This window comes from Dipodomys merriami, unplaced genomic scaffold (assembly GCF_024711535.1).
Source record: "Dipodomys merriami isolate MVZ:Mamm:240054 unplaced genomic scaffold, mDipMer1.0.p SCAF_33, whole genome shotgun sequence".
NCBI classification, from domain to species: Eukaryota; Metazoa; Chordata; class Mammalia; order Rodentia; family Heteromyidae; genus Dipodomys; species Dipodomys merriami.
Window position 1 is genome coordinate 5037828 of NW_027204826.1, and position 123096 is coordinate 5160923.

Consider the following 123096-nt stretch of genomic DNA (forward strand, 5'->3'; position numbering starts at 1 on the left):
GGGCAGAGCCTCAGCAGGACGCTCAACCATCAGAGCCACAAAGGCACGCCAGAAGCTGCAGAGCTGCAGGGTAGAGCAGGGCCCAGAGGCCCCCACCCCACCCCGCCATCCCCGATGCCTGCACTGGGCGCTTTGATGACACCTCCAGAAGCATTTTGTTCTTGGCTGAGAAAGCTGAACTGTGCAGAGCCTTTCAAGGCAAAATCCTTTGCAGGTCAATAATGCACCTGGCCATTTTTATGGACCAGAGGAAGCCTCTGAAGCAGTTGAAGCGAGGACTACCATGATCAGATTTGTGTTTTCACAGGCAGACAGAGAGACAGACAGACAGACAGACAGACACACAGACACACAGACTGACAGACACACGGATAGAGCTTTGCCCGCCACTCAGCCTTCAGGAAAGTCCATGAGATTCTTATCTCCAATAAACCTAGAAAAGGCTGGAAGTGGCACTGTGGCTCAAATGGTAGAGCACTAACCTTGAGCACAAAGAGCTCAGGAACAGAGCCCAGGCCATGACTTCAAGCCCCAGGACTAGAAAAAAAAAAAAGCCAGTTCATGTACCCCAGTGTCCCAAGCTGAACTCCACAGTTTCGGAATAAAGTGGATTTCAAATAAAACTGAGAAGTCAATTTTCCATCCACCCACTATCGGCTATTGGCTGAACTAAGATCAGATAACTTAAAGGTATATGTAGAGAAATGGGCATTTTCTCCCTCCAATTGGGTCAGCAATCTAAACTCACTTGAAATGCAATGATGCATCTATACAGGAAAAACAAATGCACAGAAAGAGAAAAAGATAAACCGCGTGAACACGAATGGACCTGCCATCTGCCTCATGAGGCCGCTTCAGGACCATGAAGGTAGGAGGCCTTGCAGGGGGAAAAATATTGGTTCACAGAGCACCCAGCACCCCTGAAGGAACACGTGCCCAGCAACACAACCCAAGAGTTCATAACCCCAAATCTCAGTAGAGGCATGGCTCAAGAGATATAGCACCAGCCTTGAGCAAAAAAGCCAAGCAGAAGCACAAGAGTGCTGAGTTCAAGCCCCAGTTACAGGAAACACACAACACACACACACACACACACACACACACACACACACACACACACACACACACACACACACTTCAGAAACCTTAATAAAAAAAAAAAAAAGAATCAATTAATGCCCAAGAGTTCATAAGGTAGTATAAATCAACAGAAAATCACCTAAATAATTATAGACCATTGTCCATCAACTGAATCCAGATGATGTGTACAGATCACACCCCCACAGCAGGATCTCCATACCTATCAAGTGGACAATGGGGGGCTTCTGGCACAAAGCAACCCCTCCCCCCACCCCCAGCAGCAAGGGATAGAGGGATAGAGACAAGCAGGTGGGCGGGCAGAGCTGCTGACAGGCCTCAGATTTCTTTACCTTCACCTTGCCAGACTCCTGAAGGTCACAGTGTGTGGCCAGGGACAGAACAAACTTGATCCACACAGAGTTGTTTAAACAAGTTTGATCTGATTAGATCTGAACTGTAGGCTGATAGTTCTGGTTTTCAAACACAAAGTCCAATATTTTTCTTTCTGCCCAAAGAATATAGGTGTGTCAAATATATGTAGCCAGATGCCAGTGGCTCCACCTGTCATCCTAGCTACTCAGAAGGCTGAGATCTGAGGACTGAGGTTCAAAGCCAACCCAGGCAGAAAAGGCTGAGAGACTCTTATCTCTAATTAATCACACAGAAAAGCTGGAAGTGAAGCTGTGGCTCAAGTGGTAGAGCACTAGCCTTGAGTAAAAGATCAGGAATAGCATCCAAGCCCTGAGCTCATGCCCTAGGACCAGAAAAATACATAAAATATATGGATATGTATGTTTCATATAATATATAATTCTGTACACAAAGTATCTATGATGTAAAATACATTGTATATTTTATGTCATATTGATTGTATATTTATATGTGTTACACATACGTTACATAATAGGTATTCATATGTTATTTTGTAATACGTATTAGATACATGTTTATATATTATAGGTTTATGTCAGATATTGTATATTTTATATATGTTACATATGTTGTATCTGTCTGTCTGTCTCACTCTGCCTCTCTCTGTGTCTGACCTTCTGTCTGTCTCAGTCTCTCTCTCCCTTTCATCTTAATCCCTGTACCAGTCCCCTGCTCCCTACCTGTGCTGGTCCATTAGGGGTGTAGGTCTGAAGTCTAGAGCCCCACCCTATGGGCTTTCCTGGGCTGCAGTTTCTCTCCAGGTCTTGAGTCCTGATTGGCTGTCTGGGGGACGTCACCAAGGCCACAGAACAGAACCCCGACTCTGCACTATGAACTTGTGAGAGGGAGGATATAACAAGAAAACATGGGTTGGAAAACAGGACAGCCGGTAGGGGTGTGGCCAACAGGACAGGCAAAGGGGCGTGGTCAGTCAGAGAGAGACAGACAGGGTGTGTCCATCCAGGGAAAACCAGAAAGGGGTATGGCCTGCAGGACAGCAAGAAAGGGATATGGCCAGCCAGGAATAGCCAGGAGGGGGAGTGGCCATTCAAGGACAGTCATGAGGGGGCGTGGCCACCCAAGAAAAGCCAGAAAGAGGCAGGACCAGTCCAGCAGGTGCTCAAACTACAGAACTGTGGACTCAGCCTCCACTGAGTCCAGCTGAGATTCTGCAGTCAGTTTTCTGCACTCTCCCTGGGGTTGGTGCCCTGCCTGGACACCCACCTTTGTCAGGTCGGTGGTGCCAGACTTGACTACAGGGCAGGTGTGTGTGTGTGGGACTCCTGGCCTCCAGCCTCTGGCTATATTTTCATTCCAGCTTTGGATGAAAGATCCTTATTGGTCCCTGTGAGCCCACCTAGACCCTAGTGAGCACTGGATGCTTAGACGTATTGCAAGAGCTGGGCTGCTGAGTGCGTGCAGCAGAATTCCCTTATTCACTGGGGGCCTTACCTTCCAACACAACTGGGAAATGATTGGGGGTTCTCTGGAACCTGTGTTAAGTTTTAGGGGAGTCTTTTTTTTTAACTTTTGCTGTTCACTAAAGCTTTAGTCTGCAGGACAGCAGATTTGCCCACAGCATCTGCTCCAACTGCCTTGTTTTACGTGAAAGGAAACGGCCAGGGTGACTTTCATCGCGGGCATGATGGATTGCAAATAACCACTGGGCACAGCTCTTTGGAGGGCCGCGAGGTGAGGCGGGCTGTGACTCCCGAGCCACACTCACTGGAGAAATGGCACGGAACAGCAAATCTCTACAGAGTGCAGAGGAGTGGGGCCTTGCTGGGGCTCTCTGTGAGCAGACCATGGCCTTCCCAGTCTCTTCCCTCCCTGGAGACCTCTGAAGCCATGATCTATCTCTAGTGTTTTTCTCTGGGGCTCTGGCCACTGGGATTTGTGTGTGTGTGTGTGTGTGTGTGTGTGTGTGTGTGTGTGTGTGTGTGTGTGTGTGTGTGTGTGTGTGTGTGTGTGCTGGTCCTGGGCTTGAACTCTGAGCCTGGGTGCTGTCCCTGAGCTTTTTCACTCAAGGCTAACACTCTACCACTTTGAGCCACAGTACCACTTCCTGGTGGTTCACTGGACATCAGAATTTCATGGACTTTCCTGCCTGGGCTGGCTTTGAACCATGATCCTCAGATCTCAGCCTCCTGAGTAGCTAGGATGACAGGTGTAAGCCATGGTGTCCAGGTGGGATTTCTTTTTTTGTTTGTTTGTTTTTTTTGGTCGGTCATGGGGCTTGAACTCTGGGCCTGGGTGCTGTCCCTCAGCTCTTCAGCTCAAGGCGAGCGCTCTACCACTTGAGCCACAACACCACTTCCGGTTTTCTGGTGGTTTATTGGAGATAGGAGTCTCACGGTCTCTCCTGCCCGGGCTGGCTTTCAACCGAGATCCTCAGATCTCAGCCTCCAAGTAGCTAGGATTACAGGCGTGAGCCACCAGCGCCCGGCCAGGTGGGATTTCATTAAATGAATCACCTGTCGCACAGGTGTTGTCTCCCCTCTGTATGGAGTGGGGACTGGACATGGCCCATGAAAGTACTCTACCCTGCAGTAGAGAACGTGGGGTTGCAGCTTGCAATTATTCTGGAAAAGGCACAACATCAATAGGTAGGGAAGCAAAGTCAAACCCTGCATGCAGGCCCAGTGGGTAAAGGACAGAAAATTGGCTTCACACAGTTTGGCGGGCAGTGCACACCTCGATTGGGCTAGAACTGACCCCGGGAGGGACTTCCGCATGGATCAGCAAGGTCTGTGTTGGGCCTGGCTGGGAAAGGGAAGCAAATGTCTCTTGACTTTTCTTTTCCCTTTGGATTTCATCTTCATTTTTCCCCAAGAATGATATGCATGCAATTTAGAAAGCCCACGAGTGCTTCCAGAAGCTCCTTTTTAATGCACACCAGCAGGCTAGCTTCATGTTCACGATAACTTGGGTTCAAGAGTGCTATAGAAATATTCAAGGCTGGAGATGATCCTGTGTGAAAAGCTACAGGGGACCGAGGGGCGAGGGGCGGGGGGGGGGCGGGGAGGAAGGCAGGGAGCTGTTGGTGCTAACAAAGATATTCTGCAAATAAAATAGAAACGTGCTTTTGTAACCCGCCCAGGGTGGCATGGGGTCAAAGGGCATGGCGTGATAAGCCCCATTCACCAGCCAGGCATGGGTTTACTGGTGGCATTGGTGGGGACGTGGGAAATGGCTGGAGGGCTGGTCACCAGAAATCATGTCTTACCTTCATTAATGGAGCCAGTGGCTAAAATGAGGGAGCAGGAAGCCTGCAAGGCCGCCACTAGGAGCCCCTCAGGGTGGATCTCACACCCTGAGGTTGGCCAGGAGAGGATCCTGTTCATTGTCATAACCGCCCCCCCGCCCAGCAAGTGAACCCCAGGAGTTCGAACCTGAGCCCAGCAGAGAAGAACAAAGTGTTTGCTTTCTCATTGTTTTTCAAGTGTCACTCGCTTTAGTTTTCTTCCTTCCTTAATGGTGGAACTGGAGTGGTTTCTCTGGAATCTTTTTTTATATATTTCCTCTCAGTATTATATTATCCGAAGACTTCAACGTTGCAAATATTGTTTTCATATTCATTTGGCTCAACTATTATTTTTACCTGCATTTGTTTGCACTATACACACACACATAATTTGTTTGTTTATTGAATTCCATTGTAGTTAGCGAAGGTACTTTGGAGTTGATCTGAGTTGAATGTTTTCAATTTAGGGAGGCTTGTTTAATATCTCAGAATTTCATATTCCCTGTGCACTGAGAAGGAATGCGTATTTCGATGTTGGGTGGGACAGACTATAAATATACATATACAAATGCTTTGATTTACAGTGTTTATTGTGTATTTCAAACCTCGCGTTGCTCTTACTACATGTCTGCTCGTGCTATCGATTATCAAGAGATGTCAAAACCGCGGACTGTTCTTGAAACTTTGCCTATTTCCCCTTCTGTGGGTCTGTCGGTGTTTGTTTCAAGTATTTCCATCCCCTGTTATTTGGGGCCAAAGCATTGAGAATTATGATGCCCTGAGATGATGGGTTTGTGATGAAATGTCTCTCCTTGCCCTTGATGATCTGATTCCCATGACATCTGTCCTGCCCGATGTTAGAATAGCTCTGTCTGCCTTCTATCAATCCAGATCTTCTGGATAAATCTTTTCCATTTTTTTCATTTTTAAGCCATGGCATCTTTAAATTCAAAGTGGATTGGTGAAGGCAGTATAAAGTCTACACACTCTGCCTTTGAACTTGGTGTCTGTAAGGTTTCCTTTGCAGGCAGTGAGGGCATTTGTATGGCTATGCCTGAAGTTTGTCTCCTTCTTCTTACTATATCTGGACCCTTTTTATCTACTTTTCCAGGAGTAATTGTTAACTCTTACAAATCTACTTTTGCTTTTCCTTTGAGGGCTTATTCTCTTTAGTAAAAATGAATACTTAGTAGTTATTTTAGGGATTATAGTAAACAGCTCTGAATAATAAATCAGCATCTGAAAATGTGGGTACACTGGCAAGTACCTTTCGTTCCAGAAATGACAGGAAGTGTAAACAGGGGGACTGCAATCCAGGATGTCCAGGGTAAAAAGTGAAACCCTATCTCAAAAATAACCAGAGCAAAGCCAGAAGTGGCGCTGTGGCTCAAGTAGTAGAGTGCTGGCCTTGAGCTGAAGAACTCAGGGACAGCGCCCAGACCCAGAGTTCAAGCCCCACAACCGACAAAAAAACAAAAACAACCAGAGCAAAGAGGACTGGGGGCCTGGCTGAAACAGGCAAAGCACACACACACACACACACACACACACACACACACACACACACACACACACACACACACACACACACATACACACACACACAATGTACATTAGAAAGTGCTGGAGCCATGTGCCGGTGGCTCACGCCTGTAATTCTAGCTAATCAAGAAGCTGAGATCTGAGGATCACAGTTCAAAGCCAGCCCAAGCAGGAAAGCTGGTGAGACTTTTATCTCCAATAAACCACCAGAAAACCGGAGGTGGCGCTGTGGTTCAAGTGGTAGAGCTCTAGCCTTGAGCTGAAGAGCTGAGGGACAGCGCCCAGGCCCAGAATTCAAGCCCCACGACTGACAAAAAAAAAAAAGAAAGTGCTGAAAAGTTTTTGCTCTTTCTCTACTTTCTTAAATCAGATTGGGGAGTGTTTCTCAACACCTTCTTCATCATTATATTCTTCCCCTCTCTCTGGAAACCTTTTTATATATGTACTTTTTCTAATCTCTCTACCAGAAAACTTCAATACTGCTGGGTGCCGGTGGCTCATGCCTATATTCTTTGCCACTCAGGAGGCTGAGATCTGAGGAATGAATGTTCAAAGCCAGCCTGGGAGGACTGGCTCTGAGACTCTTATCTCCAAGTAACTATATTAAAAAAAAGCACCATATGTGGAACTGTGTCTCAAGTGGTAAAGCAGCATTAGCCTTGAGCACAAAAGTTCAGGGGCAGTGCCCAGGCTTGAGTGCAAGCCCCAGGACTGGCATACACACAACACAACCCCCCCCCAACTTTAATTCTATAGATAAACTGTAGATCTCAGAGGGACTTAGAATATATTAGTATCTAAGATCATTTTTTCCCCTCCATCTTCCAGAGCCAACTGAATTCTACCACACTGGGGCTGTAAGATTCCACCTGGAAATGTGTCTGCACTGTGGTCATTTGGCAAAGGAAAGCTTGGCTTAGCATTTCAGTTCTCCACAGCTTGCTAGATGGAGCCTGGCATTGTGACTCTGGCAATGGAGACACAGTCAGGGCTGGGGCTGAAGACAGCCACAGTACAGCAGGCTAGCAAGTTGCTTGACAGAGAATCAGGTGTTGATTTATCTTAGTCAATGGTGAACAATGCAAATGCAGCCTTCTAGATTAAAACCCAATCACTCCCAAACTTCCAGTGCATTACATTCAAATACAGTCATGCAGAATAGTCTTTTATTATTTTAAAATTTCTTATGCCTCTGCTGCTATTTCTCTTTTGCGATGTTGCATTTTGTTGATATCATCTCTTTTATCTCAGCCAGGCAGAAGATTCCAGAATAGGTTTTTTTCTCCCTAATGTAAAGATGATCTAATTGTATGCTATTGCATATCCACACTCACAGAATTTTAAAAGTTATTGTCAAAGACTGCAAAGAAGCAAGGGGTCAGTGGCTCTCACCTGTAATCCCAGCTAGGATCCCAGAAGGATCAAGGTTCAAGATCAGCCTGGACAGAAAAGTTCAATTTTGAATTTGAATTTAGGACAACTTTAAAGTCTCTTTCGTCCTTTAAATTCATTGTGGCTGACTTGTGCTCAGATACTGTAGGACTTTTCCCAGCACTGTGGCTGGAAATCTTTGCTTTTCTCTGGATTCCAAACAATGGGGCCTTCTTCACTGCTTTGATAATTTATGAGCTTGTTATAATACTCTCTTATGGGGATATTAGAACACTTATTTTAATATCTTCCTAGGCTTTCTGTAACATATTTTTATGTCTACCCCCTTGGGAGGAATAATAGTATGAGGTCTTCAAAGAAAACGTCCTGTTCTTGGATGCAGGATTAGGAGTGGACCCATTTCCGGTCTTGCTATGTTACTTCCTGTTAACTTCTGGGTGATGCTATTTAAAAAAAAATTTTTTTTTATTGTAAAAATACTGTCCAGAAGGGTTACAGTTACATGAGCAAGGTAATGAGTATATTTCCTATCAAGCCTTGTTACCTTCTCCTTTGTTTTTCCCCTACCATCCCTTCCCTCCCACCTCTACAACTATACTCTTCCCTCTTCTTCCCTTTTCCCCCTCCCCACCTAAATTGTAAAGTTCCTTTTTCAACATAGTGTCTTGTACATCTCATTGTTACAATGGGTCAACCTGCATCCCTATTTAAGCATTTTGTTTTTTCCTTTCCCCTCCCCAAGCTAGAGAAGTGTTATAAACAAGATACAGGGTACCAACATCAAATACAGTGAAAACAGGGGTTATACTGTGGGGGAGGAACATACAAACAAACAAAAATCACATGGTACATTATAAATACATTAGGAACAATAGCAAGAAAGAAAAATCCACTTGTGTCCCTATCTCAGGGTTCTGTGGAATGATTTTCCTGGCTACTCACTGTGTTTCAGGAAATGATGTCTTTTGTTTTGCTTTGGGGTACCAGGAATGGACCCCAGGACCTTGTGTTCTACCACTGAGCTTTTTGTGAAGTCTCACTTTGCCACAATGTTATACCAAAGTAGTCTGGTACCTTTCATTTGTGTATTTTTTGGCTGAAGGATCCTGAGTTCTGAATTAGTGTGTTGTTAAAATAAGGTCCTCCACGGTTGGTGTCCTGTGTGGTGAAACCCGGGTGTGGGTACGATCCTCTTTTCCCTCTCTAGCACATCTGGCTAACCCCTCTTTTTTGGAAGAATGTTGGCCTCTGCCCCTGAGAACTCATATGGTGAAACCCTGACCTCCAAAGTCAAGGCCTACACGATCGGCGTTGAGCAGGATGTTCACGTTTGGGAGTTGGTGTCCATGGGAGAGAGCCCCTAGAAAAGCCAGGTGCCAGTGACTCACACCTGTTAATTCCAGCTCTTCAGAAGGCTGAGATCTGAGGATCATGGCAGGCTTATGAGACTCTTATTTCCAATTAACCACCAACAAGCCGGAAATGGAGCTGTGGCTCAAGTGGTAGAGCACGAGCTTTGAGCAAGAAAAGTTCATCGACAGTGCCCAGGCCCTGAGTTCAAGCCCCAGGACCAGAGAGACAGAGAGACAGAGAGACAGAGAGAAAGAGACCCAGAGAAGTGTTTGGCCCATAAGAGCAGCACAGGAAGAAGCTATCAGCTCTGAGAGCTTTGGGTCATCAGGTTTTTGGCATTTAAAACAATGCCGGTTGTTAAAAATCTATTCACAAGAAAAATCTTCTTTTTTTTTATTACAACCATATTTTTGGACTAATTTTGTTGTTAATTTTTTCTTTCTGCCCCTTCATAGTCTTGACTTGCTCCCAGCATCTATCATAAAACAAAAATATTCTTTGCTCACCCGATTACAGCTCAGTGACTGGCCTCCTTTTGAAATTAGCCCTAACCTTTCAAAAACACAAGATTCTTACTTTCTGGCAACAACAGGCTCCCTCTGATTGGATTTTTCTTCCCCATCACAGGAATCCTCTGTCCTCTGCAGAACCAAAGTCCTGGCGTCTTTTCTTACTACGATAGAGTTCGACAGTGGGTCTGGGAGGAGACGCGACTCTTGCCAAGACTGTGAGCCCTTTGCAGTGGAAAATATGACTTTAAAAGATAAATCAAGCCAGGTGTTGGTGAGCATGCCTGTAATCCTAGCTACTCAGGAGACTGAGATCTGAAAATCAAAGTTCAAAGCCAGACCTGGAAGACTCTTACCTCCAATTAACCAGCCAACAGTGGAGGGGTGACTCAAGTGACAGAACATGAAGCCTTGAGGGGAAAAAAGCTCAGGGACATCAATCTCTCAGGCCCAGAGTTCAAGCCCCAGGACCACTGTGTGGCTTCAGAACTGGAGGAGATGAGCTGAGTGGAATCATTTTATTCTCTTTGTCCTGCAGCCTCTGCTGCTGTACCTCAGTATCTAACCTCCAACCCTAGGCCCCGAAGGCCAAACTGGGGAGCAATTTTAAAGACAAACAGGGCAATTTTAAAGACAAAATGTTCATGACAGGAAAATGAGAAACTGAATACTCAGACACAAAGGGGCAAAAAGGATGGGAGAGGGAGGTCTAAGGCTAGCCCAGAGTTTTCCATAGAGAAAAGCACCAACACAGGGCCCGGCTAGAGGGTGGAGAAGTCAGAGGTCATACGGATGAATTCCATGGGGTTCATTATTTCCTTTGCTTCTTAGAAGAACTTTGAGACGTTTCTGCCCGTCTAGTTCTTTGATAGTCTGCCTCTTGAAGGTTCTCTTGAATATTGAACACAGGGGAGAAGAAACTGGGGTGTGATTCCTGGAGGGAGGGGCAGGAAAGACAGCAGGATCCAGCAAAGCTGCAGTAGCGCCAGTGGCTCACGCCTGTCATCCTAGCTGCTCAGGAGGCTGAGATCTGAGGATGGAGGTTCAAAGCCAGCCCGGGCAAGAAAGTCCGTGATGCTCTTATCTCCAATGAGTCACTCAGAGAACCAGAAGTGGCGCTGTGGCTCAAGTGGTAGAGCTCTCGCCTTGAGCTGAAGAGCTGAGGGACAGCGCCCAGGCCCAGAGTTCAAGCCCCATGACTGGAGCCGGGGCAGGGAAAGCAGCAGGTTTGAGGCCTTGAAGGATGTGGAGAAAGGGATTTGCAGTAAGACAGGAGAGGCAGGGAGGGAGGGGAGGAAGAGGAGCAGAGGGGAGGGGGAGGAAAAGGGGCAGGAAGCAAGGGAAGGAGGGGAGAGAAAAGGGGGGGAAGGAGGAAGGGGCAGGAGGGGGGCAGGAAGGGAAAGGAGGGGAGAGGGGACAGGAGGGGGAGGGACAGGGAGGAGGGAAGAGGGAGGACCAGAGAGGAAGGGAGGGGGAGGGGCAGGGAGGAGCAAGGAGGAGAAGGAAGAGAAGAGGAGGAGGAGGAGATGCTACTGAATGCTGGACGCCAGGAGGCAGGGATCACATGGGTAGGTACAGTCATTGGTAGTTTCCAAAATGGCTGCACCGATAATTCCCATCTCCCACCCCCCCTCCCCCGGCCCTACCCCAATGTGGCTTTTGTCCTTCCTTTGTGGAGAGTCGGGCTGATGTGTGATTCCTGAGGCTAGGTCAGGAAAGAGAATAGAGCTGGGGGAACCTGCTCTTGGTTTCTAGCCACTGTGCATCCACTTGCAGAGCCACAGCAGTTGTTCTAGGGGACAGAGCCCCTTGAGATTCTAGCCAGAGCCCACAGTGACCGCCAGACACGTTGCCAAGTAAACCTTGAATTATTCTAGATCCTACCTTCACATCTCCCTTGCTCAGGCCCCAGCCCCCATGCTGCAGAGACCTGTGCACCAGCTCAAGCAGGCTACCTGAGCTGGCAGCCAGCGGTCTGGGCTCCCTAATCACAATTAGGCCCCGGGCACTGGCTTCCTAGGGCCTGGGAGTCACGTGATGTCCAAGGACCATTTCAGAGAAGAAAGACACACTAGAACTAACATCCACGAAAGAGCAACATGGAGGACAAGAGGGCTCTCCAAAGTCAGGAAACACAAACATCACACACCAGAAGACGTCTCTGTAATATAAACACAGCTCTGAAAAAAATACTGACCCAAGATGCAAGCAGACAACAGGATTTAAGAAGTATGCACAGAAAACAAACCCAGCTCTTAGAAGAGCAGGAACTGAAATCTCAAAGTGAGAACTTTGAAGTTATTTGTAAGAACGATCTCCCTGGGTTACCTGGGTTGAGAAAGTAATCTTAAACAGCTTCATCCAAAACAGTACACCAAGCTGGGTACTGGTGGCTCATGCCTCTAATCCTAGCTACTCAGGAGGCTGAGGATGAGGGTTTGAGGCCAGCCTGTGCCTGAACTTAGTTTGGGTGGTCCTGGACTTGCGGTGACCCCATGACTCAGTTTTGCTGTATGAATGTCATATTTCAACGAAACTTTAATGAAGAGAATTCTGTTCTCAGGTTTTGCAAACCTGAACAACAAAAGACCAACATTCTTAAGGTGACGCAATACTTACAAGGGTAGAAAAGAGTGATCCCAGACACCAGTCCTGGAATAGTGCTAAGGCTTAAGTGGTAGAGCACTAGCCTTAAGGGAAGACAAAGCTCAGGGACAGCGCTGAGGCCTTGAGTTCAAGTCCTAGTACCAAAAAATAAAAAGGCATGGACACAGCAGACCTGAGTTAGGACATTATGGAAGAGTTGAACCAACACACATGCTTGCACACACATGCACACATGCACTCACTCCAAGGTACATGTACATACACACAGGCACATGGGTGTTTTTAAAGTCTGAGGCAGCTATGGAAAGGAGAATGTGGATTCAGGGCGTTTACTGAGATGCTGCTCATTTCTGCATGTTGACATATTTTAAAATAATGAAGAGAAGTGGAGCCTCTGAGCACCGAGGCTTGGTGGGCTGTGGTTAGGAGCAGATTTCTTCTTAGGCATCATTTGTTCTCTGGAGCTGTAGACACATTAGCTCTTCCTCATAAGGACTTGAGGTACTGGCAGGAAGAGACGCATACTAGGAGCCAAGAAAGCATCAAGGAAAGTGGAAAAACAGGGGCAAAGATGACAAGTATTCCATCACGAATGGCTGACCACAGTGACTGATCAAGTTTCTACCCTGGCTCGAATCTCTTGGCAACAGTAACCACGCCATTTCCAGCTGACCCAATAAAGCAGGTTAGAAAAACTGACCTTCGTCTTTTCAAGCTTAAAATTAAGATCTTCCTGAACACTCTCTCTCTATTCTGTTCTATTCTTTTTACCTCTCTCCCTCCCTCCTTCCTTCCCTTCCTTACCTATTCCTTGTCTTCCTTCTTCCTTTCTCCTTTCCCTCTCTCCTTCCTTTCCTGTCCTCCAGGAATTGCTATCAAATAACCTGGAAGCTGGGAGAACAAAATTTAGGCTTTCCCAAAGATAAGATAACTAACGTGTTTTGATTCACCTACAAACAATTCCTAATAAGCATGGAATCAACCCCTGCAAAGCTGTGGGTGAACTGTCATTGTAATCTATCTTTCTGAATAAGCTGAATTACAACCAAAGAAATGATAAGGCAAAAACCAAACAAGTACTTCATAGCCAACAGGTACCACTGAGACTCACTGGAGGGTAGAGTGGCCTCAGAGCCAGCAGCCCACTCCTAACCTTGCAGCTGTAGAACCAGAACCAGGCTGTGTACCTAGCATTTCCCTCCCTGCCTTTGCGGGAGTCGCCATGTTCCGTCCCCGTCCGGGCTCCTACCAGAATCAAAGTGATCCTGAGCACACACTAACCTGGACTGTGGGTGTGCAGGCTTGGTCCCCTGCCCTGAAGACCCTGGAAATCCCAAGTAGGAATGAACATTGGTTCTGTGCAACTCCTGGTCCCACCCTTAAGCCAAGCCAGGTTGACTTTACTCTCCTCTGGAAGTCCAGCTAACAAGATGGAAGGGAGGATGGAGCTGGGCAGAGAGATCTGGCCTCTGAGCACATGGTCCAGACAGAGTGAGGATGAAGACCCTGTCTCCAGGCCTCAAGCCAGGGCTGGGCAGGTCTGCGACTCCTATTGCAGTGCTGGGACCTCAGCTTCCTCAGCTTTCCAGAAAGGCTGGGGAGGGCGAGAAGGCTAATATCAGCCGGGACAGGAAGGACACACAGGAGGCTGGGCAGATGGTTCACTGACCTGTAAGGCCCAGAGGGACAAAAGCCCTGCACGTGGGAGGCAGAGGCTGGGTAATGCCACTCTGAAGCCAGGCTCAGACATAGCAGAACCTAAGCAGACTGGCTTCGCTTCCCACAGCCCAGCAGAAACCAACCCGTGCCAACCCAGCCAGGCTCAGGATCACCAGGGATGCCAGGGCTCGTCCTGTCCTAGGGTGCCAACCCTACAGCCCAAAGGAACAGGGGAGAGAGAAACAAGGGAGGAGAGGAACGAGGGAAAGGCACCACGGGGTGGCATCTGTGTGCCAGCCAAGCCAGGTCTCAGCTACTAAGACTTACCATGGTGTGTGAAGCCATGCTTAGAGATGGCACCGCATAGCTCCTGGCCATGTGGGGGCCACATGCAAATGTGGGCAGTGACTGCCGGATGTGAACACTGCTCGTGGTCTGACAGAGTGAGCCCAAGGTTGTGGGCCTCCGGATTGCAGCCTGGCCCGGCCAGCTTCTGTCCCCGCATGCTGGCATTCTCTTTCCCACCTTGTACCAAAGAGGCTGAGCAAGAGAGGAGCACTGGAGCTGGTGTGGGCCTGAGATTGCTCAGCTCTGGCCACAGGATGTGGCCACCTGTCTCCCCAGCACGGGACAGGCTCCCTTACGGCTCCCCTTGTTTCTGCTTGCTCTCCATACGGACCTGTTTGGAGCCCCTCACCCACGCATGCCTGATTCTGATTCTCTGCCCCACGACTCCTCTGTGGTCGAAGGATGGAGCCTCACGCTACGCGGGACAGCCTCCCATGAAAAACATCCCACTGCAAACTGGATTTTTTTTTAAACTAACGTATTCAGTTTATTCTTCGCTCATAAAAAAAGAACATATGCTTAGCTTTAAAATCATAAAATAAAAAGGCCAATAAATGAGCCATCAGCTAGACGAGGTGGAGGTAGCTCATGCGGGTCCCTAGCAAGCACTGCTGCCCAGTCCTGCATCCGGGCTCCACGGGAGCAGGCATGGAGGACCGGCCCTGCAAGCCGAGGCCACCTCCAGCGTGGCTCATTTCCATGGTGTAGAGACCGGCCTCGGGGCCTGTTCTCGGTCTTTCCCCAAGGGCAGCAGACAACCCCAGCTGGTGTCCCCACTTCCTAGTTGAACACGTGCGGCCGCCTCGTTCCAGCCTTTACACACAGACGCGCCCCACAAGTGGCTGCAGCCAGCTACTTCTGGTCGGCGATCTGCTGCAGGCAGAGCTGCATGTACGAGTTCTTGTTGCGGATCTCCAGCACGGCGTCCCGCACCAGCTCGATGAACATCTGCGGCCACAGCCTCTGCAGAGCCTCGTTCTTTGTGTTGATGTCCGCGGCTTCCTTCACAAGGTCTCCCACGTACATCTGGCAGAATCTCTTTTTATCCTTGATCTCCTGTACAAAAGGAAAGCGTGTGCTATGTTCGCTCCACAATCCCAAAGGCAACATGGTAATCAGCCAGACAGGGAAGCCTGGAACAAGGTGTTCTGACCCAGCCCCTCTCCCACCCACCCCTCCACTTGGAACCCATAGCGTACTCATTTCCCCATCCACCGTACCTCTGCTGACCACCCATCAGCTTCTAGAATCCCAGCAGCATGGCCACCCTGTCCCCTCTGACAGGGCTTAGGTGGCGGCTCCGTGTCCCTCGGCTCCCAGCTGTCCCTGAGTTAGGGTGTGGTGCCACCCATTTGCACAGGTGTGGGTTAGCACTGTGAATGCTCACAGCCCAAATCCACCCTCTGGTGTCCGAGAGCAAACTGTGGAGCAGCACACCAACACAGGGCTAGACCACAAGCGCAGGGTGCCCAGGTTAGACCAAGAACACCCAGCTGGGGCAGAGAGGACCATGTTAAAAATCATAAGCTGGACTGGGAAGGTGGCTCAGTGGTAGAGCGCTTGCCTTGCATGCCTGAGGCCCTGGGTTCCATTCCTCAGCACCACATAAGCAGAAAAAAACCAGAAGTGGTGCTGTGGCTCAAGTGGTAGAGCGGTAGCATTGAGCTGAAGAGCTGAGGGACAGCGCCCAGGCCCAGAGTTCAGGCCCCATGACCATCAACAACAACAACAACAACAAAACCATATAAGCTACCCAACCAAGCTCATAAGGACGTTCTCCCAGCCTCCGAGGGAGCTCCAGGGCAGCACTGCTTGGCCCGATGCCCCTCAGGGTCAGCCTAGGTGTCCCCCCCCTGGGCAGCGCAGGTGACCCTGGGGGCACACACAGCTGGTGACTGGGGGCTGTGGTGGGGTCCACATGCCACTACCAGTCTGGCACCCACACAAGCTGGTCCATTTCCTCAGTTTAAATACGGGTGCCTCGGTCCTATTTTAGTCTAGATCCAGGTACAATTCCTTTTGGAAATGTCTTGTCCATAGTGAAGAAGGTACTGGAAACCCTCCCCCCCCCCCTCCCTGCCTAAGGTCCAGCTTCCAGCGTGTGTGGAAGGTCATGGGCCAGGCTGTACCCCCAGCTTTCCCATACCCCAAGCTTCTTGATACCCCTAGGCTTCCCCATACTGCCAACTTCTCTATACCCCCAGCTTCTCTATACCCCTCAGCTTCTCCACACCCCCAGCTTCTCTGAACCCAGCTTCTCCCGTACCTCCAGCTTCTCCGTGTAGAATTCCCTGGTGGTGTAGTTGAGTGTGGCGCGGTTTGTGTTCTCCCCCATGAGTCTCTTGCTGTCATTGTTCTCTTCTGGGAGCATGCACGGCTTCTTCCCCTTGGTGTCCAGCAGGTAGCGGAAGTGCTTTCTCCTGGATAGAGTGGGGCTCTGGTTATGGCACCCTTGGGGTACATCCTCAGGCCAGCACCTGGTCAAGGCTGGAAGCCCCCTCCCCCCCCTCCCCGAATGCAAAGGAATCACAGCGGCCTTGCGTCTCTGTCCGGAGGATAAACCCAGGCGCATTTCTGGAGTCTGAGGGGCCCTGGAAACAGGCGGCAGTGAACACCACTGATGCCATTCAGGAGCTACAGCCAACAGCCTCCAAGCACTAGAGGGCGCTATGGGGGATCCGCAGTGCAGCCCCTGAGGCTGAGTGACCACAGAAGGGTCAGTGAGGCCATGGTACCCTCCCCACTGCCAGAAGTGGCAAAACCCAAATGGAGGATTTCCTGCCACAGGTCCTCCACAGCCTCTGCGTTATGATGTGGTACACACACGCTGCTCTTCCTCTCCTCTCCAGGCCCCTCCACCTCCAGGTCCTGTGGCCTCTGCCCATGCCTCAGCCACCCTGGGAGGAAGAGGGGGTGGGGGGGGCAAAGGGGGTGCCCACCCAGGATCTGCTTCCTCCCATTTCTGGTTCATCTACAATCTTTGTGCTGTAACTGGTTCATCTACTCTTTTCTCCATTTCTTTTCCACTTTCTTTCCTTTTGCCTTACCGTGTCCCACACTTCTGAAAGTGGAAGCCTCCTCTGTCACGTTCTAATCTTTCCTGTTCTCTACCGAGTACAATCAAGACACTGAGTTTCCCCAGTGCAGTCCTGGCCACATCCCAGAGGTTTCTGATCTATAATGTTTAAGTTGTCAAATACAATTATTTATGGTTTTTTAATGTCTGCTTTAATTTCCTCTTTAACTCAGAAGAGTTAAAATACTTTAAAAAAATGATAAAACCTGAACTAAAAGGACTCTCAAGAAGCATCCGTGATGCCCGCGGCTGCTCTTTGGTACTTACAAAATGCTCCCACACTGCACACAAGGACCTGGGGTGCAGACACCCCATGCCCCACAGTGCGGCCCACCACAGGGCTGATGTGCCCCGAGCTCTGGGAGCAATGGCTTCCCGTGGTCCTGCAGTGTCATGGTCAGACCTGCCGCTCATTCCGTGTCTGTGTCTGATGAACACTGGCTGCACAGAAAGCCATATTCATTGACTTGGGTCCTCGGCCTCCTTCCTGCATCACTGGCCCTCGGTGACTGCGGTCGCCATGACCCTCTAGACTCAGGCCCAGGTCTGCTCCTGGGTCTGCTCCACTGGCTGAGCATGGCTGCTGACCCAAAGGGCACAGCATGCATTGCTTGCCTTCCTTCCTTCCTTCCTTCCTTCCTTCCTTCCTTCCTTCCTTCCTTCCTTCCTTCCTTCCTTCCTTCCTTCCCTTCCTTCCTTCCTTCCTCCCTCCCTCCCTCCCTTCCTTCCTTAAAGTCCAGCAGGTTTCCTAGCTTCCTCTCCTTCCACTCATTCATGGCCACCCCACACTCCGGTGGCACTAAATGCTCACAATTCCCTGTGTCTTGGCCCTGAGGCCCAGGCCCTTCCTCTCTGAGGCCCTGGTCTCCCTGGTTCCCATGGCCTTCCCCAGAATGGAGACCGGATCTTTAGAGTCTACTGTGTCCTCCAGGCGGGCAGGCCGAGCTCGGGGTGGGAATGTGAGATGCCCACCATCTGGAGAAACACAGCACCCACTGACCTGGCGTCGCCCAGGATGGAGATGAGGCGGTACTGCGGCAGCTCTGAGGAAGCCACATGTGCCAGGATCCCGAAGAGCCGCTCGGCCATCACCATGTCATTCTGCGTCACCTGAGGAGACACGTGGTCCAGGAGGGCATGGGGGGGGGAGTGCAGTGAGCACTGTCCCCTGCGGCGTGGGAACAGCACTGTCCTCCCCGAGGCCCAGCATGCGGGCCATGCATCCCAGAGCTGTGCGTGAACTTCTGCCCAGGCCTAGCACTCACTACACCCCGCGTGCCCTGTGAATTTTGAATGTGCTGCCTGCTGGCTGTCTTTGGTGAAGTCTGATTCCCACCTGGGTCATTCTGCCTCAAGAACTCGTGCACTGTGATTTTTTAAAAAAAAAATTTGTCTTATGATTATTATTAATTAATTAATTTGCCAGTCATGGGACTTCAATTCAGGGCCTGGGCACTGTCCCTGAGCCTCTTTGTGCTCAAGGTTAGCACTCTACCATGTGGACCACAATGCCACTTCTGGCTTTTGAGTAGTTTATTGGAGATAAGAGTCTCACAGAGTTTCTTGCCCAGGCTGGCTTTGAACTGTGATGCTCAGATCCAGCTTCTTGAGTAGCTAGGATTACAGGTGTGAGACACCGGCCCCCAGCCCCCTTTTCAACTTTCTGTACCTGCACTATTTCTCTTGTGCAAAGTTCTCTTCAGCCAGCTAAACCAGGATTTGGACTAATCAGACTCAAAGTTTAGAGTTAAAGACAGAAAAAGAGAGAGAGAGAGAGAGAGAGAGAGAGAGAGAGAGAGAGAGAGAGAGACAGACAGACAGACAGACAGACAGACAGACAGACAGACAGACAGACAGACAGAGAGAGAGGCACATACCTGGCTCTTATTTGAGTTTTAATTACGATCTCTTAAAATGAAGTTTCTCAGAAGTTTCATCATGTTTACTCAGATTCCTAACGATTTACCATCACAATTTCCCTAATGAGGAATTTTATTCTGGAATTTAGCTTTTGCCTACCTCCGTCCCATTGATCTTCTGCATACCAAAATGGCTCAGGCGGAACAGCACATAGTATTTCCAGAGTGTAAAATTGACCACAGGATTTCCTTGCGGGTCAATGGTTAGCTGGTCAATGCGCCGAAGCTGGGCCAGAGCGTTAAACTGCTGCAACATCACCAGATTGGTTTCCTTGAACTTCAGGTGCTAGGGAGAGGGAATATAGACCAGAGATCATTCAGTGTCTCTAATTGCAAGCATTAAATCCCTTCCCCTGGTTGCCCCTCTCTCCCCCATAGCTCTGTGAGCCTCAGGCCTGCAGTGCACTCTCCCCAGGACCAAGTGAACAGAGCAGCCCTGTGGGCTCAGTTCAATGCAGCACACCAGCTGGCCAGGCCCTGCCATGTTCTGCAGACTCCTGAATTCTGGCTCTTCTGCACATTACAGTGACACTACAAGGGAAAGCCTGGAAACGAGAACTGCCGAGCTTTGTGACATAGTGTTCAGTGCTCCAGGGAAGACCTAGTATGAGTCCTCACTTCTAGAATAATCTTGTCATCTTGACACACTATGTAGGCTAGCTGGATTTGTTACAGCAAAGTCAAACCACAGAACAAACCGGGCCTGCTTCTACCTGGTTTCTCCAGGGAGACTAAAGTAGAAAAAAAATGCTGTATGAAGATATGTGAGGGAAAATACTTCACTAACAAAGAAAAGTGATCATAACAACTCGAGAAGGAACTCATAAAATCCCAAGTTCTGGGCTGGGAAGGTGGCTCAGTGGTAGAGCGCTTGCCTTGCATGCAGAGGCCCTGGGTTCGATTCCTCAGTACCACATAAGCAGAAAAAAAAGCCTGAAGTGGCGCTGTGGCTCAAGTGGTAGAGCACTAGCCTTGAGCTGAAGAACTGAGGGACAGTGCCCAGGCCTAGAGTTCAGGCCCACGACCAGACTAAAAAAAAAACACACACACAACAACAACAACAAAAAAAACAAACCCAAGTTCTGAGCTCACTGCTTGTAGCGCTCGCCTGTAATTCCAGCCACTCAGAAGGCTAAGATCTGAGGATCAGGGTTTGATGCCAGTCCAGGCAGAAAAGTCTGTAACACCTTAACCAGGTAACAAGCTCAACTGGAGATGAGGTTCAAGTGGCAGAGTGCCAGCTTTGAGAAAAATGGAAGCAAGAGGCCCTGAGTTCAAGCCCAAGGACTAACACACACACGTGAGTGTGCACACATACACATCAGTTTCTGCAAATGCATATTAATAAGTAAAACAGTACCATGACTGGTGAAGGCAAACTACCCAAAGTAACTTTAATGAAGAGCACTGAAATTCTCATCGTGATTAGGGTCTGCGATAAAATCCTACCATCGATGACCATGCCTGCCAAACCCCCTGCCAGCCCTAAGTGCTCAGCACAGGCTGAGATCCTCCTGGGGGCCTCCAAGAGAAAACCTCCACAAAGCCTCTGAGCCTCACCCCAGACTGCAGCATCCGAGGACCGTAACTTCCCACCTTAACACAAAACAGCAAGGCCATTTGTGACTACTAGTTGAAATCCCACCCCCAGAGCACCCACAGAAAAGCTTGGTCTCCCCACTAGACAGACATCAGAGGTGGCCCCCGGTGAGGCTTACCAGGGGGTTGGGGAACTTCATCTTCAGCTTGGGCAGCACCTGCACAATCTCATCGAACTCGATGAAGGTGAAGGAGATGGTGGTGACCGCCCCCACAGTCTGCATGCTCCAGTTCCGGTCCAGCGACTCCAGGGCGCCTGAGCCATAGAGTGACAGTGTGTCCCCATCGATCTCGACCAGGTGCGTGTCTGCCACTGACAGGCCCTGCAGGGCACTGCTGAGTCCCGAGTCCACGGACCTGGAGAGCCAGGGTGGTTTCAGCGAGGCTTCTCATGGAGAGAAGTAACGATATACAGAGGCAGGCTGTTCATTTCCATAATGAAACCCAGAGCACCTTAGACTGATTTTCAATAGAGTGTCTTGAAGTTGTGCATTACTCAACCTATATCGACTCTGATGACAAGCAGGGACATTATAAGCAAAAACACAGCTCTAAATTTAAATTACTTGTGTTAATAAAAGATAGCCACTTAATATATCTTACATACATCACAGATTTTTTTTTTTTTTTGGTCAGTCATGGGGCTTGAACTCTGTGCCTGGGCGCTGTCCCCAGCTCTTCAGATAAATGCAAGTGCTCTACCACTTGAGCCACAGCGCCACTTCCAGTTTTCTGAATGGTTTATTGGAGATGAGTCTCATGGACTTTCCTGCCTCGGCTGGTTTTGAACCATGAGCCTCAGATCTCAGCCTCCTGAGTAGTTAGGATGACAGGGGTAAGCTGGTTTTATTAATGTACGTGCAGAATTATGCAGCTAGATAAGTGCATTTTATAAAATAATACTATGGAAAGAATAAAAGCCACACAATATAAAAATATGTTCACAAAATATGCAAACTATTAGAAGTTTCTTTTAGATATTAGATAAGGTGGCAATATGGACAACTTTTTGATATTCCAATGGCTTTTGAGGTTTGTACTTCAGTCATAATGTGTAAAATTAAAGAAGACTTCTCCAATCTGAAATTAAACATGACAAACCCTAGTACTGCCAGACGAATCCCCATGTATCGTATTAATTAATTATCAGGGATCTTCATGATTCTAATCTCCTGCTGATGAGAAAAGAACAAGCTTTGCTCCACTTACTTCAAAAGGGCCGGTCAGCCCTGTCCACTCCGATCCACCCAGCAGCAGGCTGGGCCATGGCGCCAGTCTGGGCTAAGTGAATCTGAGACCCCCCCCAGAAAATCAACAACACTGTGTGCCTGCTCGATATGGGGCTGTGATCCCTCATGAGGCAGGAGCACAGGTCTCTGATGGAATCCTGGAGGGGTCAAAGCTGACATATGGGACCAGAAGAGCACAGACTCCCTGTTGGAAAGGACAGCAGGGAGCAGGTGGCAGGGAGGGCCGGTGACACGAACTCTCTTGTCCTGTGTGGCCATCTGCACTGGTCACCACAGGCTGTCTGCCTGCTTAGCAAACACGGTGATGCTTTTAGGGCAGCCACATGTACAACAGAAGAGACAGCATCTCCCACGGCCCCCAGCTATGCTCGGCTTGAAAAACGTTCCTCAATCAGTGCAGAAGCTGGCACATTTTTTGAGTGTCTGTTGAATTTTTCAAGTGTCTTAGCTAGCTGTGGTTTCAGAAGGGTAGGACAGTAACAGGGGTGGAGTAGAGGTTAGCAAGGCCAGGACAGATGCTGAGGCTAGAAGAGAAACAAAAGCTACCTAGGCAAGTCTAATAGCCACGGGGCCCCCATGAGGAGTGAATACAAGGGCAATGTTATTAATATGTTATTAATATGAGAATATAGATTTACCAGATATTCAAGAGAAAATAAACGCGGTACTTAGACCCTGATGGACTATAGGAAGTGTGTGTGTGTGGGGGGGGGGATTAAATGTGGTCAAATCCCCACAGATTGGCTGGCTGGCTATATTCTCCCTTTCACTGTAAGATAGGTGCTCTGCTCTTTTTTTTTTTTTTTTTTTTTTTTTTTTTTTTTTGTCGGTCGTGGGGCTTGAACTCTGGGCCTGGGTGCTGTCCCTCAGCTCTTCAGCTCAAGGCGAGTGCTCTACCGCTTGAGCCACAGTGCTACTTCAGGTTTTCTAGTGGTTTATTGGAGATAAGAGTCTCATGGACTTTCCTTGCCCGGGCTGGCTTTGAACCGTGATCTGCAGATCTCAGCCTCCTGAGTAGCTAGGATTACAGGCATGAGCCACCGGCGCCCAGCAGGTGCTCTGCTCTTGAGGAGCTCAATTTTAAATTTGTGTTCCCATTTATCTCCAGCACAAACACTGATCACCCAATAGTAGGCAACTGGACAGAAGCTGGAATTAGCCTCAAGCTCTTTAGTGGTGAATTTCAAGTCCGAAAACTCAACTGTGCAACTTGATGTTTATAGGAATGAATCAAATCAAATGTGTTCAAATTAATTTTTAAAAGAATGAATGAAAATATTCTGTGCCTTCTCAATTCATGCAGCGCCCAAGGAGAGCCAGGGAGAATCGCCAGAGTTCTCTCAGGCAGGCTGAGTGCAACGCCCAGTCATGAAGATCGAGATGGAAACAAAGCTGGATCTGGAGATTCATGTGCTCTGTATAACAGGTTAGAACAGAATTGGAAGATTCTTTTCCTGGCGACAAAGTGGTGCCAATTCCCATGAGAACCTATTTTATAGATTTCCATGCCAACGTCTGTGGGTGTGGAAATTCACTCTGTGCTTTTATTGTATTCCAGCAGTACTGGCTAACATACGGGTGTTCACTGGCAGGAAATGATCAAAAGTAAACCAAAAATGTGCAGAGAAAACATTGCACTGAGCATCCCCCACTTCTGCCAGGCACTGGGAGCTCGCAGTGTGGCACTGTGCTGCACAGCAGCAGGTTACTAGCAGAGCACGTGTGTTAAAACATGTTCCTTCCACATCTACTATGTGCCTGTGGACTCATGGGCTGGTGCTGCTGGGGGGGGGAAGGGCATCACTGTGACTGCTGGGATGAAGATGGGAGGGAGGGCAAGGATGGCAGGGACAGGGCTGCAGAGAGATGGGAGGCTGAGACATCACAAATGAAGAGCTCCAGGGAAACCCTGGCTGGGGACGGGCTGAGTGGCAGAGCTGGCCAAGCATGGCAAAGAAGTTACAAAGGTGACTCCACCTGCTTCTCTCCTGACAGCCACCAGGTAGGGAGATGTAGTGGGAAAAGAAACTTAATATTCAACAGACAGAACAAAGTAACTAGGTGAAAAAAAATAAAAATCAACTGCAGACATAACAATTGAGTTGTGATGAAGACTGAGCCAAGGCTACAACCTCCCCCTCCCCAGACTTTATGAAGAACGTAAATCCAACCATTAAGAAACTCAGTAAATCCCAAATATGATAAACAGTCACACCAAGAAATGCTGGACTCAAACTTGGGAAACCTGAAGGTAACAAACATGTGCACATACGAAGCCATGAACAAGGAGCCCTCAGTAGGACGAACAGCTGACCTCTCACCAGGAAACTGGAAGGCCAGGAGCGATAGAAGGAGGCATTTCAAGTGCTGGAAAAATAATAAACAACTACACTTCTGTGGCAAATCTGAATGCTAAAAATAAACACTGAAGACATTTTCTGATGCACAGGATCTGGGTATCCATTGCTAATGCACCACCAGGCAAGACTGCGGCAGGGGCCTCTAGGAGGGTATTAGTGCTCACCAGCCAGGAAGTTCACACCACACAGGGAATCAAAGCACCAAGAAAGGCATCCATGCAGGCAAATCAAAGAGGCAGCACAGCACCAGTGCACCTTTGGCTGGTAATTCCTCCTTGTACCTACATAATCTAAAATCTATGTGTATTAAATAGTTATAAATCTACATTCCTGTACACATTATTTTTTTGGCCCATTGTGGGGCTTGAACTCTGGGCTTGGGTGCTGTCCCTGCGCTCTTCAGCTCCAGGCAAGCACTCTATTGCTTGAGCCACAGCGCCACTTCTGGTTTTCTAGTGGTTTATTGGAGATAAGAGTCTCATGAACTTTCCTGCCTGGGCTGGCTTTGAACTGTGATCCTCAGATCTTAGCCTCCTGAGTAGCTAGGATGACAGGCACGAGCCACCACCTGGCTCCTGCACACATTTTTAAAAGACATAGCTGGGCTAGAGAGAATCTAAGGCGGGGGTGGGGGGGTGGGGAGGCAATGACATAAGCAACAAAACCACAGCAGGAAGAATAGAAACAAACAATATATATATATATATTTTTCTGTCATGGGCCCTGAACTCTGGGCCTGGGCGCTGTCCCTCAGCTCTTCAGCTCAAGGCTAGCATTCTATCACTTGAGCCATAGCACCACTTCTGGCTTTTTTTTCTGCTTATGTGGTGCTGAGGAATCGAACCCAGGGCCTCAGGCATGCAAGGCAAGCGCTCTACCACTGAGCCATCTTCCCAGCCTCCAAACAATAATCTTTGGAAATACATTAACCTGGGTACTGGTGGCTCATGCCTGAGATCTGCAGATCGCAAAGCCAGCCCAGGTAGAAAAGTCTGTGAAACTCTTACCTTCAACTAACCACCAGAAAACTAGAAGTGGCGATATGGCTCAAAGTGCTAGAAGTGCTAGCCTGAGTGAAAGCTCAGGGACAGCACCCAGGCTGAGTTCAAGTCTCACAACTCACACACACACACACACACACACACACACACACACACACACACACACACACACACACACACACACACACACACACACACACACACACACACACCAATAGAAAAATACCAAGAATAAGTTACAAAAGCAGAAAGTTATGGAGGACCAAAAAAAAAAAAAGAGGCTGCAATGCTTGGTAAGAAATGTACGCATTATCCTGCCCATGTAATTGTAACCCCTCTGTACAGTATGTTCACAAATAAAATTAAATTAAATTAAAAAAAAAAGATATATGAGAGAGAAGAAATGGCAGATAGCAGAAGTACATCCTTCATTCAGGACTTTGACCTTTCTAGTGAAAAGGCTGAGACTAAAATGGGGACCAGTGGTAAGCGTGACATTGATCAAGATGCACTGCACTTACAACCTGACTTACGGAATTGAAGCCTCTTTGTACAACTACTTAATGTAAAATAAAAATAAAATAAATTTTAAAAAGAACTTTAAAACAGGTGGAGACCGGCAGGGTAGGCTTGTTTAGTTTTGTTTCGTTACTACCCTCAGTTGAGGTTTTGTGCTGGCTGCTGGGGATAGAACAGAGGTCAGGAAAACCAAGGCTCCTGTTCTCGTGACATGGTACATTATTATTATGCGTGACCATGATGACATAGCAGTTCGGGGCAGGAGAGGTGGTCCAGTGCGGTCCCTGGAGCTTTAGTGGTGAGGGAATGCTAGCTAGGCAGGGCTGGGCAGTAGGGCCCGGAGCGCTGTTTGGGGAGCAGAGAAGCAGGGAAAGGGAGAAAGCCAGTCAGTGGGGCTGTGGCTCAGGACAGAGGTGGTGTGGGCGGAGCAGGTATAGAGGGCAGAGCAGGTGTGGAGGGCCCTGGGCAGGGAGCCACCAGCTGTATTAAGTCATCTAGACTTTTTCCCATGAGAATGTTAAGTTCAGCCTTTTATTGTCAGTTTTTCCAACTGCTTAAACTTCTGTCTTAGAATAATTAGATATATAATTAGATGAAATGGTCCCCCCCAATCCCTCCCCTCCCATCCTCCCTCCTCCCCCCCCCCCCCCCGCATGGCGAAGGGACGGGTGCCAGCCTACCCGGTTTCCTCTGGAAGGACAGAGATGAGGCTGCTGTCCAGCGGGACCTGGCAGGGGTCCTGGGGCGGCGAGTCTGAACCCCTCGTCTCCTGGCTGGCGATGCGCTGCTGCTGCAGGCCCCACTTCCTGGCTACATTGTGAATCGTCAACCTTTTCTTCTCCTGGAAGAGGCAGTTGTGACAGGGATAACAGAACGCAAATGTTGAAAATTCTAGGCGCATATTGTTTATACCATCTTATAATGTGTTAAGCAAGATTGCTTCTTACAAGCAGCTACCTGTGCATTCAAATATCTTAGTAATGGCCTATCATCCCAAAAGAAAAATTATATATGAATAGTTACTTCTTGGGAACTGAATTTTATTAAAAATGATTTACAATCCTCTCAGGAGTGAAAATTTACTACCTGAAATTTAATTGCACAGAAATTTATATGCTTCTGGCTGGGAAGGAGGCTTAGTGGTAGAGTGCTTGCCTAGCATGCATGAAGCCCTGGGTTCGATTGGTCAGTATCACATAATCAGAAAAAGCCAGAAGTGGTGCTGTGGCTCAAGTGGTAAAGTGCTAGCCTTGAGCAAAAAGCAGCCCTGAGATCAAGCCCTAGGACTGGCAAAAAAAGGAAAGAAAGAAAGGAAGGAAGGAAGGAAGAAAGAAAGAAAGAAAGAAAGGAAGAAAGAAAGAAAGAAAGGAAGAAAGAAAGAAAGAAAGAAATTTATATGCTTCTGTCTTTAAATAGAAGAGTGATCTTATTTTAATTGTCCTGACCCATAATGACAACAACTATGGTGGGAAAATCTTGGGGTGGGGGAGAGAGAGGGGCCCCCGGGCTTCAGGTCTCACATCATGAACGTCAATGCCTTCAAATGAAGCACAGACAGCAGCCAGACTACCGAAAGGAGTTGTGCGAGGATGAAGGGTTTCTTGATCCTTAGCACCGTTCTACAAGAATAGAAATGAATTCTGACCTCCAGCCATGTGTCAGGGTAGTGCACCCCAAGCTTTAAGAGGCTTCATCTGACCTAGACAACTTTCAAGCCTCACCTCATCCCCAGGCCTGTGTCCTTGGAGTGGGGTCAAGGGCTGGCAGGCCTGACTGTATTGGTGTTAGGAATAAAAAGATAGAATGTGAGGTTTAAAAACCAATATCCAAAGGGCTCTGGTGGCTCACGCCTATAATCCCAGCTAATCAGGAGGCTGAGATCTGAGGATCAGAGTTTGAAGCTAGCTGGGGCAGGAAAGTCCGTGAGACTCCATCTCAAATTAATCAGCAAAATAATGGACTGGAGGTGTGGCTTTGTTTTCCCATGGAGAATCAGCTGGGTAGGATACCAGCTCTGGTGTATATTTTACAATATACATTTTATTCCTAAGTGCAGGTGTATTCCTACACAGCAACTGTCTGTAAGTACATACTTGTGTGGTAGAAATGAAAAAGCTGGACAGAGGTCCCGGGTCATCCTAGCTACTCTGAGGCTGAGACCTGCAGGAATTGTAGTTCAAAGCCACCCTATGCAGGAAAGCCCATGAGACTCCACCTCTAAGCAAGCAGCAAAATGACAGATTGGAGGCATGACTCAAGTGGTAAGAGTGCCAGCCATGAGTTAAGATCGCCAGGTTGAGAGCTTAAGGCTCTGAGTTCAATCCCCAGGACTGGCAGAAAACCAAGAGTCAGAGAGAGAAAAAAAACTGGTACACACATACACACGCGCGCAATACACACACGCACACGCACACGCACACACGCACACACGCATACACACACACAGTTTGCACGCGCGCAAACCCTCAGAGCAGGGGAATGGGGGAGGCATGCACACATAGGCCCCGCAGGCCCCGCCCCAGCGACCTTCAGCAAGGACTGTTTATGGCTCTCACGCTTCTTCTCCTCTTCTTTCTTGGCCACAACAGATGCCATGCGCCTTTCTTCTTCCTAGAAAACAGGTTTACGGGGATTACAAAGCGTCACCATCTGGGACCCTGGTGACTCTGGGCCTGGCTGTCACCATCTATCTGACAGGCAGCGCAGCGAGGTCTCAGCCTTTCTTCTCCTAACGCTCACTAGCGTCTCCTCTCAACGCTGAGCAGCTGAGCACAGCAGACAGTGAGCAGTGGGAAAGGCCAGCCATGTTGGGTAATTTTTCTTGGCATACATTTCCCTTGTAATTTTGTCAATCATACTCCAATAAAGCTGGCGGGGTCGGGGTGGGGGGACTGGGATATATTACTGTTAGGTTTACAAAATTTTAAGAACCAGTCATAACCCTAGTGTGTTCATTCAACAATTACCATGCATCACTCTATCAGGATATGTTCCAAATCATCTTTCCTCCCTGAAGAATGTCATTTTCTTAAAGTTTGTTGTTCTGGGGTTTGAACTCACAGCCTCACACTTGGCTAGGTATGTGCTCTACTACTTGAGATGCTCCCCACCTATGTTTGCTTTATTTTTGAGGAATAGGGCCTCAAATATATGCAATCATCCTATTTGCACGTCCAGCAAAGCCAGAGTGACAGGCATGTGCCATGCTGCCTGGCTTTTTATAGATTGAGATGGGGGTCTCATAAACATTTTGCCTGCGCTGGCCTCAAATTGTGATCCTTCTGCTTTGTGCCTCCAGAGTGGCTAGGATTACAGCTGTGAGTCATCATGCCCACTAAGAATGTAAAACTGTAACAGAGTAAATTACAGCCATCTAACTTTAAATTTCTCAGTAAAAAATTGCAGGTGCTGAAAATGACGCCATAACTTGAGAAAACAAGTTCTTCCTAATACATAAGCTTGAAAATATCTTTATAGAACATGGGGCCTGGGGGGAGGAAACCCATTAGAAATAATGAAGTAGAACTCTTAAAAATGAAAATGGCTGGGTGCCGGTGATTCACACCTTTAATCCTAGTTACTCAGGAGGCTGAGATCTAAGGATCGTATTCAAAGCCAGCCCAGGCAGAAAAGTCGGTGAGACTCATCTCCAATAAAACACCAGACAACCAGAAGTGGGGCTGTGGCTTAAGTGGTTGAGTGCTTCACCTTGAGCTGAAATGCTGAGCCCAGAGTTCAAGTCCCATGACTGACATTAAAAAAAAAAAAAGAACGAAAAAGAAAATGGACAGGCAATGCAATGAAATTCACTAGATGGTGCTCAGTCCAAGATCACAGGGTGGAAGTACACATCAGCGAACGTGGAGACAGTCAAGCGCCGTCACAGACCTCAGCCATTCTAGCCACCTGCCTCCAACGCAGCCAGTCCCCGCACACAGCAGGCACGCGGCAGGCATTCTGCTAAGGAGCAAACCACTAAATATACAAGGAAGCTGTTCAATGCTCCCCAAACTGGAACTGTGGGGCCACAGTGGGCAGATTCCAGGGGCCACTGCTGGGTTTGCCTGTGGTCCTCCATCAATCCTGCACCAATGGGCACACCCACCACAGGTGCATGTTTGACCAGACCCTCATGGATGGGCCTCATCCTGCACACACATATACACACACAAACACACACACACATACACACAATGTATATGATGTATTATATACACACATGCATATGTACTAGAATCGTAAGGAAAACATGCTCCAGAAGCTGGTCTACCGAACATGTATCTGGAGACCTAGTTTAAAGTATTTCACTAAAAATCATACAAACACAAACTATCTCAGAGTGAAAAAAGAAGGTGACAATCTACTAGAAGGTTCTTGTAAGTCTTCAACATGCTGTGTCACAACTAGAGAGAAGACCAAGACCAGAACCACAACTGTATCCTGTTAGAAATGGAAGCTTTTGCTTTTTTATTTTATTTTACTTTTTTGTTTTTTGGGTCTGGTCGTGGGGGCTGAACTCTGGGCCTGGGCACTGTCCCTCAGCTCTTCAGCTCAAAGCTAGCGCTCTACCACTTGAGCCACAACGCCACTTCCGGCTTTTTGCTTTTTGCTTATGTGGTGCTGAGGAATCGAACCCAGGGCCTCAGGCATGCAAGGCAAGCACTCTACCACTGAGCCACCTTCCCAGCCCCTGCTTTTTTATTTTAATAATAAGGAAATTTATTTCTATAATTTTAAAGAGATGAGAAAGGAGGAATTCGAGTTGAGTAATTATCTGCCATATAATTCAGTTGTTATAAAGGGAATTGAATTGGATGTGATTTTTGTGGTGCACTTAAATTGTCTTTTACAATAAGGAAAGTAAATATTCTTAAAAACTAAGTAGCCAGGTGCTGGAGGCTCACGCCTGTCATCATAGCTACTCAAGAAGCTGAGATCTGAGAATCATGGTTCAAAGCCAGCCCAGGCAGGAAAGTCTGTGAGACACTCACCTCCAACAAACCACTAGAAAACCAGAAGTGGCACTGTGGCTCAAGGGGTAGAGCGCTTGCCTTGAGCTGAAGAGCTGAGGGACAGCATCCAGGCCCAGAGTTCAAGCCCCATGACTAGGATAAAAAAAAATAACACCACCACCACCACCACAACAACAACAACAAAACCCTGTAAGTGATGAGGGTGTGTATTAAGTTAGAAATTTAGCATTATTTTATGGCATCGCAAAGCTGGCCTGGACACTCTGCGAATTGTTTTGTTCAGCAAACCATGAAGTATAACCTATTTGGATAAAAATGTATAGAAGAGCAGAACCACCTTCCCGTCAGTGCGGGGCCCCTCCTCGTGGCCCCTCCGTGCGTGGATGAGCTGTGGGCTGCTTGTTCCAATGGCACCGGTGTGCACGCCGTCCACATGCTTCCCAGATGATTTCATGAGATTGTCTAAAAGAACTCCAGCTTCTACTGGAGGCAGTGGGGCTCTAAAAGGAAACCTAAACCTTGGAAAAGTGGATTTTCACCAAGCCAACTTAAATACTGAGTGTCTTAAGCCATTTTTAGACCTGATACCTATACTATTTCAGTTATTATGGAATAACTAAATTCAGAAATAAAACCCTTAATTGTGAAGATAAGCTATAAATCTGTTGGTAAGGAGGGGGAAAAAAAGACTAGAATTCTGGCACTTTCATGATACGAGTCTAACTCTGGGCCCAAAGCCATGTTCCTTACAAAGCTTGGGAGGGGAGGGGAAGGGTCAATCTAGTATCAGAAATACTGCCTTTCTCCTTACTTTACACCCGATTCAGAAAGAATTTCAGGTTAATTAAGCAGTGCAATGATTTAATATATTTCTTAATAACCTAGATTATGCTTTGTAGCAGATTATAGCTCTACCACAGTGCACATATTATAAGGAAGAATTCTGTTCCAAAATAAATAAGAGCCTAATATGGGCAGCAATTTATTATGCAGAAGTTTAAAAGTTAACTGGCAATGTGTGTTTAACACTGGCCTTCAGGAACTTCAGAATAGATGTGTATAAGCAGCCCTTGTTTTCCTTGGGTCTACAGACTATTAAAGCACACTTAAACACCAAAGGTCTTTTTGTTCTAGAAGAGACAGCCAGTACTTTGGGGAAAACAATCTCTTTTGATGGTAGGGAATCCATGTTGCCTCACTTTGCTGGGTCAGGAATGTCTGTGGTCACACACGGGGCAGAGTGGGACATGGAGGTCACACTGAGGTAACACCTTCATCACCAGCGTGGGCTCCTGATTCCTTCAGCAAGCGAGGAGCAGCATTCCAACCCTCTGTGTATGGCTAAGTCTTCCTGTGATGGAATGTGTCACCGACAAAACAGGTTCTGTGACCCACGGGGAGACAAGGGAGAGAAGCATCCTTGGACGGCACTAACTAGTTGTGCTGCTACAGCAGAGACTAACCAGCACTAACTAGTCAGCACTAACTAACCAGCAGGAATGGTGTGGTGAGCTGTCGCCTGTCTTGGAAAGCTGAAGACAAAACAAGTTCATGCAAAGACTGGCTGGCTTCTGTGGCCTGGTTCTAGCGCGGGGCTCAGGGTCACTGCCACCATTCTTTGCATCTTTTCTTTTTGCTTATGTGGTGCTGAGGAATCGAACCCAGGGCCTCATGCATGCAAGGCAAGCGCTCTACCACTGAGCCACCTCCCCAGCCCTCTTTGCATCTTCTCTAGCAATGCCCCAGGCTGCAAATCTGACCACAGGGGTTGCGAGACGCCCATCTCCACGCTCCCCGCTCCCCCTGGTTCACAGAGGAACCGTGTTGAAGCCATTAACCACCTCAGCCCGTTGTTCCAGTGGTGCGTGTCACTTCCAGCAGGCCTGGTTCCACACCTAGCCACTAGGGTGTTGGCCCTCACTGTGAAGTCTGACCTTCGCAATGTTTGGTTTTTTTGGTCAGTCATGAGGCTTGAACTCGGGACCTGGGTGCTGTTCCTGAATTCTTTTACTTAAGGCTAGCACTCTACCACTTTGAGCCACAGCACCACTTCTGGGTTTTCTGGTGGTTAATTGGAGATAAGTCTTATGGACTTTCCTGTCCAGGCTGGCTTCAAACTGTGATCCTCCGATTTCAGCCTCCTGAGTAGCTAGGATTACAGGTGTGAGCCACTAGCAACTGGGTACCATCTAGCTTTTATCTTATTAGATTCTTGTTATTTTTCTAGACAAGCAGTCAGTGCACTCTTCCTGTGAAGAGTCATACAGCCAATGCTTAGGCTTTTGTGGGCTATACGATCTCTATGACCTATCTTTTTTCTTTTTTTTTTCATAATGCTGTTTAAAAGCCCCATTGATAGCCTGACCGCTACATAAACCGATGTCGTGGACGTGGCCTGCGGTGGAGCGACCATGCCCTGTCCTGCACTACTGGTGGCAGGAAACCCATGTTGCACTGGGCTTGCTCCAACTGACATCATACTGAGACTTCTCTGGGTCTCTAAGTTATGGAACTGTTAGGCATCTTGTGTGTGTTCTGTGTTATGCCCCACAGTAGGCACAAGTGTGCCCAATTCAAAACGCCAACAAACATTTCTAGTGAGCACATGCTGCTCCCTAGTGGCCAATCCATGAAGTGCACACATGCCATCTCTAACCAGTGGAGGCCAGAGCTGGGCAAGTGCTGAGTTTATTCTGTTCGTCCCTGTGTGGGGAGGTTACTTCACAGTTCAGGCTTCCTGCTAGCCTACACCACGTCTAGATCCAACTTCCAACAGTCTCACGATTACTCCAAGCTCTGGCCAAACACAAACCAGTCCACTGCCGGTCACATCTGCGAGTAATCTTTTATCAGAAGAAAGCATGGTTGTTTATCTACAAACTGTTCACATTCACTATAGCCCTTAAGTGCTCAGGTCCCCTGCATGTAAACCTTGCCAATCCCTGCCCTTGATGGGCCTGATTCAAACCTGTCTACCCATCAGTGCCATCACACTCATCTTCACTCTGCACAGTTAAACCCCCTCATGCCTAAGATACAGACATTGGTCCATGACAGTCAGCATAGCCTTTTCCAGACCCCACGCCCGGCACAGCTGCCCCTGCACGCACCTGCTCATCACCCCGGGTTCCTACCCATGCCAACCGTGTTACCTACTTTAAATACTTACAGGGCTCTACCATATGCCCAAGACTTAAAAAAAGAGTCTAACCTCCTTCTGATACAAAGTACCCGAGGCCTCACCTGTCAGACCTCCTTCCTCCATATTCTTCCCGGCGCTCCACCCTCTCCACACATCTGTCCTCTGTCTGCATTGCTACTCCAAGTATTTGAATTTCAGGATGTGTTCTGCTTCTCTGTAACTCAGGGCTTGCCTTGCTCTGAGTTACTTTTGCTTTGTGTGTATGCATGAGCATGTGTGTGCACGTGTGTGAGTGCACGTATGTGAGTGTGTGCACGGGTACACCTAAACACACAGGATTTTGTGCTGTCCTGAACGCCGGACACCTTGTTCTCCAGTGGCAGTGTGCGCATGCCCATGGGAGCAGCGGAGGCTGCCAGTGGCCTCAAGGTGCCTGGGAGGGAGAGGAGCTTCCACAATGCCTCTGGGCAGAGGAAACCTCACGGTCCGCTCACTAAGTAGCTAGGCTTAGACACATCCCTGCCATCTAGTGGCCATTTGAAAACATCATGTAAGCTCTAAGCAAAGTATTTGACTTCACCAGTTGTGTGGGACCTGTTAGGCATTTCCCAGCCTTCCCAGCTGATCCCCAGACCAGACCTAACCCCCTATTTCCTGTTTCACACCAATCTGGGCATGGTACTTGTTTGTTTTTTTTGGGGGGTCCGGTTGTGGGGCCTGAACTCTGGGCCTGGGCACTGTCCCTCAGCTCTTCAGCTCAAGGCTCACGCTCTACCACTTGAGCCACAGCGCCACTTCCAGCTTTTTTCTTTTTGCTTATGTGGTGCTGGGGAATCGAACCCAGGGCCTCACGCATTGCAAGGCAAGCACTCTACCACTGAGCCACCTTCCCAGCCCCGGTACTTGTTTTTATCACCAGTGATCCAGTAAAACTCAATGAAAGCTCAGCTTTGCAAAGACGGACAGGGACAGGCAAGAGCACGCGTGTTGCTAGCTGTAGCGGGTGGCTAGGGACTTGGGACATCTACATGGTCCTGAGAATGAAGAATGAGTTCTAACACTGAAGGGGAAGCTGCCTTCCTCGTGTCAGAAATGCCAACCTCCGGAAGTGCTGCTGTGACTCGAGCAGTAGAGCGCTCGCCTTGAGCTGAGGAGCGCAGGGACAGCGCCCAAGCCCAGAGTTCAAGCCCCATGACTGACAAAAAAAAAATCAAAAGAAATGCCAACCTCCTGTTTTCTTGGCAAGTTTCTATCCCCAAACACCACACCTTGCGTGGAGAAGTGGCAGCTAACATACTGAAGGAGAGGAGAGGCAAGGAGAGACAGAGGGGAAGAGCCATCCACAGTCCATATGGCGCACCTCAGCAGCCATTTAAGGATTTACACTCACCCTCATTCCCAACCACCCATGATGTCACTCATCCAAGTCCATACTCCTCATTCCCACGGTCTTGGTTAGAAATGAAGCCAGAATAACAGGCAGACACAGTGATAAACTCTGCTACTAGGCACCTGAAGTAGTGTGCAATACTGAGGATGGCCCTCCCGCCCGCGAGTCACCCCGGCCATGGGTCTCGTGGGCACCCAGCTGGCCGTGCTCACCGTGACCCTCTTCATGTCGAGCTGGCGCAGCTGCATCATGTTCTGAAGGACCGTGTGCTTGTACCATGACTCCTGAGCTATGGGGTTGCCATCAAAAGTGATGTCGGATAGCGAAGTGGAATCGGCAAGGCAGGCAACATTTTCAAAGCTGCAGGGGAGGCAGACACCAATTAGAGTACAGCCTTCACACCGCCCATCCTTACCTCCACAACTGTCTATAAACTTTCTGCACAACAGTTTGAGAAGATGAGTCAGTGTTCCCAAACCCCCGATGCCAATGCCTAGCCCAGTGACTCGCTACCACCGGCTAACCATGTGGGGGGATACGCTTGCTGGCAATTGCATGTCTTCCCAGAGGTGGGGCGTATTACGATGGTCTGTCCATCCTAGGACCCCCTCCACCTGCTGTCCTGACACTCAAGGCCCCTCACTCCTGAAGCTTCTCAAACCTGCACAACATTTGACAACCTTAAGTCAGCCTCTCGTCAAGAAATCCTGAGAGTTTTGACTGGAGGGTGGGATTACAGAAATGACCAGGAGCCCAGTGTGCATTTTAATTTTAGGCCTTTGGCTGAGAAGCCCAGGAAATGTGTATATGTGTGTGTGTGTGTGCGTGACTGCCCACACACATCAGTGATCATGCATACACACTGGTGACTGACCACACGTCAGTGACTGTCCATACATGTCAGTGCCCATCCATACCCCCTTGCCCAGAAAGCAGGAAGTCACTGGAGATTTTAAGCCAGGGGATTTGATGTGATCAGAAAGGCATTTCAGGAAAATCACAATCAGGTCGATATGGAGGGTGAAAGGGAAAAACAGTAGGTCATTGTCAAAATGGCGCTACAGACTGGACTGCAGTATTGGAGGTGAACAAGCCCCATGATACTGGTGGAGTTTGGCCTGGGATGGACAGACTTTGGTGATGAAGGAGCAGTGCAGGGCATCCAGGTCCCTCCAGCAAATGCAGCTGTGGTCATACGCTATATACTTTTTGAAAGTACCGGACTCTATTTACGATGACTGCACGTTATTACATATAGAAATGACTTCCGAAAAGCCAACTGAGAGAAAATCAAGATGTTATGGAAACACATTTGACAACTCCCCTTCTCATCTCCTTTGCCTGGAACACTGCCCCCAGTGGCCGCTGGCTACTAGGATCCTTTCCTCCTCCAGTTCTCACAGGGTGGCCTCACTCATTTCAATCTTAAAATGAACCTAAGGGAGACGGTAATGCTGCACAGCCAGACTGTAACTGAGGGAATCACCAAGTCTTTGGACACACCCTATCAGCTGACCCACCTGACTCCGCCTACCATGCAGTAAGTAGGAAATAGGTTGTGTACTTGTGTGCGCTGAATGAATGGATAGACTAGGATGAACAAAATGATTCCAACGAGAATCACTGCCAAAAAGCCCCTAACGGGTTTTTCTTACATTGGTTTTGAAATGATCAGTTAAAAGATCATGATATTCATAAATCATTGTAATATACAAATACAGATGTCACTAATCAAATGGATGCATTAAAAATACAAAGGATATATTCAAATGCATAGAAAAATTGGATAGCTTCATTAAATTCTAATTTATTTTATTCTATGTATTTACAGTGTGCAGAACAGAGAATATGATTTGTATCTCATTGCTAATCATAATTTTAAAATAAAGTCATAGTACCTACAACTTCGCAGCTCTATGTCTCAAGTATTCTTTTGGGGAATAAAATAGGCCCAACAATCATCAACCAGATTCATCTACTAGTGACTGAGTGATGCTAGGCAAGGAATGAAACAATCCCCTCACAGGTTTACACTGCATGTCCAGGAAATAGAGTCATCTGGAAGCTCATTAGAGCTTCAAGTACAAGAAGAAGGCCCGGGGAAGGGGCAGCACAGCCAGCCTTAGCTGGCTTCAGCTGGTTCCGGCCTCACTGTAGCTCCCGGACCAGGTGCCAGGGCAGACACCAGACAGAAGTCTTTGTGCTCTGAATGATTTTAGTAGAGTAATAATAAATCTGTTTGCTTAGTCCAGGAGGTTTCTCACAAAATTCCATTTCCATCTGCAAGGCATCTGACCAGTAAACAGCCCAGACAGTACTCTTAAGTACAAATGCAGGCTCATGGAGGATTATGGCCTATCTAGCCAAAGAAAATCAAAGTCAGACTTCCTAAGAAAAAAAACAAGAACCTGAAAATAGAAGAGTACAGTGGAGTACTGGCTCTTAAAAAGTTTATTTTTCTTTGTTTCTCTTCTCTATTCCTCCTTCTGTTTTTTGTGTGTATGTATGAATGTACATGTATATGTATATAATATGTAATATGTAATACATATACAGGTGTTAAGAACATTCATTAGAGTAACAAAACAAAAACTTTGTTCTGAACACTGATTCTGAACACTGACATTTAACTCACATCTGACTGCTATCTTTTCCCAGTTCCCCCGTGGCTCTGCCCAGTACCACTCCCTCCTCCTGTCTGTGGAGAATCCTGAGAGGCACAGTCTGTCCCTAACTGCCTGAAGGCCAATTGTAGAGGGAAGAGAACATGCCAGCCCCTTTTATGCTTACTTAACAAAATACAGAGGAAAAAAAAGTCAAATGCTCATGCTTGTACATGGGTATGCCATACAGATACTAACCTAACAATTCCAAATATTAGTTACTGTTCTCCAAGTAGAAAGCTCCCACCATGAATTAGGCACTTTGGCAAAAGGATTTTGACTTTTGATGTTCCATATGCTATCAGGAGCTCTGGAATAATGGAAAGCTCACCTGCTTGTGGCATCAATATCAGTATGCTCTCAGGGACCCCGAAACAATGGAAAGCTCAGCTCTTTCGTAGGCATCGGTGAGAACTTTCCTATTAGTCACTCTGGGCCCCCCAAGTAAGATGAAACGGACAGTGGAACGCGCTGACAAGCAGCCACTGGAGGTAATCTGGAGCACTTCTAAGCCAACATGACCACCACCGGTGAGGGAGGCACACACAGCGCAGGACAGCACTATGGACAAGACGGCAGACTTTATATGCTAGACAATCTTCTCTTTTTAAAAAAATGAGGAAGGGGACGGTAATGAGAACGCACTGAGGGCCTTGGCTGAACCATTCTCCACTCACAGGAACTACAGTTCCTTCTGTGAATGGCCAGGGATACAGCCAAAAGTGAAAAGCACAAGAAGAACTTAGAGGAAGATGAGGGCATCGTGGAAGATGACAGGAGCCAGCCTGACAAATTAGACACATTTTGAGTTACAAAACAAATAACATCAAAGGACTGTAACCCTTTGTTCCTGAATATAAAAACCTTCTGCAGAAAAAGGTACAAATCTTGAGGGATGAACATAGGCCTAGCCGCAGGAAACACTGATGTATTGTAACAGCTAGTGCAAAGCTTGCAAAGCAGAACTCTAAACATTAACACTTTGGTAGTGGAACGAAAGGCAGTGGGTAAGGCAGATCTGCTCTGTCTACCAAGAAGGAAACAGATGTGAGCTAGACTCAGGGGGAGCTGTGGGCTGGTCCTCAACATACTAACAAGGATCTGAGAAATGTGAGTCTCAGAGGAAGGCAGAGTCATGGAAGAGAAGGATGGAGAGGCACAGAGGGAAGATGAAGAGTCATGGGGTGGGGTGATGGACAGTCATGGAGGAAGATGGACAGTCATGGAGGGGAAGATGGTAAGTCATGGTGGTGGAGTGGAGAGTCATAGAGGAGGATAAACAGTCATGGAGGGGAAGATGGGGAGTCATGGCGGCAGGATGATGAATGTCATGAAGGAGGATGTGGATCCATAGGAGAGGAAGATGGACAGACATGGTGGCAGGATGATGGAGAGTCATGGAGGAGGAAGGACAGTCATGGAGGGGAAGATGGGGAGTCATGGTGGTAGAGTGGAGAGTCATGGAGGAGGAAGGACAGTCATGGAGGGGAAGATGGGGAGTCATGGCGGCAGGGTGATGAATGTCATGAAGGAGGATGTGGAGTCATGGGAGGGAAAGATGGACAGTCATGGCGGTGGGATTATGGAGAGTCATGGAGGAGGATGTGGAGTCATGGGAGAGGAAGATAGACAGTCATGGTGGTGGGATGATGGGGAGTCATGGAGGTGGGGTGATGGAGCGCCTCTCCTATCTTGATCAGGTAGACAGATGGCTGTCTACCTTGAGGCCTTGGACTTCCACAGGCCCTGGATGCACAACTGCTGGCTCACAGCCATGAACACACTTAGCTCAGCCACCACCTGCCCCAGCAGGCTTTCTCCACTTCCCTTCCCCGAGCCGGTGTGCAGCCCGCTGTGCCCTAAGAGGCCTCCACGTCCACAGCTAGCTCTCCCACACTGCCTTGTAACTTGTGATCTGTGCCCATCTCCCTCCCCAGACATTGTCCCTACCTAGATAATCATGCAGAGGCACCGGTGGACTGAACACACAGATACAGAAGTGCCTTTTATCTCTGCGACATCCTGCGTGCAGCTGTGCACTGTGCTCCTGTCTAGAGGCCAGCACCTGAAAGGGGATGAAAGGAACCTGCCTGCCACGCTCACCATGACGGGACTGTCCTCCACAGCTGCTACGAGTAGACTGCCCACTACACCTGCCGCGAGTGGACTGCCCCGCCCCCGCCACCCACAGACTGCCTGCCACACTTGCCACTCGTGAACTGTCCACCACATCCGCCACTAGCCCCTGCCCCCTACGAGTGCCCACACTGGAGTTACACAGGTGACATCAGATTTGCAAACTTTCTGAGCTTCTACACCAGACACCTGATTGGATGCAAATGGCCCACTCAGAACCCAGTAAGTTAGCAAGGGCCCAGGAGGTCCTGCGGCCGTTTGGGATGTGTTCATTTGCCAGATGCTATTTGAGGTTCCCCCAGGGGAGCCCTAACAGGGGCCATGCGTTGCTGTTCCTGTCCTCCTCGGCCTGTGCTGCCTCTGGGTCACTGGGATGAATCCTGGCAACTCTGCCATGCCAGCACACAGTAGGGCGACAGCGGCTTGCTGAGATACCAGTGTCTTAAGGTGTTCAGAAACATTTTCAAGGCTTGCTCCTGCCCTGTCCTCACCATGCCACTTCCTGACCATGTGTGCCAACAAAGCAGAGTGGAAAATCTACTTTGCCGGAAACACCAGGGGAAGGCGTTGGCTGAGCCTGGCCGGAAACCCCCGGGGAAGGGACTAGGAAGCAGTGGTCAGTTGAGAACAAGTGCCCAGAAACTGCTGACTCACCCAGGCCTCCACGGCCTGGGCAATCAAGTTATAAATACTAAGTCCATCAATCTCAGCAGCAAGCTTACCGAAGTCAGTGTAACGGTGAAGAACAGGAACAGTCTAATGGAAAATAAATCTTTCTACAGAGCGGAGAAGGAAGAGCAAATGAACTCTGCCTCCTGCTGGCTCTGCCTTCTAGAGACAGCCCGGGCATCACACCAGGCACCACGAGGGGAAAAGCAGTGACCAGGAGACACACAGAGATGGTGCTGGCTTTATGGTCAGAAGCACAGGTCCATCGCTGGAAGAGAGGCTCTGAACTCTTCCAGACTTAACTTCTTCTCTCCCATAAAACCAAGAAAGAACAGAGGGGCAGTGGAAGAGCCTAGTTCAAACTAAGAAACCAGAGCAAAGGGAAAGGTGAAAAAGAGGGGGAGGGAAAGGGGGAGGGAAAGGGAAAGAGGGAGGAGGAGGGGAAAGGAAGAAGGGGAGGGGACAGGGGAAGGGAGGGAAGAGAAAGGAGAAGGGGAGGGGAAAGGGGGAAGAGGAAGGGTCTTTTGCACTGAGAAGTGAATTTGCACTGAGATCTCCCACACTGGTACTGAATGAGCTATTATTACAATAGAAAGGATGCTGTGCTTTTAAACATCTGGAAAACAACATTTATATGTTCCTATAGACCACCTCCAAGAGCACTGATTCTAAGCAGACACCAAGCAAAAGGCAGCCATGGCCTAATTAGCAGGCAGCTCAGTGACAAATACAGCCTCTCTGCTAAGTCTGCTTCACAGCCGGACAAACTGTGGGGGATAACTGATGAGAGAAATTCAAATGCAACTGACCAGGGCACAGAGTGTCAAACGAAGGACAGCAGAATGCATGCTGCAACTGCCCGGCCCCAGCATGTTACCAAAAAGCCACTGTCAAGTACAAGATAAAAAAAGGTCGTTGTGCACCGATGCCCTCGCTCTGGCATTAGAGGTAATAACGCACACAGAGCTCTGTTTTTCCACAAAGAACTTTGGCATAAGGCTCTCTCACCATTTTCAAATGTAAAAATCTTACATGTCAGTGAAATTCTCTGGGCTGTTCATGCTCAGATCACAAGCGAGTTAGTTCCACATGACCAGGGGGAGGGGGGTGTCCCCCACTTACCTACAAATGTTGTTGAAGCTGAGAAACAGGCGCTGGAGGCAGGGCAGGTTATCCACATCTCTCTGGAAGGGAACAAAGCAAAGATGTGTCAGCTAAAGGGCTGAGAATCCTTTCTCGCTCGCCACTTCCATGTCCTGCAGCCTGGGCGCACGCTGCTTTTCTACGGGCCCCAGAGCTCCATCTCCACTGCAGAGGGAGTGGGAGGGCTCGGCACCTCTGCAGAGCGCGCTGCAGTGCTCCGGAGGCAGAGCCCGAAGACTGCAGGGCGGGCAGGAGGCGGCGGCCGCTGGCCTCCTAGGCATGCTTTTGGGCAAGACGCCAAAATGCTACGTCAGCATTTACTGTAGTGCACGCGCAAGCACGCACACACACACACACAGTACCATCAAACACTTGGGGAAAGTCACTATTAAAGGAAGCCAATGGGAACGCCTTCTGTTTTCAATGTGCACAATTAGAATTCCAGGGCTGCACTCCCCATAGGAGTCTCAAACCACCTGGAATATACCACTCAGATAATAAATGAACCAATTCTGACAACTTCCCTAGCAATACCAAAGCAGGTCACAGCAGGCAACCTCTAATCTCAGCCCCAGCAGAGGTCCTTGCTGGAGACGTGGCTGTTAAAAAAAGAAAAGAAAAAAGAAAAAGAAAACAAAGCAAAGCAAAGAAACCCCACCAAACATTGACCCTTTGTAAATACTGCAATGTTTACCTCCAAGGGACTTTAAAGGTAATTACCAGCAGAAGTCCCCGGTTCTGACAAGCAGAAAGCATCTCATCAAGCAGCAAGCTCCACAAAGGAGGTCCAGAGGTGCCCTGTCTGAGCTGAGATACCTAGAATCCCTACCCCCACCCCCATCCAAAGTACCACACCTCTTATAAGAGATCTTTTTAATTTATAGTCATTCCCAGTTACGTGAGCTTGAATAATAAAATTGTAAGCATAAATATTTTACCTATTATTGTGACCAATATTTAAAAGATATTATGAGGGCTGGGAAGGTGGTTCAGTGGTAGAATGCTTGCCTTGCATGCATGAGGCCCTGGGTTTGATCCCTTCGCACCACATAAGCAGAAAAAAAAAGCCAGAAGTGGCACTGGGGCTCAAGTGGTAGAATGCTAGCCTTTTTTTGGGGGTGGGGGTCCAGTCGTGGGGCCTGAACTCTAGGCCTGGGCGCTGTCCCTTGGCTCTTCAGCTCAAGGCTAGTGCCTACCACTTGAGCCACAGCACCACTTCAGGCTTTTTTCTTTTTGCTTATGTGGGTGCTGAGGAATCGAACCCAGGGCCTCGAGCATGCAAGGCAAGCGCTCTACCACTGAGCCACCTTCCCAGCCTCTAGAATGCTAGCCTTGAGCTGAAGAGCTGAGGGACAGCACCCAGGCCCAGAGTTCAGGCCCCACAACTGACAAAAAATATATATATATAAAATAAGTATATATATATATATAAAATAAGTATATATATATATATATATATATATATATATAAAATGAAACTTTTCCCTACTTCTCTCCCCCCCGCCCCCCTTTATCCATTATTTCCAAGACCCCAGTAAGAGACTGGACAAGTGCATTAAAAATATAGAGAAGCCTTGCTTTTCTCAGTTCGTTGCATTTTGTTTTAATGTCTGAAAGTGTATTGTATTTTTATAGACTGGACTAGAACAAATGCCTATGCCCATCAACCTATTAATTGACATTTTACATTTATAAAAAGAATTGCTTTGTAAAGAAAAAATAGCTTATCATAGAAAATGTGACAGTGACAAGACAAAAGTGGTGGCATCTCAATGGCTGTAGAGAGCGGGAGGGAGACGGGGGCTTCAGACACTGCGCCCTCCTTGACGCCATTCGCCCCCTGACCTCCACCTCTTGGAACACACCGACACCAGGTAATGATCGGCTGTGACTTCCATCCACGTGACAGCATCACTGTCAGGCCATCCTGAAAAGCCGAGCTCACAGCTGTGGGGAATTTTACATCTTTTCATGGCCAGGCCGTAGGCCTGGGAAGATGGCAGCTAGCTGTGTCTGGTGGGTAAGGGCTTTGTATGCTGGTAAAGGTTGTTATTTCCTCCAGCTACTCTCTGACTACCCCCCAAGTGGCGAAGGATCTATACCACAAAGGATTCACATGGAGGACATATATCACTTCACTTTGCAGGGAATAGCAGGGTCTTCCCTGTGTCTAGAAATACGAAGACTCAGCCAACTTAGATAGCTCCCTGGTCGCCTCCAATCAAGGAACTGAAAGCAGAGCCTGATCACCTCCAACCAACATCTGAAAGCAGAGCCTGATCACCTCCAACCAACATCTGAAAGCAGAGCCTGATCACCTCCAACCAACATCTGAAAGCAGAGCCTGATCACCTCTAAACAGGGGACTGAGTTCAAAGCCGGATCACCTCCACTCAGGGAATTGAAAACAGAGCCCAGTCACCTCCAATCAGGCCTCTTCTCAAAAAAGTCTTTCACCTTCTTTAGTCCTCCTTCAGACCTTGTGGGCAGACATAATTTTTTGCCACAGAACTAGAGACTCAAATGATGTTGAGCTGTGTGATATGTGAAAAGATACTATATTTATTTGATAACATTGTAATGTTGTGCATTCCTTCATTTATGAAATAAAATTTTACCAGAAATTTGTATCAAACTTTCAAAATTATCCACTGTCATTCCACAGGAGGTATAAAATATTAACAAAAAGAAAACTAAGAGTCAGAACATACAACCACCCCACAACCATGTGGATGGGCGCACAATTATTTTTGTTCCGAATTTAACAACCATTCTTTAGTTTTTGTAGCAATTCTGAGGTATAATTTTATAATGAAAATCTAGTACCACAGGTAAAGGGAAAATATTGTATTCTTTCTATTAATTTTCTGCACATAAATGATAGGAAAATGACTTGCTAAGACCTTCTGGGAGACAGCTCCTCCAATATGAGATGGAACCATCTGAGGGCGCTGGCCCCAGGCCACTCAGTGGATGGTGGAAGGCTCTTGGAAGAGTTTCTTCCGAGTAAATGAAACAGACCGATGCCCACAGAGAGAGTGATTTTATGGTACCACTGGAGAGTCTGCTCATTAGTTCATGACAGACAGACACTTCAATTAACAGGGAAAGGGAGCGAAGTATCCATCTCAGGGAGGACAAAAGGACTAGCATGGCCCAGAACTCATTCTGAAACCAACCTTGTATGCCCACAATGCTAATGCATTATGACATAAATTTATCAACTGGATGAGCCAGTGGGACAGACTTGCCTGAAAGAAACCTAAGAACTAAGCATGCGCCTTTGTCCTGGCGAGCATGAGCTGGGCTGTGATGAGGCTGGGTGCTCAGTCAGGATACTCAGGCGCTGGTCCCAGGGAGCTGAGGGGATTCTGTTAGAATGGCGGTGAGAGTAGAGGTGGAGCTTAGGGCTGATTAAGACAGCCAATCCTCTTCTCCCTGAGCAGCATCAGCACATGCACTCCCCATACTTCATTCCTGAAAGTAATTATCTCACAGGTGGAGAAACCACCACAAAGTGGCCAGAATGTTAGCATGAGATGATGAAAGAAGAAAGATGTCAGGCTGCAGGGGAAGATCTGTGGACCCTTATCAATCTGTTCTTTGTCCTCAGCTTAGTGCACTTAACAATAAACCCATACTCAAAATGGTTTTGAAGATTTTAAGCCATCTTATATATTTAAAAAATATAACCCTTTTGAAATTGACAAAATGATTTACCACAGGCTGTGGAGAAGATCACAGTTCTTCATTTTGCACAGGAAATGGGCTGTGGTCTGAAGAGCTTGCTTGTACTGCTCAGACCCTGTTTCAAGGCTCCTAAACTTTATACAAGAAGTAAATGACTCAGCACCCTCCTGTGTGCTCCACATCCACGGCTGAGCTATTTCTGGCGCAGTGTCCTCCAGACAACAGGGAGGAAGGCGGGGACAGCGGGCTCCAGGCATGCCAATGGGGCAAAGGGGGCCCCAAGAAAGCAGCACTACCCTCATCCTTGTTACTTAAAAAAAAATGCAGAATCGCTGGGCACCGGTGGCTCATGCCTGTAATCCTAGCTACTCTGGAGGCTTGAGATCGGAGGATCACCATTTGAAGCCAGCCCAGGCAGAAAAGTCTGTGAGACTCTTATCTCCAATAAACTACTCAGAAAAAGCCCAAAGTGGTACTGTGGCTCAAAGTGGTAGAATACTAGCCTTGAACACAAAGAGGCTCAGGGACAGTGTCCGGGTGCTGAGTTCAAGCCTCAGGACCAGAAAACATACACATACACACACACACACACACACACACACACACACACACACACACACACACACACATATACACACACACACACATACAGAATAAGACTAGAGAAGACGCCGGGCGCTGGTGGCTCACGCCTGTAATCCTAGCTACTCAGGAGGCTGAGATCTGAGGATTGCGGTTCAAAGCCAGCTTGGGCAGAAGAGACCGTGAGACTCCTATCTCCAATAAACCACCAGAAAACCGGAAGTGGCGCTGTGGCTCAAGTGGTAGAGCTCTCGCCTTGAGCTGAAGAGCTGAGGGACAGCGCCCAGGCCCAGAGTTCAAGCCCCACGACCGACAAAAAAAAAAGACTAGAGAAGACTTTAATCTTGACAACTTAAGTAGATTTACTGGCAAATCACTGAAGAAGTTTGAAAGAACGGAGAAAAATGGTACTCCTCTTTATACAGTTTTACTACATTAATCCCCAAACAACTACTTGCTAGTTGAAGGTGAGAGGCGGAAGGCGTCTTCACAGGGAGAGTTAGGAACCCGAGTTCCCGGTGAGCCTCTGTGCCCCAGGAACAGTGGTGCTGCCTGCGGCCCTCAGGTGCCCTCACTGCCCCTGGGAGCCTCAGGGCCTCTGCATACACTCCTGACGGTTTGCTCAGTCCTCCCGCCTCCACTTGTGTGGTTGGCTTGCAAGGCTGCCTGGATCCATCTCCCTCACAGCTGTGGGGCAGCTCCGCCATACCTGGCTGTTTGCCTCCCAGGGTATTTAATTGTGTCCAGAAGCATACCTACCTGGGAGGCCGGGGAGAAAGTGAGATGCTGTCTCTAAAGATAACCAGGAAAATTGGAGTGGGAGGTATGGCTCAGTGGTAAGAGAGCCTGCTGAGCCAGCGTGAGGACTCTAGTTCAAATACCAGGGTCACCAAAAAAGGATTCTTAGTAAAGCTACTATTAACTCAGCCATTCTTCTAATGAATAGCATTTCTTTTATATTAATTTGTTTTTGCCATTCTATTTCCATGCTCCTTTTTTTTTTAAAATATAGAACATTTCATTTGAACAGCAAACCACGGCACAAATTCTGTTCAGATACATTTTGACACGTGCCTAAACTCAAAATACTGTAGTACCAATAAGTGAAACACCAGTCTACAGCACTGGAAATCGGCGCCTATCTGGGCAGGGAAGCCAAGACCACAGAGGCGCGGGCAGCTGTGCCGCTCACACTGCTGGAATGTCACATTCCACACTTCCACACACAGTGGCTCCAAGGACTTTATGAAACCAACTAGAAGAGTAAAAGCAGCCATGGCCTCTGGTGAGCGAGCTGGAGCCATTTAGGATCAGGAATCATCAGGGCCTCCCTTCTCCAGTCCTGGAGGCCCGTCAGACACCTGAGCTCTGACCCTACTCACCAGCCCACCTTCTACAGGGCCACCTCATCCTACACTGGAGATTGGGCTGCCACACTAGAACTGGTAATGGGGGAGGGGTGACAAAAAGACACGGTTAGGGGACCCTGTCATTACTTACAAAAGCCAAATACAGCTATCTGCAGAGAAAAACCAAGACAATCTATAGGCAAATTAAGACCATTTAAGTTCATAGCCAGGTTATGAGATAAAAGATCTAAGAGCCCAAAGAACTGTGGTTCCCCACACTCACAATGGCAAAAAGTAATTACTTACAAAAAAAATTGTAACAAAAATGGCAGAGGCTGCAAAGTGCAGTGAATCGGTGGCAGTCACAGAGGCAGAGGCCCCAGGCCCTGTAAGGCCCGTTCCCTGGGTGGTGGTGAACAGGCAGGGAGGGCAGGAGGGGAGGGCAGGCAGGGAGGACTAGCGCAGGCCGATGGCCTGTGTGGATGGACATCCCTTGCAGCCAGGACATCAGTCTCCAGGGTCTGGGGTGAACATGCACAGAGTCAGAGCAGGGGTCTGTCCCCTCGGCAGCTATTCCTGGGACTCCACGGCCGCCCTCCCTAACCCAGTGAGCATGCTCAGTGCTGCAGCTGCAGAAACCTTGGCTGCACTAAGCATGACATCTGTAAAGGGCACAGGCAGGCAGAGCTCCACACAACCAGAGGGATGAGGGATGGTGGCTCTGATGTGCAAGCTGGCTGCCTCCTTCCCCTCCACCTGTGAGCCACTGCCTTCCCCTCCCCCTGTAAGCTAGCCGCCTTCCCTTCTACTCATCCCAGGGGAGACTGATAGTGACTGGACAAGTCACCCCATCTCCTCGCCTGGGAGCAGGCTTGTGGTGAGAAATCCGCTGTGCAGCCAGGGCCCTGCCGCCCAGTTGTCGACCCATGACAAAACCACAATCTAACCAAGTAGGTCACAATGCAGTTTCACCCCCACAATCTATCTCTTTTCCTCCTGCTTACCTGCTGCTAGTTCTCTGCTACCTCAAGTCTGTTTGCAGCGTCCACAGCCAAAACAGACCCTAAGGGAAGGACACCTAATGCCTTCATTCTAGGATTTATTCTAGGATGATTTATTTACCAGGATCACACCGATTAGCAGAGTGAAGGCTGAGAGCAGAACCAGCCGAGTCCCTGGGCAACTCCTTCATGGGAGGGTAAAGGATGGGTGGTGTGGCCCTTCAGACCCCAGCACCCCTTGCAGGGCCTTTAGTTCCCCAACTTGCATCCTCAATAACCTTCTCTCTAATCCTGCCCCATGGCAAAAACGGAAACGAGTCAGCAGGCATTCACCCTAGCTGACTCACCTGGTGAGGACACTTCTATTTATAAATTCATATTTATTCTCTAAAATGGAAAACACCTTACTACTTCCCAATTCAACATATTACAAAGCTTAGTAACTGTACGTCCAACTTAAATTTAGGAAAAACCTGAACAACCTTGGGTCTGACTTTGCCTGAAGCAACACGGTAACATGGACCCATTCCCTTAGCAGCAAAGCTAGAACAAGCACCCACCCCCACTCCCACCCCCAGTGTACTCACTCACCACATAAACAAGCACCCCACCCCCACTCTCACCACCCAGTGTACTCACTCACCACATAAGTGATTTGGTTGTGCCGAAGGTTTAGTTCAGTTAGGGAATCCAGACCATTAAGATTATCAACATGACTTAAATGGTTCCGGGCAAGGTTTAAAACTCTTAAATCACACAGGTGATTGACATTTTCAATTTTGGTAATCTGTTTAAGAAAAAAAAAAAGTAGAGGAGGGGGATTAGCATACATGAATGTCATTGAAACCTTAAAAATAAAATATTCCATGATTAGATTAGTGACAAGTTGGTATACAAAGACCTTTAGAATCTATTTCTGACTTCCTAGATTATAGAAATATGAGGTCATCTAGCCAGGGAGATGACCAAAGGGCCCTGTTTTACAGCTGGACCATGGTTACTATTTGGAGTAGATTTCATAAAAGAATCAATGAGAGTATTTTTCTCAGCAGCTCCAGGCGCCCAATGTGGCTGGGTGCCCTGAGGGCCACACTCTACCTGCCAAATGAAACTTCTAGATTCCTTGTAAGGTCAAGAATGGAAACATGAGCATACTTGTTGCAAATTCACTTTTTTGCAGATCAGTTCATAGTGCTTTTATTGATGAATTAAGTGATGCACAGGAAAGGGGTTTCACCGTGACATTCCCATGCCTACATATAATGTGCCTTGGAACACGAGCATGGAATGGACAGCAGCAGGCACCTCTGATGAGGAAGCAAAGGATGGAGGGAGAAACTCCTAAGTTCTCAAGTCAGGGCTGAATAACGTGAATGTAAAAATAAGTTTTTAAAAAACGAAATGAAAATAAAATTGTCATGAATATTCCAAAGTTTTTACTGGATCTTATATAAGCAAGTTTAATACCTTACAAATGTCAATGAATCAGTAAAATATAATTCTTTAAAAGTTTAATGTAAATATGATTCTTAAAACATAAGACTAAGCACAGTAGCTCATGCCTATAATCCTGGCTGCTAGGGAGGCTAAGAATGGGAAGATTATGGCCTCAGGACAAACTGAACACAAAGTTAGCAAAACCTAGTCTCATCTAATAAGCTAGGCATGATGGTACATGTCTGTTGTCCCAACTACATAGGAGACACAGATAGACTGGCCAGGAAAGAAAAAGTAACATCTAAAAACCATCTAAGGCAAAAGACTTGAGGCGTGGGCTGGGAATGCGGCTCAGTGGTAGAGTGCTTGCCTTGCATGCATGAAGCCCTGGGTTCGATTCCTCAGCACCACATACACAGAAAAACCTGGAAGTGGCGCTGTGGCTCAAGTGGGAGAGCGCTAGCCTTGAGCTGAATAGCTGAGGGACAGCACCCAGGCCCAGAGTTCAGGCCCAATGACCCCCCCCCTCAAAAAAAAAGACTTGAGGCGTGGCTCAAATTGTAGAGCACCTACCTAGCAGGCATGAGGCCCTGAGTTCAAATCCAGTACCACAAAAATCATACCAATTCTCTTAAGTATTTTTTTCAAAAGGGAGAGAAAGAAGTCTGAATATTTCTCCTCTCTGAGAAAACTCTTTGTATTTTTACTCTCTTAATAAACATTGCTTTTACAAGAAGGAGAGACAGAAAGAGAGAGAGAGACCTGAAGGAAAGGAAGGAAAGGAAGGGAGGAAAGGAAGGAAAGGAAGGGAGAGGAAGTAGCAAGCGAGCTTTCTAATACCTGATTTCCATGAAGGTCCAAGACATCTAAGAGTTTCAGATTCTCCAGATTTGAGATTCTTTTGATTCTGAAAGGAAGCATAAGAACAACAAAGGTGAGTGAAAACACGATGCACCCATCTGTCATCAACTCTAAGCTGCTCTTCACTGAGTTCCTCTGTTCTTCTCTCTGTACATAACAGAGCTATGTCAGGACATGTATTAAAGATTAATGCACTCCCCTTGAGGTAATCTTACATTGAAGGTGTCACTAGTGTCACTAGGAGAAAGAGAGTTTCAATGGCTCACATTAGGAGGAAAATAATTCTATTTCTTCTTTTTTTTCTTTTTCTTTTCCTTCCTTCCTTCCTTCCTTCCTTCCTTCCTTCCTTCCTTCCTTCCTTCCTTCCTTCCTTCCTTCCTTCCTTCCTTCTCCTTTCTTTCCTTTTTCGGTGCCAATCCTGGGCTTGAACTCAGGGCCTGGGTACTGTCCCTGAGTTTTTTCACTCAAAGCTAACACTCTACCACTTGGGCCACAGCTGGACTTTGGGCTTGTTGGTGATTCACTGGAGATAAATGGCTCACAGAATTTCTTCCTTAGGCTGACTTTGAACTGCAAACCTCCAATCTCAGCCTCCTGAGTAGCTAGGATTACAGGTGTGAACACTGACACCCTGCTAGCAATTCTACTTTTCAGAAAGAGAAGTACAAGGTCAAAGCATTTCTCCTAAGAATAGAAACAGCCCCAGACTCTACCCTCAGGGTCCTAAGCTACCACTGCCCTCCATTCCCAGCCCCAGGGACAAGCTCACATCTGGCCTGGGGCTTCTCCCTGGCTCGAGTCCTCTTGGACATCCTGGCCAAGGAGGAAGCGCTATATCCTGTGCTCCTCTACTGCACCACAGTGAGAGGAAGGAACTAGAGGAGACGTGAAGCCATAGGGGCCTCAGCCTCCTTTGCTCCTGCTCTTCTCTCTCCAGAAAAGCCCAGGTCACAGAAAGCAGGGACTCAGCCAGTTGCTTATCCTCAGCCCTGACACAACACACAGGATGGAAGGTGCCAATTGTGAGGCGCATCGGAACCCCACATCGGGGCACAAGAAGCTGTTCCAGAAGAACAGAATGCTGAGGAGAACCCTGGTATAGCTCAGCGTGCACTGGGAAGGAGCAGGAAGGAAAGAGGAGAGCTCCAGGGAGGAACAGAATCCCGGACGGATGAGAGTGGATACAGCTCATGCTGACTGAGAAGGGTGAGAACTAGGCTTGAACTTGAGAACCACTAATCAGAGTCCACTGACTAATCACCATCGAGCTCAGGAAGTCCCAGGAGATGTTTTGACATTGTGCAGAGTGGGAAGAGACATGGAGCAGCCCTTGGGCTCCCTGGGGCCACTGTGGAGGGCAACAGGCCTCAGCCTGCTCCAGGAAGTCCCTCCTACTGCACACCCAGAGTCCTAAGCTGCGGCATGTGGCACAATGGAGCAAATGCTAACGGGAAACTTGTGGAATCTACAATGGGAACCATCATATGACTCCACACGAGTGGAGATCAGCTTGGAGGGAAAACTGAGGGAAAATGAAAGGAATGACACTGTCCAAAAAGAAATGTACTTATCAACTGACTTATAAAATGGTAACTCCTCTGTACAATTCTTTAATAATAACAATAAAATTATATATTTTAAGAAAAGAAAAGGGAAATGGAGCTGCAGCTCAAATAGCTGAGCCCTCACCTTGAGCATAAAAGCTCAGTGTCCAGGACCTGAGCTCAAGCCACAGGCCAGTTAGGGGTTTCTGCCTCTCTCTCCTCTATTGAATATTGAATATTTGTGCTTCTTTGCCTTTCAACTGTAATCCTAGCTACTCAGGAGGCTGAGATCTGAGGATTGCGGTTCAAAGCCAGCCCAGGCAGGAAAGTCTGTGAGCCACTCAGAAAACTGGAAGTGGTGCAGTGGCTCAAGTGGTAGAGTGCTAGCCTTGAGCTAAGGGACAGCATTAAGGCACATTGTTCAAGCCCCATGATCAACCAAAAAAAAAGAAAGTTGAAGTGGCTGTGGCTCAAGTGGTGGAGCACTAGTCTTGAGCAAAAGAAGCTCAGGGACAGTGCCCAGGCCCTAAGTTCAAGCCCCAGGAATGGCAAAAAGAAAATGAAGAAAAAGAGAAAGAAAGGTCTCCTTGCGGAAGCACACGCAGAGGTGGAGGTTTCCCGTGTCATTCTACAATGTGAAAGGGCTGCCCTGCCACTGTACCTGTTCTTCCCCAAGAGGAGGACGCGGAGGGACCGAAGCGTGGAGAGCCCACTGATCTCCTCAATCTGGTTGTCATATAGGTCCAGGAATATCAGCCTATGCAGATTAGAAATATTCTGGATCTGAGTTATAAAATTGTGCTGGAAGTTGAGCAAGCGAAGGTGCTCTTCTCCATCGATGATAGGACACACAGTCAGCTTCTGCCTGGAAAACAACGTGAATGTCAGCAGGACTGATCCAGCAGGCTGCCTTCTCCTCCAAATGCCATATCGGTGCCCAGTGCCTGCAAGCTGGTGATAGACACTTCCAGGCCCCAGGTGCCATGAGACCTGTATTTAATTGTAAGTCATGCACAAAGAGGCCAAGATTACCAAAGGGTAACCATTAAGCCCAAGTTTTCACTGTATTAACCAGTCTCCAACATCAGTTATTCACACCAAGTTGACCTGGCACCAGAAACGTCAAATACCTGAGGTGGAGGCCAAGATGGCAGAGAGGTCAGCCCTCTGGCACATTGCTCATGGAAAGACTGGCCAGGCAGTGAAATCACTGGAGCAGATACCACATGAGAGACCTGTGAGCTCTGTGAAATGTTCACTAGGGCAAGAAATTGAGCTATGGACAGTTCTTACCAGGCTCTGAACTCGGGGCCTTACTTGGCTTTGCTTGCTCTGCTGGTGCTATTCCACTTGAGCCATGCCTCCAGCACTGATTTTGTTATTTTGGGTTTCTTTTTTTTCCTTTGGTTGGCTATGGGACTTAAACTCAGGCTTGGTCATTGTCTCTTGAGTTCTTTTTGCTCAAGGCTAGTGCTCTACCACTTGGAGCCACAGTGCCACTTGCAGTTTTCTGGTGGTTAATTGGAGATAAGTCTCAGGGATTTTTCCTGCCTGTACTGGCTTTGACCTATGATCCTCAGATGTCAGCCTCCTGAGTAGCTAGGATTATAGGAGTGAGCCACCAGCACCTGGCTTGCTATTTTGGAGATGAGAGTCTCATGGACTTCTCGGCTAGGCTCCCAGCCTCATTCCTCACATCTCAGCCTCCTGAGTACTGGGCTTACAGGCATGAACCATCAATGCCTGACTTGGACAGTTCATTTTCATGAAAACGACTTAATGGTATCCCTCAGTGGTTGTCACTATTACACATTTCCTCAGAGGCTAAAATGGTAAGGATACATGTTCAACATGAAATCTTATCTTGTACATATTCAGCAGCAAGTAAGACGGTAAGCGTCTCATGTTCAAAGGCTGTAACATATCCTCTGACCAGCAAGGAAGTGCACAGCCCTGTGGAGTACATGAACAGACAGCAGGGAACGGGGAGTGTGGCTCTATCTTCCTGCATGCAATTCTAATGGGAGGTTTAATAGAAATGTTTGATGTTGGTAATAATTGACCCTGGTAAGCTTAAAAGAAAGCAAGTGACAGTGTATCCAGCATGAGGACAGGTGCATAAGTGAGTTCAGGTGTGGAAGTGAGGCCAGGTGTGTGAGGACAGGTGAGGAAGTCAGGATAGGTTCATGAGGACAGGTGCGGAAGTGAAGAACAGGTACATGAGGACAGGTGCAAAATTGAGGACAGGTGCAGAAGCGAGCACAGGTGCAGAAGTGATGAACAAGCATGGAAGTGAGGACAGGTGCATGAGAACAGGAGCGAAAGTGAGGACAGGTGTGCGAGAGCAGGTGTGAAAGTGAGGACGTGTTAGAGTAGTAATGAGGACAAGCGCAGAAATGAGTCGGTATGGCAGTGAGGACAGGTGCAGAAGTGATAAACAGATGCATGAGGACAGGTGTATGAGGACAAGTGTGTAAGTGATGAACAGGTGCATGAGGATAGGTATGTGAGGACAGGTGCAGAAATGAACAGGTGTGGAAGTGATAGAATTCCTTCTCATCACCAACAGTGAGTAGCAGAAGAGGTGCGTGTGTGTTAGTGGCTGACAAATATCTGATGTTTAAAAACAGACCTGAGAGAAACTGGTTTTTTTAAGTGTAAAAAAAAAATTCTGAGCTGGGTGTGGGTGGCTCACACCTGTATTCCTTTTTACTCAGGAGGCCAAGATCTAAGGATCACAATTCAAAGCCAGCTGAGGCAGGCAAAGTCTATGAGACCCTTAGTTCCAATTAACCACCAGAAAACTGGAAGTGTCACTGTGGTTCAACGTGGTAGAGCACTAGCCTTGAGCAAAAACTGTTCAAGGACAACACCCAGTCCCTGAGTTCAAGCCCCACAACCAACAAAAACAACACAAAACAACAACAATTTTTTAAAAAACACCATTCTAGGTAGCAGGTTAACCTTTCTCACCCTTGGTACTTCTGGTATGTAAATTATAAATTAATTGAAAGTATGATTGTAAGCTAAATTGCTACCGTGTATACTAGCTCAGCAAAAACTTCATTTTTCCTACTTCAGTCTCCCCATTTCCCATAATTAAACTTACAGACACCTTAACTTCCACTTCATCCAACTATTTACTATCAGTAACTATCTACCGTGATAGTTACTGATCTGCCCTTTGGCTCACAATCTCTGCCACTCCTCAAAGCCACTGGGCGGAGCGTGGGCACAGGCATGGCGGGGCAGGGCAGGGAGCTCACTGTGTGGGCACAGCCTTGGGCCCCCACAGCTCCCACTCCATCCCAGGCCATGCAGACTGGGTGGTGCTGCAACTTCCTTCTGCCCGTGATCACAAGGCCAGCCACACCCCAGCCAGCCAGGGCCTGGGTCTTCTTACCGCCAGCCTCTGCCCTGCCCCTCAGTGTCCTGTCTACACTGCCAGAGACTCTAACTGGCTGGCCCCCATTCTGCCTGCTTGCACTAGGGCCATGCTACACCACAGCCAGCCTGCATGCCCAGGCCACCTCCATGTCCTGATGTCCCTACGCAGCGTTCCTTGCCCCTGATCGAAGCCCAGTCTCCACCTGAGTCTCCACCATGCGGCCAAGGACCCAAACGCACGACAGAGACCAGTGTCTGGTTCATGTCTCTGTCACCCAAGTGCTGGGTGCCATGAACACCCGGTAATAGACACCAGGGTACTGCCCCTGGATGGACTTTAAGATCTAAAGAGGAAAAATGAAATTGTGAAAGCTATAAATACAAAATACTACAGCAATCTCAAAACCCACTCGTGTATGAAGGAGTTGAGACTCTGCTTTCAGTGACACTGTCCACAAAATAGCCATGCCACACCAGAGCATCCCACTGCCCACGGGGCCAAGACATTATACACCAGAGCCTCCACTGACCAATGGGTCAGGACAACACCAGAGCAACCCACTGCCCACAGGGTCTAGACATCACACCAGAGCTGCTCACGGTCCATGAGGTCAGCATGAGAACTTCCCACTGCCTATAGGGTCAGGGAACAGCACTATGCCAAGGCACACAGAGCAGGAACATTCATGTGCTGCCCACACTGCCTTCCACTGCCCCTCTACAATGGACACCTTCCTAGATACAAGCTAGGGGTTGAGTCCGCAACGTACTCAATCATCACCAAGCACCTACCCTGTGCCAGGGCTGCAGAACTGACCCTAGGCCCCTGGGCCTGGAGCCTGTGTTTCAGCAGGAGATGGCCAGCAAGCATTAGCCCATGCTTGACATGCCAGGATGGGATGGGGTGAAGGACAGGGCAGGAAGGATGAAGGCCGCCTGGGCAGGCAGCTCTTCTGGAGGAGGGGGCTATGCAGCCTGAAGAGGAGGGGGTGAGCCTGCAGCTGGGTGGGCAGCATTGAGGGGGAGGGGGTGAAGGGGAGGGTGTAAGAGCCCTCACGGGCAGCTTGGAAGGGCTGTGGCAGGAGGACATGAAAGCCAGGGAGGGGACAGGATCCACACTGGATGGGTCTGGAAGCTGAGGGAGGACTATTTGAAAGTCCATTCTCATCTGTGTCAGCACAAGGTTTGGCTATCAGGAAGTACACATTAGTGGCTCCACCCCAGCCTGTGCACTGCTGGGCAGAGGTGGTATCTCAAGGTGGTCTTAGGTCATCAGTGTGAACTGGATGCTGGCACCCTGGCCCTTCCTGTGCGCTCTGCAGTGTGCAACCTGCCCCACACGCAGCACTCAGTCCCGGTGCTGATCCACATGCAACACTCAACCTCTGTGCTGTTCCACAGCAATAATCAGCAGTGCAGCCAAGTGGTCCTTTCCAAGGACTGAAAGCTAGGAACCAAATTAAAACTTTCATCTTTTTAAGATGAGCATTTCAGATACCTTTTTTTTTCCAGTAATGCTAAGTTGAATAACTCCATTGTATGGTAGAATTGTTATGGTACGAGCTGGGCATCAGTGCCTCAGGCCCATAGTCCTAGCTACTCAGGAAGCTGAGATCTAAGGATCTCAGTTTGAGCAAGCCCAGGCAGGAAAGTCTGTAAGACTCTGATTTCCAATTAACCACCAGAAAACCGGAAGTGGCTCTGTGGCTCAAAGTGGTAGAGCATTAGTCTTGAGCAAAAGAGCTCCAGGACAGTGCCCAAGCCCTGAGTTCAAGCCCCATGACTGACCCAAAGGGAGGAAAAAAAGAAGGATTGCTATGGTATTCTTTTGAATACAGTGAAGTCCTGTACCATAGAGATTTTTAAAAATTCACGCTGAAAATGATTAAAAATGAGGGTAGAGGCATAGTGCAGGGGAGAGGGGAGGGTGGGTCTTGTACAATATCTGGGCATTCACCTAGAAAAAGAAAGAAAAGAAAGGATCCTCACCTTTCTAGGGTCAGCCTGTCTGAGTAAAGAATTTTCTCTTCGGTAGAACGCTGGAGAATAGGAAAGGATGGCATTGATGAGCTCACCAAATTAATATGATCACCTATTGAAAATGATACACAAATGAGGCGGTTAAGACAAATCTCAGACTTTGGAACTCAAGTCACCTGTCTGGAAAGCTTTGGCATCTACAACTATCTTTTCTAGAAAGTTCCCCGAGCTTTCCGCATTTGGAGCTACCAGCTTCCTCCTCAGGCCTAAGCTACGTGTGGTGTGTGTGCCGCTCCTCCCTTGCTGTGGGCTCCAGTCCAGCCCTCTCACGCCGGAGGCCTCATTACCAGATACATCGGGGCCTGCGCTATGGCAGCCCTGCCGGACTCGGTACTTTGAAGGTGTCTGAAAGGAAGAATCTCCAAAGGCGGACAAGGAGCTGGCACCGCTTTTCATGTCCAAACCACACATCTCTGTCAGGTTTGTTGTGGGCGAGAGGCAGGATGATTTATTACGAGGCGAAGGACTTACGACTCTTCCGTCTCCTTCAAAACACCAAAGAGTTTATCACAGCAAGCTACACAGCATGACTCTGCTACAGGACATGGAGGGTGATGTGAGGCCCCCCAGGTTCCCTGTGGCCCCTGCCCGTCCACCACCTCGCAAGATGCCACAGTGCGTGCAGGAAAGCTGCCGGGGGCTCCCGTCACACGCTGTCCCCACACAAGCGTGCCCAGAATTCAGAATAACCTGTCTGCACAATGTGTCTGACTATTTATTACTTCATGAAAATGACTAAGGATGGGATGGAGGCATAGAATGATGGGGGGTTCTAGAAAAGGAGGTAATATTTGAGTGGTAAGTCAAAGAAGAGAGAATTGAGAGGACGCTGAATTTCCCTGCAGGGAGGGAAGTGCATCCATGCAGAACACAGCTATGGACCTGGTTGACAGAGGCCTAGGCTGGAAACAGAGCCTAAGGCTCCCACAGAGCTGAGCTACTCAAACCAAGCCCTATGGGACAGAGGAGTGCAGGCTCTTTGGAGGCCCTGCAAATGTGTGCTAATAGTTCAAGTCGAGCCACACACAGATCCCATTAAAAAGCTCCAGGGCAATGGGTTTGTGGGTCATCAGGAATTTCATACCTTGCTGCTGCTCACTTTTCAGTACTGGAGATTGAACCCAGGGCCTTGCACATGCTAAGCAGGCATTCCACCAATTGAACTATACCCTCAGACCTTTTTCTTGTGTTCTGTATCTTGAGACAGTATCTCACTACCCTTACCCAGGTTGACCTCAAATATATGATCCTCTTGCCTCTGCCTCCCAAGTAGCTGGAAATACAGGCATGCACTGCCACACCTGGCTACAAGTAACTTCTTGAACAAAATAATGTATTCATATCCCACTTTTTAAAGTAATACAATGTTACGGAGTAATGACATGACATCATATTCACCCATAAACTAATTGTTCCATGACCATCTGCTTTCAGGATCCTCAACCAACCATGATTTAGTAAATGGATTTGGAATAAAAAAATCAGATGGTTAAAAACAAACAAAAAGCAATCTAAACTGGATGTTGTTGCTTACACCTGTAATCTTAGCTATCAGGAGATTGAGATCTGAGGACTGCAATTTGAAGCTAGCACAAGCAGAAAGTCCAAAAGATTCATCTCCCATTTATCACCTAATGATCAAACTAGAGGAGTAGCTCAAACAGTAGAATGCCAGCTTTGACAAAGACAAACAAGTCTACTGATTAATTGTAATTTAAAGACCAACTGATTAAAGATAGCCATCAGAGAAAGACAATAAAGCAAAGGACAATAATCTCCATTTCTCTTGTTAATTAGGTATATTTCTTTTGTTAATCCTTAATTTAGCAGGTAATTTTACACTTTGTAAGACTTGGAATAGAGAAGCAAAATCAATAAATTTCATTTATGCTCAGTGAATAAAGGAACTTGTCCTCCAACAATTCAGACTCTCAAGAGAGTGTCCACTTGCATATGTCATCTGGGTCTATATGTGGGTGTTTATGTACCACACCTGTAAATGGATGGATGCTTAAAATGCCCATTAAATGGATTGTGTCCTCTGTGGCTGCCCATTTCTCACATACTGTGCCCTCTTCTTTCTACATCCCTAAGCTCTTAAGAGACAAACTCACTTTGCACTCCTTAGTCTTGGTAGGATATCAGTTCAATCAACAGGCAATCAGAAGATAAATTACCTTTTCAGTTTACTAAAGTTTAACTGAAAATTCTATTTTTGTGTGTTTTTTTCTATTAAGATAACTAGAAATTCTTATTTTTTAGTATAAAATGCTGAATGAAATCAGCCATAGGTGTCATGGTAGTCTACAATTGTCAGGAATGCCCACTGTACTATGTGTGAGGGACGTGGTAGATGGAGGCATGAGTGGATAGATGGCCAGAAGGGTGGATAGAACAGTAGGAGAGGATGGACAGAGGGTAGATGGACAGGTATGGGGGTGGATGGACAGAATGATAGATGGGAAGAAGGGCAGATGAACAGGTGGGAGGGGATGGACAGTGGTATATTGCAGAGGGGTGGATGGGCAGAGGGGCGGATGGGCAGAGGGGCATCTGCAGGTCCGTGGAGCACCTGACTATACTTGCTCAGCTGACTCGAGGTTTCCCAGTGACTCACAAAGACTTGAGGAGTTGTGAACAGCCCCTCACCTCCACATGTTGCCCAATTCCGAATTAGGTACTAGGCCAATGAGGCAGATTAAATGAGATTTCATCACATAGTGGAGTCCCTGGAACATTTGGCTCTTGAGAAAACTCAAAGATGCAGAGGCCAACGCTGAACAATGTTTCAAAATGCCCAAAAGAAATCACATACCAAAGTTTACACTAACTCAGCTTATACAAAGATCGAGTTTCTTTATTTTTGACTTAGCATATCATTTGTTAATTTGTGCTGACAGATGATATGTTTGATTAGTTTTGAAAATAAGAAATGAGCTGAAATTAATAATAATGGGTTAAGTATTAGAGCACAGTTGATTAGAAAAGTCCCAAGCTTTTCCTGATAAAGAACCATTTATAATAGGCCCCCAGGCAATGGTGGTTTCATAGAAGGGTCATTCAAGAGTTACAGGCTGTGTGACCTGGTTTGCAGGACTTGGCCTAGACCTCTGGAGGAGGCCCAGGGGACATGACGCAGTGCATTTACAACTGCTGATTTGATGCCAAATCAACATTCTGCCACAGGCAAGGACTCCAAATCTTCTAAGAAAAGCCACTTAGGCTCATTTTTCCCTAATTTATTTCAAATTTCTACTATGTGGGTTATTATTTAGAAGACTTTATCTTTCAGATCCACAAAATCAACCCCTCCATAATAGTCCTCCAGGGGGCTGGGAAGTTGGCTCAGTGGTAGAGCATGAGGCCCTGGGTTCGATTCCTCGGCACCACATTAGCAGAAAAACCAGGAAGTGGTGCTGTGGCTCAAGAGGTAGAGTGCTAGCCTTGACTGAAGTGCTGAGGGACAGCACCTAGGCCCAGAGTTCCAGCCTCACAACCAAAAAACAGTAACAACCCATAATAGTCCCCTATTAGCAAATATCTAGTAATACTCTCTGCCTTAATCAGATCGACCTGGCCAGCCAACCACACCACTGTATCCCAACTACTTGAAGCTCAAGAAAAGCTTGGGAAGAGCAGTTAAACTTTAAGTTTGTTAACAAATGCAAAGAACGCCAAGGGCCCTGTGGCTCAAAAGCCTGTAATTCTAGCTACTTAGGATGCTGAGACTGCAGACCAAGGTTTGAAAACCAGCCTGGGCGCAAAAGTCTATGAGACTCTTATCTCCAATTAACCAGTAAAAAGCCAGAAGTAAAGGGGTGACTCAAATGCTAGAGTACTAGCCTTGAACAAAAAAGCTCAGGAACAGTGGCCAGGCCCTGAGTTCAAGCCCCATAGCTGGCACAATGAGAGATTCACCATGCAATCATAAAAACTCTTGAGGCTTACATGTACAGTGTGGCATAAGCAAGGGCCTGAGGCATCCACTCTGCGAACATGCATGGGATCAATCACAGACACCTCCTGCACTGTGGAACTAAAGCTACACCATGGTAGAGATCAGCCACTGGACTAGACAAGAGCAGAGGACACAGGAAAGAGAAAACACAGGCCAGATAAGGAAGGCCTAGAAATACTGCAAAACAGGTTGTGGGACAATAAAATGGCCTTGTGTCCATGTAGCGATGCAATCAGTCATGGAGGGACCGCTGCTGCTCAGTCTTCTCCCAAAGATACAGCAAACGTGTGAGGGAGAAAGCACGCTGTGGGGGATGTAGAGACACAGTCCCTGAGTTAAACAACTGCCTAGCCAATGTGGTCAGCAATAAACCGTTTCACTCTGACATTCAGTCTATCGAGCTATAATAGCAAAACATTATTAAAACCGCATCCCTTTGGAAATGAGGGGATGAACCCACTGCCCTGGCCACTGACAATACCTTGCCTGCTTGAGTAGTTTCTTTCCAGGTCATGTTGTAAGAGCCTACCCGGAAATGGTGGCGTTTCTCTGTTAATCTTGAAATCAACCTGAAAAACATTATTTAGAAACCACAGGTTTTTAAATCAACAGGTAAGTAATGAAAGTAATTAAAAAGCAACACACAGCTGAACACTGGTGGCTCCTGTCATCCTAGCTACTCAGGAGTCTGAGATCTGAGGATCACGGTTCAAAGCCAGCCTGTGCAGCAAAGTCCATGAGACTCTTAGCTCTTAGCTCAGGGCTAGCGTCAAGGCCCTGAATTCAAGCCCCAGGACTGGCACAAATAAAAAAATCACAATAATTGACACCAAGTAAAAGATGCCACACAAGGGCCAGCTACTGAGTGGCCCACCCTTGGGACATGCCCCAGCAGAAAGATCCACAGGGACACAGGCAACTTTGTGGCATTCCAGGGTTGGGATATGGGCGAGGAGGATCGGAAATCAGTTTATGAATGTAGGGTACTTTCTGGAGAGAGACAAAAAGATGGGCAAGTGGACAGAGGCAGAGGCCATACCATGTCTGGCAGTACCTCCTGAGGGGACACCTCAAAACAGTCTCAAGGGGACAGTTGAGGTGTATTTTACCCTTCATGACCTCAGGGGATCCTGAGATGGGAAGGAAGCATGCTCCATGCTGAGGACCTCTGTCTCAGCACACCATGTTCTACAGGAGGGAGGAAGGGGAGGGTCTCTGCTCAATTAAAAAGATGAAGCACGAAATAAAAACTAAGGGTGCTAGGGGAAAAAATCACTGTTGTATTCAATACGATTCCTTTTAAAGCACATTTAGTGAAAAATAATTTCAAATAATTTTCTGGAAGTACTGAGAAAAACAAAACATATCCTCCTCTGACAGCAAATGCTTACAGCTGACAGATATCCTTACAGGCTGGCAGTGCTACCTGCTACCCTCCCAGAGTCGCTACAGTAGCTTCTGCACTCTGCCTCGGACATACACGAGCTAATGTTTGTCCAGGTGTGGTCACTGCTGAAGTGACTGGTTTGGAAAGGATCTGACCAGACACCAGAGCTCCAGGAACATCCTAACAGTGGAACAGGATTCTTCCAGCAAAACCAACTAGGAAAACTGTAGATGGAGCCCACTGCCCTATTAGAGTAAGAACATTTCCAATGACTAGGGCTGGACCTGAGATGGCCAGAGGGCCAGTTTTCCAAGTCACCCACTCACATAGTGTAATCAGCTGCTACCTGCTGACGTAATAGAACATCCTTCCATCTCCCTCATGTCCATCCATCCATCCTCATGTCCATCCATCCACACTCTCCCATGCTATCGGTAAACTTGGAGCTTTACTTCAGTTTCTTCAATAACATCTACTGAACAATTTTTTTGTATGTGTGCCAGTCTTAGGGCTTGAACTCAGGGCCTGAAAGTTGTCCAAGCTTCTTTTGCTCAAGGTTAGTACTCTACCACTTGAGCCACAGTGCCACTTCCTGTTTTGGGGGGTGTTTCTTTGCGGGAGGGTAGTTTAGTAGAGAAAAGAGTCTCATAGACTTTCCTGCCTGGGGTGGCTTCATAACCACAATCTTCGGATTTTCAGCTTCCTGAGATGGATCTCATATTCCAACATTATTAAAACATTCTACACAACCTTAAATTTAACAGTCCTTTGTCTCCCCTGATTGTAAATAAAATCTGTGGTTTGGCCCTCCCAAACTGCCACCTTTCACTCCTTCTAAGATGACACCAGTAGTGAGATATACATACCCACTTCTAACAAAGAGAATACTTCCAATTAAACTATGACATGCCATCAATTTAAAGAAAGACCTTTCCTTCAGAAATGCTTAAATATTGAAAAAAAATTACCTCTTACAATTAATGAAATGACATCGAGATTTCAAAAGAGGGCTAATGCAGGCTTTATGCTGGCAGAAAAGTAAGAATCAGCTTAAGTTTCTAGGTTAGACTACTCTTTAAATCGCGCTACTATTTGTGAATAACAATTTATCTTCACTTTAAACACCAGATTGCTGAAATCTTACTTTGTTCTTTTCAGGAAGGGAAGATGTCTGAATAACCAGATGAAGCCCACAGTTCACCTGAAACATAAAACAAAAAAAAAAAATCAAATTGCGAAATGCGTTCTTAGATACAACCATCACCTCCTCCCCCGACAAAGAAGATAAGAGTTAGAAAATCAGAACGCAACAGAATGTCCTATTTTTGTTTCTGGTTAAATTATCATGGATTGCAGAGTGGCTGACATCAATAAAATCACATCTAAGAATCAAATCCCCAACATGTCCGGGATCAATAGAATCCTCCTAGTGCTTCGGCCTTTGGGCCCTTGCCATTTCAGGTCTAAGTTGAATGTAAATCGGGTGAAGGAGGCGCGAAGCCCTAATAATAGATTCCTTTCCCAATTAAATTTAAGTACGGGACTGGAGGCATTTACATGACCCTGGGCTGCGACACGACCTCCTCCCGCGATGTCGGGGCGGCCCCCACCCCTGGACACCGGGGCCGGTCACGGTCCCACCCCCGCCCCAACGAACCCGGACCCCCGGCCTCCCGCAGACAGTGGCTCGGAAAGAGCCGAACCCGGGCGCCGGCGCCGGCCGAGCCCCACCTACGTTGTTCGCGGCCCGGCCCGAGGCGGAGCGGTACCTCCCGGGAATCATGGCGGGCCAGCAAGGGATGCTCGACCCTCGGAGGAGGCGACGCCGCCACGGAGACGCAGACGCACCGGAGGGGCCGTCTCCTGGGCAACCGGCTCACTGGTTACCATGGAAACCACCATTTCCGGTTGGTCCTCCTCTTTCCCCGCCCCCCCCCACCCCGGTCCCCAGTTCGAATGGTCGACCCGGCCATGACGTCTTTGGGCTGTGCGTGTGAAGGGGGAGGCGAGGGAACCGGTGAGACCGCTATGCCTCGGTCTACCACCCCGACTTCGGGAAAACGGAGCAAACCAAGCGGGAAAAGGCCGGGCACGGCGGTCGCTATGACAACCGCCACTTCCGGTCCACCGCTCTTTCTGCCCCCCACCCTCCCCACACGGCCCGTGCGACGTTGGATCCGGTGCGGGTCCTGGCGTTCGGGCCCTCCCCGGAGAGCTTCCGGTGGCCGGAGACGGCGGCGGCGGGGGGGACGGCGGCGATGGCAGGGTCGCAGCACCGCCGGGCAGTCACCGTGAGCACCGGAGGACGGCGGCCGGCAGCTGACGGCCTCGACCCGCCGAGGGTCGCGGAAGGCGCCCCAGATCGGCCTGGCACCCCGTCTCCAAGGCTTGTCTTCCCGTCTGTCAATCTAGGGGCGTCTTGGCCGAGACCCCAAAGCCCACCTAGGGGTTCTCTGCAGTGAAGGGATCCCGAGGGTTCCTTCCTCTCCTTCCTCAGAATGCACCTTGGGGTGCCGAGGTACCTCCAGTTGCCTTAGGTTTGATTTGAGCAAATCTGTGTTTGCCTAACGTGGTACTGTCAGGTCTACAAAGGGACACCTCCCTACCTCTTGGCTGTTTCCGCCCAATATGTTACCTAGGTAACTGGCACACCTGGAAGCAGCCCCCTTCCCCTCCTGCTAGGTCACATCCTGGGCTACCTCTGGTCACATGCCTCCCATCTGACCTTAGGAGGGTCCCAGACCCTGAGGTCACATCAGGATCCAGTGTAGCCACATCTTTCCCCCACCTGGCACACCTCTTCCTGTCCCTGGCCTAGGTAAGTCCTGGCCTCCGGGTGGGTCGCCCCTTCCTTTTTCAAGCATGCCTCTCCACCATGCACGGCAGGGGCAGCCGTTTGGTAAATAAACTTCTTTTCCTGCTTGAATAGAGCATGGCGGTCTCTTCATCAGCTACCTAACGAAACCTATCTATTTAATATACCTTACAAGTACATAAACACCTGGGAGGGTCAGGGGCCAAAGTCATAGGGGAGGAGCTCACCTGTGACCCAATGCCTGCAATCCTGGCTACCGGGGTGGCTGACAACTGGAAGGTTGCAGTTGGAGGCCAGCCCAGACAACATTAACTTGGAAGTAGAAAACAACCAGTGAAGAACAGGGCTGGAGGCCTGGCACAAAGATGTCTTGATAGGCTGGCAAGTGTGAGGATCTGAATTTTAAGTCAAGTACTGCCCCCCCCCCCAAGTAAATGATAGGGCTGGTGGCCAGTGGCTCATACCTATAATCCTAGCTACTCAGCAGACTGAGATATGAGAATCGCAGTTCAAAGCCAGCCTGGGCAGGAAAGTCTGTGAGACTTATCTCCAATAAACTATACAGAAAAAGGCGGTAGTGTGCTGTGGCTCAAGTGGTAGAGCGCTAGCCTTCAGCACAAAGAGGCTCAGGGACAGTGCCCAGGCCCTGAAGCCCCAGGATCTGCAAAATATAAAAATAAATAAAATGATAGGGGAGGAGAGCTGTGGAGCTGCTGACTAAAGATGAGGCTCCTAATATATAGCATTTTACCACTTCTAAATTCAACCATTTGGGACCGTGCCTCCAGTCCTATTCTTTAGTTGCTTTTTAGAAAGGGTCCTGGGTTTGGCCTGGAGCTGGCCTCAAATCTCTATCCTCCTACCAGAGCCTCCTGCATGCCACCACACCTGCCTTTTTGTTGAGATTTAGTGTCCCCTCTTCCTCATTCTTTTGCAACCTCTTTTCCCTGTTTCATTATGGGGCAGATTTTGGTTTGTCAGCTTATCCTGGCATCTGGGAAGTGTAGAAGCTGAAATTCCCTGACTGCTTGCTTTTCTACTAACCTCTATCTTTCCTCCTCTCTTCTTACCCTGGTAAAATATTGAAGCATGGGTAATCAATCACCACTACCTATGCTCACAACTACTTCCTCTCCTGGGCCTAAGACTATTCATCTGCAAAACTGATTTACTACTTACTGCATACACACACACACACACATACACACACACACACACACACACACACACACACACACACACACACACACACACTATTTTGTTGGTACTTGAGTGTTTAAACTCAGGGCTTTATGCATGCTACCTCTGAGCTATGCCTCCAACCCTTTTCAGCACCTGCTAGGGTCTTGATTTTTTTTTTTGTCCTGGGAGCCTGGATTATAATCCTATTTACATTTCCTATCATAGATGTGGTGATGGGCCTGTGCTACCATGCCCAGCCTTTTCTGTTGAGATGGGATTTCGAAACCCTCTTCTGGTTGATTCTGAAGCCTGTAGTTAGCCACCTTCAGTCTTCAATGGTCTCATTTTAGGCCTAAATGCCCTCAGACACAAGGTGGAGTTACTGAGCTGCAGTGCCTATAAACAGCTCAGCAGCCAAATGACAGTTTGGGAACTGAAGGGAACTTGGGGGATGATCTAGTCCCTGTTTATTTTGCAACTGAGAGCAAGAACTAATCTGGAGTAAACCCTGGTTGTCTCTACAACCAACCCAGCCTTTCCAGGCCCCTGCTTAGCAGTGATTGGATACTGAAGCTGGGTGCACTTCCAAGTCCCACTGAACAGATTTTTCCAGAATCATTTCATCAAGCTCATGAGATCTTGTAAGCAAGCTTTTCACCAAGGGAGTCTGCCTTCCACGTCCTGAGTTCAGTGGACACTCAGTTAATATTTGTGAAATAAATGATAAGGGTGGAGCATGTTTTGACAACATCTAGTTGCTGCAAATCTTCCCAGTGTCCTCTGAAGGCGGTTGCTCCTAACACAGACTCGCTCCCTTTGTGGGTGGGTGGGTCTCTCTCTAGCTTCCCCCAAAGATGTCATGAGTGGAAGGAACATGGGAAAATCATCCACTCGAAATGTTTCCATGAAATGAGGCACCAAAAGCTGGAAGTGGAGTTATGGTTCAAGTAGTAGAGCACCAGCCTTGAGTGAAAAAGTTAAAGGATAATGCCCAGGCTGAGTTCAAGCCTCAGTACCAACGTATAGTCCACAATTTCTTCCCCTCCCACCAAGAGATAATGTGTCTCACCTCATGACTTTGGGTTGGCCAATGGGACACCAGTGGCAAAGGTACCACACACTGACCTCAAAGGGGCCCGAGCCCTAGACCCAGCATAGAAATGAGCCTACACCAGCTTGCTGAAGACAAGAAGCCATGGTCGCTCTAACTTCTTGGGAGGCAGATGTGGGGGGAATTGAAGTTCGAGAACCAGGTCAACTTCCCTACCAACCCATGCAATTCTAAATGGCAGGGTCATTTGTTACACAGCAAACACTGCCTAATACACATTCCCCTGGCATTACCCTTCCCATGGAGAAGCCATCTTGTTTCCCTGTTCACTCCTCGCCAAAGCCTTCACCTTCCCACCTGCTACCTCTAATGCTCCAGCTAGTCTTTCTGATTGTGTGTGACCCTTTACTCAGCTGAAGGAATTGCTGATATAAGAGCAGGCCGACTGGAGGTGTGGACTGAGAGAATCTCAGCTTGGCGATCTGTCTTTAAAAGTTAGGGCCTTCCTCTCCCAGGCCCTGGGATTGTCTTGGAGGGCATGTCCTCCATCTCTAGGCACTCCACAGTTCAGATCTGAAGTTTCCGACTACCCCAGGCACTCAGAGCTTCCTTAGATTCTGCCTATGGAACTTTGTTCTCTGTCTAAATTTCCTCTTATTTTATTTCATTTAAAAATTTTTATTTTGTGCTGGTCCAGGGCTTGACCTCAGTGTCTAGGCATCATTCATGAGCTTTAGTGAGTGAACAAGGCTAGCTCTCCACCACTTGAGGTAAGAGTCTCACTGGTTTTACTTAGCCCAGGTTGGCTTCGAACCACAAGCCTCAGATCTCAGCCTCCTGAGCAGCTATGCTAACCCGCATGAGCCACTGGCATCTGGCCTGAATTTCCTGTTTTATTAAAGAGTGGCAGTTATTTGCCTCCTTTTTGACAATATCTCTTTAGCACACCTTGGGAAACCTCAAATCACTCCATGACTTGATCTCAGCCTCAACCACAAGCCTGAGCCCCCAGGGCTGGATCTCTCAAGAAGCCATTTCCAAGTTCTCATCCTCCAAACTCATCTCTCCACTCTGATGATCAGTATTCATTCTCACTCATCCCATCAACTGGGACTAAAACTGAACACAACAGATCCAGTCTGTCAGGCACCAATGGTTCATGCCTGTCATCCCAGCTACTCAAAAGGCTGAGATCTGAGGATCATGGTTCAAAGCCAGCCCAGGCAGGAAAGTCTTTGAGACTCTTACCTCCAGTAAACCACCTGAAAGCTGGAAGTGGCACCGTGGCTCATAGACCACTAGCCTTGAGCAAAAGAGCTCAGGGACAGCGTCCAGGTCCTGAATTCAAGCCCCATGTCATAAAAATAAAAATACTTGGACTAATTCCAGCCTTTTTTTCCAATTATAATTTGACTCACAGTGGAGAAGAGATTTCCATGATGCATTTAAGAGATGAAAATGCTCTTCTAGCTTATAACCCTCTACTCCATGGGGCTGAGACCACTTCCCTTGAACCTGGACGGCCACAGAAACATGGAAAGCAGCCCGGGAGCATTTAGTTCTTTTCCTAAACATGGCAAAGCACAGCTTGGCTCGTGGCAATGCAGCAATATTTTGATGACAGCGTGTGGGCAGTTCTGCAGCCGCCCTGCCCATGACTCATCCATCCCAATCTATAAATGTCTATAAACCACCGGGGAAAACCACACTTCTCGGCTCGTGTCCTCCATCGCCAGAGTTGTTGCGGGAAAAGAATGTTACGCGGACGCTTTCCAAACTTAAACTGCTCCTTGGATTTTGTACCAACCTGAAATAGACAAAGCTCCAGTTTCTGAAGCTCTAGTGTCAGAAATGCGAAGGGCTAGAGTGTCAGAATCAAGTAGACTTTCCACTAAAGAATTACCTTTTCTTGAATAATATTCTCCTGCCAATAAAAGCCATAGAACCCCCAGTGGTTGGGCCAACAAGGGAAATCCCACATAGATAGATTCATAAGTCATCTGTAAATTTAGGGCATCATTGCAAAAAAGAGAATCCCACTCTGACTTGGAACTAACCGGTAGGAAGACCTCCAGATTCTGTATTTCTAGCTCTCCTCTGTCTTGCTTTGTAGGCTGTGTTGAATGTCTGTGGGCACCAGCTGCCTTCCCTGTGTCCAGGGCAGGGGCTAATGAATTCCCAGCAGTGGGAAGCCTCCTCTTACACATACACACGCATGCGTGCATGCGCTCATACACACACACACACACACACACACACACACACACACACACACACACACAGAACCTGCCATGGACGCAGCCCTAAATCTGCATGTGCGTATCCACAGCCCCTAGCCATGCTGAGGTGGGCATTACTGCCTGTTGCTCATGAATTTGCACAGAGTAATAGAAAGGGGGCTCTTCAAATGGGTCCAGACTTGCACGTTAGGCACTGATCATAATTCCTCCTCTGCCCTCCTCCCCCCTCCCACTCCCTAAGAGGCCCCCTTTCGCTTGCTCTTTAAATTTGCTTTGAGATTTGAGTTAACATACGTTTGTAATAGGAGGTTTGGGTGTGATATTTCCATGCCTGTAGACCCACACCTTAAACATCTTTCCTCGTTGTCTCTAATGATCCCTCCTCCTGCCTCTTTCTCAGACAGCAACTGATGGCTGTTATCACACTATCTATCTATCTATCTATCTATCTATCTATCTATCTATCTATCTATCTATCTATCTATCTGCCTACCTATCATCTGTATCTATCTATAATCTATCATCTAATCTATATCAACCATCATCTATATCATCTATCTATATCCATCATCTATATCTTATCTATTTATATTTATCATCTACTCATATATGACATATGTAACATATATAAATATATCCATACAGGGGACATATATTCATATATTATCACATATATTAATATATTCACACGTGATACACATGCCCCGTATGTTGTATGTATTATATATATATATGTGTGTATGTATATGTACATCCCACATCTCGCTTTGTCCTCTTCACCCTTGCTGACCCCTCCTCACCCCTCATCCCCTCCTCATTTCCTTTCACAACATGGTTGTCTTTTTGTTTGTTTGTCCCCACCCCCCTTTCCGGCTCCTACAGTGAGAGACAACATGCAACACGTCTTGCTTGGGGGATAGTCAGTCTAAATCTCACTTAACGTGGTCTCTGGTTCATCCATTTTCAGTTTACCTCACTTAACGTGAAGATCTCCAGTTCCATCTATTTTCTTCACCTACCCCCTATCTCCCAGCATATGACATAATCTCATTCTTCCTAATGGCTGATCAAAGCCCCATAGTGTCTGTACAATACATTTTCATCATCCATTCCCCCACTGGGGGGCACCTGGGTTGACTCATAATTTGTTTGTTGTGAATAGTGCTGTTGTCGCTGTGGGCCTGTGCTGACTCGGCTCTTCCATAGACACAGAATTGCTATGCTGGATTGGATGGTAATCTCATCCACTTCAAATCATTGGAGGAATTCCTTACTGACTTCTGTTGTGGCCTGACCTATACCCCAGCAGAAGGGAATCAGAGACACCCCCCCACCCACCCTGATCCTTGTCAACACCTGTTCTGGCTGGGGTGAGGTGGACGTCTACGTGTGGGTTTTGGTCTGCCTTTCCCTGTTGGTTGAGGATGATGAACTTTTCTCTGTGGGTTGATTGGCCGTTTATACTTCTTCCTTTGAAAAGCAGCTATTCAGTTCCTTTGCCCCTTTATCAATTGGGCTGTTATTTTGATGTTTAAATTGGGGGGGGTTAGTTATTCTAGATATTAATCCTCTTTAAGATGAACCAGAAACTGGGGATCAGAGCCAGTGATGAGTTTTAAAGCCTCCTGATAACTCTGGCGCACACTTAAAGAGTGGAGGGCCACCGATCAGAAGCACTGGTGAATGCTTTCCACTCCATCACCAGTGTCTTCCCACTTCTACATGACTTAATACTTCCGGCCTTGATCACTGAAGGGGAGGGGAGGGAGGGGAGAGGGGGCGCATTGTGATATAGCACCGAGGTATGAGTGGTAAGTTCTGCCTGACTCCCTGCCAAACTCAAGGCCAGGTCGCCTTGTTGGACTGTCAGAATCTTACATTTCTAGGTGAAAATCATGCCCCATCACTTAGCCCAGATGTGACCCTGAAAGGAAGTTTTGAGCTAAGTTACCCCAGATGTTTCATGGTTATGCAAGAAGGCAGAACAGAACATGCTTTCCTCACCAAATGAAAACACAGTGACGGGTTTTTCTGCAGCAGCTGTGGTTGGGAGATTGCAACACAGGGCAGCCTGGCTGTGTGCACCCCTCCCCTTTCCCCCTAGGGCAAAGGACAATGGAAGCAAAGAGAAAGGAAAAACAATGTTCTCAAGTTCACAGCTAATACTGAGCTGTGAAGGGCTGGGACATCTGGGGTGTGTCACCGTACAGGTGACAGAGCAACACAGAGTGTCACTTGGGACCAATTTACTCCCAAGGGCTCCTGGGGACCTGGCAGTGTTCACCAAGGCTTCAGACTGTGTGAGGTGAAGACTGAGAAACTAGGAAGCAAAAATTCTTTCCATCTGGGTGCTGCTGGCGCACACCAGTCATCCTTGCTCCTCAGGAGGCTGAGATCTGAGGAGCATGGTTCAAAGCCATCCCAGGCAGGAAAGTCTGTGAGACTTTTATCTCCAATGAACCCCCAGAAAACTGGAAGTGGAGCTGTGGTTCACAGTAGTGCTGATAAGCCATTATGGCCAACTTGACTGGACAGAGAAGCTCTGGGAAGTGATCAGGGCACACTTCTGGGTGGGTCTGGCATCAGTCAAGGGGGAAGGCAGGTTTGTTCTCACCTTCTTCCAGTTTGGCATCTTCTGGAAAGTAGGCAAAGCCAATGTAATGACATGAGAACTTGTGAAAGGAAACCACAGGATTCAAACAATGGAAACAAGCCCCCCTCCCCCAACTCTAGCACCCTAGGCTTTCCTCTCAGGCCTCTGTTTTTCTCCCTCTCTGTGGTGCTGGGGGGTGAGCCAGGGTCATATGGTGCCAGGCAAGCAAGTAAAGCACTCTATCACTGGGCTACCCCCAGCCCTCCTTCCCTCCCCACCAGATATCCCATCCATTACAGGGCACGCCTCAGGGCCCTCTGTGTCTCTGGCGTAGCCTGGCCTGTGGGTTAGAAGCCACGCTAATTAGGCACCAAGTGTTTGCCACAAAGGGGATGACAAATGAGGAAGAACTCAGAGTCATGGTTTACAAACTCTTTCCACCTACGAATGCCAGCATTTCTCCATCCTAGCCACCCAAACTCTGCCCAGGTATCTGTGGGCATTACCCTTCTCATGCATGTTCACATGGGCTCACACATGATCACCCGTGTTCATGTTGAACACATGCCCCTATCTCTGGGCACTGCTGACACTTCCCTAGGTATAGCTGTGATTGCCAGGCTCCACAGGCTCCTGTAGCAGCTGATGAGGGGGGCCAGGACAAAAGCTGGGTGATCTGGTCTTACTCCATGACAAAGATCACTCAATCATGTGTCCCCTTTATGTGTCCGCTCACTCCGTGGACTCCCAAGGCCCTATTCTCCTCACTCACACAGCTTTCAGTTTTACTTCGCTGTCCCCAGTGTTCCACGGAGCTCTGATGAGTAGCCACAGGGTGGAAACAAAGGGTGGGCCTGGACTCCGGCAAACACTCACAGCAGATGCTGACCTGGCGTCCAGATCACTAGTCCTTTCTGACACTGGAGGCTTTGTGAGTGTCAGTCTTGCAGTGCTTGTCTCCTGCTGCTTGCCCCTGGGTGACTTCTCTCCTGAGAGGAGCATTGGTCCTTCCTTTATAGATCGTGCGTGCATGTGCACATGCATGTGTTTGGTCATGCCATTATAGATTATGTGTGGGTATGTTTGTGTGCTCAAAGCCTCACAATCTCTCTTGGCTTTTCTGTCAAGGCTGGTGCTCTATTACTGGAGCCATAGCTTCACATCCAACGTTTTACTGGTTAATTGGAGATAAGAATCTCATGGATTTTTCTGCGCAGGCTGGTTTTGGACTGTAGTCCTCAGATCTCAACCTCCCCTGTAGCAGGATTACAGGTGTGACCGTTGGTCCCTGGCTCCTTAACAGATTTCTGGTGTGATCACTGGTTCCTGGAAGAGGCCAGACTCATCCCTGACCTGTAAAGGCCAGTCTGGGTCTTCCTGGGACCCACACACAGCTTTTGTCTGTGTGTCACTAGATCAGAATGAGCGAGAGGGAAATGCGAAGTCTATACACACTTTTACATCATAAAACTTGGTGCACCTGAGGAATCCATCTTTGACTTCATCTTTTAGGAGAGTTCTGGGCTTCAATGTTGAGGGGGAGAGGAACAGAAAGAGGAAGGGAGAAAGGAAGAGGAAGGAAGGAAGGAAGGATGGATGGAAAGAAGGAAGGGGGGGGAAGAACGGAAGGAGAGGAAAAAGAAGGGAATGGGAGGGGAGGGGAGAGTGGGGAAAGGGAGAGCTGTCCTTGTTGGGCTCCTGGGTGGCTCCCGGGCCCGGCCCAGGCTCCAGGACCGCGTGCTGCCCTCCCTGCGGTGGCCCTGCTTCCTGAGCCCACAAACGACGCCTGGGCAGCGCGGGCCGGGTTGGGAGCGCCAGCGGTGACACCGCAGCTCGAGCTCCGGACGAGCAGCCCGGGGAAGCCCTCGGGTCGCGTCCCGGGCGTGCCTGGTGCCTCCTAGCCGGGCGGACGCCGGCCTGGGGCTCCAGGGGTTTGAGTCCCCCATCCCCACCCCCGCGATCGTACTGCCTGGAGCCGACCTGCGGGGACTGAAGGCGTCCGGACCGGCATTACAGGCGGAGCCGCCTCTCCCCCACAGAGACCCGGCCGAGGCTCTCTGCCTGTGGCTGCCAGCGATCACACGAAGCTGAGGAACGGGAGGCGCTGCGCCTGCGGGCAGCCTGGAGGGAGGACACCCGGCCCGACTGCCGGGACCCCGCACACGCATCATCCCAGGATGGCCCCGCAGGCGGCCCGCAGAGACCACAGCCCGGGGCGGGGCCACCAAGAAGGGGCGGGGCCACGAGCACCATCGGAGGCGTGGCTACACGGAGGGGCGTGGCCATTCCAGGGTGGGGCCAATCAGGGAGGAGCCGACGGCGCTCGCTGGGACCGGGCCGCAGGAGGCGTGGCCATGCGGAGGGGCGGAGCCAGAGCGCGACCCGGTCCGTCCGTCCTCCCCGCGCCGGGCCCCGCCGCCCTGCGCTCGCGCCGCCCCCGCGCTCCCTGCAGTCGCCGCCGCCGCCGCCGCCGCCGCCGCCGCCGCCGCCCCGCTGGCCGGGCCTGGCGGCGTGGGTCCCGGGCGGTGCCGCAGTCCCCGCGTGCCCGCGAACCATGGCCCAACCCGGCGCGGAGGCGCTGCCGGGCCCCGAGACACCCGTGCAGATCCGCGTCGCCATCCAGGAGGCTGAGGACGAGGACGAGGATCTGGGGGCGGAGCTGCGCGACGCGGGCGGCCGGGCCCGGTACCTGAGCCCCGGCTGGGGCAGCGCGGGAGAGGAGGAGCCCAGCCGCGGGCACAGGTGCGGGCGGGGTGCGATCACCGCGGGGCGAGGCCGGGCCCGCTAGTCCATCCCCGGGCCCCAGCCCCAGCCCTGTCCCGACCCCATCCCTGGACATCCCTAACCTGTCCCCAGCCCCATCCCCGGGCCCTTCCCCAACCCCATCCCCAGCCCCGTCCCTGACTCCATCCCCGACACCATCCCTGGACCCCTCCCTAACCCCATCCCCAACCCTGCCCCTGGCTCCATCCCGACACCATCCCCAACCCCATCCCCGGCTCCATCCCGGACCCCATCCCTGACCCCTTCCCCGACCCCATCCCTAACCCCATCCGGGACCCCATCCTCCGAATCCATCCTCAACTCCATCCCTGACTCCATCCCCGGACCCCATCCCTAATCCCATCCCCAGCTCCATCCCCGATTCTATCTTCGGACCCCATCCCCAGACCCCTTCCCCGACTCCATTCCTGACCCTATCCCCGACCCCATCCCTAACCCCATCCCGTACCCCAAACCCGACTCCATCCCTGATCCCATCCCTGATCTCATCCCTGGACCCCATCTCCGACTCCATCCCTGACTCTATCTTGGACCCCATTCCTGACTCCATCCCAACCCCGTTCCCAGACCTATCCTGGACCCCATCTCCAACCCTGCCCCAGCCCCAGCCCCATCCGTGGAGTCCATCCCCGACCCCATCCCCGGACCCTGTCCCCAGACCCCTCCCTGGACCCCGTCTCCGACTCCATTCCTGGACCCCATCCCCAACTCCATCCCTGGATCCCATCCCTGAATCCACCCCCAACATCATCCCCGACCCCATCCCTGGACCCCTCCCTAACCCCATCCCCAACCCCGTCCCTGACTCCATCCTGACACCATCCCCAACCCCATCCCCGACTCCATCCCCAGACCCCATCCCTAATCCCATCCCCAACTCCATCCCCGATTCTATCCTCGGACCCCATCCCCAGACCCCATCCCCGACTCCATTCCTGACCCTATCCCCGACCCCGTCCCTGGACCCCATCCCGGACCCCAAACCCGACTCCATCCCTGATCTCATCCCCGGACCCCATCTCCGACTCCATCCCTGACCCTATCTTGGACCCCATTCCTGACTCCATCCCAACCCCGTTCCCAGACCTATCCTGGACCCCATCTCCAGCCCCATCCCCAGCCCCATCCGTGGAGTCCATCCCCGACCCCATCCCCGGACCCTGTCCCCAGACCCCCCCCTGAACCCCTTCTCCCACTCCATTCCTGGACCCCATCCCCAACTCCATCCCTGGATCCCATCCCTGACTCCATCCCCAACACCATCCCCAACCCCTTCCCTGACCCCATCCCTGGGCCCCATCCCTAACTCCATCCCCAGGCCACATCCCTAGGCCCTATCCCTGACCTAATCCCTAGAGCCCCAACCCCATCCCCCACCCTGACCCCATCCTCTAAGCCCCAAGCCTATCCACAGTCCTCATGGGGTCCCCTGGATCATACTAGCATGACAGACCTCCTATCTGCTCCCTGCACAGGCCTGTAGCCCTTGGAGGTGGGGCTTTTGGGATAACTGGTGAGGGACAGGGCTCTGATCCCTGTAGGATGGATTGATGATGGATGGGGCTCTGGTCTCCATGGGGGCGTGGACTGGTGATGGACAGGGCTGGTCCCCATGGAGATGTAAACTAGTGATAGATGGGGCTCTGGACCCCATGGAGATGTAAACTGGTGATGGATAGGGCTCTGGACCTCATGGGGGTGTGAACTAGTGATGGACAGGGCTCTAGTCCCTACGGGGATGTGTGCTGGTGATGGACGGGGCTCTGGTCCCCATGGGGGAGTGCACCGGTGATGGACAGGGCTCTGATCCCCACGGAGATGTGTGCTGGTGATGGACAGGGCTCTGGTCCCTGTAGAGATGTCCTGGCTGCTTTCCCACCCCACCCCATCCCCGGAATCACCAGTTCCCCACTGAATCTGTGCCTTCATTGTTTCCCTGCTCCACACTGGGCACTTGGAAGTCGGTAGGGCCCTTGGCCCTGAGCCTTGTCCTAGCCAGATGCCTTAGGCTGTCCCCACTGGGCATAGGCCTTTCAGGTTGGTGTTTTGTCCCCCTGGTTCTTCAGGAGCACTTTATTTCCAAGGCTGGATCCTCAACCCGGGCTCGGGCCATTCCACAGTCAAGAAGGTCGAGACTATGGAAGCCAGAGATTTAGGGCAGACCAGCGGAGACACCTCCTGCAGGGGCTAAGGCCAGCACCACAGTGCTGCGGGAGACCTCGCAGGGTAGATCTGTTATCAACTGACTATGTGGTTCTGTTCCATACTGCATTTGGAGGTGACAGATGGCTCATTGGTTACTGAATGAGGAGGTCATGGATGGCTCCCTGGGTACAAAGTATGGAAGTGATGGACAGCTCCCTAGGTACTGAGTGTGGAGGTGATGGACAGCTTCCTGGGTACTTAGTGTGGAGGTGATGGTCAGTTTCTGGGTACTGAATGTGGAGGTGATGGTCAGTTTCTGGGTACTGAATGTGGAGGTGATGGTCAGTCCCTGGGGTACTGAATGTGGAGGTGATGGTCAACTCCTGGGGTACTGAGTGTGGAGGTGATGGGCAGCTCCACTCTAAATTCAGAGCCTTCATTCCAATGCCAGAGTAGTGCTTTATCTATGCAGTGGCCTGGGCTTGGTGAGGGCCGGGTGTCAAGTGCTTCCTGGTACGGCAAGGCTTGATTCCTGAATATCCCTGGGGCTTTCAAGGCCAAGGAGCTCACAGAGCAGGAGCCAGAGCCAGGAACAGGAGAAGCTCTGTCCCCGGTTCGAGCCCAGCCTAGCCAGGCAGCAGCTTCGCCCTCCACCAATTCCTGAATTTGTAGTAGCAGTGCTCTGCCAATGCTGAGCTCCCTGTGTGTTGTAGTTCATGCCCCCAGGGTCCTGTCTGCCCAATCCCCTGAGCACACAGTACTGTCCATCCAGTTCCCTGAGCACCAGGGCATCCTCTTCTTCATCAGTGCCTACTCCTCAGGCATGGGTGTCCTGCTCTGCAGTATGGGCGTTGAGTCCTAGCACTCACCTCAGCTTGATTCTAAAGTGACTCCTTCCAGGCAGCTGTGGGCGCTCTGTGAAGCCACTTCACCATGTGCAAAAGGCCCTTCTTGTCCATCTCCTGCTCTTCTGCACATGGCACCTGGCTTACAGCAGGAGCATGAGCAATGGGTGAGCAATATGGGAAGCTTTTGTACCTTCTGAGTGCTCACTACCAAGTGCTCACTGCTGAGTGCTCACTGCTGAATGCTCACTAGACTTCTCTCCACTTCTCCCTCACTGAAAGCCTTTCCTTTCACTCATGCCTTTTCTCATGGAAATTTCTACACATAAAATTGGACAGAATGGTGAACAAGCATTCTTATACAGCCATCTACATTTACTGGAGGTCATTATTTTGCTGTATTTGTTGGATGAGTAGATAGGTCAGCTTTGCTCTTCCTGCAAGTGGGGCTAAGTTTTAGGGTAAGAAAGTAGTATGTAAGTTGGATTTAAATCCTAAGAACAGTGCTCGTGCATGCACGTTTGTGTGTGTGTGTGTGTGTGTGTGTGTGTGTGTGTGTGTGTGTTTGTGTGCGTGCATGTGCATGCGAGCACACAGATACTGAGGCTTGAACTCGGAGCCTGGACTCTGTCCCTGAGCTCTTTATGCTCAAGACTAGTACTCTACCACTTGAGCCACAGCGCCATTTCTGGTTTTCTGGTGGTTCATTAGAGATAGGAGTCCCCTGAACTTGCTTACCTGGGCTGGCTTTGACCACGATCCTCAGATCTCAGCCTCCTGAGTAATTGGGATTAAAGTCATAAACCACCGGTGCCTGGCAGGTACAATTCTTATGAGCGTCCTTCCATGTAAGATATGTCTGTTGCCGCCTTCTGGAGGAGGAGTTTAATGCCCCAGTTACCTCTGACATCCTCTAGTGCCAGTCCCCTCCCTCACCTCCTCCATGCGTCAACTGATTCTTGTAAACTCCCTCCCTGTCCCCCAAAGCAGAACCCATCAATCCAGGCTGAAGGCTTGCTGGTTACGTCTCTGTGCAGGCTTTTCATCTGGAATATTCCTACCTACTTCTCTGGTTTTCTTCTAATGCTTTGCTGTTTCTGATACATGAGGTCAGCCATCTTGAGTGTCTTGCATTTTGGGTTGGCAAGGTGATGTCTCTATGGTGTCCTGGAACAACTCCTGTTCACTTCGTACTTCCTGGAAGTGATGGCTATGCGTTTGATTCAATCAGGATTAAGTATTTGGGCAAGGACACCTTGCATCCATGCTCTGGCATTTATATGGCATTACCTCATTAGTGACACTAAGTTTGCCTGCTAGATTATGGAGATTTCTCCTCCCCACAGGTATGGCTTTCCTTTTGTAATTACTGAATAGGCTGTGGGCTCTCCATGCTGTTAATTTGATGTGTTGGTTTGAATATTGATTTGCATGCGTTGAATCATCTCGAGTTCCAAAAACAAATCCCACTTGATCATGGTGAATGAGCATCTTGGTTTTGTTTGTTTGTTTATTCTGTCATTATAAATGATGGGATCTCGTGGTTGGCCAGGCTGGTCCTGAACCGAGCTCAAGTGATCCTCCTGCCTCAGTTTCCCAAGTAGCTGGGACTATAGGTGTGAAGCGCCACACTTGGCTAGTAATCCTTCTAAGGTGCTGTCCAGTTCGGATTGCTGGCATTTTGCCTTGCTTTTCTATTGCTTTCCTCATGAGCTTTTCAGAAGCTTGAAAAGGCATGGCATTGTTGTCCTTCAAATGTCTGGTAGAGCCGGGCACCGGTGACTCATGCCTATAATCCTAGCTACTCAGGAAGCTGAGATCTGGCGATCACAGTTCAAAGCCAGCCTGAGCAGGAAAGTCCGTGAGACTCTTCTCTCCAATAAACCACCAGAAAACTGGAAGAGGTACTGTGGCTCAAGCTGAGTTGAAGAGCTGAGGGATAGCACCCAAGCCCAGAGTTCAAGCCCCACAACCAGGGGGAAAAATGTCTGGTAGAACTCAGCAGGTTCTGGGCTTTCCTTTCTATGACAAGCAATTTTTGATTGCCAGTTTAATCCCTCTGGTTGTTATTGGTACATTTAGATTTCCTATTTCTTCCAAATTGGGTTCCAGTAGGTGGTGTGTTACCTATCTTTGTGAGATTGTTTTCCCATCAATAATCCTTTTGTCTCAGGGCTCTAGCATCCTTTGGAGTCTTACCTGATTCAGTGACTTAACTGAGGCTTACAAATTGAAGATTTTTCTCCTTTTCTCAGTCTTTGGACATTGATTGGCTAGCATTCTTCTGCAAAAAAAAAAAAAAGATAAAAAGAAAAGAAAGATAGAAAGCTTTGCCAGGCATGTGTAGTGGCTTCCTTTTATAATCCCAGATTCTTGGGGGAGGCAGAGATTAGGAGGATTGTGGTTCTAGGCCAATCCAGGCAAAAAGTTCTTGAGACGTCATCTCAACTAATAAAAAGGCTGGTATTGGTGGTGTGTACTTGCCTTTCCACTTATGCAGAAGTGTCAATAAGAGGATCACAGTCCAGGATGCACAAGGCATCAACTCAAGATTATTTGCTAAAAGTAACTAAAGGAGGAAGGGAGGGAGGGAGGTGGGGGCGGAGAGGAGAGGTTGGAGAGTGGTCATGTTGGATACTTTCAGCAATGGGCTGCTCTGGGCTTGAATGCCCATTCCCCTTCGTGGATTTGCATTTATTCTCCTTTTTCAGAATTAGTCACACATGTTATTTTAGCCCACAGTGGAGTTTGGGAGTCCCTTCAGGGTGACTTTGGTCCACCCTTGGGGGATGTGTTCATCTCTTGTTTCCGGGTGCTCACACCCTGGGCTTAATTTGTACTTTTCCTACTGCAGCCACAGAGTCTGGTCTTTGCCACAGGACTTGTGATTTTTTGAGTGATCACAAGAAAGTATTCAGACACCAGACTCCAGAATAAAAGAGCCCATTGCTACAGGGCTGTGATTGTTTTGAAAATTATATATATATATATATGGTCACTTCCAATTTCCAGCTTCCCATTACAACTTGTGCTTTTGTGGGGTAGTCCTTTTATTTATTTTTACAGTGAAAAAAAATCTTGATTCCTAATGACATTCACCGGTTTATTTATCTGTGCATATGGAGCTGAGGGGTGTAGATGTCTCTTCTCTCCCAGCCATTGTTGAGAACTGCAGAACCAGCCACCAGGTGTAGCCTTTCTGCAGGGCATGTGGAATATGCCAGAACTGCAGGGTCAGAAAGCAAGGTCGTGGCCTGATAGATAGGTCAGACCCAGTGGGCCATTGCGGCTGGTGACACCAGAATAGTGTCCAAGATCTTTCTCCATGACCAAGGATGCACCTGCTGCCACAGCAGAGAGACGTCTGGTTTTGTTTGGTTTCTCAGTGCCAGGCATGGAGCCTGGAGCCTTGTGGATGCCCCCTAAGTGCTACCAGTGGCTCCCCCTCACGTGAGGGCTCAGGTGCTTAATGATCTGTGTGCACCGTAGCTTGACACACACAGAAACGCGTTAGAGGGCTGGAGGGCAGTGGAGATGGGTGTGTGGATTGGGACTTGAAGCTGGGCACCAGCGATGGCTTCCTGCCTGCGTGCCCTAAAACCAGGCCCAGCCCCCTGCGTGCCTGTGGGGAGCAAAGCAATAGGAATAGCCGGGATTACAGGCATCCAGCTCGCCATTGTCTCCCCACTGTCACTGTGGGTGACCTGTTCTCCCCTCACACACCTTCACTGCCCCTTGGTCTCCCTCTCCCCCCATTTGTAAGTGTGGGTGTTCTACAGGAGTCTCCCCTTACTCCGTGTAAACTATAGACCCCCATGGACAGTAACTCCGAGGGCAGGCCCTGTCCCCACCAGCTTGGTGTTGGGGCTCAGTGTGGAAATATCCACAGGCATCAGCGGCCGGGGTGTGGGAAGGAGGGATGGTGCCACGCGTGGCTGTGGAGGGTGGTGGTGTTCTCAAAGCCCTCCACCCCTGCATGGAGGGGTGGGGACAGCCGGGGGTGTGACATGGTGTCTGGGGGCCACCAGGAACAAGCGAAGAACGTGGTATCCAGTCCACGCTGAGCCACACGTGGCCAGCGCCACATTCCCTCCAGGGCTTGGGAAGGCACCGGCTCCTCCCCCTGGCCTCCAGCCTTCATCTGGCATCATCTCTCCATAGATCAGATTAGGGGTGCACCCTCCTCCACAATCTCACCCCCCCTCGCCCTCCACATCCGTAGGGAGCCTAGCCCTACTCGGGGTGGCTCTCCCAGCTCCAGGGGGCTGGAACTTCAGCATGGGAATTTGGGGGGGGGACCTGGTCCGGACACCCCCACTATAACCCTCTGTCTCCTCGGCCTCAGTGGTACCACAACGAGTGGGGGCGAGAATGAGGGTGAGGATCTGGAGGAGGCGTGGAAGCCCCCAGACCAGGAGCTGGTGCGGAAACTGGTGGAGCAGATCGAGTTCTACTTCTCGGACGAGAACTTGGAGAAGGACGCCTTCCTGCTGAAGCACGTGCGGAGGAACAAGCTGGGCTTCGTGAGCGTCAAGCTGCTCACCTCCTTCAAGAAGGTGAGGCCAGCCTTGCAGAGCCCTGTCCGGGTCTCTGGGGAGCTCGGGCTTGTGGCCTTAGACATCTGTCAAATTCCTTTGAAGCCTTGGTGACTAGCAATTATTTTTTTTTTATTAATCTGAGGACTGATGAAAAAAAAAAAAACAAGTTTAAGGGTCATTATTCAACACATGCAGCAGGGCATGGTAGTTTATGCCTGTAATCCCGGTTATTTGGGAGGGAGAGATAGGAGGATCACAGTTCAAAGTCAACCCAGGCAAAAAGTTAGGGAAACCCCCATCTCAATGAGAAGTCCAGGGTGCTGCCTTCTAACTTGGTCCCAGGTATTTGGGAGGCCCAGGTACAAGGATTGTGGTGCAAGCCTGGACAAAAAGTGAGAATTGTACCAGGAAATAAACAAAAATAAAAAGCTAAAGCAAAAAAGGCTGGAGGGGGGGCATGGTTCGAGTGGTAGAGCTGCTGCCTAACAAGCACAAGACCAAAATAACAAAAACAAACAACACACTCCAAAGAATGTGATCCAGCAAGCTACGAGAAGGAAGCCGGGCTCCTGTGTGTTTGGCCAGGAGAGGGGGGTGAGGGAGGGAGAGATGGGTGGAACACAAGTCTGTCTCCTTGGGGATGTGTGCTTACTGACAGCCTGTTGCATAACGGGCTGCGTAGCCGTGGGTCCTGGCCAAGGGCCCTGAACCTGGTCAGTGAGCAGGGAAGGGAAGCACCCCAAGTTCAGCTCTGCCTGGCCCCATCCGCTCTGTCTTCCTTCTATTCATTCCTCGAGCACACTGCAGGCCTGTGTGGCCTTGCTCTCAGTGTGACCAGACACAGTCTGACACTTAGACACAGCCAGTTCTTCTGAGAGCCGCCAAATGGGAGAACTAAGGCCTTCCCAGAGGTGGTGATGTTGGGAAAGGCTCCTGGAGAATGAATAGGAGTTGTCAAGGTCCAGGAGAAGGAAGCAGATATTTCATTCCTGGAAATGGGAAGCCAAGTGCTTACAGGGAAAAGCCCCGCTCCCTCCCCCAGTCTCTGCCAGTGGAGTCAGCACATCCTGGGTTCGCTCCTTGGAACTGGGCAGTTTCTAAACTCTTACAAAGTTTTAGCTCCCTGCTGCTTTGCCCTGGTGGTACCTGGACACCCAGCCTCTGCAGCCCATCATGGTTGCTTCTGGGGGACCCCAGGCCATCCTTGCCCCTGCTCCTGGGGGGGACTGTGCACTTGCTCAGACTTCTGCAGCCCTCCTTAGGTAGCCTGACCTTCCCTCCCAAGTTGAGCAGGGGCAGTGCCGACTTTGGGCTCGACAGACCCACCTGGAGAGTCCTTGCCTGCTCCCAGGCTCTCAGCCGCCATCTTCACCCTCTCCTTGCCCCTAAGTGACTGCCTTCTCCCCTTCAGTCCTGCCCATGGCCAATTCCTGCTGCCAGGGTCCCTGTGTGGGCAACTCCCCCATGGGTACCACACTGCTGGCCTTGCTGCCGCCCCTGGTTGAGGGTCAGGGCCGGCTCCTGGGGTTCCAGCCCAGCCCGAGGAGGACTCTGGGACTTCACCATCCTGGCTTCTGCCCCGCCCCTCCACCATCTCTCCAGGCTGAGTCATTGAACAGGTTCTAGAAATCACCTCCATTTCTGTGCCGCATGCTCGCTCCACGCGTAGTTTCCATCTCCACCCTGGGGCAAGGATGAGGCCAGGTTGGGTTGAAAATCATGATTCACAGACGATGGTACAGAGACGTCAGATGACCTTCTGGAAGCTTCTGTGTCAGATGCTGAGATGCAGAATAGTGAAATCTCCCAGGAAGGAAGGATACACATCGTTTTATGGGCTATTTGCTGAGAGCCAGGCACCATTTCAGTTTTGTTCCTCCCCCACCCCCCCCCCCCGGTCCTGGGGCTTGAACTCTGGGCTTGGGCATTGTCCCAAGCTTTTGCTCAAGGTTGGTACTCTACCACTTGCGCCACAACCTCCACTTCCAGCTTTTTTGCTGGTTCATTGGAGATTAGGGTCCCATGGACTTTCCTGTCCGGGCTGGCTTCGAACCACAATCCTCAGATCTCAGCCTCCTGAGTAGCTGGGATGGCAGTGCCTGGCTACTGTTCCAAATTTGATAGAGCAAATTGGATGTGGATTTGGGTGTGGATGGCAGCTGGATGCGGTGGGCACTGTTAACAGATCTGTGTCATGGATGAATCTGGTGAGGCAGGAAGAGGGTGGGGGGGATAATCTTCAGGACTTACGTTGGGTGCCCTGGTGTGCTATCCCTGCCTTCAGGAACCTGGTATGGCTGGATTCTGGTGTCACAGGGCTGAGGGAGGCAGGCCATGGGTGCATCAGCCTTACTTTGCCTTCCACAGGTGAAGCACCTCACTCGGGACTGGAGGACCACGGCGCATGCTCTACAGTTCTCAGGGACCCTGGAGTTGAATGAGGACCACCGCAAGGTGCGAAGGACCACCCCAGTCCCACTCTTTCCCAACGAGAGCCTCCCCAGCAAGATGCTGCTGGTGTACGACCTGCACCTGTCCCCCACACCCTGGGCCTCAGCCGCTCCCCAGAAGAATGGACGGCTGCAGGAGAGGGTCATGGAGCACCTCCTCAGGGTCTTCGGGACTTTCGGGGTCCTCTCGTCTGTGCGGATCCTCAAGCCCGGAAGAGACCTGCCCCCGGACATCCGGAGGATTGGCAGCCGCTACAGCCAGGTGGGCACCCAGGAGTGCGCCATCGTGGAGTTCGAGGAGGTGGAGGCGGCCATCAAGGCCCACGAGTTCATGAGCACAGAGGGCCAGGACGGCATGAAGGCCATCCTGATTGGCACGAAGCCGCCCAAAAAGAAGGTCCTCAGAGACAGGAACCCCGGTGATGAGGCCCCTTCCAACACCTTCCTCCACAAGTCCCCCAACAAGAGGGTGGAAGAGCTTCAGTACGCAGGCGATGAGTCCTCTGCCAACAGCTCCTCAGACCCCGAGAGCAGCCCCCCGTCCCCCATGGCTGGCCGGAGGCCTGTGGTGGCCAAGCTCAGCCCCTCGAGCCACCAGAGCCTCTTCCTGAGCCCCAACGCCTCCCCGTGCTCCAGCCCCTGGAGCAGCCCCTCCGCCCAGCGCAAGGGTGTTTCCAGAAAGTCACCCCTGGCTGAGGAGGGCAGACTGCAGGCCAGCATGAGCCCCGAGGGCGGCCGCAAGGGCGCCGATTACTCCTCTGACAGCAGCATCACCCCCTCGGGCAGCCCCTGGGTGCGCAGGCGCCGCCAGGCCGAGATGGCAGCACCCACACCAGAGAAGAGCCCAGGAGCCAGTCCCCTACTCTCCAGGAGGATCCAGACGGCCGACGGCTTGCCTGTGGGGGTGCTGAGGCTGCCCCGAGGCCCTGACAACACACGCGGCTTCCATGGTGGCCAGGAGCGGAGCCGGGCCAGCGTCTAGATATCAAACCAGCCTTGCTTTCCAGGGTTCTGACATGGGGGAGGGAGGGGCTCGGCAGGAGACCTCGGAATTTATACATCTGTCACTCAGGCCGTCTGGCATGGCGACTCTTCCGAGTGAGTGTGAGGTACAGACACTCCTTGAGGTATGAGTCTGTCCGTGGCTGGCCTGAGTCTGTCTGTGGTAGGCCCTGCTCTGGTTTCCCAAGATTCTTAGGTTCAGTGGCCAATACTTAGCCCAAAGCATGGCACCTACCCCTCCCCACCCCCCAGGACCAATGCCTGCTTCCTGTCAAGTGAATAAACCATAAAACACCCAGGGGTGTGGTCTGGTGTCCAGAGGCCCTGATGAGCCTGGTGGGACACAGGCCTCAGTGTACCCCATTTGGGCCAGGGCTGTCCTAAGCTGCTGGCAGCTGGGCGGTGTCCCGTCACGATGGATCCTGAGGAGGCAGTGTGGAGTGAAGGAGCCGCTCCAGGTGCAGTCAGCCTGCAGCCCTGAGCTCACCTGGGGACCTGTTGGAAATGCAGAGCCCTAGGCTCGGCCCCGGGCCTGCTGAAGCAGAAGCCCTGGGAGAAGGGCCTGAAGCCTAGTTCGTTTTTTAATTTTTATTTTTTGGTGGTACCGGGAATTGAATTCAGGGTGCTTGCTAGGCATGAACTGGGCCACCAGCCTCTGTTGTTGCTAATGGTTGGCACAGCCCACTGCGCCTGGCCCTGTGCTTCCCCGTGGCCCAGATGACAGTAGGTGCCACCACACCCAGACACAGATTGAGATGAGTCTTGTGAACTTCCCTCCCTCCCTCCCTCCTTCTTTCCCTCCCTCCCTCCCTCCCTCCGTCCCTCCTTCCCTCCCTCCTCTCCCTCTTTCCCTCCCTCTCTCTCTCTCTCTCTCTTTCTTTCTTTCTTTCTTTCTTTCTTTCTTTCTTTCTTTCTTTCTTTCTTTCTTTCTTTCTTTCTTGCCTCACTTGGCCTTCAACTGCTATCCTCCGATTTCTACCTCCCAAGTATCTAGAATTGTAGGTGTGAGCCACTGTGCCTAGAGCTGGGTTTTGGAAGTGACTTGTGCCACTTGGGGAGACCCACAGGTGTGAGCCTGGACTGAGATTTGAGCTCTTGGGTCTGATTTCACATCTGTCCCTTCTACTGTGTGACCAGAAGAATATGTCGGACTTCCCCCCTCCCCAATCTCCTCGTGTCCCCTAAAGCACTTGTCGAAATGTCTGCTTTTCATCTCATTTGGCTCAGGGGCTGTGGGCTCTGGAAGCCTTCATGGTGCAGAACAAAGAGCAGAGGTCTGGATTCTGGTACCACTTACCCTTCTTGCTCAGCATGTGCAAAACCAGTGATGGGTTTTCAGGCACGGTGCTGAGCTCTCCGAGTACCATCTCATTGAGCCATCCCAGCAGCAACAACAAAGTACCATCCATTCTTTACACTAGAAATAAACAGTCTCCATGTAGGCGATCGGCTTGTCCTGGGTTTAACAGCTATGCTGGTGGTTCTGGGATCTGGAGCTCACACTTTTTTTGTTGTTGTCTTTTTTGCATTTTGAGACAGGGTCTGGCTGTGTAACCTCAGCTGGCCTTGAAGTCTCCATCCTCCTGTCTCAGCCTCCCAAGAGGCTCAGATTACAGACCTGTACCACCTCACCCAGCTGGACCCATATAGTACCATGGTACAGTACCAGGGTACTGGTGTTTGCTCAGTACCTGTGTCCTGGGAACTCTGTTGCCCATGAACTTGCCCTCACCCTCTCTGTGACTGCGTGAAGTAGGATTCTACCAGCCTGATGCATGAAGCTGAGGCAGAAAAATAACACTTCCAGCAACCATGCAAATGGATGGAGACAGCTACACATGGGTGAGCAGGTGCTTAGTACCTGCTCCAAGGATGGCATACCTCGACTGTAGATGCCTCCAGCAATCTCCTGGCTGCCATCCACCCTGCCCACTGTAGCTTGCCCAAAGGCTTTGTCCAAGCCCCAGGCATCAAGCCCTCTGGATTCTGGGCAGTACTGTGGCTTCCTCCACCCCCACCCTGTGCCCAGTCCCTGACTTCGCTCCCATTCTCCCTGCAGCGATCCTGAATTCTCCTTCTCCAGAGCCCTGGAACCCTAGCACTCCATCTCTTCTTGCTGGAGCCTCATTCACCCTATTCACATGTTCCGCAACTCTTTAGAGAAGCAAGTATGGTGACCATGACTTTAAAGCTCATCTGTACAGGTGGCTGCAGCCAAGCCCTGCCCTCTCTGCCCTGCTGCCCAGGGTGGCCTCTGATGTAGGGGTCAGTGGACCTGATCTCCAGTCATGGATTTCCCAGTCAGGAGTTGTTGGAGCCCGAGTGCACCATTTCCATTGGGCTCCCCATTCAATGGCAGACAAAACTAGGGGTAGTTTGGTAAGTAATGCGGTGCTGCGGGACTCTGGGCGTTTCCTGCGTGGCCTGCCTTCTACACTTCTTGCCCTGGCTGTGGGTTTTATCCTGTGTGTTTCTGCCACCCTGAGAGCCCATCCTGAGGTCAAGTAGTTTGAGTGGCCCTGAGGGGGTGGAGTGTAATGAGAAGCTGCCATCCACAGGCATGGGAAGCAGGGAGGGGGGAGAGGACCTGGGGGACCTCGTCCTCCCCCAGGACCTAGCCTGAGTCTGCTTTGTGGGGCTCCTACAGCGCTCTGGAGGCCTGGGCACCGTGCCAATGAAGCTGCCCTTTCTAAACTTCTGGCTGAACCTACTTTCTCCTTGTCTGGGAACCTAGACTTTCTCCAATAGCTCTCACTGGGAAACGGAGGCAGTATTTCTTATTGTTTTACACATTTTATTATTGTTTTGTGCTGGGACTGGGACTCAAACTCAGGGCCTGGGCTCACTCCCTTAGTTCCTTCCTTCAGGGCTGGCCACTCTACCACTTGAGTCACAGCTCTCCTTCTGGCTTTTGGGTGGTTCATTGGAGATAAAGAATCTCCCAGACTTTCCTGACTGGGCTGGCTTTGAACTGTGATCCTCATATCTCAGCCTCCCAAGTAGCTAGGATTTATAGACACGAGCCACTGGCGATCAGCTAAGTTTTATTCTTTTTTAATGAGAATCAGCTCCTTCTCCAGGCTGGCCCTGGATCTCAGGCAACATCCTCTGGAGGTGCTGGTAGAACACCACCATTTCCTCAGGCCAAACAAAACACCACCTCTACCTGCAAGCCGGGGATGGGTGGGTGGCAAACCTGAGCGCTGGAGATCCAGTTGCCTGGGCTCAGATCCTAGTGACTGTTGGCAGGTGCCTTTGCCTTCTGGTGCCTCAGTTTCCCCTCCAAAAGGTGGACATAGATGCTCCTATCTCCTATGACTTGTTAGATGTAGAAGCCTTAGCATCTGAACATCTTGTATAAGATAAGGACTTGGATAGGAGCAGATGGAAGCATCCTTCCTCAGAGAATTCAGAGAATTATGTGCTCTAGGGTGTACGTTTTAGGTCTGCCCCATTGCACCGCCAAACTCACTTGGATAAGATAGACTTCTGTTGGCTTCACTTCCCTACTTAAAAAATATTGCTGGCCATCTCTTCCTGTTGGTGAAAAAAAAAAAGGAAGGCCATGTTGTTTGTTTGTATCCCCTGCAGTGCTGGGTTTCATCAACATGACAGAGGCCACGCCCTGTGGGAGGGCAGGCTGATGGCCCCGCCCACAGCAGTCCACATCTGTGTCTCATTTACTGCTGGCGTCGCAATTTGGTTTCTGCCAGACAAAGCTGAAATACGTGAGCAAGTGCTGTGTGTGCATGTGTATGTGTGCGCATGTGCATATGCACATGTGTGTATGTGTGTGTGGAGGGGGTGTGGCTGCAATTCAGGGCCTCCCACTTGCTTGACTTGCTTTAGCTAGTGCTCCACCATGTGTGCCATGCCTCCAGCGAGGCTTTTTGCTGCTTATTTTGGAAGATGGACTCCCTGGCTGCCCAGGCTGGCCTTGAACTGTGATCCTCCAGACCTCAGCCTCTTGAGTGGCTAGCGTTACAGTCATGAGCCACTGGTGCCTGCCACACCTTCTTTCAGAAGACATGCTACCTGCAAGGTTATTTCTTGTATATGTCCCTGAAGTTGCTTTTCCTTGTCACCTTTGTCTACACATCTCACTCTGGAAGGTAACAGCAGAAGACCCGAATGTGGAGAGCCTGCCAGTGAGGATGGTGTTTGTCCCTGCCTGGGAGAATTCCTCTCACTGGTGCCCCTCGAGTCTACGTTGGAGTAGAGTTTCATCTAAATGGACACGGGTTCTGGACACAGGCAGAGGCTCCTCCTGCCTCCTGCCCTGCCCATGTTTAGAGTGTTTTATTTATTTTATTTTATTTTTTGTCAGTTGTGGGGCTTGAACTCTGGGCCTGGGCGCTGTCCCTTAGCTCTTCAGTTCAAGGCAAGCGCTCTACCACTTGAGCTACAGCACCACTTCTGGTTTTCTGGTAGTTAATTAGAAATAAGAGTCTTACGAACTTTCCTTCCCAGGCTGGCTTTGAACTACGATCCTCAGATCTCAGCCTCCTGAGTAGCTAGGATTACAGATGTGAGCCACCAGTGCCTGACTACATGTTTAGAGTTTTATGCATTGGAGCAAAGTTTCACGGTATGAAAAATTCCACAGTGGCGTCATGTCAGAGCCCGGGGATCTCAGATGGTTAGGAGTCTCTTCTTCATCCTTATGTTCCTTCCTTCTCCCATCCTTTCCCCTCTCTCTTGCTCTCCCCCTTCTTCTCCTCCCCTCCTTTTCTCATCTCCTTTAGGTTGAACCCAAGGCCAGCCCTTTTGCAGGTAGATAGATAGATCTCTATCTCTCTCTATATTTGTGTGTGTGTGTGTGTGTGTGTGTGTGTGTGTGTGTGTGTCCTGGGGCTTGAACCTTTTTTCACTCAAGGCTACTGCTCTGCCACTTGAGCCACACCTCCACTTCTTTTTTTTCTGATTAAATTGGAGAGAAGAGTCTCCTGGATTCTCTTGCTCTGGCTGGCTTTGAACTGCGATCCTCAGATCTCAGCCTCCTGGGTAGCTAGGATGACAGGCGTGAGCCACTGGTGCCCTCTGATAGTTTATGAGAAAGGTTTGGGTGTTTTTTTTGTTTTGTTTTTTGCCAAAGCTGGATTCAAACTTCACAATCCTTCTGCCTCCTCTTCCTAAGTAGCTGGGATTACAGGCACATACCACTATATCTGGTTTTAAAAAGACCTGAAATTCCAGGCTTGCCGCTAGCTGTCTTACCACCACCGCCGCCGTATGCTCCAGCTCCTTCACCTGTAAAGCCAGGACTACAGGGGACAGTGCATGACAGGTACACACCATCCTGGCACAAAGGCACTGTCTCCAAATAGGCCCCCAGTTTGAGGTCAGAAGATGGGGGAAGACTTAGCTACCGCCCCTGTCCCTTTGTGTTAGAATCAACTCCTTATGCTCCAATTCCTTGCTGGCATTGGAGCTGGGAACAGGGGATGGTGATCTCAGCATAGCTTATGGCGGCTGGCTGTCATGGCAGGGGTTCAGGAAGCCGCTGAGTGGCTGTTAAATCAGAAGCTATTTTCAGGTAGGCTCTGGTGGCTCATGCCTGTGATCCTGACAACTCGGGAGGCTGAGATCCAGAGAATCAAGGTTCAAAACCAGCCCTGGGATAATCTGGGAGACTACCAGCAAATACAAAGCAGGGCTGGGGGTGTGGCTCAAACAGTGGAGCACCAGCTGAGCAAGCTTGAAGCCCCTTGAGTTCAGTCCCTGGAGGTGGGAGGGGCAGTTACACTCCTAATTTTAAAAGCTATATTAGTTCTAAAAAATATGACAATGTGTAACTTAAATTATAATTGAACAAGTGATGTCGTTTTGGAAATGCATATTATGGAACTTCGTAAGTGACATTACTCCTCTCTGGGCCTCAGTTTCCCCAGGGAGCTGTCTGTGGCCCTCACTCCTCTCTAGGACTCAGTTTCCCCACGTGTGGCTAAGGGATGTTACGACTTTCGTATCTCACTGCCATCCCCCACTGAGTGATCCCAAGTCACCTGCAGCCGCGCTGGCCCCTCCCCCACCCCATTTCTTTCCCCCTTGGGTATCCAAGGCATTGAGGACATGGCTTCAGCCTCCGCATGCTTCTGTCCATCCTCCCCCTGCGATATGGCTGACTTCTGCTCTCTCTGGCAGCTCTCAGCCCTGACTCAATGGTCACTGGTTGGCCTACCTCTGGTCCTGAGGGTTTGTGGGCAAAGGAGGCATCCCGGCATCCTCCGCGCTCCACAGGGGCCTTTTCAAGACCACCAATAGCATCTTTCTTGTCCTCATAAGGAAGGCCTGTGAATGGAAGTGCCAGCTCTTGGCAGTCCACAGTCAGATCTTTTCCACCTTGGTCTTCTGTCTTTTGCTTAGAGATACAGACCCGGGATGCTGCCATGCTTTAGCTTCCCCTGCCCCCAAAGCAGGTGTTGGCAACTTAACCCCCAAAGTAGCTATGTGGACAGAAGGGGCCTTTAGAGGTGATGGGCTGGGGAGGCTCTGTGTCCATGAATTCACAGGGATCCTTCGAGAAAGGAGTGGCGCAGCAGCAGGATGGTGTCTGCCCCATAGCTTTCAACTTGAACTTTGAAATTCCAGTCTCCAGAAAGGTGGGCCAATACGCTAGTATTCATGCCAAGTTACCCTGTCTCTGGAATGCTGTCCAGCAGCACGAGATGGATGAGGAGGTGTCCATTTTCCCTCCTTTGACCAGTGGACTGGGTCCACCATATGGGATCCAACCCCACTTGCCCCCCACCCAGGACTTTGCTGAGCTGAGTCTCCTGGTGGTTCCATCTGGGAGGATGGCCAGGGGAACCCAGTCCCTCCGAGCCAGAAAAGCTCTGGAGGGCAAAAGCATCCCTAGAACCTCCCAATCCAGACTGATCATCACAGCCACAGCCTGAGAAATACCAGCGCTGTGTCTAAGCACAGCAGGCGATTCTGATGGATGGCCTAGGCTGAGACCAGTAGGGGATGGGGGGGGGGGGGAGAAAAGGATGGGATGACCTCAGTGGGAAAGGTCATCAAGATGAACTCTCAGCCACCCCGGGCAGCACTGCTTTACCAAGCCTTCAGCACCCACTGGACCCTGCAGCGAAAATACTGTGTTCCTACAGTGCAGGGCCTGAACCATCCCCAGGCCCTGGTATAACAAGCAGATCCGCACTGCAGGAAGGACTCAGGGTTGCAAGTCTTGTCGGAAACGTGAGCAGGCAGTTCCCTGCTTTCATCACAAGATGGCGACATACCAAAGGACGCTCCAGAGCTGAGCAGCCCTCTGTGGCAGCAGCATCGAAATCCCCTCAATTCAGCCTCTGACCCTGTGGTGAGGGCAAGATGATGTCCACTCATGGGGGGGGCGGGGTGACAAGTTTTCTGAGCCATTGCTTTCTGGGGGAGGCATGATGAAGGTCTAGGCTTGGTAAGTATTTATACCCCCGGAGTTGTGCATGGTATGTCCCGCAGGGAGGTCCTTTAGTCCCAGCGAGGACTCATTGAATCCTGCCCTCTGCCCTCTTGGCCCCCTGGATCTGGACCCCTGGATGCTATTGGGATCAACTCAACATCCAGAATTCTGTGCAGCTGGGCAGTTCTCTGGCCTGCCCCTAGGGGGTGCCCTCCCACCCATGAAGCCAAACCCAGTCTTTCACCATGACTGTACTTTTAGTTCCAGGCTTCTTGCAGCTCTCCCCACCGCCCTGCTTCTGGTTTCCAGAGACACGGAGGCCACGGGGCAGGTGAGCCCACGACTTCCAGCCTCCCCCTCACACTTGTTTCTGTGATCCATCTCCACAGGGTGTGTCGGAGACCAGAATCCTCACCTGGCCCAGGACTCCTGCGCCCTCCTCTCTGCCCACATTTCCTCTAGGTCTATGTGCTCCTTCCCCAGGGAACAATGTGCCACTATCAACAATAAACAGACAAAAAGAAACAAACAACTTCCCACCCCCCCCCCCAAGAAGTACAAAAGAAACAGAGCCAGGTTCTGGTGGCTCACACCTGTAATCCTAGCTACTCAGAAGGCTAAGATATGGAGGACCACGGTTCTAAGCCAGCCCGGGCAGAAAATTCCATGAGACTGACTCCAAAATAACCAGCAAAAAGCTGAGCTGGAGGCATGGCTCAAGTGCTAGAGTGCCAGTTGAGCAAGTGCAGGGATAGAACAAAACCCTCCCTTCAGCCTGTCTAGGGCCTAGAATAGCAGGTGTTCTAGCCTGGCTCTAGACCACAGCCTGAATCTCAGCCTTGGCCATAGAGCAGGATAAAGACATCACCCTTTCCCAAGGATGGTTCCCACAGAGAGAGGGGTGGGAGCAGTAAATACAGATTGGGACTGTGGCATTGGGGTGGGGGGGAAGGGGACAGGGAAGGGGTCAGGGACAGCTGCTGTTCCCACAATGCAATTAGTGTGTCAGGCCTGCAGTTTTCCTGATCATTGCAACTAAACCTAACACTGCCTGACCCCATCCAGTAATCTTCCTATACCATCTCATTTCATGCAACCATCCTCTCCTCTAGAAAGTCTGATGGTTCTCAGGTCAGAGGAGGAAGCTGCCACTTAGAGAACCGGAGGCATGCACCTGAGTTGAGTCTGAACCTTTGGTCTCAGATTCCACGCTCTCTCGCTTTTGCCATTGGCATGTTTTCATCACACCCGTGAATTCATTCTAACACACTCACGGGCAAAAGAAACCCTCTTTTGCCAGGGCCAGCAAGATGACCAGGATCTGTGATCCTGAGAGCAGACTAGTAGAACTCATTGTTTCTAAACAAACCAAAGCCCAAGAACAACCCCCCCCCAAAAAAAACAACAACTACTAAACAAGACAGACTTGGTGAAGGGAGGCTGACCCGCAGGCGGGCAGAGGAAGAGACCCCAGAGGCCCCGTCGGTTCCTGGTCTGGCCTGACAAGGAAGGATCACGGACCCATCTGGTCTCCAGGAAGCCACTTGAAAGCAGAATGCCACCTGCGGTCTCAGCCCTGTCCAGGGTCCAAGCATGCCTTTGGAGATTTGAGGCTTTAGCTTCCCGTGACTTCCAGTTGGGTACCAGGGGCATCAGGGCAGCAAGAGGCCAGCCCCAATGGGTCTAGGGCAGTGTGGGTGCAGGCGCTGGAGCTGCTTCAACCCCTCCCTCTGGGTGGGTAGGTATCCCCAAATGGCCTCCACCCTGGGGGCTTTGGTTTTTGCTAGCAGGCCAAGGTTTTGGTATAACAGGAGAAACAACTCTTTCTTCCTGGTGTCCACAGAGCACACAGCTGGCTGCCAAGTGTCCCCTTGGCCACCCATGCACAAAGGACTCAGCCAGCCATCATTAAAGCCCACGTAGGGAAACAGACCCAGAGAGGCAGAGGCCTGAGTTCAAGGTCACACAGCCCCCACATGGCCGACCCAGATCTAGAACTCAGCTTCCCACTGGTGCCCCTTCCTTCATCCCCCAACCACCCAGCAGGGCCTGCCTTGAAATCTCCCCTCCCCTCCTCACGTACAAACAGCTTTTGAAATTCCCCAGCTGTGTCTGGCACGGACCCCATGTTCTGTCTTGTTCGCGTGCCCAAAGCTACAACAACAACAAAAAGTCCTGCAGCCCTGCTGTAACTCCTGCCACACCCAGGGCCCGCAGAACTCCACTGGCCCTGGCTGGCCATCCTAAGGATCACAGTGGGACCAGCGCCCTGCAGAGCGCTGTTGCTCTTCTTTGGGCATCGATGGTTCCTCCTCCTTCCCCATCCTAGAAAACCGGAACTCTTGTTTTCTGCCATTGCCGTGCGAAGAATGATAGCCGAGTGTTATTTCTCCCACCCCTTCCTCTCCATCCTCGTTTTCCACAATCTATTGCCAACAATGGTCTACGTGGTCCATGGTGTAGAGAACACAAGCTGTCAGTAGCTGTGCCTTCCAAGCTCAGGTAAATTCCAGAATTTTCTCTCTGCTGGAGCTCCCTTTCTCCTGGACGCTGAAGTGATCTAGTTGCAGGAGGTCTCTGCTTTCCACGGTTGGTCTCCTGGGTTTCCCCCCACAAAACACAAGATGGAGCCTCGGCTTTAAAACCTCCTGAAGGGGGCTGGGAAGGTGGCTCAGTGGTAGAGCGCTTGCCTTGCATGCCTGAGGCCCTGGGTTCGATTCCTCAGCACCACAGAAGCAGAAGAAAAAAAAGCAGGAAGTGGTGCTGTGGCTCAAGTGGTAGAGTGCTAGCCTTGAGCTGAAGAGCTGAGGGTCAGCACCCAGGCCCAGAGTTCAGGCCCCACGACCAGACCCCCCAAAAAAAATAAAAATAAAAAAATAAATAAAACCTCCTGAAGGCCAAGCCCAATTTGCTTGCCAGACAGTGAAAGTCCACAGGGGTGCCCGGGGAGGATTTCCTGCCCAGATCACTGCTGCCTTCCCTGATACCTACCTCCACCACCTCTCCATACTCTGCGCTGGGCTCACCATGCCCCGGATTCTTGTCCTTCCTCCCTCTCTCCCTCCTTCCCTCTCTCTCCTTTATTTTTGGTAGCACAGGGATTAGAACTCAAGATTTTTTTTGGGGGGGGGAGGCGGAGATTGTACCACTTGAGTAATGTCCCGATATTTATGTATGTATTTATTTATTAGCTGGTCATAGGACTTGGACTCAGGGCCTGGGCCTAGCCCAGAGCTTTTAACACTGAAGGACAGTGCTCTACCACTTTGAGCCACAGCTCCACTTCCATACAATCTATTGTCTTTGCCTTTGTTTTGGGTGATACTGGGGCACTGAATCTGAGCCATGTCCCCAGCCCTTTCTGTACTGGTTATTTTTGAGATGGGGGGGGGTCTCACGTTTTCTCTGGGCTCAGCTGGATGGAGGTCCTCAGATTTGTGCCTCTCCTCAAGAGAGAGGACAGGTACGGGCCGCTGTAGCTAGCCTTTGGTTGAGAAGGAGTCTCTGAAAGGTTTTTCCTGGGTTGGCTTCACACTTCAACACCTCAATCTCTAGCACGTGAGTAGCTGGGATTACAAGTGTGAGCCACTGTACTGGGCACGAGAAACTACTGTCTTTAAATTTTCTCCTTTTCCCTGTCATTGCTTCTCTTGTGGCCCTGATTTCTCCCCAAACCTAGTCCAGGGCTCTCATCTGGGTTCTTGAATCTTTTCTTACCTAGAAGGTTCCTTAGATCCAGCACCTCTGTGTTTTTCTCTATGTACCCTATAGCACGAACACAGTGCCTTCTGAAGTATTTACTGGGTAAATACATGAAATAGACTAAATGGATAAGAGAATGCATGGACAACTCTAAGGCGTGTAGAAATCATGGAAGAGTAAGATGCCTTATGCATCAAGACTGGTTCTGTGGCACAGGCCTTGTCCATTATATTGTGTTTGAGGAAGCAAGTCTCCCAGAAGGAATGAGGTCTGCAGAGATGTAAGAAGGAGAATCAATATCTGCGAGCAGTCAGTGTGCTTCCACTGAGGCCAGGGGCTCTGGGCTTCAAGTCAGGGCTGTCCCTGTGGCTGGAGAGAGGGCACTGCGGAGGGCCAGGGCCGCGCTACCCGCTGTCCTGACTCGTGTGAAACATTCTCTCTGAATCTTCCCACTTCCTTCTTCCTCATTCCATCCCCTTCAGGGGATCTAACATTTTTGAAGACGTCCTCTGAGAAGCAGATAAGAACTGCATCCCAGGAGAAAGTCCTCTCACTCTATCTCGACATCAGTCCCTCAAGAATGTGGGTCTGTTCCCAAGGGCATCAGTCAGTTCTTTACCCACCAACAGCAGGGACTTGCTGGGCCTACAAGACTGGTCCAGGAGATCTCTAAGATGTCAGTCTAGGAGATCTATGATGCTGCTCTAGGAGATCAACAAGACACTGGTCTAGATCTGTAAGATGCTGGTCTAGGAGATCTATAAGACACTGGTCTGGATGCTGGTGGCTCACGCCCATAATCCTAGCTACTCGGAGGCTGAGCTCTGAGGATCACGGTTCAAAGCCAGCCTGGGCAGGAAAGTCCATGAGACTCTTATCTCTAATTAACCACCAGAAAAAACAGAAGTGGCACTGTGGCTCAAGTGGTAGAATGCTATAAAACAGTGGTCTAGGAGATCTACAAGACACTGGTCTAGGAGACCTATAAGATGCTGGTCTAGGAGACCTATAAGATGCTGGTTCTGCAAGACTAGATCTATAAGCATGGATACCCACCTGTGCACAGCTCCAGGCACCCTGGGGACCAACCACAGTCCCGAAGTGGAGATCTCTTCAGAACAGCAGTGTGTTCCCCAGGGATGTGGTTGAGTCCATCCAAGGAGCTCTGCCTTGCCTGTCTGCCATCCTTCCTAGGAAGTATGAAGGATCTCATTGGAGAAAGCTCTCCCCAGCTGGCGCACTTCCTCCCACCTCTAATGATTCTGCTTCCTTCAGTCACTGACTCATGTGATGGATGACACGGAACGAGTCTGGGACCTTAATACCATGCTTATTGTCTCTACTCTAGCCTACCCTGTGTGTATATTACTACTGCTACCGCATTGTAGATTTCTCTTCCATTAATTTGGCCTTCAGAGATCTTTCAGGAAAGCACTACCCATCAATGAAAGTTGATAGGACATATTTATCATTCCTATCCTTAGTGACATCTCAGTGATCTATTGTGACATCTCAGTGATCTATTGTAGCATAATACATCTTATTTCAGTGGCTTGAAAGTGCAGTTCAGTTTACTAATGGTTCAGTGATTTGGGCTGAGCTCATCTGGACAATTCTTTTGCTGCCGTGGACTCACTGTCCGGGGCTTGGCGGGGGCTGGAAGGTTCACTGTGGTCTTGAATGCATGGCTGGTGTTCAGGGCTGTCTGTTGGCTGGACCAGGTATTGCAGACAGGCACACCCAGGCTTGTCTCCTGGTGCCTGTGTTCTTTAAGATCCTGCTTTTAACGATTACAAAGAAACATTGTCCAAGCCAGGCATCAGTGGCTCATGTCTGTAATCCTAACTATTCAGGAAGCTGAGATCTGAGGATGGCAGTTGGAAGCCAGTGTGGGCAGGAAAGTCTGTAAGACTCTTCTCTCCAATGAACCACCCAAACAAAACAAAAAAATCTGGAAGTAGAGCTGTGGCTCAAGTGGTAGAGTGCTAGCCTCAAGCCAAAAAGCTCAGAGACAGCACCTAGGCCCTGAGTTCAAGCTCCAGGATGCACACTTGCGCGCACATGTGCACACGCACGCGCACACACACACACACACACAGAACCACTGTCTAAAGCCAATCATGTGACCAAACCTAGCATCAACACAGAAGGGACCACATACAGACATGGATTCAGAGAGGCCTGGCTCTTTGGGGACCATGGTGGTGACAGTATACCACAGATAAGATGGCATCTCATGGGTTACAACTTCCTATATGCCATGAGCCAGAGCCTGTGCCTATCAGTGAGTTTGAAGAGATAAGGTAAAACTGGAAAGGACTTTGCAGACTGGGAAGGCAGGACACACCAAACACACTGAAACCAGTACTGGAACAAACGTGGACGAACCAGTCCTGTGTGCATGGGTGGCTGTCTCTTCTAGAAAGAAGAGGGCCGTGGAATTATTCAGACCCTTTCTTCGAGCCCCATCTCATTGTTGGCAGCTGAGCTGAGCATTTCCACTGTTTTTCAGGGAGCTGAGTGCCTCTCTCGGCTTTCTTCCAGACTCTAACAAGCACATAAGTGTATTCTTCATGACCACAAAGAACTACTTGAGAGATATTTTTTTCCTCCTCCTTAAGAAACCTGGCCAACTCTGAGACGGACGCCCATTGCTTGCTGACGCTGATATTTCCTCCCGGCCCTGAATTCTTGCCACCCACAGCTGCTCCAGTCCAGAGTGAAAGTTCAGAGGCCAAATACTTACGATCCACACAGCCGCCATAGCTCAAGAGCCAGTCCACTTAGGAAAGCCAACAAGCGAACCCCTGCAAACACCGCTCTTGAGCCTTTGTCTCCAAGCACATTCTCCTCTGTTCTTTTGTAGATCATTCCTCAGCCCTTTGGGGGAGGGGAGGGTATGAAGCAGATGGGGGAAATCAAGGCCCAGAATGAAGAACCAACTTCCTCAGTGAATGGCAAGGCTAGAAAGCAGAGCCCTGGCTTCCTGATCCTCGGTCCCAGCCATGTTGCCTTGTGATCCCTCCTGACAGGCTCTACCTGCAGAGGGCCGATTTTCTAGATCCATGCCCCACACCCTGGAAATCCACCAGACAGCTAGGATGGAAGCAAATTCCAATTCTCATCAACTAGGTGGGAGAGAATGAGAAATAGTAGAAACCCTCCCATCCCCCCCCAACACACACACACACACACACACACACACACACACACACACACACACACACACACACACACACACGGATCTCTTGTTCATGGCAGTCTTTCTGCTTGAGAATGGAGGCAGCCAGTGTCCTCCTCAGGATGACCCATAGGAGGTGACCACCACTTACCTGTTGGCTGGGCTGGAACTCTGGGAGGAATTGATCTACCAACTGGGTAGTTTCTGGTTCCAGAGGTCTTGCAGGAAGGGGGTGGAAAGGGAGTACTGCTTACATGGGCAGGCACCCTTCCCGTCCACGGTGCCCATGGTGGGCAAACGCTGGGGCAGCTCCAATAGACGCTACATCCATATCAAGGGCATCCTCGGCCAGAAGGTTCCAGAAGACAAAGGAGTCTTTTACAGGAAGTCCTGCTGTCACTGTGGCCCCTAACCGCTGGCATTTCCAACTGTCATATGATGTTGAAGATCCACCTGCCCTCCATCTTTGGTCCAGTGCAAAGAACACTGCACTCAGAGGCCCAGGTGTCTTTCCTCCTGTCCACCATCTTTTAATGTTTTCTGAGTACTTCAGACCAGTCTCTGGGGTGACTTTTCCTAATGTAAGAAGATGGAAGATGAAGGAGTTTCAGTCATTTGACTTCCAGGAAATCATCCTAGGAGAGGGTTAAATGTTTGTATAGAATGGGAACTTTTTATTTTCTTTCGCTGGTCCTGGGGTTTGAACTCAGTGCCCAGGCCCAGCACCACTTCTGGCTTTTTCTGTGTATGTGATACTGAGGAATCAAACTTGGGGCTTCATACATGCTAGGCAAGCACTCTACCACTGAGCTACATTCCCAGCCCCTGGGAATGAGAATATGCCTCAGTGGTAGAGTGCTTGCCTAGCACGCATGAAGCCCTGGGTTCCATTCCTCGGTACCACATACACAGTAAAAGCTGGAAATGGCACTGTAGCTCAAGTGGTAAAGTGCTAGCCTTGAGCAAAAGAAGCTCAGGGACAGTGCCCAGGCCAAGCCCCAGGACTGGCCAAAAAAAAAAATACATGTACATATCTGCATAGACATACCCATAAATGAGATTTTTTTTAATTCCAAAAAGTATTCTCCTGACTTCACACCATATTCAGAGTAGTTGTTTCAATTGAGACTATAGGTAGTTGAGCTTTTTTTTTCTTTTGCCTATGTCTTCTTTCTGTAGCTTTGTTTTTTGTAACAATCAATGGTATTTCTTTTTAATAAGCAGATGCAATAAAATAAATTTCATTTTGAAAAAGAAGGAGCTTGTCTGTGATGACACACTGAGGAATTCTGTAAGGAAAAGTCCCGTGCCCTGGTGGAATGGGAGGGGAGCGGAGGGCCAGGCTTGCAGTGAGCTGGGCTTGAGGTAGGAGCCATCTCCTCGCATTCTGTGAGCTCCATAAACACTCCCTCCACCCAGGCCAGGCTCCAGGCTGGACTTACTCACCATGAGCCTTCCGGTCCTATTTTGACTCACCCTTGAGACATCATTTCAAAGGAATTTCTGCATAACCACAGCACCCACATGAAGAGTCCTACAAAAACTCCATTTTAACTACGTTCCAGCAGACGATGGCTTTCATTAGCCACCCTGGCGATGGAGGAAACCCCAGGCCCCACAAGCACTGCAGCAATGGTGGCTAGTGGGCCAATTCTGTCTTCCATCTTCCCCTTCCCACAATCCCACACAGCACTGGATCCCATGCCCCGCTGTGCCCGGTCACTGGGAAGACTTCGCCCCTGGTGTAATCTGAGCTCAGGGGTTCCAGATGATTGACAGCTGAGGATGAATCAACAGCCATCCTCGCTGGCCATCTGGATGGACTCCTCTCTCAAGTGCTTTCCTCTGAATGCAGACTTGACTTCCTGTTCCACTTTCCCTCCGCTCCCTCCGCTCCCCCTCTCAGCTCCTGCAGAAGTCTGCGTAGGCTTCAATGTCCAGAGGGCTGGCCCTGGGAAAGGCTTGGATGGGCTGTGGTGTTTCTTTTTATGTCAAGATCCCCAAGGGTCCACCCCCTCCCCCCTTGACCCTTGTGACTGGTGAGAGCCCAAGGCTGGGCTCTGCGGTCTGGGGACAGCGTGGTGCGGCAGGCGAAGGGGTGGTGGGAATCGGGGAAAGGGGCTTTTCCTCATAATAACATGGTTGAGATTAAGACACAAATATGCCTGATGAAACGAGAGTGTGAGAGAGATGGAAGAGAGGGCTTCCCACTCCGCCCACAGATTCCCTACCTTACCCCCCCCCCCGTTCCCACCCAGCACTCTACACCCTACACACCGAGTGACACCTGATCACGGACTGCACTGTGAGTGAGTCTGCCCACCAAGAGGAAAGTCAGATACATGCCAGCATAGGCAAAGGGGAATCCACGGCAGACCAGTGGGCACCGGTGGCAGGGTACAGAACACCATACGTGCCTCTTTCTAAAGACAGGAGCCTCTTGGAGCCCAGGAGCCCCCTTCCAGGGCCTGCTTGACAAGGTCTACCCATCCTATTCTTGGCCATTCATATATCAACTACACATCCAAGTGTGACGCCAACTAGGGAAACGGAAGCACAGGCCAAGTACCTTGTCCATCGTCCCCTGCATCCTTGCATCCAGTGGCGGAGCTGGGAGAACTCTGTGATCTTCATGACAGAGTATTTCTCTTCAGCTGGGTACCAGATTTTGAGATAGGACAGACAACTTCCCAGGTGTTTCCCAGGGCTTGATCCATGTTGCCTGCAATGTCGCCTACTGACCTCCTAGCAGCTGAAGTTGGCTAGGCTTTGGAACAAGCAGGGGACACCCCCAAGTCTCTGCTGGTGGCACTTAGCCCAGCTGGCTGTCGAGCCGTAAACTGGCTCCTACTGCTGGGGGTGCACTGGCCGGACATCTGTGAGGACACATCAGTGTTTTCCTTCAGTCTCCAAGACAAACAATGGAGCAACAGCTGGTCAAGATGTTTCCACTCCACGGCCTAACACAGACTTGGTTTCCCGAGACTTCCTGTGCAGTCTCCTCATCTTTAATCTTTCCTCCAGCGTCCTTCCTGCCACCTGTAGTCTAAACTTAGTGACTAGCACCTTCCACTAAGGCCACGTTGGAAGGTCAGGCTGCTAATGAGCAAACACTTACACCTCAGTAGGGTCATGGTTGAAAGGGGAGCAGGGCGGGTGAACCCCACAATAATCCTCCGCCTGGGATTGTTTTTCTTGGATTATATAAATACTATTATAATTGGGAGAAATGCAGAAAAATATAAATCAATATTCCCTGCGCTAGAGGGTTTCACTGCTAATCCTTTTCATCTGGGCTTGTGTCTTTATTATTTGGAGAGCAACTGAAATTTTATTCCAATAGTGATAACATTTTATTAATTTAAAAAAATCAGGTGAGGGTTGGGAATGTGGTTTAGTGGTAGAGTGCTTGCCTAGCGTGCATGAAGCTCTGGGTTCAATTCCTCAGTACCACATACACAGAAAAAGCTGAAGTGATGCTGTGGCTCAAGTGGTAGAGTGCTAGCCTTGAGCAAAAGAAGCTCAGGGACAGTGCCCAGGCCCTGAGTTCAAGCCCAGGACTAGCAAAAAAATATCAGGTGAAAACAAACCCCAACATCTAGAAATACCACTGCTAGTACGTTGGTGTGTTTCTCCTCAATATTTTTTTCCCCATCCATTTTGTTTGTTGGTAGAACTGAAGTCACATTGTTTAGTTGATTTGGAAACTTGTAGCTTTCCCACCTTACACCATGCAAACAAGCTGTCTCCAGGTTTTTATTTCAAGCTGTTCAATGCCATTTGCCAATATGGGATTTCATCGTTTCAATCATCCAGTGAATTAACCTTCCCTCTTCCAAACAGGTTGCTTGATTTATTGTTTGCAATTTTTTTATTGTGATTAAGTGATTACATAAATTTCACAAATTTTCACAGTACTGAGGGATAGGGATGCTTAGTTAAAGGCACAAACACATTCTAACCTTCATGGGGCAAATTGTCTTTATCGTGGTCTATAAAGTTTATGAGTTCTATAAGTTTTGACAATAGTTATTTCTTCTACATCGGGTGATATGTACATTTCTTTCCTTTTGCTTAGTGTCAGCTGTTTCCTCTTTCCTGCTCATTCCCTCCTTCCCATCACTGCCATTGAGTTGCTTAGTTCATTTTGATCAATGTTCTGTTTCTGTGTCCTCCTCCTAGTTTCCCTCCAACATGCACATATATACCATATATGTGGTCAGGTTGCTTGATTTTTTAATCTTTCTTCTGTTTCCCCATCACAGTGCCTGGGTGCTGTTCCCAAGCCTCTTTGTGCTTAAGGCTAGTGCTCTACCACTAGCCTTAGCCACAGCTCCACTTCCGGTGATTTTCTTTTTTTTTTTCCTTCCTTTCTTTGTTTCTTTCTTTGTTTCTTTCTTTCTCTTTCTTTCTTTTTGCAATTTTGCAACTAATTGATGAGTTTTTGTTTTTGTTTTTTGTGCTGGTCCTGGGGCTTGACCTCAGGTGAGCCTGGACACTATCCTTGATCTTCTCTTGCTCAAGGCTAGTGCTCTACCACTTGAGTCACAGCTCCACTTGTGGCTTTTTCTAAGTAGTTTGTTGGAGATAAGAGTCTCAGGACTTGGGTGCCGGTGACTCAGGCCTGTAAACCTAGCTACTCAGGAGGTTGAGATCTGAGGATTAAGGTTCAAAGCCAGCCCATACAGTAAAGTCTGTGTGTGGAGATAAGAGTCTCATGTACTTCCCTGTGAGAGCTGGCTTTGAACCGGGATCCTCAGATCTCAGCCTCCTGAGTAGCTAGGATTACAACTATGAGCTAGTTGTGCAACGCAGATGGGTGTTTTTCTGCTTACATCTTTAGCTACATTGAGGATGACTTCCTTGCAAGTGATTTCTGGAAGTGGTATTTTCCAAAAGAGCTGAGATGTTCTATACGATCTCCTCCCCAGCAGCACAGTGAATGCAAAGGCAGTGTTTTTTTGTTTTTGTTTGTTTGTTCGCTTTTTATGTGAGAGAGAACGCAAATTCAAAGATGGAAGGAAACTGGACTCCTGGGAAATTTACAGCCTCAAGGAACAGAGAGCCTAAAGAAAGTGCTAATATTTTACTGTTTGTAACCAGCACAGCTTCCTGTGAGGGATTATAGGATGGTCAGCATGGCAGGATTTAGGACAACAGGCTGGAGCAGTGGCCCCAGCCAGCTCCTAGGGACAGATGGCTCGAGTTACCTCACCACTATAGAAGGAAGGATTGTGAAATGGTTCCTTGGTCCAATTTTTCTCTTGATCGAATCAGTGCTTGGCAAACTTCAGTGATTCGTGAAGGAAGCAATGGCAATGTGTTCATGGGCAGTGACGGGCAGTATGTTTATAGTAGGTCTGGGATCAGACCCCAAATCCCATCTTCACTGCATTTGATGGCAAATACAAATAACTGGACTTGAACGGAAGACACAAGCCTTCTGGATACCTTTCCCTGGACACTTCCTCGCTGTGTTTCCAGTTCCTTCACCAGGTGTGAAGGGTGCTGCAGTTATCAGCCATGTGCACAAGGGAATTGTGCCACACTAGAATGGACAGCAAGATGCCTGATGGAGAACGCACCGCAGACACAGCCTGGGTGTTATAGAATTAGTCATTGTTCAAAGTTGAGTTCAAATCCAGCTGGCTCTCAGGAAGAATGAAATCAGCACACAAACGAATGTCATCAATGTAGCTAGGCTACAAATTTCCCCCTCCTTCCTCTTCCCTCCTGTCCACCCTGCCCTTTCTTTTTATGGCCCTGGGTTTGAACTCAGTGCCTTGCATTTGTTAAGCAGGTGCTCTACCACTTGATCTATACCTCTAGCCTCTCCATTTTTTTTTGCTTCTGTTCTTTTTCAAATGGGACTTCACATTTTGGCCAGGGCTGCCTAGGTATCTGCCATGACACTGGCTGAAAAAAATTAACTTCCTCTTCTAAATCTAGTTGTATATGACAGTGGCCTGAACAATCTTATTCGAGTAAGATAACTTCACAAATATGTTCACAAAACTTGAGTAGTAATTGTTCACATAGCATGTATTGTAAAAATTCACCATGAACAAATAATAACATGAAATCCTGGCTTTCAGGATGCTATATGTGTGACCAATGACAATATTCATTTGCAAACCAAGTATGTACACCTTCTGAGAGATGCCTGAGTCATGTCTCAATGTAAGAACTTGCGATGTTCAGTAATAACCATAGAATACGAGAGGTCCAGAGGCTGGGAACTACTGACTCACTGCATTTATTGACAGCGAATCGCACGTAGGGATGCTGTGTGCATTGTCCTTTGACTCTTCAAGTTGGACTTTCTCCTTCATTTTACCCCCAATCCTTCCTTAAGCCAGGAACTTCGGCTTCCCTGCTTTCGTACATCCATGATGCCAATGGCCTACTCAATCAAGGGCCTCAAAGAGACCAGGCCCTCATGCAGGGCATGGGCCCAGGCACTGCGTGAGGTATGGATGAGTATAATGTGTAATTCCTGCTTCTCTGAATCTCACAGGCCAGTTACAGAGAAATGGTACATGGGAAATAACGTCAGTGTTCTGGACTTAGTGAAGTTTAGTGGTCAAACCCTACATTGGAAGACAGATCACAAAGACAGTTCCAAAATGAGTCAACGGACACTGATGGCTGAGTGAAGAAATGAAGGAGCTGGAGAGAGTGGCTGAGCTGGAGGGCTCCCTAGAGGAGATGTTTGAGTGGGAGCCTGAACAGCTATTAGGATCCAGTCCCTGGATGCTGAGAATAACTGAATGAATGAATGAATGGACACTAAGGTAAGAACTTTTGGTCAATGCTGGCAGCACTGTTTTGTTTTGTTTTTGGCAGCATTGGGGTTTGAGCTCAGGAGCTCTTGATGCTCTACGACTTGAGCCATGCTTCTAGCCCATTTTGCTTTAGTTATTTTTCTGATAGGGTCTTGTGTGATTTGTTTTTAAACCTGGGGCTAGTCTTAGACCATGATCCTTTTATCTGTGGTCTCTCACACAGCTGAGATCATTAGCATGTGCCACCATACCCAGCTTATTGATTGAGATAGGGTCTCACTATTTCCCTAAGCTCACCTCAAACTGATCTTTTTGATCTCTGTCTCCTGAGTAGCAGGGAGTGGTGTGAATGACTATGCCTGGCTGGAAACTCTTATTAAAAGAATGACATTAACTCCTGAAATACACCAGTCAATTTCTTGATGGTAACAATGGGTGCAGAGGAAAGATGCTTCCAGAAACCCAAGTCCTACAATCTCTTAAAATGTTACTGCTGCTGGGCACCAGTGGCTCACACCTGTAATCCTAGCTATTCAGGAGGTTTAGATCTGAGGATCACAGTTCAAAGCCAGCCCGGGCAGGAAAAGTCCATAAGACTCTTATCTCCAATAAACCACCAGAAAACAGGAAGTGGTGCTGTGGCTCAAAGAGGGCTAGGCTTGAGCAGAGATTGCTCAGGGACAGTGCCCAGGCCCTAAGTTTAAAAAACAAAACCAAAAACAAAGTTACTGCTGAGGCCCCACAGTCATCAAGGTCTCAATGTCACCCATGTCACCAAGGGGGGGGGTGTAATTCTGGCTGTAGCAGTGAGTGGCCCGCAGAGGCTCCAGAGGGTCATCCTGCCGGTCAGCAGCTGAGCTGGCACTTGGACATTTGGGAACTGAACTTCAACTCTTCTCATCCTGTCTTCTTACTCCTGGAACTCACTCCCTTTCACTTAGCTTGTCAAAACGTGTCTAAAATAGATTTTCTTTGGCCTAATCCATCCCACCAGCAGCTTACCCTAATCAAAACACCAGACTGGTCTTTCTTCTCATTTCCTGGGCTGCTAGCCAGTGCTTCAGAGACCATGCGTTGGCCTCCACGATGCTAAAACTATTCCCCATCAAAGACGAACTGTTGGTGACAAAATCCAAGCCCTTGTTTTGGGGGTTGGGGGGGAGTGTCGAGAGGGTGAGTGGAGATGGGCCAGCGCTGAAGGGGTCCTCTATCATCCTGGCTTTATCTACAACCCAAAGCTGCCTCCACTTGGGCACAGGCCATCAGGGTAGGGACTCTGGGTGAAGTTGCCACCAACTGTTGGCTGTCCGGCTGATCGGAACAAAAGACACATCTTTGGGCCAAGGATGCTTGAAGTTCTGAGGCCTGGAGGTCAAACACCTCCAAGAAATGAACTCCAAATCTCCCAGGGGCTGCGGTCACGCAATTGGGTAGCCTGCTGCAGAGGGAAGTGACTGGCAGACTCTTTGCTAATAAAGGGGTATGTGTGTGTGTGTGTGTGTGTGTGTGTGTGTGTGTGTGTGTGTGTGTGTGCGTGTGTGTGTGTGTGTGTGATCTCACTTAAAACTTTCGTTATTACTATCAAAGTCCCAAGCCCTTCACACTTCATCTTTTCTGAGTTTCTTCAGTACACTTGTTCTCACAGCCTTAATTCAATTTCAATTTATTCACTCAACAGTTACCTGTGGAGCCCTTTGTATTTCCCCGGCCTGTGCCACAGCGGTTCAGTATAATCACGACTCCCAGTGACCGCGGAGTGGAAGGGATTGCCACCTGCTTCTGCTGCTCACTGACAGTCACTGGGACCAAGTGTTTGTCCTGTTCCTGGCCCTTCTGGTTGCATCTCCTCACCTGTGAAGTGAGGCATTTTGCAAAATGACCCCCATGGATTTTACCTGTATTAGTCAGAGTAAAGTTAGGATGCAGAAACCACAAAGTATTTGGAACTAAGGGAATTTAATGGAAGGAAGTATGAACTAACCCACAGGGAATCAGCTATTAAGGGCTGGGTACAGGCACAGAAGCAGAGGCTGCAGCTTAGAAGCTGTCCTGCAGCTGGAAGAGACTATGCAAGAAAGAGACAAGCCTGGAGAGGCCTCACCTGCAATAGTTACATCAAGAGCTGGAAGGAACAGCTGGACCCAGTGAATGGGAAAGCCCTGAGGTACTGTATACTGGGGCTACTCAGCAAGAAGGAACTCACTGGGGTTGTGGAAGGTTTTTTAAGAAGCTGCCCACCTGAGTGCCACTGCCTTACTAAAGAAACCTGCTGGGGGCCCTCATGGAACTTGTCAGAAGTAGCAAAAATGCTACAGGAGACGTACGAGCAAGAAGAAAAGAAAGCAGGTCTGAACAAGACACAGAAGCACCATTATCCTGTAGTATCCTTCCAGAACTCTCTACTGACAAAGCTTAGCATTGTGCCATCAGGTAAACAGACATACCTACGAGGCTCAGCATCAGGACCAAGCGCAGGCAACTAAGGAAGGCTTTGGAGATGGGATGTCGTATATAGCCTTTGCCCAGTGTAATGGTTACTCTGTAACATCATTCTTCCATGTGAATGTAGGTAATAAATGAACTAATAGTATTGCAACTACCCCACACATAATCTGAGACAGTCCTGGACATATTCTGTCTGCTCACCCCTCAGTCCTCCACTAAATCATGATATGCTTCTGAAGAAACCTTAAAACTTTAAAACAAGTCTTGTTGGGCACAGTGGCTCATGCCTGTCATCTCAGCTATTCAGGAGACTTGAAATCAAGAGGATCACCGTGAGAGGCCAGCCCAGGCAAAAATGATTTTTAAAAAAGACTAGATGAAGACACACAGGGAGAAGACAGCCGTGTGGTGACAGGGGGCGAATGTCTGCTGAGCCATGAAAGCCAAGGAATGCTGACCAACACCGGAACTAGAAGAGGGAAGCATGTGCAACTCTGCCAACACCTGGAGTTTAGACTTTGGCCTCTGGAGCCCTGATATAATCCATGTGCGTGATGTGAAGCCATACAGTGCATGGTACTTTGTCCTAGCAGCCCTAGCACACTCACAAGGAAGCATCAGGGAATGACTGGAGAAGGTGGAGAGGCAGCAGGAAGGACCAGTAGGGTGAGGGGACCTGCTCACCTGGGCAGGTAAGAGCTCAGGAAGGGGGTGTGGGCGAGGGGGAAGCGGTAGGAGGATGTGAACACAAGCACTGGAATGCATGAGCTGAGGGATGGGGCTGACACTAGAAACCCAGCTGCCCTGAAGACCAGAGGTGCTCACGGAAGCAGAGCAGGATGCTTCTGGACAGGCTGGGGTGGGGCCAGCTGTGACTGTCCAATCCTGGTCCTTTCTTGGGCTGGCTTCCCTGCTTGGCATGTGAATGCTGCTTCTGTCACCTGCTCGTTACTTAGGTGACTATCTGGGCTTCCAGCGCCGCATAGACACCAGGGTTCCTTGATTTGCTTTCTCTCAGCTGGCCATGCTTTCCTCCTTAATATTTCTTCCCATTGGCCTCCAAGACTGAACACACTCTTGATTTTCTTCCTTCCTTCCAACTTAATACTGGAGCATCCTAGAGCTCATCCCTTGGTCTCTTGGCCTGTTATTTCTTTGGTGCCCTCAAAGGGTCTCAAGCAACATGATGATCCTCCAGACTCTTGTCTCCATCTCAGACCTCATCCTGGGTCTCCAGATCAATAGATCAAACTGCTACTTGGATGTATAATAAACATCTTCTACTAAACATGCTGGTACTGAACTCTTGCTCTCCCTAGCTCCCTCTCCTCCCCAATTCCATTTTTCAGATGCTCAGATTCGTTGCTGGCCCTTGTTCACATCAATTCATGAGGAATTCCTACACTGAATCCTCAGCTTTATCCAGGATACAATGGTCCCTCCACTGCTGCTACCCTGGGCTGGTCACCTCTGTCTCTCACCTGAGATGTTTTCCTCTGCCCTTCTGAGGCAAGTTCTAGGCCCATACCATATGTGACCAGGCACTGCATGATTTAGACCCAGCCCCACACTACACCCACTCAGATCATCTCCTTAAAGTCATTTCTTGTCTCCTGCTGGAGTCATGCTGGCACCCAGCATTTCCTTGTGTGCTTCACATGAGGAACCACAGGTATGTCACTACTATGGGGAAAAAGAAATGAGAAGATCCAGGAATGGCAGGAGTGGTGAAGGTGGACTAGGCCAAGGTAGGTCTCAGTAAGAGATGGCATTTGAAGAAAGGGAGGGAACTGGTCTTGCAGGTATGTGGGGGGCAAGCAGGGTTCATTCTCCTTTGAAGACAACCATGAATCTCTAGGTTCTGAACTGAGGTTGGCATGTAAATAGCTCAGTAAATAGCTAATGAATATATAAATGCCTTTCCTCAGTCACACACTCTCATGTTCCTAATTCTCCCTGTTTTTAAGAATGCTATTTCTGATCTCACTTTTTTTTGAGACATTCATCTAGAACCTCAATTTGGGGCATCATTGACTACATTTTTATTTTAACTGACAATTACTATAGTGTTCCCATAGCACGATGAGCATTGATATTAAAAAACCAAAAATCCCCAGGGAACAGGTCTGAAAGAAAACTAGATCCCACCCTGGAGGCTTTGTTCAACCCTGGAATCCGAGTTCTACCTGTTCTGACATGAGTCACGAGTGAAACTGGGCAGTCACAATCTTGTACGTTCATGGAGCAGCCACCCATGACTTCATGCACGCATCACTTCGGTGAGTGTGGCCACTCCTAAGCTTGAAACCAGAAGGTCAATGAAAACTTTGTTTAGGGTGGCATTAAGTAAAATCTCCAGAGTGAAGTGTTTTTATTCAGAAGATGCAGTCACTTACATGATCTAATAAGTCGAGATCAATTTCTCAGGACTTACTGGGGGAAAACCTATGTCTGCAATTACGCGCATGCACGTGCGCGTGCATACACACAAATCTGAGAAGCTCTATAAAGGTTTTTGTTATAATACTGACTATATTTATGCACTTTTTGCAATTCACTGGAAAAAGAATGCAATCAGATAGAAATAGACTGTCTATTCTAATTTTTAGTATCAGCCATACATTAGAATCAGTATACTTCATGACCAGAGGTCTCTTATTATTTTATTCACTTATTCCATGGGGGGTAGGGGGGAGAGCTATAATCTCAGAATGACAGAAGTTGTACAGTCACAAATGTACTCCAAGAAGCACACCTTGATGGTCTCGTTTGCCATCAAAGCTTCTTTCGGTGCTGTGCCAGAACTAACTCACAGGGGATGAGTGATCAATTGTCAAGAATCGCAGTGAGGTGGCTGATGGGTGGCATACTAACAGATGGACCTTCACAGTGGAGGTATGCACACTTTGAAAACTGGCAACTACTACAAGCCAACTCTTCAGCCCTCCTCCCCCCCCCCCACTCTTGCCCCACTGAAAAAAGCCAGCTGCCGAGCAACTGGTCAGTATACTACCAGTTGATCTCTTCCTCAATCATCTTGATTATGTCAAGACAGCTTTCTAAGTTACCATTTTTCTACTTACTTTGTTTTTAAGTATTTGAACTTTTTATAGCAAATTATTTACATATACATCATTTTATTTATATTTTAGCTTTATAGGTTTTTGTTGTTGCTGTTTTGGTGGTCCTGGGGGTTGAACTCAGGGTTTCACACTTGCTAGGCAGATACTCTACCACCTAAGCCATGTCTCTAGCCCTTTTCTGCATTGGTTATTTCCAAGGTGAGGTCTTATTTTATGCCCTGGCCAGCCTGGGCTTCTAGCTTCCTATTTGGTGCTTCCTGATCTCCAGGGATGACAGGTGTGCATCATTCTATCAGTCACTGGATGAGACGGAGACTTAAACTGTTTTTTTGTTCAGGTTGCTTCAAATGGAAATTCCTTTATTTCTGCCTGACAGTAGCTAGCTACGATTACAGGACTGAGCCAACTTGTCTAGCTTTTTTTTTTTTTTGAAACATGGAAAAAAAAATGTACTAACACAAACACATTTCTAGGTTATAGTTTTACAACTATTTACCTTATTCCTAATTACATGACCGGATTAATAATCGCTCTCTGCTCTCCCCTTATAGGCAGCTTTAAAGTCTCTAATATTGATATAATGTAGCTGAGTAATTTCAGCTTCATCATGTATAAAATGGGGATAATAATACATGGCCCTCATTTAGTTTCTGGGAGTATTAAATGACACATGTAAATAACTTAACACAGGGCTTTGTGCTTGGGATTTCAACATGGCAACACAGATGGTACGTGGCAGATGTATTCCCCAAAGGATCCAACATGGTGCTCTGGCCAACATATATTTTGATCACTCCCCATGTAGATTTGGAACACAAAAGAAGTGTTTGTTACTTGGTGGCTTAGGGTGGCTTTGATGCTGGTTTCCTGTGAGTGGATGCACTTGCTGGTAGAAAGATTTCGGGAGAGCCATTTTCTCCATACTCTCGGAATAACACTGGCATACCAACCTGACATGCTGGGGTTTTGAGACTGACAAGTATCAATTAATAAATAAGGTCTTAACTCTCAGTCAATCATCCAAGGGCTGCTGTCCATTTTCCTTGTAATTGCTGACTGTGACTCATGAGAAAACAGAAGCAATACAGTTGGGATCGTCTTCTTGTCCTTCTACTCAGTATGGCAGCCTACACATATTTTTGGCCTACATCCTGTGTCCCACTTCCAAACTAAAGAATCAAGTTTCCACATCTTTTTTTACCTGCTCAAGGTTTTAACTCTTTTGGATGTTCCCTGCTCTTTTCTATCAACATTCCCCTTTGTTGGATTCTTCTCCCAGCCTACTCAAAAGCTTTAGTACTTCCTCCCTTAAAAGTAGAAAGCCTCCCTCCTACTCCTTTAACTGCAGTCTCATTCTCTGCCCCCTCACACCCTATCCAGCACACTCTCCACCCAACCACTTTCCATTTTCTCCTGAATCTGCTGGAGTCAGCTGTCAGTCCTCTAGACCAGTGAGAATGTTCAGTCAAGGCTCTTGGTAGTATCCATCTATTTTCTCTTGAATCTATTGAGGTCATCTGTCTCTCTTCTTGAATGGTGGGAACTGTTTGGTCAAGGCAACTGATACCATCCATGATGAGAATCGAGGGGTCACTCATTTGTCTTGGTGCCTCTCCTTCCAGAGGTATATAGTAAATGTGCCCTTCGAAACACATCTTGCCTTGGCTCCTGGGTTACCACATTCTCTGGTTCCTAGCCTATTCTAGCCATTTCCTCTCAGCTCCCTTTGCTGTTACTCCATTTCTTCTTGATCTCTGACTGTTCCTGGAACAGCCAGGGGGTTCATGGCTTTCAAATTCAATTTATTTGCTCACACTCCCAAATCTGTGCCTCCAGCCTCAGTTCTCTAGTGAGGGCCAGCCTTGTAATTTAAACTTCCTTTCTATATGCTTTCTTGGAAACCAAGACCAACAGATTTCTGGACTTTCCCTTCAAAACATGGCTTCTGTAGTCACTCTCACCCAGGAAACACCATCTCCCTAACTTACTTAATGGTCCTGCTGTTCCATCTCCAGCACGGTTTCGGACATTACCTATGACTGACCAATAACTACTGCAGGAATGGATGAACCTCCTGGACATACAATGGAGGTGATTCTTGTAGTTGAGGAGACTTTATGACAATGCTGTCACATAGGTTAAGGTACACCCACATGCGACACTGATTTCAGAACGCTTTACTATTGTGTGTGTGTGTGTGTGTGTTGAAACTGAAAGCCAGATTTCCAACTCAAGGCCAGCATTCATAGTTTCTTCAATAGTCAATTCACACTTGTATGAGGAGATAGATAGGTTTATCCTGATTCAAACATTACGCAATGCATATGTGTGCAGAAACATTATATAAAAACTATGTATAGTCCAGAACTCTGCACAACTTTTATGTACCAGTTAACAATGCAAACACATAAATGTGATTTATATCAAAATATGCAAAGCATTGACACTGGGGCAGGTACTGGGCAGCCACCTGTCAGGTGATTAGTGTGTTTCCTTGTATGGGAATTCCCTAAGGTTAGGGCCTGATTAGCTCACTAAGAGCCCAGCCCCTCTGGGTGTCAGTGATTTTAGGTTTATTTGCATTTGTTGACCTGCATGTCACTTCAGAATTATGAGCTAAGAGGCTGATGGATCATGACAGTTTATTATCTTCGCAATACTCCATGTCTCAGAAGTGGAAGACATAAACCTTTTAGTTTAACTTTAAAATGGGATGCCTTGATCTTAAGTAAATGCAAAGGCTACACCTTTCTGAGGTTCAAAGGCACGCTCTTAATTGCTGTTTAGGTCCAGAGGTAGTTTTTGAAGTTTATGGAGCATGATGCATACATACTTCTCCCAACACGACAAAATTAAAATGTAATTCTTTTGATGTCTAGAGAGTGTGGGTATTTTAATTTATTGGTTACTTTGCCTATTTTGCTTGTGGCCATGACATTAAAAAACAGCAATAGGAAAAGCATAAAATGATTCATTATTATTAAATATTGGTACTAAGTAGACATAGTTAGTATTTAGGTGATAAAAAATACAGCATGATTTATCCCTGAGGATGTAACTATGGACAAATGTGTTTGAACCAAATGTGCAATGTGGACTAATGTCAGTAGACATAAGACCTGTACTAGAATTTTAAGATTTCTCCCCACAAAGCAATAAAGTAAATTAAGTATTACTAACAATTGGATGAAAAATTATATTTTACTTTTACTCTGTGTGTGTGTGTGTGTTTGTGTGTGTGTGTGTGTGTGTGTGTGTGTGTGTGTGTGCCAGTGCTAGCACTGTGATTCAACATAGGTTGTGTTCTCTCATTTGGCTTGCTTGCTCATGGCTGGTGCTCTACCACTTGAACTATGTCTCCAGTCTAGCATTTTACTGTTTAGTTGGAGATGGAGTTTCTCAGACTTTTCTGCCAGGGCTGGTTTCTAATCTCTATCCTCTGTTCTCAATCTCTTTCGTAGCTAGGATTATTTGCATGAGCTATTTTTTGATGAAAACTCAAACACTATATAGGTAGTTTTGAAGACAAGATGCACAGAAGATTTCTTTTTCATAAATTAATCTCTTCAGGAAGCAAAAAGTCTGAGTCTTCTGGTAAACAAATTAAAAAATGCAATGACTCCTGTGTCACAACATTAAGTATCTAAAGATTCATCTTTTAAAGTAGTTACGTTGCTGGGCCTGGTGGCTCATGCATGTAATTGTTGCTACTCAGGAGGTTGAGATCTGAGGACCATTGTTCAAAGCCAGCCCTGGCAAAAAGCCTCTGAGACTCTTATCTCTAATTAACCACCAGAAAACTGGAAGCGGTAATGTGGCTTAACGTGTTAGAATGCTAGCTTTGAGCAAAAAAGCTCAGGAACAGTGCCTAGGACCTGAGTTCAAGCCCCAGGACTGAAAAAAAAAAGTACTTACCTTATTTGTACTTTTATATAATTTCAGTTTTACATCAGAATCAGGATTTACATAAAGATTGAACTCAGGACTTGGTATAAGTGTTCTACACTATAGCCATATCCCTATCTCTCTCTCCTAACCTTTAAAATTAAAATTTATTTTTTTCAGTCAAGTCTTGCTTTTGCCTTGGGGTAGCCTTGGATCACTATCCTTCAACTTCTACTTCCCACATAGCTGGGATTACAGACATGCTCCCCCATGCCTGGCTTGTGTTTTGAGGTAATATCTTGATAACTCTTGCTGGGCTGGCTTTGAACCTCTCCTATCCTTTGAACTCCTATCTATCTCCTCCTATCTCTGCTCCCAGTGTATCTGAGATTACAGGCGTGGGCTACCACGTTGGGTAAAGATGTAATGATTTGTAAAGGTATTTGATGAACTAACTAAAACCAGTATATTAAAATATCTGTAGCCTCATAGGATATATAATAAATAATATAGAATGCACAAGCTTACATATAGCTTTATTGCAACACTACTTTCCCTGTGAGCTTCCTTTCAGCATAACTTAAACCAATGCAGTCAACAGTAACTTTGATTTAGGCAACTCTAGGTCATTTGTTAAACAAACATGATAAAGCTCAAGTCATTTTCCAAGGGCATCTGAAACTGAGATTTTATTTGATTTATCCTGTCTATTCATCCTGTTAGGATGAGTAGAAAAGATTGTCATGGAGTAGCTGGTGGTATTAACTAGCCACACAAATAAAAGTTTAATCACCCAATCGAGATTATTTACTGAACAGTTTGCCCTAACTTAGAATGTCCCTTGGATATCAGTAAAGGAAAAGTATGTTCAAGACAAGCGAACCTATCATGTAAAATTGATGTCTTTATTTGCCATATGCTCAATACAAAAGCAAACAACATTCCTGCTCATTTATTTTAGTGCTGACGTCTTGAAAGTCTTCTGGCTCTTTTTTGTGCTTATCCTGGTATCCTGGCTAAGATAAGAAAACTCCAAGGTCCAGGAAAGTTTCCAAGGCAATCTGATAGCTTCTGATCCTTCAATCGGATTCCTGGCATTTTATCTAAACTCCAGGCTGGGCAGTCTGTTTTAAATGAGGCAATCAAGAGTTTCTGCCTTGAATCAGCTCACACAGCCCCATCAATCTTCTCATTAAGCGGAAGGCAATGTATTTCTGGAACTGTGGGTAATTAAGACTGCATAACGAAAGTTAATTTCACCAAGAGAAACTGGTTGTTTCCTTGATGCTAAATTTGATTGAATCCAAAGAAATAATGGTATACATCTCAACTGCTTCTAGATATAAGGTCAACACATTAGGGAACTCTATTGTTCTTGACGATGACCCATCCCGCCTTTTGCTCCCTCTTTTCGTGTTGAAACGAATAGCACACTCATTCTGTCGGAGATGATTGCCAAAGATTACAAGGAGAAAGCAGACCTCTGTGAGAGAACTGGTGAGCTCAAGATCGCTGTAGCTAAATATAATTATCCTCAGCATGAAAGATTTAAAAAGCTGTTTCTGTTATGGACTATTGATATCCCTAGATGTTTTTGGAAATTTCACATGATGTCTCGGGGGGCAGAAACGATTTGGTCTTCCCTCTTCTCTTCTTCCTGCTCTAGTTTTCTAGGAGGGAGTCATTGAACAGCTTACTAGAAGTGCAGATAGTTTTTCTATTAGTGACATAGATAACCTATTTATTTTTTAAAAAATAACTGTCTTATGCAATGTGTTGTAGTTCTGAATGTGGCTAGAGAAGCAGGTGGGAGACCTGCCTTGGGCCTTGTAAGGTCCATTCCTGGATGGCGAGCAGACCCCTCCCAGTACCTGCGTTACCTAGGCAACTGGGACACCTGGAAGAGGTCACATCTGCTTCCGCTGAGGTCACATCTGAATCTGATGTGGCCACACCTTTCTCCCACCTGGTCCCACCTCTTACCTGGTCCCACTTCCCTTTACCTGGACACACCTTTCCCCGCCCCTACCCTATATAAGGCCTCACCCAGGGCCAGACGCTCTCTTTGGCCAGCTGCATGGAGTGCTAACCTTGCCTGGTCCCAGCAGGTCTACTGAATAAACCTACCCCTTACCTGAATACCACGTGCATGGTGCTATTCTTACTCGGCTACCTCTTTTTAAAAACCTAACAGGCCTCTCATTCTAAGGCTGCATGCACGCTGGTGGTAGTGCTCTTCCTCATGACACTGTGGCCACATGGGACGCTGTCAGCTCTCTGCTTTGACATGTGAACTAGGAGAGAATGGGTGACATCCTGGGATTGTTGACTGGACTTGTCATCCGAGTTCCCTACGAAGTCACTGGACATGAAATTCATAACTGAACCTTGTCTGTGTAAATTTGAGATTTGGCGTGTTCGTGTTTATTCTTTTCTTGAGAAACCATCTGTGTCGTTCGCATCTTCTGTGCATCCCTCAGTTGCACTCCCCTCCCCGTCCTGGCTTGTCCCCTAGCTACCCATCCTCTGCCTACCTGATGTTACTTCTCACCTGTGTACATTCAAAGAATGGATACCAGCCTTGGGATTTGCTCTTCATACAAACTTATCTTCTGTGGTCCTACTGTACAGCCAGGCAAGCCCAGAAGAGCTCTGTGGGACATGCTTGTTTCCTTAGTAAGAATTCAAGTTCCTTGTCAGTTGGGCATAACTGTATCTTTCTGTATTATTTAAGATTTCCTGTGGGACATGGGTAGCTCATGCCTGTAATCCTAGCTACTCAGGAGGCTGAGATCTGAGGATCATAGTTTGAAGCTAGCTCAGACAGGAAAGTTCATGAGATGCTTACCTCTAATTAACTAGCAAAAAGCTGGTGGTGGAAGGGTGGCTCAAGTGGTAAAGTCTTAACCTTCGGCAAAAAACCCTAAGGGACAGTGCCCAGGTGCTGAGTTCAAGCCCCAATACCAGCATGCATACACACATATCCCTGCAATGCATGTGTGCACGCACACACAGATTTCCTTACCATATGTATGTATAACCCATTAAAATACCTTTTAAAAGTATATTACCTTCCTTGTTGCATATATTGTTAAAAATAAGATGCCAAAACATTAAGAATATTTCATACAGATTCAATTTTGTAACAAATGAAAGTTCACTTAAGTTTGATAAGTGCCTTTAGCTCTGATGGGAAGATAAAAAATATAAAAATAGTGACAGTCATGAAGCAAAACAAAACCAACCTGTCTGGCTGTGATGAACGGTGACTTTACTTGATATTATAGGAGGCTCCCAGACCAATATAGAAAGGCTTTATTGCAGATTCAAACCAGTGCTATTTACTTCGTTGCTCTCAAATGGAAACAAGCAGACACCAGCTATCAAGTTTCTAGCCTGGAAAACTCTACAGAGGCCACTGGACACAGACACCCCCAGGGACATCATGTAGACAGTTCATAAAAATAACTTGCCCAACATTTTTTGGAACCTGATGCAAGCTGTCCTCGTGGCACTGTCTGTTTCCTTGTTTCCTTTGCTTTATCCAGTAACAACTGAAAAGACGCCAGCCACCAGGGCTATAACTTGGATGCTGGAGGAGACACCAGCACAGCAAAAAGCTACAATTAACAGCCAATTACACAGGAGAGACAAGGCCACTGAAGGTAATTAACATTGAAGTCTCCATCAGGGGACTGGGTGGTGGGTGGAGGTCGTGTAACTCGCCTTCAATTTTGAACGAAGTTGACTGAAAAACACTTATTTGAGCCCCAGAGTGGGGATGGGATGGAGTGGGGGTGGTGCTACAATTGTATTACACGAAAATACACAACAAGAGACCCCAATTCATGCTAATAGCTAAAAAACGAATGTATCCTCCCATTCAGAAATAGTTACTCAGCTTTTCTCTGATTTTAAGGAATTTTAAGAAGTCTAGGAGTGAGTTTAGCTACATGTGAAGGACATTACTACATAGGGGACAAACAGATATATCAATCCAGCCAGGTCCTTCTGCTTTCTGTCACAGAGGAAGGCAGAAGGAAGGCAAGAATGCTTTCCTGAGATCACCCAGCTTCTTATGAACATTCAGCTCACGTATGAATGCACAGTACATGGAGAGTTCATGCTTGCAGAATTTTCACAAACAACACCCACTGGTATGTGTATTACACTAGTTGTGTAACCAGGATGCAGATAGCACAAGCACAATGCTTCAGGAACTCCCTTGTACTCCCTTCCAACCAGTCAGGGGAGCTGGATTTTGGGAGATGAATGTACAGAGTGAACAGCAGTGATGACTGATGGGTACACATGGAGAAATGGAGACGAGAGCCAGGAGCCAAGTTGGAGGAATGGGTGTACAAGGAATTTGCCAAATTGCCTGCACAAGCTGGAGAACACAGTTGCTCTATGTTAAAGAACCTTAAATGCCAAATAAAGACCTTTGATTATGTCTACTAGCTTTTGAAGGGTTTGTGTTTCTGTTTGCTTTTCGTTGCATCAAGAGTTTTATTACAAAGATGGGGCTAGCCTGGAATTCTCAATCTTTCTGCCTCATTTTCCTGATTACAGGTGTGAGCTACCATGCCAGGCTTCTAGGTCTTGAAGATTTACAGTGTATTTTGTAAGACTTTCCAATGTTGAAGAGCAACTGATTGGTGATGGGAAGAAGTGAGGGACTGGAGGTTGGGATACTGCTCCGGAAGCTTCCATAACAGTTGCAGTATGAGATAATTTTGGCTCTGCAGCGACAAGGCAGAGAGTAACTGGCCACCCACAGACTCTTCTAAGGAGCCAACAAAAATGGAATGGGTGTGGATCTTGAGAAGGGAGAGTCAAAGAGAAATTTCTTCCATAGATTTAAGCAGGAGAAAATTTAGTAAATATTTTTCCCTCAGGGGCATTTTAAAAATATTTTTGTTAAGCATTAACAGTCTCTTCAAGAGGGTTCTGAAAACTTCCTCAAAATATTGAATGAAACCTCGCCTGCCACCTGTGGCTCATACCTATAATCCTAGCTACTCAGGAGGCTGAGATCTGAGGTTCACAATGTGAAGCTAGCCAAGGTAGGGAAGTCTGTGAGACTCATCTCCAATTAATCACCCAAAAGCTAGAAGTACAGCTGGAGCTCAAGTTACAGCATCAACCTTGAACAAAAAACTCAGGGACAGAGACAAGGCTCAGAGTTCAAGCCCCAGTCCCAGTCCTGGCACAGTGTATTCATAATCTGGCATCTGGAATTGAAACCCTTAACTCCTTGATACTATTTAATCAAATATAAATAAAATTTGTTTAATCTTTGAGCTCTCCCAAGGAAATCCTAAAGAGAGCAACTGCTCTTTCAGACAGAAAGAGTCCTTTGTTAGAAAGGCGGACTGTTCTTGTAGGAAAAACTGACTTTAAGGAAGATCTTTGAAGCTGTGACACAAGCAGCACATACATTATTAGCTGTAGCTCACTAATTTTTTTTTTTTTTGTCAGTCATGGGGCTTGAACTCAGGACCTGGGTGCTATCCTAGAGCTCTTTTGCTCAAGGCTAGCACTCTACCACTTTGAGCCACAGTGCCACTTCTGGGTTTTCCTGTCCAAGCTGGCTTCGAACCTTGATCCTCAGATCTCAGCCTCCTGAGTAGCTAGGATGACAGGAGTGAACCACCAGCGCTTCAGCTGCTTATCAGATTTTCTCCCTTCATCCTTTCCTTGAGATGATTCTGATGAATCCAGGT

At 48.7% G+C, this 123096-nt stretch overlaps 2 protein-coding genes across 8 annotated transcripts; one reads left to right on the forward strand and one right to left on the reverse strand.

Moving 5' to 3' along the window:
- Positions 1–14638: 14638 nt before the first annotated feature.
- Lrrc49 (leucine rich repeat containing 49) lies at positions 14639–65159 on the reverse strand. 7 transcript variants are annotated; one of them, XM_070042980.1, is made up of 18 exons: positions 64978–65159; positions 64387–64443; positions 62337–62424; positions 58185–58382; positions 57847–57949; positions 53132–53335; positions 50906–50972; positions 49272–49415; positions 41986–42047; positions 35608–35755; positions 28417–28500; positions 27411–27509; positions 26571–26731; positions 20880–21117; positions 19262–19447; positions 18243–18352; positions 16433–16586; positions 14639–15222 (listed from the first exon to the last, which is right to left on the reverse strand). In XM_070042980.1, exons 1-18 carry the CDS (start codon positions 65023–65025, stop codon positions 15019–15021), a joined length of 2355 nt encoding a protein of 784 aa, XP_069899081.1. In that variant the 5' UTR covers positions 65026–65159; the 3' UTR covers positions 14639–15018. The 7 variants fall into 7 exon arrangements, with proteins under 7 accessions (XP_069899081.1, XP_069899085.1, XP_069899084.1 ...); XM_070042984.1 differs by having other exon boundaries at positions 64974–65154; XM_070042983.1 differs by lacking the exon at positions 58185–58382 and having other exon boundaries at positions 64978–65157.
- A 10453-nt stretch (positions 65160–75612) lies between these two features.
- Larp6 (La ribonucleoprotein 6, translational regulator) lies at positions 75613–87183 on the forward strand. Its single transcript, XM_070042988.1, has 3 exons — positions 75613–75865; positions 83243–83453; positions 85803–87183. The coding sequence occupies exons 1-3, from the start codon at positions 75678–75680 to the stop codon at positions 86865–86867; spliced, it is 1464 nt and encodes a 487-aa protein (XP_069899089.1). The 5' UTR covers positions 75613–75677; the 3' UTR covers positions 86868–87183.
- The last annotated feature ends 35913 nt before the right edge of the window (positions 87184–123096 follow it).

Excerpts from the sequence above, each read along its gene's own strand:
- Lrrc49 (XM_070042980.1), bottom strand. The coding sequence starts at position 65,025 with ATGATTCCCGGGAGGTACCGCTCCGCCTCGGGCCGGGCCGCGAACAAC. Across the intron at positions 53,336-57,846 it reads GACAGGCTGACCCTAGAAAG|GCAGAAGCTGACTGTGTGTC; the intron begins GTGAGGATCCTT and ends GTTGTTTTCCAG. Across the intron at positions 50,973-53,131 it reads CTCCTCTTGGGGAAGAACAG|AATCAAAAGAATCTCAAATC; the intron begins GTACAGTGGCAG and ends GCTTCCTTTCAG.
- Larp6 (XM_070042988.1), top strand. The coding sequence starts at position 75,678 with ATGGCCCAACCCGGCGCGGAGGCGCTGCCGGGCCCCGAGACACCCGTG. Across the intron at positions 75,866-83,242 it reads GAGCCCAGCCGCGGGCACAG|TGGTACCACAACGAGTGGGG; the intron begins GTGCGGGCGGGG and ends CCTCGGCCTCAG. Across the intron at positions 83,454-85,802 it reads TGCTCACCTCCTTCAAGAAG|GTGAAGCACCTCACTCGGGA; the intron begins GTGAGGCCAGCC and ends TGCCTTCCACAG.